The 144,179-nt window shown below is 46.6% G+C and overlaps 2 protein-coding genes and 1 long non-coding RNA gene across 3 annotated transcripts in view; 1 reads left to right on the top strand and 2 right to left on the bottom strand.

Annotated features, from left to right (window-relative positions):
- Nucleotides 1–71,021: 71,021 nt before the first annotated feature.
- Nucleotides 71,022–76,917, bottom strand: LOC144164951 (uncharacterized). The gene is made up of 3 exons (XR_013321264.1): nucleotides 76,607–76,917; nucleotides 74,068–74,152; nucleotides 71,022–71,564 (listed from the first exon to the last, which is right to left on the bottom strand). It is a non-coding gene; the product is annotated as an uncharacterized LOC144164951 (long non-coding RNA).
- Nucleotides 76,918–84,510: 7,593 nt separating this feature from the next.
- On the bottom strand, nucleotides 84,511–111,762 carry LOC144165344 (uncharacterized). Its single transcript, XM_077695450.1, has 6 exons — nucleotides 111,642–111,762; nucleotides 103,457–103,566; nucleotides 95,952–96,017; nucleotides 89,518–89,559; nucleotides 87,441–87,494; nucleotides 84,511–84,666 (listed from the first exon to the last, which is right to left on the bottom strand). Exons 1-6 carry the CDS (start codon nucleotides 111,715–111,717, stop codon nucleotides 84,511–84,513), a joined length of 504 nt encoding a protein of 167 aa, XP_077551576.1. The 5' UTR covers nucleotides 111,718–111,762.
- Nucleotides 111,763–137,334: 25,572 nt separating this feature from the next.
- LOC144164948 (glutathione S-transferase 4-like) overlaps nucleotides 137,335–144,179 on the top strand; it is a 17,930-nt gene continuing 11,085 nt past the window's right edge. Inside the window, exons 1-2 of the mRNA XM_077695165.1 lie at nucleotides 137,335–137,807; nucleotides 138,916–138,974. Coding sequence (XP_077551291.1) covers nucleotides 137,667–137,807; nucleotides 138,916–138,974 — 200 coding nt within the window. The 5' untranslated portion in view covers nucleotides 137,335–137,666. The remainder of the gene's footprint in view (nucleotides 137,808–138,915; nucleotides 138,975–144,179) is intronic.

Raw genomic sequence — 144,179 nt, 5'->3', positions numbered from 1 at the left:
GGGTGCTAGATGCTCGCGGAAACCATACATGGTTATCGGCATCTGTCCAGTGGAGTCGAAGTGTCGTTGCAGGTGTCTGAGAACCATTCGTTCTACGACCTTTCCCACGCAGGAGGTGAGTGAGATAGGTCGCAGGCTGTCGATGTGTGGTGTTTTTCCCGGTTTGGGTATGAACCGGACCTGGTCTTCTTTCCACTCTTTGAGTAGTACCCCTTGTTTCCAGGCGTTGTTGACGGGGTTTAGGAGCTCTGAGCGGCTGTTTTTGCTGGGGTTGTTGAGTAACCGGTAGGTCATGGTGTCGCTGCCGGGTCGCTGCCTCGGTTCGATTCGTCAATCGCCGCAATGAGCTCTTGGTCTGAAAACGGGAGGTCAAGGTCTTGGTTCGACGTTTCCTCGCAGTCGAGGAGAGGCGTGTTGCTTTTTTCTCTTTGTAGGTACTTGTTTTTTAGGTCACGGATCAGTTGGTCACTAACCCCCATGTAGTTGTTGAGCGTGCGCGTGAAGTTGCGGTTGCTTGCACTTTTGCCATTTAGTGGATAGATCATATGCCGGAGGAGGTTCCATGTTTTTCTGGTTGATAGGGTTCCTTGTAAGCCGTCACAGAGCTTCATCCACTTGTCCCTGCAGAGTTGGTAGGCATATTCCCTTGCCTGTCTGTTGTGGTTGTGGATGCGCCTGCGGAGCTTCTTATTGTGCCTTTGTGTTTTCAATCGTTTGTTCAGCGCGTGTCGAGCCTCCCATATGTGTGCGAGTTTAGTGTCAACGTACGGGGTTATGACAGTGGTGGCTATCTTTTGGGTATATTTGTCGACCAACTCGGGGTGCTCCTTTGCCCAGGCTTGATATGTCCTTGGCGCCATTTCGGTTGTTGGCTCGCGATTCTCGTTGTCCGTAGTGTTTGCGGAGCCGGTCCTAGTCTGTTATTCGGGCCGGGCCCACCTGTTCTGTGAACTTTGGCCCCCTTATTGTTAGACTAATGATGTCGTGATCAGAGCCGAGGTTTGTGGCTATGTTCTGCCATGCCACGTCCAGGTGCCCTTTTAGCAGGGAGAGGTCCGGGGGGCTGTCCCTGGACGTACTCGTGCTCATGCGCGTGGGGGTGCCCGTTTCGTTGAGGATTGTAATGCCGTGTTGTTCTATTTCTTAAATGAGTTGTTTGCCTCTCTTGGATTGATAGCGGTATGCCCATTGTGTGTGAGGGGCGTTAAAATCTCCTAAGATTATTAATGGTCTCGTCGTCGAAGCTTGTTGGCAGTCATTGAATGTGTTCTCGAAATCGGGATCTTTTTCGATGGGCGGCAGTAGGTGTTGAGGACAAAAATGTTTTGCTCGCTGCCTATGCTGCAATTGTGGATTTCGATGAGAACATGTTCACAACCACGTTGGGGAGTGACGTGTTGTGTCGCAGCAATATTGCTGCCGACTAAGAGTGCTGTATTCTTTTCAGTGGGGTTTGTGTACGTAATGTACTCGGACAGCTTGGGTCTGCTGTTAGTTTCCTCAAGGGCAATGACGGAAGGTTTTGGGTCAAGCTTGCCGATGTGGCGTTGAAGCTCTCCGAGTTTGTTTTTTATTCCTCTGCAGTTTTATTGGTAAATAGGAGTTGTACTCTTTCTTGTTTTGGTTAGTCTGGGTTGGGGGAGGCTCATTGTGGGGAAGGTGCTCACCTTGGCTGCGTTTGGCTGGGCCCATCGGGGTTCTTTTCTCCTTGTCCGGCGTTAATACCTACTTTGCCGCGGGCCTTCCGGCGCGTCTCGATGGTCCTTTCAGGCTCCTGGGGGGCTGGCTGGGGGTCCTTTGCTACGGGGCCCTCCTGGGGAGAGGATTTTCGCTGTGCCGACGGGTCCACGCTCGAAGAGGGGTCTTCCGGAGGTTGTTTCTGTTGTTCCCGGGCTGGCTGGTCCTCCTTGCCACCTCTGTCCTTTCCCTCCCGGGATTTGCTCGTTTCCTCTACTGTGGGAGGGGGAGGTTGTTTCTGTTTTTCCCGGGCTCGCTGTTCCTCCTGCCCACTGCTTACCTCTCCCTCCCGGGCTTCGCTGGTTTCCTCCACTGCGGGAGGTGGTGAAGAAGGAGGAGGCGGTCCGGGTGGGCTAAGGGGGTTAGATGACCTGCAGCTGAGGCGGTTTCCTCCGGATCCGTAGGGTTCGTCATGGCCGCAATGTCGTCCGCGTCCAGAAATTCCTCCAGCTGGGGCCGCGCGGGCGCTCGCTGCTTCGCCCTGGACGCGTATGACATCGTGCACTCGGCCTGGTCATGACCGACGCAGTGGTACCCGCAGCACTAGGCCGTTCTGCAGCTCCTGTGGTAGTACCCGGTGTTGTAGCACTGCAGGCACAGTGCGGGACGGCGGGCCATCTCGATAAATATCGGGCATCCTTGAACTGTGGCCTGGTGGGCAACGCCTTCCAGTGCTGTTGGGCTTTTCGGGATTACATGGTAAACCCTGCTGGTTCCGGTCATGTGCGACAACCCCGGCTTTCGCCAGCCGTCACTCACCACACGTTGCACTTTGTTAGGAAGGTTTACTGCTTCCGTCATAGCACTAATGAATTTCTGTAGGACGCCTGAAATAGTAGCAGTGCTACATGAGTGGGCCCAAGTACTGGTGAACACGCGCATGTTTAGCGACCTAAGAACAGAACCGGCGAAGTCGCTGATCCTAAACCACAAAAAGACTGATTCTAATGTACCCAGTGTACAGAACTGTGTAGCGGTCAATCCGGTATTCTTGCAGCATATTGTTATGTCTCACTTCGAACCCCAGTTTTATTACATTTCTGTACCCTGCCATTGCCGCAGTTTATGAATTTTTGAGGCGTTTCTTTTTTCGGTACAGAAAAGCGATTTCCATACTGCCCTCCGTCTACCATTCTTTGTTTTACGCAGTTGAATAATTTGGCACACGCCGCAGTGCCTGAGTGGCTACGGCGTTGTGCTGCTGAGCCCAAGGACGCGGATTCCATTCCCGGCCGAGGCTTCCGCTGTTCTGATGGAGGCAGAAAGTGAAAACGCCCGTGTGATCGAGATTTCTGCGGCACGTTAGGTATCCCCAGGTTGTAAAAATAATTCCGGAGCCGTCTGCTACAGCGCGAATCATCGCCTGTGTAGCGTCGACACTTTAAACCTCACAATCAATCAATAAATATTTCGGCGTATATCTGTTTGCTTGGCTGCAAACATGATGGAAAGGTCAGTCTTCCACCTCCTTGGCACACGTACCATCCTATCATCTCTCCGCTTCCCACCCCTCGCTCTTTTTCCCTTTTTGCTCCTCTTCCCATGATGAGGGCAATAAAGTGTTGGTCAATGCAATTAAATTTTAAAGTGCCCGCGTGGCTCATGCACCGCCTGTCACGACACTGCGAGTTATTTCCTTGATCTTTCAAGGCAAATGCCCTAAATGTCTCTCGGGCAATATCGCACACACCGAGATTCAGTCACAAGAACGGCGCCTTCAGAAGCCTTTCCCACCGCGAAGTGTTCTACATGCATGAGGCGTTCCACAGCGTGAGGCTGAGCTCGCCGATTGCGAGAAGTCGCAATCCACTCCAGTACGCCAAATATATAAAAACAGCTGAAGAACGTCGATGAAGGAGAGAAGAAAGAAGCAGGTAAGTTCATCTTTGTCGTCAACTCCCCACTTATCATCATAAACCAGCAGCAGCGTACGAGTAAAAGAAAGGGTCACAAGCGTCATACTGGACACTCATGCTGTCGCAATCACAACCATTAAAATGGGCTTCTGTGTTCTCGGACGTATTTTGTTTTTTGTTTAGAGGACAGCACAATCTGAGATCTGTGTGTGTTTGCTTTTATCCCGCTTCCTTTGGGCAGCAGAGGAGGTGAGCGGCGGAGTGGCTTGCGAGGGGGCCGCCCGGGAAAGATGATATTTATGCGTGTTTGATTCGTATTCATAAAAATGTCTGTGTGACGTTCGGTGCCAATGAAGCTGGTAGTGTCTTCGCCAATACGATTAAGCTACAGAACGTTTCTTCTTACGTCTTGTGTTTCTCGACGTTTTGACTACTACTCACCGTTCTGAAGAATCCCCACTAACACCAAGAAATTTAACAGTGGCAAGAAAGGCACACGCAAGTTCATTTGAACCGATGTATGTGACAATGAAACTTTCGCGCTGCGTTCATTCCTATGTTTGGGATGGCTAATATTTTTTGAAGACATGGACAACTTCACCTCAATAAATAAAATTACATAGTACCTACAAAACATTCTCACGATGCTTAAGCATTCTCAGGGGCTTTTTGTGTGCGCTATGTATTTGGAGCCCAAGGACAACACAGGGCTAAGAGCACCATTTTGAAGGCGATAGGTCAAACATAAAGGAAGGTCACGTGAATAAATATGGTGCAATGAATTGGATGTGGTTATGAGTGCTTCGTGGGTGCATAAAACCCTGTTTGAGACAAAGTCCGGGTCCTACGTTTCAATGAATTAATGATGCTGCATTGTTTATGCGACTTTTTGTAGTTTTGCTTTCTCTGTCCTTTGGCGTGGTTTAATTGAACAGGGTCCTTCACTGCAACTTGTTGTTTGCGTTTCATTTTTGGTTTTATTTTTTGATTTTATTCTTCGATTTTGGGCGCGAGTTATCTGAACAATCATACTGGTCACACCTCATGCCTTATCTCCCCTAAAGTCACAGTTCTGCGGGATTGCATCCACCTGCACTACTCACGTGCCGTTACTTTCACGAGTCACGCAGCACACCCTATCGTCTACATTATACGTTAACAGTTCGAAGTCTTGTGTGTGGGGCACATTTGTCCTTCACAGCTGCTGATTCCAGGCAATCTCTAGAGAAAGTACGTGCCAAATACACACGAACAAAGTAACAGTGTTTGTCCCAGTCTTGAGAACATGCGTGCAGATCAGTGTTGTGGTAGGAAAAAAGATCCGAATGCCATTTTAGTCTTAATGCGTACTATGAAGGCCAAAGCATGGCTATAGTTATCGGAACTCATTTACTGCTACATTGTACTTGCATCTCTTCAATTTCGTTCGTTCCTTTTTGGCACGAAATACTTCGGCTGATTTCCTTTCTGCTGCACCGTGTATTCGTTTCTTCAATTGTCCTTTTTGTGAAAATATTGACCCCGGTACAGTTGTTGGTTTTACGCGATCTTTTCCGTGTTTCGGCTTTTGCTCAAAAACCATTATTTTTTCGTGGTGTGAGGGCAGCGCTAAACACAAATGCTTTTTGAGGATTTTAGAATATTTTATTTGACATTTTTTTACCCTTTTCACCTGCTTACGTTTTAATTTCCCAAATAGTTATTATTGATACAACACTTTTTTCACCACATTTTAATTATTTTTTTACAGGGCGTTACACAGTTGGCGTTCTGGGGCACTCCGAATCAATGCTGACGTTGTAAAACAGCGTCAGCCTAAACCCTAACACAAGACCCTTACCGCATGAGTACGGAAAGAAGTTTGTGAGTTTTGTCCCCATCAATTCTCCACACAATATTCCCGCACCCAACGTAATGTCGTGCTAGATTGCATTTGGGGAGTTCTAAAGGATATTCATTGATGAACAAAGCTGAATTCGCGATTGTCACAATAACTATTCAGTTTAGCTAATGAGGTACCCCTAAACACCTCAAGTTGAATTACCTACTGTAATACACCCAAAGTGCGTAAATATTCTTTACTGATGGAGTACCTACAGTCTAAAACAAGGTGTTACGGTCACTCTTGTGTGCTGTGTACGTGGCTACGCCCGCTGGTGAAGTACGAGACACATTACCTTTGCGCTTGTCCACATTGCAGGATAGACTGTGGGATGTAATGCTGATAGCGATAACAACTACCCGTAGAAACATTTTCTTACAAACTCAACCAGCTCGCTCCCCCTAAGTCCAGTGACTACATTATCACCGAAAAATCCGACACATTTACGTTCTTTACTTGGACAGTGTCCGGCAAACACACGGGTTGACATATGGACTGTATAAATTCCTACCGTGAAGAGAAGTGAAGCTAAAAAAGGCAGGTGAAGGAACAGCGTGTACATTACTTTCATTTTGTTTTTAATATTCTAATGTTTCAGTGCTGGTGCTTGCAGTTTTGATTTATTCCCCCCGGTTTCCCAGACACGAGAGAATGACCTCGTTCAACATCCCTCCTGTTCTCTAGTATTAGAACGTTTGCTTTTGCCGCAGCTGGGATATTTAAAAGCAGTTCTCCCTCGCCCCAAGGACAAAAACAAGAGGTGTTCCTTTGGAAAGAATTCAAATGGTAATAATCAATGCTCAAAAGCAGGTCATACGAAATGCCTTTTATTTATTCAGTGGAGAGGGCACAAGTGTACGCGCTAGCCTTTTACGACCGACACGAATGTATCTGGGCTACTTGGTCCTGGCTTTTAAGTAACTTATTAACGTAGTTCGAATAAACTGGTGTTGGCGAATAGCATCCGGTATCGAATGAAGTGCTACATACTCAGTACCTAGGCAGTACGCTCACATAAGATATTCGGAAAAGCCGGATTAGGGCAGTTTTTGGAGCGAATTCCTAGCCGCTCAAAAAGCAATGCAAGAAGCTGTAAGGGCGAATATTTTGCTCTGAGCATGCCCCATAAATGGGCACACATTCATTTGTCAAACTTCATGATTCACCGTAAACAGTCCGTGTAAATTTTACAGTGGAGCAGAGGTTGACAGAATTTGTAAAAGCCCGAACTCTGTACATGCACGTCCCCTCAGCCCGGTGACGGGCATGCCGTTTAATATTGTCACGTAGCCAAGGACGAAGCAGTTGTTTGGAAAAGAAACAAGTTTATTGGAGCGAACTTGTGCTCCCCTAACAACTGAAAAGAATACAGAGGCGGCGAAGCAGTGGTCAACAAAGTGACGTTACGTGCGTCGGCGAGCGTCGCAGAATCGAATGCCCCGGCGTCCGCACTGCAGGCTTTTTATCTTTTGGCGCGCGTGGTTCTCGAAACGTCGATTCGCATCGAGAACATAGTAGATCCAAGAAGATTATTCTGGTCTGTTCACGTTAGATCGGAATGCTCTCCCTATCACAACAGATAACACAAGCGGCACAGAAAGAAAGAATGGAACACGCGCTTCCCTTGGCGCAGAGATAACACAGACCGGCGCAGCCGGCGATAAAGGCAAAACACAAATAAACAAACCCAATGTATCGTTCGCGGCATTACCCCCCCTCTAAGAGTGCATCGACCCGATGCTAACATAAGCGACATTTCGAACAAATGAAAATAAAAGTTCGTCATCGTCCGTAGAAAGGTTTTAAGCGAACCACGTGGACGACTTCAGGCCGCGTGCGTTGTCGTGATGTGCCGGAGTCACCATCGGGGATCACTTCGTAGGAAAGTTGGCCAACACGTCGTAGAATCTGGTAGGGTCCGAAATACCGTCGCAGGAGCTTCTCACTGAGTCCGCGTCGTCGGATGGGAGTCCAAACCCACACACGATCCCCTGGTTGGTACTCGGCGTCTCGGCGTCGGAGGTTGTAGCGGCCCGCATCCACCAGCTGCTGGTCCGTTATACGAACTCGAGCGAGCTGGCGGGCCTCCTCCGCACGTTGAAGATATCCGTGGACGTCGGCGTTGAGGTCGTCGTCTTCTACGTGCGGAAGCATGGCGTCGAGCATTGTAGTCGGCCTTCTACCGTAGACAAGCTCGAACGGCGTCAGCTGCGTCGTCTCCTGGATAGCCGTGTTGTACGCAAACGTGACATACGGGAGCACTTCGTCCCAAGTCTTATGTTCAACGTCAACGTACATTGACAGCATATCTGCGATTGTCTTGTTCAGACGTTCTGTTAGTCCGTTCGTTTGGGGGTGGTACGCCGTCGTTCTTCGGTGATCCGTGTTGCTGTAGCGTAATACTCCTTGCATCAGCTCCGCAGTAAATGCCGTTCCACGGTCTGTGATTAGGACTTCCGGGGCTCCATGTCGCAGCACAACTTGGCTCACAAAGAACTTCGCCACTTCTTGTGCAGTCCCCCTCGGAAGAGCGGCGGTCTCTGCGTAGCGCGTCATGTAGTCTGTCGCTACGACAATCCACTTGTTCTGTGATCGTGACGTAGGGAACGGGCCTAAAAGGTCCATTCCAATCTGTTGAAATGGTCTCGATGGGACGGCGATCGGTTGCAGAAGTCCGGCGGGTCTTGTCGGCGGCGTTTTTCGTCGCTGGCAGTCACGGCAGCTCCGGACGTAGTGGGTGACGTCAGAGGTAAGGCCGGGCCAGTAGTACCTCGCCTTGATTTTTCCAATAGTGCGGGCTGTGCCCAGACGTCCGGAAGACGGGTCGTCGTGGCACGCTTCCAAAATTTCGTCACGAAGGTCCGCGGGGATGACGAGAAGGTAATTCGCTCTTGTTCCGGGGCTGAAATTCTTCTTCACAAGGACGGAGTTTCTCAGGCTGAATGCTGGTAAGCTGCGTTTGAAGGTCCTAGGAACGGCAACGTTGCATCCCTCGAGGTACTCGATTATGACGCGTAAGTCGGGGTCAGCACGCTGCTGGGCGGCTAGGTCGCTCTCCGTCACGATCCCGAAGAACGCGCTGTCTTCATCAGAGTCTTGTGGTGGTGGGTCGACGGGGGCGCGGGACAGGCAGTCGGCGTCGGAGTGTTTCCTGCCGGATTTATAAACGACTGTAACGTCGAACTCCTGCAGGCGCAAGCTCCACCGCCCAAGACGGCCAGAGGGGTCCTTCAAATTGGCGAGCCAACACAGCGCATGGTGGTCTGTTACAACCTTGAATGGCCTTCCATACACGTATGGGCGAAATTTTGAAATCGCCCATATAATAGCCAGGCACTCTTTCTCAGAGGCAGAATAGTTTTTCTCCTCCTTCGACAGACCACGGCTGGCATAGGCGATTACCCTTTCGCAGCCGCTTTGCTTTTGGACAAGGACGGCACCCAAGCCTATATCACTGGCGTCCGTGTGCATTTCCGTTTCGGCATTTTCGTCGAAATGAGCGAGCACGGGCGGGCTTTGCAGGCGTTTTTGCAGCTCGCCGAATGCTTTTTCTTGGTCGTTTTCCCAGCTGAAAGGGGTGCTATCTTTCGTCAAGCGCGTGAGTGGCTCTGCAATTCGTGCGAAGTTTGCGACGAAGCGCCGGTAGTATGCGCACAGCCCGAGAAATCTTCGCACGCCCTTCTTGTCTTTCGGCCTTGGGAAGTTCGCAATGGCTGATGTTTTTGCCGGGTCAGGTAGGACTCCCGCGGCGTTGACGACGTGGCCCAAGAACTTGAGTTCCCCGTATGCGAAACGGCACTTTTCAGGCTTCAGCGTCAACCCCGAAGTACGAATGGCCTCGAGTACAGACTCCAACCTTGCAAGGTGTTCGTCGAAAGTGCGGGTGAATACCACTACGTCGTCGAGGTATACGAGGCAGGTGTGCCATTTAAGGCCAGCTAGCACAGTGTCCATGACTCTTTGAAACGTCGCTGGTGCTGTGCACAGCCCAAACGGCATCACCTTGAACTCGTATAGGCCGTCTGGGGTTATAAATGCAGTCTTCTCTCGGTCTCTCTCGTCCACTTCAATTTGCCAGTAGCCGGTCTTCAGGTCCATCGATGAGAAGTACTTCGCGTGGCAGAGGTGGTCGAGGGCGTCGTCGATTCGGGGGAGGGGGTACACGTCCTTTTTTGTGATTTTGTTCAGTCGCCGGTAGTCAACGCAAAACCTTAATGTGCCGTCTTTTTTCTTTACGAGTACGACGGGCGCAGCCCAGGGGCTTTTCGATGGCTGTATAATGTCGTCGCGGAGCATGTCGTCGACTTGAGTCCGGATGGCTTCCCGTTCGTGTGAAGAGACGCGGTACGGTGACTGTCGGGTAGGTCGGGCTCCGTCTTCGATTATTATTCGGTGCTTCGCTAGAGGGGTCTGACGTAGTTTTGCGCTCGACGAAAAACATTCGCTATAGCGACGCAGCAAAGCCAATAATTTTTTTCGTTGTTCTTGCGGTAGCGCCGGATTCACGTCGAATGGCTGCGGGAGCTTGAAGGTTTCTACGGGTGTGCGTTCAAAGTCGGCGACCGCGATCACATCACTTGCTTCTTGCGTTTCTTCGAGGAACGCAATTGCAGCTCCCTTGTTTAAATGCTGGTACTCTTCGGTGAAATTAGTGACCAAAACGTGAGATTGGCGTTGCTTAAAGTGCGCAATGCCTCTTGCGACGGAGACACCGCGGTCGAGAAGCAACCTTCGATCACTCTCTACGATAGCGTCGATGTCAGAAGCAGCATCCTCACAGTAGACGGCGATCATCAAGCTTGCGCGGGGTGGCAGGGTGATGTGATCGTCGGCGATACTGACAGCAGCACGGTGATCGGGGTTCGGATGCGGCGTCGTGGAGTGATCGGAGGAAAATGTTATCGACTTGGTCTGCAGGTCAATTATTGCGCCGTTGTCCGTCAAAAAGTCCATTCCGAGAATCACGTCGCGGGAGCAGTTAGGCAGAACGACGAACGCCGCAGGGTACGTTGTGCCGTCTATGGTGACGCGCGATGTGCACGTTCCACTTGGCGTCACGAGGTGGCCTCCTGCTGTGCGTATGTGCGGACCGTCCCATCTGGTCATAACTTTCTTCAGCTTAGACGCAAATGGTCCGCTCATTACGGAGTAGTCGGCTCCCGTGTCTACGAGGGCGACTACATCAAAACCGTCGATGGACACCTTGACGTCGGATGCCGCCTTCCTCGAGTTCCGGGTGCGTCGGGGCGTCGCATCTCGGCTTGTGCGTGTTGACGGTCGGGCACTGTGCGTCGTCGTTGTCCACGTCTTCTCAGCGGACGTCTCGGTCAGGTCGGGTAAGCGTCGCGGCGTATAGCTGTCGTCGTGTTCGGGAGTCTCGGCAGGGTTAGGTCGGGTCGTCGGGATGAGGGCATGTCGTGAATCACTGTCTTCGGCGAGTCCTTGCGTCGTTGGAGGGTTTCCGGTTTTTCGCCACAGAGCAACTTCACCTCCAGAAGTTGCTGCTTTTAGTTTCCCCCGCGTGGGCTGGGGGACCTTCCACGGGCGAAGTCAGCGTTGCTACGGCGGTTCGGCGATTGGTATGGGTAGGGCGACGGCGAACGGTTGAAACGCGCTGGGCCACGGCTGGTTTCAGATAGATACTCGTCGATCTCACGTGGTCGTTGGCCAGGGAGAGGGCGAGGTGCGTCGACGGAGAAACCACGCAGTCCGAGTCTCTTGTATGGGCAGCGACGGTAAATGTGGTCGGCCTCTCCGCAGTGGTAGCACAGAGGACGGTTATCGGGAGTTCGCCATACGTCCGTCTTCCTCGGCGTCTGGTTTCGGGCTACCGGGGGTCGGGCGGGTGACAGTGGGCGGCGGTACGGCGGGGCCTCTTGACGGCGTGTTGGAGCAGGGCGGGGTCGACGAACAGCCGCGGAGTATGTCATAGCTTGTAGCTCTCGGGGTACCTCGGATGGCGTAGAAGTTCCCAACGCTTGTTGCACTTCTTCTCTAATGACGTCGGTGAGAGAAGCGACTTGGGCCTGCGGCGGCGTTGGGAGAAGTTTCCGCAGCTCCTCTCTCACTATTGCGCGGATAGTCTCGCGTAAGCTGTCGGCCGGGATCCGCGTGCTGCCAAAGTCGTTCGCATTGGCCGCGCCAACAAAGTTGCGGTCATACTGCTTAGCACGCATTTCGAGGGCTTTCTCAATGGTGCTGGCTTCGGTCACGAATTCGGCGACGGTTTTGGGCGGATTTCGGACAAGTCCGGCAAACAGTTCCTCCTTCACTCCGCGCATTAAGAAGCGCAACTTCTTTTCTTCCGTCATTTCGGGATCCGCGCGGCGAAATAGCTGCTTCATCTCCTCAACGAAGATCAAGACGCCTTCATTGGGGTGTTGCGTGCGCGTTTCCAACAAAAGGGCGGCTCTTTCTTTCCGCACGACGGTAGTGAAGGTCTTAGTGAACTCGCTTTTGAACTGAGCCCAGTTTGTCAAGGAGCTCTCGTGGTTCTCGAACCAAGTGCGAGCCGAATCTTCCAAGTAAAAGAAAACGTGCCGGAACGTTTCTGCGTCGGCCCACCTGTTGAATTTCCGGACGCGCTCCAGTTTCTCCAACCATTCTTCTGGGTCTTCTGCGGGGGCTCCTCGGAATGATGGCGGTTCCCGTGTCTGCTGCAGAACGACAGGAGGATTGGCTTGGTTGAGCATGGTGCTGGTTGCGACGTTTTTCTTCTTCGTCTTCTCCGGTAGTAGACCGAACTCGGGTGGTAAATCTTGCACGCGGAGGCTGGCTCTTGTTGGACTGGCTTGGCGGCTTCCAGAGGTTGTAGTGGGCATGAAGGGTGCGTACCCCGCACCTCCACCAGATGTCACGTAGCCAAGGACGAAGCAGTTGTTTGGAAAAGAAACAAGTTTATTGGAGCGAACTTGTGCTCCCCTAACAACTGAAAAGAATACAGAGGCGGCGAAGCAGTGGTCAACAAAGTGACGTTACGTGCGTCGGCGAGCGTCGCAGAATCGAATGCCCCGGCGTCCGCACTGCAGGCTTTTTATCTTTTGGCGCGCGTGGTTCTCGAAACGTCGATTCGCATCGAGAACATAGTAGATCCAAGAAGATTATTCTGGTCTGTTCACGTTAGATCGGAATGCTCTCCCTATCACAACAGATAACACATGCGGCACAGAAAGAAAGAATGGAACACGCGCTTCCCTTGGCGCAGAGATAACACAGACCGGCGCAGCCGGCGATAAAGGCAAAACACAAATAAACAAACCCAATATATCGTTCGCGGCAATATTGTACCTAAGGCGACGTGACCTGCAAACTAAAAAAATAAATTCGTTACACGTGCCATTCATAGCCCCATAAAATGTTTTCCTGCGCTTTATGAGTTCATTTCTAGGATAGTGAAATAAAAATCAAACCTTGACATACAAGACGGAAGCCATAAAATCAATACAGCGCTGGTCAGCGGAAAACAAGGTGCATAAATTGAAAACTCAACGGAGTGTTCGTGGCACACAGAAAACAAGTTCAAAATGCTGTGACAAAAGCGATCGTTCCGTACCAGGGAACAAACTGGCTAAGAAATAATATAGCACCGACTAAGAAAAAGAACTAGACTTGGGTTGATGACGCAGTGCTACAAAATGACAACCAGTGGATCACCAAAGTAGCAGAATGGCTAGCAGCAGATGGGATTTTTACACTTTTGTCATATGCCGCATGGCAAAAACACGTAATTAAAAAATAGTAATACAGTTAAGTCTTAGGAGAAGTGAAGTTAGAAAATTCGTTGTAAAATATTACAGTCGGGTAGCCTTCATTGTTTTTTATCTCTTAACTATTTAACCTAGCCATGAGTTTCCTGCCAGGCAAGCCAGCTCAAATAGATGGCATGCATTATACGCTGCATGATGATGATATTACAATACTGACCACGGGCGGTTCTCTTGGCGAGCAGAAAGACTTACTTCAAGCCGTTGTCGATGCAATCGAGGCATACCTTAAACGTCTTGGCTTAACATGCGCCTTGGAAAAATTAGTTGTAATTTCTCCGAAGACAGGCCCATGGGCCCCGTCGGCAAGAAGACTCTGACCCCGAGGTGACAGTCTGCGGCACACCGGTACCAGCGGTATCCAGACTACCAATTCTTGGCTTGCAAATTCCCAAAGATGGAGCAGGAGCACCTTAACTACGTTGTTTACAAACGTATATTCATCAAGTTATTCTTCTAATTCAAAAATGATGAACCGTCGGCGAGGGCTCAAAAAAGAGGACAGCGTAAAATCATACAATCACTGATATACAGTCACCTAAGGTATGTTTAGCCGTACTTAGGCATCAAAAATTCAGAAAAGCAAAAATTACATATTCTCACCTGGAAGGCATATAAATTGATGCTAGGGCTTCCCATAACCGCATCAAATTACAAACGTCTCAAACTTGGAAATCGCAACACCTAGGAAGAGCTAGTTGTGGCGCAGCAAGGCAGCCCGATCAACTGTCTACAACTAACACCCACCGGAAGAGCGCTTCTTATCCGACGTGGCTACCCCCTAGAAGATGCTTCACAGCAACCAAGGCGCCTCTCACCCCACATCAGAAAAAACATATCTACGTATTCAGCATCCCACGCAACATGCACCCATAATACAACAAAGAACGACGCCGCAACGACCATCAGCAACAACTAACAATACCACACTCCAGAGGCGCACTTTACAGGGACGCTGTGAAATATCCACAGCACAACAGCTACGCCATCAGTGTGATTAATTCCCGTTGTGAAGAGGTCACAGCAGCATCTACCCGTGACCGTAACTCCACGGCGGCGGAGTAGCTGGCTACAGCAACAGCCATGACGACTGCTGCTAAACCACTGACAATAGTAACAGACGGGCAACATGCGTGCCTCAATTATAAAAACAGATCATCAGCAGCGCAGCACTGCATGTCCTCATTTCGCATCACCGGCCGCTGCAAGATACCCACATCGCGTGGACGCCAGGACATGCGGCGGTACAGGGGAATCAAGCGGCCCACGCCGCAGCCCGCGGACACATACACTGGGAACTCCCTGCCACCGCCTTTCCAGTCCCAGCAACTCAAGGCACAGAGACAATACCTAGGACATATCGATACCTCCTCGAACACTACCGGAAAGAACGAGAGAAATACCCAGCTTCACATCGAAAGCTCGACCGCGAACAATCTACCACCTGGCGCCGCTTACAAACCAGCACCTACCAACACAGAACTTTTCTTCAAGCGATACACCCGGGACTCAACCAGCGTCAATGCCGGTACTGCGAAGACGAACCTAATGCGCTGCAACACATGGTGTTGGACTGTCCCAACACGTCCAGACCAGCGCCGTGGCCACCAACAATACGTCAACCTCCCTGGCAGGCCCTGCTGTCTAAACCTGGCTAACAACCCGGGCGGCGGGAGCAGCTGCAGACTACTGCTTCTTAGACTGAGGAAGCGGACAAGGACAGCAATGACCGTTTTTTAACAAATGTTCGTTCCTTCCTTCCTTATTTTATCCTACAAATGTCATAGCTTAGGTACGTGTTTGGTGTTTAAATGATTTATTTACGTTCCTTAGGTTAGGGTAGGCTTGGTTAAGTTACGTTATGTTAGAACGAAAGAACGAGATTCAAACACAATTTCTTTACCAAACGCTGGTGCACGTCGCTTTTGTGCAGTAATTATAGCACCATGGGGTGGCGAACCAGACCCGGCCATTTTAGATTCTATGCTATATAAAGACTCACCAAGTGAGACGTAGCCTCTGAACAACACATATCGGAAGATTGAAGATTTACAGTCGTGAGCAAAAGTTCACGGACCCCAAAAATGACGATTTTAGTTTATTTCTCTTTCAGTAGCATCCCCAAACTGGATGTTAAAAGTCGCATAATTATTAAAGTGTTGCGAAAATGCAGGAATAATACCCCGGAGTGCTTTGCGGCAGAGAAATAACCTAAATTTGCTACTTTCGTGGCCCACAAGCTTTTGCCCTTGAGGGTGCATTGGCTAACGCCTAACCACAGCTTTCTCGCTGCGGGCGTATCGCAAAACTCACATGTCCTGGCCAACAAAGTCATATAAAACTTCTAATGCGCACTTGCAACATGATCAGTCTAAATTGGTAACGCGAGTTGTCCGCCCGCGCTTTTTGAGGATAGTTACACAGTATAGATGGCTAAATTCAACAAGAAAACATGGTTCTCGGCTTTTATAAAGGGCAACTGTAACCTACAACTACTCTAATCAATCAACCGCACGGTGTAAATCGTTTTTCTTTTTGGTATAATGTAAGAAATGGCCTAAGTTATCTAAGAACCCATCCTGGTGTACCGCGATAGTCGCAACGCGATTGTCACAACCACTTCTGTAGAGCAATAAACATCTCAACACTTGAGCGGTTGCAGTGATATTCAACAGTTTCGCTGGAGATCCGCACTCGCGGTATCGGTCATCATCATCATAATTATTATCATCAACAACAACCCATCTACGCCCACTTCGGAGCAAAAGCCTCTCTCATAGACCTTCAATTATCCCGGTGCTGTGCTAACTGCGACCAATTTATCGCCACAAAATTCTTGATCTCCTCGGCCCATCTAATTTTCTGCCGCCTCCTGCCACGCTTGCCTTCTCTAGGGATCCACTCTGTTCCCCTAATGACCAACGTTGTTATCTTTCCTTCACATTACATGCCCTGCCCACGTCCATTTCTTCTCCTTAATGTCTACTAATATGTCCTTAACAAGTGTTTATTCCCTGATCCACCCCGCTCTCTTCATGTCCTGTAATGTTGAACCTATCTTTCATTCAATTTCTCGCTGAGCCGTCCTCAATTGGTATCACCGTACCACGCGGTTTTGGTACCACTGCTCCATTCTTTTTTCGTAGCTGCCCTAGTCTCACACCATTGCCTGTAATTCTGTCATCTAAAGCGGCGCTTACATTCACAGAGGATAGCATACGCTGCGCTTTTGTCATTTCTTGCAATCTCGGCGGTGAAAACAACGCCCCACATAATATCACTAAATAAGGTGTCAGAGTTCCGCCACTTAGGCACGCAAGTCAGCAAACCCTGCCAGTGTGGTGTTTATTAGTGCTGCAAGAGTGCTGCTTCTACGGGCTCGCCGCTGACGTCGTCCGGGTCGTTTGTTAAGAAAAGTGCCGAAAATGCAGCAAAACGGTATCTTAAAGCACACTTCTGCTGCTGAAATGCTGCTACACACGTTTTCTTTGATTCTTGTCCAGAAGGACTTCAGTCGCGTGCAGCCGTAGAGCAGGTATGACAAGCGAAGCCTGCCAGAGTTCAATGACCAAAACGCATAAACAAGAAAATGGCAGCGCCCATGAACTGTCACAGTGTAAACAAATGTTACGTGATTCGTGCGCACCAAAGATGAAAGCGGCAGCATTGAAGAATAGGGGAAAAGAGTGCCTGTAATCTGAAGCCTTATCTAGTTACACTAGTCCCACCGATATCCCGTTAGAGCTTCCGAAAGACAGCATTCTTTGCCGAATGAATGTCTGCGGAGTCGAGGCTAAATATTTTGCGTTGGCAATGCGTGGGTGTTAAAGGACACTGAAGTGATGTCTAAACATTGCGGGATTACGAGCGTAAATCGTAGTCTGGAGCCTGTAGGTAACGTTTCGACCAGAGCTCTCTCTCCGTTTACGCGACTGTATTCGCTAGAAAAATCAGTTTCAAAATACTGTCCCCTCTCTGCATCCTCCCCCATTTTCTTTGGCGTTTCGTATGACGTCCCAAAAAGGTCGCTTGGCTTGACCTCGCTAGTGCAGGCTCGCCGACCCACCGACAGAATTAGTATATTGAGCGTTTAGTCCGCCAATTGCCGACGGATAATCGCGACCCGTTCGCTCAGTTGAAACTATGCCACTACACGTTTGTGAAGAGAATGTGCCTTTAGTATGCTAGTTTGTACACTGTGTCAATCTCTAATTTCAGGTCGCTCCACAAAAGCGCTGCACAAGCGGACTTGCGACGCTTCGCTGACTGGTACGCTAGTAGTAAAATCTAATTCCAATTGAAAGCGGGAGAAGACTCAGCAAATTTATTGTAGGTGCTAAACAATTAATATCAACCGTAACTCTTATCTTAAAGCGTCAAACCGAGGTTAAGTAAGCAGGTTTTTCGGGGCTGGGTGAACAATCACAGCGGTCAGCAGCATGACCACACATCTGCGAACGCGTTTCCGTTTAAGGAATGCAGTGGGTAGACATGAGATATTGTGGGAATCAGGGGGACGCCTACTGCACAAGCACTATAGGAAAAAATAGTCATCTAAGCTGCTTGAAACGCGAAAACTGCGTGAAAATGTAAATTGGAACACATTATATACTTTATACTAGTGGTACTAACCGGTGGTGCCCGGATGGGCCATTATTATAATGACACTAATGGGTATGACACGTGTTCCATTATTTGTTAGTTGTCATATGTGGCTGGTTCTTCGTGAACTGGTACACACTCAGGAGCTCCTGACTGCTCTCAATACATGGGCTTCAACCGCAGGCGCGTCGGGGTAATGAAACCGACTGGCACTCGTGTTTCACTGCAACCCTCGCTAAACAAATTGCACCAAGATGGTGCGTTCGAGCGAGTGAGTCAGAGAGTGATAACCCGTTATAGATCCGGTGAAGTGGGAGAGGTTCCGAATTTCAGAAAGCCATGTGATTAGCCGACAGCCTTCGCTCTGGAGGAAAAATTGTCTGCACATGCAGATCGCTGTTAGTCACCAGGTTCTCCCACAGCTCATGGGTAGAAAGAGCGGATAGAACAAAGAGGAAGGTGCTTTACTTGCACTCTTAATATGATATGAGGAAGGGTGCCAGGTCGTAAACACAACCACAACTGCATTTCGGCAGGAGATTGTGCTGCGAACACACGATGGAGGCCGACTGGGTGAGGGGTATTCTTTCGCATGGGAAGTGCTATCTCAGCAGATATGAACGATGCTCACCGCTACAGTTTTACCATAAGTAACATGGGCTCCCTACGGGAGGCGCGGGGTTGCAGGAAGTCCCAACAGATGGCGAGCGCTAACCTTTGCGCTTTTTACCGGTCCGTCTTCTCTTTTAGATTTATGATAAATGGCAGGGCTCCTAGGGGAGGCGCACGATTGCCGAATATACCTCCACATGACAGCGCCACGCGAACGCCGGAAAGTTAATCTAAATTCCACGTCCAGAGGGGTGTAAGTTAAAAACCTCGCTTGCCATTTTTTCGGCATGTTAGGACAAAATCCTGAAGTTGATTTTTGGGCAATTGGATAGGCAGCATTTGCAAGCAAAAACAAATGGGATATATCAACTGGCTGTGTGGTTATTGACGAATGTGTAAAAACACAGTGTTTTCCCGAAATTCTGCTTGCCTCTATGGGGTGGGTGTCAAAAAAATGCTGTAAAACAGTGTTTAGATACCTGAGTAAATTACCTATTGCAACAACAACCATTTCAATATCTCAAATGGCGTGCGATAAAAAAACTAATATATGAAAAACTATTTTACCCCTTTTCCCTCTCCGCATGGTAGAAGTTTTAAACTTTTCAGCAATATCGACCTCCACCGTAATCACGATGTGCTCATGAAATCTGGAGCCGTTTGAAAGAGCACTTTGGCTAGGCGTGGACATCACCTGTCGGCTTTTTTGGCTTGTCAGCCGTGTCAATTGTAAAAAAGCAATTTGGCCTCTTTAGCGGTGTCGCAGGGCGAAATCCTTGAAAATGGTTTTCTGCATTTGTATGAGTAACATATGCTAGCAAAACTCAGTGGGATAAATGAATCGGTGAAAGATTTATTTCAGAATCTTTAGGACTACCAATTTCTTTCCGGAATGCGGAATCCCCTCGACAGTGTTGGTTAGGGTGAAATCCAAAAGCTACTTTTTGGATATTTTTAAGGGCTACATATATCAGCAAAAGAAGAGAAGGCAGCAAGAGAAGGCAAGCGTTGCAGGGGGCGGCAGAAAGTTAGATGGGCAGATGAGATCAAGAAGTTTGCGGGGATAAATTGGTCACAGTTGGCACAGGACCGAGGTAATTGGAGAATAATGGGAGAGGCCTTTGCCCTGCAGTGGGCGTAGATAGGCTGGTGATGATGATGATGATGATGATGATATCAGCAAAAAGCACTTGAAAATAAGAACGGGCGAGGGAGGTAACCACGAACTTAAGAAAACAGAACTTATCTCTTTGCAATTTTAGTAGCAAATTTGAATCCCCGAGAGTGCGTGTTTTTGGCCAGTGTTCTCTATACTCAATTCACCATTTTTTGGTTCGTAACGTTCATTGATCTACTAGTTAGTTCGCGGAACGCGTGCAGTCTGACGCTGACGCGCTACCCAGTTTTCGTTGGCATGCTGTTGCCATAAGCACCGACTGTTTGCGGGGAATGGGCGCAGTCACGAATCATCCGACCTTTGGCGTGGTGCGAACATGCTTTTTGATTCGATCGATTATAGGGTTTAACGCCCCCACGCAATGCAGACGGTGAGGCGCGCCGTAGTCTAGGGCTCGGGATCAGTTTTTACAACCTGTGGATCTTTAACGTGCGCCGAAGTCTCGCACACACAGGCGTTTTTGCTTGTCGCCCCTATTAGAATAGCGGCCGCCACGGCCGGCAATAGAACCTGCGACCTAGTCCTCAGCAGCGAACATGCTTAAAAAAACAATAATCTTTCTGGGTCTATTTATATGCATAAATTTTGGTCTGTCTGTATGTCCGTCTGTATGTCTGTGACTTTATTCAGCCACCCCACCCGGTCAAAGTGAAAACGAAGCTGCGCAATTGTCTTATATACCCACAGCCACATCTAAGCTTTGAGTTCGGTGTCAATGTTCATTCTTGTCAACATTGTTGAAGAAGAACAAGATATCATGCAAATATAAGGCAAAAAATCAATACATAAGGGATATTTGCAGTGTTCTTTTATTTAAAAAATTATATGCCCGGCTTTAGCGATAGCAAATGAAATACTACATCAACTGCAGAACTGTCTGCTGTTGCCCGCTCTACTATGGCTCCTCGTGGCATTTAAGAAATCAAACGGCAACAGCAACGAAACGTTACACTACATAGGTTCCACGCTCTGCTTGAAACGCTCGTAGAGTTGGGCAACGTGGTTCTGTAAACGTTGTAGTAGGGTGTGTCGATTCACGCGCGCCTACGCCGCATGACAGCGCTAGCACCGAAGCACCCGACTTGGATCAGTGGAATGCGATAAATTTAAATTGGCTTGAGCAAACCTCTAGCGTGTTAACTTGGGAGAAACTAGGAGGGAGAGGAACAGCATGAAAGGTCGGCGGAAAGACAAGGGAGGCATTTTCTTGGCAGGGGCGCCAGTCGACTAACGAGCGAAGCAGATACGCGGACATTGTTTTTTTATAATACAGGCATGAGCCTGGAAATCTCCAAAGATGGGGTAAAGCGCATAGTAATTGAGCGTCTGCAGTGACGTGGAGGGCGTTCATCTACTCTGTATGCCTCGGCTAGTGATTGCTACTATTCCAAGCCGCGCTGGTAGGCTTACGTGGCGCATTTTACAGCCGACAAGATGACAGGAGTGCGGTATGCCGCTTTCTGAGATATCGGGAATGCCCATCCAACCATAACGTCAGATTCCAAGCATGTTGTTTCACAGAACTGAAACCGAAGCCTTGTTCGAAATCTGATCTGTGACATCTCCCAATCACGTAGGACCATTAATTTACGTCACTGCTGTTAGTTGGTTCGGCTGCCGCAAACCAAGCATGGCAGTTTTTCTTCTTTAAGGCTTTATAAAATAAATACCGCCTTATCGATCTGATAAACAATGAAAAGTGTGCTTATTAAAGCCAATATACGCAGTGCAAGTAACAACAGGAGCTTGACAAATTAACTTAGCCGTCACTTAATAAACACCCTCTAAGAAGTTTTGCGTCGCACTGTCAGTAAAGCGAATGAGAGAAGAGCACGAAGTGACTGAGTGGAGAGAGCGTGTTGAAAAAGCTGTCTTTGAAACATTACATACGTTGCAAAAGAGACTTGTTATTTAGAGGCCGCTAGGCAGCCATCTCCAGCTCCCGCAACCACCTGTACACATTGTAGAAAACAGTCCGCAGCGGGTGCGGCGGGCAAAAAAAGAAAGAATGGGAATGACGGCGAAGTAATACCAACTGGGATCGGTCAGCCCTACCGTCAGCCCAAACTCAGCCCAAACTCTACCGTCCCAGTGTGCTCACGTTCCGCCAGATCTAGAGAAAGTACGGGCTATTATCCGACTCTTCCATCGAAATGTTATTGTCGGTGTATGCTATCGCCCTCCTGCGTCATCATCGTCCTTTATCGACGAACTGCACGACACTGTTAACTTTGTTATGTCTCGCCACCCTTCGGGTCCTTTGCTTCGAATAGGCGATTTTAATATTCCAAACATTTTATGGGTAACTGGAGCACCTACTTCTAGCCCCTTTTCTGCATTCGCAAATGATTTTTCAAATCTGTGTTCAATTTTCCACATGCCACATTTAATAAAGCGACCTACAAGAACTACCGCGTCGGTAGCAAACAGACTTGATCTTGTACTTACGCCCCACCCCGAATTTTTTTCTGGCAGTACCCACCTGCAAGGGCTAAGTGGTCATATTCTGCTATCGTTCAACATTCATACATCCTATACTAAACGTGTTAAAGGGGTTAAAACAATTCATGACTATGGTAAAGCCGATTTTATCTCCATAAATAACGAACTTTGCACATTCCTTGATAGTTTTCTCTCGAATTCGATAGAAGGGTCCAAACGAACTGGGACGTTTTGTATATAAGGTGAAACCAGTGTTGTAGGGAACGCCGTTCCAAGCAGGAACTAGTTCCTTTTTGGAGGAACGGAGGAACGCTACCGCTCCATTAGGGTCAGTGGAACTGTAAAGGTAACTCAGGTTTTTGGAGGAACGGCATGAACGGCATTCCTTCTGCAAACGTTACATTGCTAGGCGTTGGCTGTTTTTTATGCTAAGGCTTGAGTAAAAACTCTCCAAGTCGCTACTGTGCTACTCTTTCTATAAGCTGGCCAATTTGCCCGCCCTTCAGCGGAACGTGCTTCCTCGACGGTCAAAGGCAGCAGAGTAATCACACAGCGGGCCGCAGCTTGTGCTTGCTTTCATGCCGGTTGAGCTTACGCGGAGTTCTAAAGGGTGAATAGCGCAACCACGAGGGTGCTTTTCACCCTTTATTGTTTGTCTGGGGATGCGAAAGGCACTAAATAAAGAGTAGCTTATTTACTGAGGCTACGATAAAATTGTTCCCTGTCGGGAAAGGTTGTCGACGTCCGAGCAACGCTGCGTGGTTCCTTGTGAAACCACGATATCTATACATTATCACGGGTAATTACCGCATTAGCACGCGTTAGTAGTGGGTGCGTTGTTGTCGGGGGAGTTGCGCTCGCTGTGAGGTCATTCGAAGGGTCTTGAGATGTTGTCCTGGAGTTACTGAGCACGCGCGCAGTTCATCACGGCGCAGTCTGTCGCCGATCTGGCGGGAATGGGTCGACCGCAGTGCCAGGTTCTTTTGTATCGCACACGCCGTGTTGACAAGGGACAGGAATTTCGTCATTGTTGGCGATAATTTTGTTGCGCACTGTATGGACAATACCTGAGAGAGGCCACCCGAAGGTCGGCAGCCAGCATTCGGAGTTGCTTTGGTTTGTCGGTTTAAACCTGTGTTATACTTATTCTTTGATGAGTACCTGTCAGTTTGAGTGAGTGTGAGAAGGTGGATCACGTGATTCGTTGTGCACAAATCCGCGGGTTTTGTAATGTAATGTAACGTTAATGTAACGACACGTTCCAGTGTGTGAAGTGCAGCTGGAACGCGTTCCTTTCGCAATAATGTAACTTGCAACGGCAACTCGTTTCTAAATTTAGGAGGAACGAGGAACGAGCTTTCGTTCCTGTTTCAGAGGAACGTGTGCAAGACTGAGTGAAACAACTAACAAAGAAAAACACTCCTGTTCGCACTATAATATCTAACCGTATAGCACCTTGGTTCAATGCGCAGATTCAGCGTCTTTTAAACAAAAAGCATCGTACTTACCGGGCCGCGAAGTCCTCAACCAACACTTGATGGGACGACTACAAAAAGGCCTCGCAGGATTACACGGAAGCAATAAAAAAATGCTAAATGTTCATCTCGAAAACAGGCGCGGAAAGACTAAGACTAAGAAGAGAAATACAGAGGACGACGCGCTTCGTCCTGTGTATTTCTCTTCTTAGTCTTAGTCTTTCCGCGCCTGTTTTCGAGATGAATCAGCACCAACTCACCCAACTTGCCATCCTGTTATGCTAAATGTTGCTATTTTAGCACCTCGCTACCGACTATGTTACTAACTGACCATTAGAAATTATGGCGCATTATTAACCCCAAAGCTCTCGAAATGTTAACCCTTGTTGACAATGCTGGCAACGCCATACCCCTCATTTGTGTGCAGGAGCCCTTAATGATGCTTCCTCCAGAAATTTTTCAGTAACTACCGATGTCCCTGTTCCGACCACCCATCGTTATTACTACCTTACTGCCCCAATGCTCCCTATTAATATTGACTACGTTGGTGTAGATAGCGTAATCAAGTCTTCAAACTCTTCCTCATCTTTTGGGTGTGATGCCATCAGTTCAAAATTTCTGAAAGATACAAGCTCTTATTTTTTTATCATACTAACAAAGACATTCGAACAGCTGCTTCATGAAGGTTGTTCCCCCATCGACTTTAAGATTGAATAGGGAACTGCACTGTTTTAAACGGGTAATAAACATTCACCTTTTTACTACCGGCCCATCTCGGTAACCAGCATACCTTGTAAGATATCAGAACAGGTATTATGTTTTAAACTAGCAGGTTTTTTTTAATCTAACTAATTTTTAAAGTTGCCAACATGACTTTAGAAAAAATCATTCGTGCAAAACTAAACTTGTATCATTCACACACAGAATAAACTCCATTCTTGATCGTTCATCTATTGCTTATTGCATTTTCTTAGACTTTTCAAAAGCGTTCAATAAAGTATGTCACAAGCTGTTACTTCACAAACTACATGATCTTAATCTTGACTCAAAACTTTTATTTCAGCTTGAATGTTTTCCTTTTAACCGTTCTCAGTTTGTTTCAGCTAATGATAACGTCTCACAACGAACGAACATCTCTTCTGGCGTCCCCCAAGGATCTGTTCTGGCTCCCCTGCTTTTCTTATCTACATTAATGACCTACCTTTATCCGTTACTTCTCATATTCACTTGTTTGCCGAAAATTGCGTCCTCTTTCGTGAGATATATATTGACAACGACCTTACAATGAGAGCTTAACGCTGCTATTGTGTGGTGCATAACGTGAGCAATGGAACTTTAACACCAGCAAATTCTAGTTTCTTCGCGTATCTAGAACTAACCGTTTATTTCCCTCTTATTATCTGAATAATGCTCTGTTGGAATCTTTGAACACTTACAAATATCTTGGAATACATGGAATATCTTGGAATACTTGGCGATTACATTTCACACTTATTGAGGCCGACAGCTCGTAGTGTCACCTGGGATACAACAACGAAAATGCTCCACAACCATTGCTGCACGGAAGGAATCGCACTCGCTCAATGTACACAGATATCATCCTATCTTTACAGGCAAGACTTACTGTATACTGCTTAGCAACGCGTGGCCACTGTTCGGAATCTTTCCTCGAATTTATCTTATTCTTATTTTCATCCCCTCTCCTTAGGTTTTCTCGCTTGCGATCACTGACGGAAATGCGTAATCGGCATTTTTAGCCACACGCATGCGTTTGGAACGAAAACGTTTTTTCCGACTCACCTGAACGCTACTTTAAATAGTATGCTTATATTACTCATGGAGGGCTTGCTAAATGTCACCTGTTTCATGTTAGAGCATTTCACTAAATCGGGAACGCATTCAATAGGCACACACTTATTTATCTTCAGCCAATGCTCCATTGAGGTGTCGGGGACGCAGGGATGTCTCCACTTTCAAAGGTGCGGGAATAATTTCGAGGAAAACACTACCCAGTTTTAGTTTAGGCTGGACGAGTGATTTTTTCATGAAAGTTTTTGCAGAAAAATTTCGCGTCCCCCGAAAAGGTGTTTTTTCACCTTGTGAGTCTTTCATCTCATTTTGTTCTTTCAACTCAAGGTTAGTTTTCGGGCACGTTTATTGATCATGGCAATTGCAGGCTTTTAGCATGGCGAGTACCTAATGGTTTCGACATGATCACACCGAAAATGTGCCACGCGACCAAAATATTCCAAAGCAAGGACTGACCACGTGCTCATTGCGCGCTTGTTGATAGCTATTTTCTGAGAGCGAGTAATAGCCTGCAGGGTACTTCTGGTTTCCCTTGCTCGCCTAAGCTAGGCTCAAGGCCCACGTGGGTCTTTGTGATTTCGTCGGCTGAATTTCAGTTGTTTCAGGGAAACTCCGGAAAAATACCGGATAAATGAATAAAGAGGAGCGGGAGCCAACAAATGCTTTTGGGCTTGCACCTGTGTTTATTTAGTTTTTTATGGCTTTTCTTGGAACTGAAAGCGCAAATTATACACGGACAAAGAAAGGGTCTAATTTGCGCTTTCAGTTCCAATTATGCATGACCAACAGGCCGAAAACATGACCCTTATGGCTCTTAAACTGAAATGTCTTGCCTGTACCGGGTTTAGTTCCCCCTAAATTTTTTTGTTACAAGGAACAGACGAGTTTCGCTGAAATGCTAGTGAGTTTGTAGTGTTTTTCTAGCATGCCTTTGACATGCAATTTTTCTTGATACTAGAAGTGCTCAGTATCTAACTCTATCAATAGGAATACCCTAGAGTGCGCGGAGTTCACGATGCTTTTGGTTTGATTTATCGGCCCAATTTTTTTGTTCACTAATCAGGCACCATACCTCGGTAGTGAGGGGTACTTCTAGGACTGCATAAACTTCCGCTGTTTTCTTCAAATCTTTGGTAATTGCGTCCTAATAGAGCACATAGTCTGACCTAACATCTCTTGCGCAACGGAAACATATCTTAAATCTGCGCGACGTCTTGCCACATGTACTGAGCATGAATGCATGAACTCTGTGCCCGTATTCGTTTTCGATACTCTAGAAGCCCATGTATTCTGCTACAAACCAAACTGCAGAGTTGGCGTATCTGGCGCCCTTATGCCACTTTCCTTACCTACATATCATGCATACTCTCCGTTTTTACGTATGCAAGCATTGTGCTAGCCCCAACACAGTAGGGGTGGCGTCGCGCATATCTAGCCTCTTCAGCATTGTTCCTGGCCAGTATTTGCACGGCTCTTCCGGAAACCTTTTATAATTACTACGGTGATGATTGCAAGAAAACTTGGTTTCGTATTGCCTTACCTTGTAAGTGAGATCCGCAGGAGGCTGGGGTTTTACATGAGATAGCATTGGAACGCAGTCTCGTACAACCTGTTGCGTAGCTCGTCCAAAGCTCGTTCCGTAGAGTACAGCTATAATTAAGAGTACACCTATTATCCTAAAACTTGCAAATGAGGTACTAAAAACCCTTAGAAAATGCAAGCTAAATACAAGCGACATGAAAACATTTCACAGCCGCAACTCCAATTTGGAAAAAATTTGCTTGAAGTCGTCGCGTTGACTTCTCTGGGTGCTTATGTAAACCCAGTGCGAAGCATCGGCACCAAATGTCACCACTAACGCTGTGGGTCTTTTCCGCCAATCCAGTTTCTCGCTTAATATTTAAAACTCACGTGAGAAGCCATTAAAGATCTGCAGTTTTACACCCACGAATTGCAGTGCTGGCCCGAGGTCCGCGAAGACCCTCATTGTGGTAAAAGGCGGAAAGCAAGGAGAACGAAAAAAATTGTTTGACGATTACGATAATGATTAAGGCGAAATTTGAGCGCAGCGGAAAGAGTAGACTCGTCTCGGCGGCGGGACGTAGCTGCTGCGGCGGCAGAGTGCATCTTGAGGTTCTGGCGTCGGCGGCGCTGAGCCGCTGCTTGGGAAGCACTTCCTTCGTCTCAAGAAATGATCTCATCGTCAGCGATTGTATGACGGCGCTAGCTACTCTGGCGCTACCTGGAAGCTCGTTACTGCCGCGGAGTATGTCTCACGAGTCGTGAAAATACCACCCTGCCCCTCACACTTTCGTCCTACTTTCCTTCTCTGCTTTTCTGCTTGCTCTGTCTTAGATGACCCCTTCAACCTCTCGGTTATAACAAGGCGGACGGCGAGGGACGAAGCGAAACCACAGCTGCGAGCGGGGTGCTCTAAAAGTTCCCATCATTTACGTGGTATCTAATATTGCAATCTAATTCGCATCCCAACAAAACTTTGATGAGTAAGCGCGAGATAAGAAAAACGAAGCTCAACGGTTGTGTATCGAAATGCCTAAACTATGCCCATCTTCGTCACCAATTGTGTCCTGAATACGTGTATTTTCTTTCCCATCTGGTCATCAGTTTTATGTTCTTTTTTCCTGCGCCTACTGGAGTTTTTCCCAAGCCTTATTTACGCACTCTTTTTAAGTCGTTCACTCTGTTTTTGCCTCGGTTGGTGAGCCTAAGGGCTCATGTAGGTTAGTACAAAACATTTTCAGGCTAATTCACGCTCACGTATCATTCGTATTGTGTAAATTAAAAGAGAATTCCACTATGCTTGTTTAAAGGAAATGGTAAGCCAGGTATGTAGAACAGGTTGTCATGACTGAAGGAGCGCAAAGGAAGCAACGAGGGCGGAAGAAGAAGAAAAAGAAGCACAAGAAGAGCAATAAGGTTATCATTTTTCACAAATTTTGATATGTGCAAGTGCTTGGAGTACGAAGAGTGGATGCGTCGCTGATCTGCAATCGCTCTTGATGCGTGCGTAGACCGAGGCGGACAGCCGCTGTCACGCAACACTTTGAACATCGCAGTTGGAACCAAATTCATGCCACGTGAAAATGTCCTACCCCAAGGCTAGAAGGAATTGTCAGCCAAACCGCTTCTTCAAAAGGGTTGAGAGTTGGGCGAGTTGGTAATGATGCATCTCGAAAAACAAACTGCGCGCAAATTAACGGGGAAAAGATCACATGAAGACGGCACAAGCGCAGACTCGCAACTAGTTTATTATTGCACAATTCAAAGCTTTAAATGCCCAAGCGCCCAAACACCACGCCCCCAATGCGTCACAGTTCTCGGCGCACTCAGCCGAACATACAAAAAAACCATAACAACAAAACCACAAAACGAATTTTGAGGTGCACGAATTGCGAAAAATCAGCAAAGATAACCGCATCATACATGGATTAAGACCCCCCTTCCAACCCCAACACGCATGCCCAGAAAAGGCACCGAAATTGCGTTCAATGTGCATCTAAATATGCGACTTCTGGATTAAGCAGGGCTATAGAGGGATGACTGATGCAATCGGAACCAGCTTTTATGATGTGGCTGGCGGGCACACTCTGCCCTGATGTACTGCAAGTTTTCAAGGAGTGTGGTCAGGGTCTACGATTTACCTTTGAATTGCCCAGAGATCGAGTGCTCCAGTTTTTGGATTTACGGCTGAATTTCAGAGAAGGGCACGTGTGCTACAATTATGCTCCGAGGTCGGTTAAAGCCCTTTTAAGTTTTGAGTAGGCACATTCAAAAGTGGTGAAGCAGGGCATTGCCCTTTCCTGTCTGAAATCTGCCGTATCCAAATCCTGCGAGCATTTAAGGGCTACCAGCGTCGTAGAGCAGGTGGAGAAGCTAAACAAGTCTGGGTACCCTGATCATATAATTTCTAGGGCCAGTGAAAAGCTGCTGAATTGGGTAAAATTTGACATGAAAGCCGAAATACCAAAACAAAAACCCAAAAACTTCGCCGTTGTGCCCTATGTTGATAAGATGTCTCACGGACTAAAAAAAGTGGCAGGACGGTATGACGTGAGCGTAGTGTTTTCGGCTCCTAATAAGTTGGGAAAGATCTGTGCAAGAGTTAATAAAGAGGCAAAAAAACCGTGAGGGGACATGTGGCATTAATCACCAAAAGAAGTTCGCACCGTGTTCTACGGGGGTCGTTTATTCGATACCACCTGCCTGTGGCAAAGTATAGAGTGGCCAAACGGGACGTTGTTTAAATGTCGGGCTTAAAGAACATAACTATTCAAAGAAAAAAGGTGACCTGAGCCACTTATCTTCTCATTGCCGCGCATGCAGACCTGATTGTGTCCCTGTGTTTGAGCACACAGCCATCTTTTTCCGACATAAGAATCAGCAAATGCCAGAAATTGTAGAAGCCAGACACATAATAAAAGCTGGTTCTTATTGAATCAGTCCTCCTTCTATCGACCTGCTTAATCGAGAAATCGCATATTTAAATGCACATTGAGCGCTATTTTCGCTATTTCGTTTCCTCTTCTGGGCATGTGTGTTGGGGTTGGGAGGGGGTCTTATTCAATGTATGATGTGGTTATCTTTGCTGATTTTTCGCACCTCGTGCACCTGAAAGTTCGTTTTGTGGTTTTGTTGTTACGGTTTTTTTTTGTATTTTCGCCTGAGTGCGCCGAGAGAACTGTGACGCATTGGGGGCGTGGCGTTTGGGTGCTTCGGCATTGAAAGCTTTGAATTGTGCAATAATACTATTTGCGAGTCTGCGCTTGTGCCGTCCTAATGTGTTTTTGTCCGCGTTAATTTGCGCCCAGTTTCTTTTTCGGGACGCCTCTTCAAGCAGAGCTTATGCTAGCATAGTCCAGAATTTGACGGAATACTGTCTGGTCAGGTAAAAACATTGTTGGGACGACGAAAAGAAGGTCACTGACCAAGTCAGAAAAGTGGTTTGACGTTTCGGTACCCCTACGGGTACCTTGTTCAGAATGAGCATGTGCATGGAAAACGAAGCTATATATTGGGCATTACGCGTCGCAATTAGCTCGCATAGATATGGTGCAGATTGCCGTCTGTTCTGTTGATAGTGTCGGGCGTCGTCTGAATGATGAGGGATTCGAGCAGCAATCCAGAAGGCAGATTGCGCTTGATTGTCACTACTTTCGCCTCGTCCCAGTCGACCACGTGTCCTGTTTTCTCACAGTGCTCTGCCAGTGCACTTGTTTTTGCATGAATCTTGTTTACGTCGTTCCGGTGCTGCGTTAATCTTCGTTGAAGATTGCCCGTTTCGCCAATGTACACTGATTTGCATTCGGTGCACGGAATCTTGTAAACAACACTTGGAAACGTGGAGCTTGAGAGGGGGTCTTTTACGTTGACGAGGTCTTGCACGCAGCTCATACGCAGCTCTTACGAAGCTCTTGCACGCATTTTCAAGAAACGCGGAGTGCCCATCGCGCACGGGCCCACTAGCAAACTGCGTTCTGACCTTTTTAACGTAAAAGACCCCCTCTCACGCTTCAAGTTTCCAGGTGTTACCAAGTTCTCAACCATGAGGCAGAGATACTTAGAAGGATAAGGACGGGGTGGAGGGCATTCGGTGGGCATTCTCAGACAATGAAGGGCAGCCTAGCATTGTTCCTGAAGAAAAAAGTGTGAAAGCTGCATATTACGGGTACTCACCTACGGGACAGAAACTTGGAGGCTCACCAAAAGGGTTCGACTTAAATTGAGGACTACTCAGAGACCAATGGTACGGAAGATTATAGATTTAACATTAGGAACAAGAAAAAAGCGGAGTGGGCCAGGGAACAAAGGCTATTAAGGATATGCGGCCACGCACGACAGGATTCAAACGCTTTCCTGCTCTGTTATAGATATCGGCCATCACCACCACCTGCTGCTCGTGCGCCGTCTTGCTCCTGCCTGGGAAGAGATAGAGGCTGAGCCATCGTGTCGGCTGTCTGACGTCACGGTCTAAGAAGAGGAAGCTGCTGGCGCAGCGCCACCGCTCAACATAAAAGGACTGCTCGCCCCTGACCCACCGGGATATGCGGCCATGCACGATAGGATTTAAACGCTTTCCTGCTCTATTATAGATATCGGCCATCACCACCGCCTGCTGCTCGTGCGCCGTCTTGCTCCTGCCTGGGAAGAGACAGGGGCTGAAACAAATTCCTGTTCCCTTGTGTAATGAAAGCAAAATAAATGAAAGTGGGAACAAAGACCTGCACCAGCAAAGCTATCACAGGTTAAAGCCAATTAGAGAAATAAATGAACTGGGAGGTATGCTCCAATGTGAATTTCAAGTAAAGCCAATTTGGTAGAAAAGCAAAGAAAAGCGGGGCTCTTGCAACTCGCGACAGAAGACAACACAACCCTGTCCAATGAGAAAGCGATTACGAAATGCAGGGGTGGCGCCTCCTGAACTAATTCAACTCCCACATAAATGTACCCTTTCCCCAATGAATCTCCCCCGCACTGACTCCCTGATCCACCACCGCTAACCACAGCCTCGGGAGGTACCCGGCAAACAGCGGCATTTATTGAAAGCCAATGTAAAAGGGGGTGCACTAGCCCATCCGTGGGGGGTGAAAAACCTTGCCTCCTTCTCCTGGCTGGACTAAAAAACACCCCCCATCGTGATGGGACTGGTCTCGTCCTCTCCTGACCAAACATTAAGGGGACTGCGAAAGGGATAAACTAGCCTATCCCTGGAGGGTGAAAAACCATGCCTCCTTCTCCTGGCTGGACTAAAAAACACCCTCCATGGTGATGGGACTGGTCTCAACCGATCCGACCAAAAATTTAAGGGGAGGGTGATGACGAGCCGCTGGCAGATGGCGTCCACGCAGGAACCGAGAGCAGGAGCCCGAGCAGCCAACTCAAACTCCCGGGTTCCGCGCTGGAGCCCGGAACAGAACACCAGCGCGTCCCGGGACCCAAGGCCGAGCAGACAGCAGCAGGGGAATCTCCGTCCATGGGGGGATTGACGGGAGCATGCCCGTCCAAGGGATTGACCGGAACAGAACACCAGGGCGTCTCGGGACCTGCACAGCGAGAGCAAAAGCGCAGAATACGAACAGGCATACAAAAAGGGCAACGCTCTCAGGCCGCACGCGGCGGTCCAATCACGTCAGTCAGTTGAGGGCATGTAGAGATTAATGAATTCAACCATCTCCTTAATTATATCTAGTGCGCGCTGGTTACGCAATAGCGCGGGATAAAGTGGGGGCATAAGGTCAGCGTGAAGCAAATCTTGCAATCGTTGGCGAAATTGGGCAGTTTCGCTACAATCAGACATATAATGTTCAATGTTCCAGCACTCGGACCCACAGAAACAAAGAGGATGAGGAACGAGAGATAGGTAATACAGATAGAAAGGAAAGCGGCCGTGCCCCGTGATAAAGAAAATCACCCTTCGATGGGGCGGGAAGTTAGGTGGGAGGGACCCCACTACCGGTATCCAGCGAAACAATTCCGTATCCGTATGAACCGTGGTCCACTGTACCGACCACGCACGCCATACCTCTGCATCGAGCATCGACCTTACCACCCGAACCGATAAAGCTGACTCCCTGGGTTCACCCACAGTGCGTGCCCTAACCGCAAGATGATCCGCGATCTCGTTTCCAGGTATGCGTGCGTGGCCCCGCACGTGGAAAAGGAAAAGACGCATGCGCGTGGAAAGAACTGAAAAAAGGGCGCGGATGTCCTCTACGCCCTCATTACGCGTGCGCAAAGAGGCTAGCGCTGTCAACAGCGACAAGCAATCTGTGTAGACCCGTACAGGCCATTCCGTCGTGCAACCGGTTAGATACACGAGGGCCTCCCTGAGGGCGACCAATTCCGCCGCGAAAGCACTACCCGCCGACGAAATTTTAAAACGCCTGGCTTCCACTAAACGACCCGTGTGCGTGTACACTACAAAGGCGGCACCCGCCAAGGAATCAGAGAATGCACCATCCGTGTAAACATGCAACCCCGGTAACCTAGCATAAGCGAGTGCCTGTGGCGTCTCCAATCGACGGAATGGACAGACAACGCGAGATGCGGGGTGCCGCCGCCAAGGATCAAAAATACACTGTACGTGGTCCGGGGACAGCGAGAGGCGGCCGTAAGTTACTTCGCGGCGCAGGGAAACTAGCAAAAATTGCGCCCTCTGGGCCGCCAAAACCTCGGCCAAAGGCGGAATGCCCGTCAACGCATTGAGGGCCTCAGTACGTACCGTCCTCACGGCCCCCGTCAAAACAAGAAGAGGGATCCGCTGAAGTGACTTAATTCGGTTTACCAAGAGATTCGATGGAGATTCCGGCCACCATGCTGGAGATGCATAAGTGATGGCCGGTTGGATCAATTGGAGGTATAATCGACGGAAGGCAGAAGGAGGAAGTCGATAGTGCATGTGAATAAACTGAACCAGCTTGGGAACGAGAATGTCGACCTTAGTCTTAAGATAAGTAATGTGAGCCATCCATGTGAACGACGGGTCCAGTACTACTCCAAGGACTTTCATTTCTTTTACCATGGAGAGACTAACTCCGTCCAGACGTATGGTAGGCAATCGACGGGCGAAGCTAACCCGCCCGTTAGGGAACAGCATAAAAGAGCACTTGGACGCATTCAGCCTAACCTTAACCGATTCCGCCCACTCACACACTACCGCCAGCGCATCCGCAGCTAGACGCTCCAACTCCCGGCGGTGACGTCCCGACACCACTAGGAGCGTATCATCTGCATAAGCTTGTACATGTACACCTGGGGGGAACGTGGTCTCCAACAATTCATGAAGCACAATGTTCCAGAGAAGCGGGCTCAAGGGAGAACCCTGAGGACTACCTATGGACTGCTCAACTGACGCATCCCCCTCCTTAAGACGACACACCACCCTTCGATTACATAAGAAAGAGCGGAGAAGGCAGTACAAGTTAACGGGGCAGGAGTGACGTCGAAGGAAATTTAAAACCGTAGGATGCCATACGGAATCAAAGGCACCCTGGAAATCGAGGGATATCAGGACCGAATGAAGCAAATCCCGACGGCGGGACTGGAGGACTTCCCTTAAGTGATGGAGAGCCATCGTGGTGTTTTTGTTATGAGTAAAGCCAAATTGCAATGGATGAATTAGGTTATGACTATTCAAAAAATAATACAAGCGGGAAAACAACAGCTTCTCTAAAACCTTGCCAAAGACCGACACCATACAGATGGGCCTGTAAGACCTAGGGTTCTCTGGCGACCGACCCGGTTTTGGAATAAAGACCACCCGTCCAACCTTCCACGCCGTCGGGAAGTGCCCCAACCGAAGAGCAGCGTTGAAAACAAAACACACGAAAGCAGGATGTGCCTCATGAAAAGCCTGTACCAATTCCGGCGTCAGGCCGTCAAGCCCGGGAGCGGAGCGCACCCTCATAGACCTCACCGTCTCACGGACCTCTGTTACAGTAAACGGGGTGTCCCGTAAATTCGAGAGATAAGGGGATTCAGCTAACGCTCTTTCCGCAGCGTGCACAGGGTCGTCCGTGGAAGCGTCATCCCTAGGCATGTGCGCGGATAACAGAACACGCGCAGACTCCAGTTGCGAAGTCGTGCGCGACCCGTCAGACGTGTCCAAGGGAGGCAAAGTTATTGGAGTTCGGAATTTACCAAAGGCCAATTTAAAAGGATCGCCAAATAGGAATTTCTCGGTGTTGCCAGTGCAGATTTTCCGCACTGACGCATCTTTTGCCTGTGCAATTGCACACCTATATTTTTGGAGAGCCGAATAGTAAACATCCCGCCTAACCAGACGCTCCGCGGGATCGCGGGAGCGCTGAAAGCTGCGCCGCAGCGACCGCACCTGCGATCGCTGCCGCGCTATATCATCTGACCACCAAGGCTTGGCCTGCGGGTAGAGCCGGGCGGTTTGTACGTTTTCCCTGCACAGCGTGCCATATAAGTCGTAAAAGTGATCGACTATCAAATCTAACGACACCGGATCAGCAATTTCAGAGCGGGCTACCTGCGCAAACCAGCGGTTACGCGCAAGTGAAGCCATCACGCGGGAGCGCCCAGCCCGAGTCAACCGCTTGCACGTCGGGAGACGATGAGAGCCAACCGAAAAAAGAACATATCTATGGTCACAGAGAGAGGGAGTGTCGCTTACCCTCCAACGGACAGAAAAATCCCTCCAGGCGCTTGAAAATAACGTTAAATCTATCCAGGCCTCCGCGTAATCCGTTACAAACGTGGGCAACGAAGCCGGATCATTTGCCACGTCAAAATCATTAGCCACAAGAAACTGAGTTACAGCAGCCCCACGAGAATCCGTTACCTGCCCTTTCCACCTGGGACTCTTCGCATTAAAATCCCCAGCAATATTAACGTGCGAACAGTGATTCGCCATAATTAACTGCGAGCAGGGATCCAAGATGTCCGTTACAGGGAGCGAAGGGGCGGCGTACACGGCCACAAGTAAAAACGAGAACACCCGGGAAGAGAAGCGCACCGCCACAACATACTCCGATATGTGAATAGGAAAGGGGTCAAACGGAACAGATTGCACGAGAAGGAGGACCTTAGGATTATGGGGGTAAGCAAACGTCATCACCGAGTGGGGTAGTCCTGGAACATTACCAGCGCGCACGTACGGGTCACCAATTATAGCAAAATGAATGCCCTGGTTTTGAATAAAATCCATTAAATGGGAAGACGCCATTCGGGTGTGGTCCAGATTCGCTTGAATAAATTTTAATCCCTCAAGAGACATCAGTGACGTTTAAAGGTTCCTTAGAGGTGCTAGGCAGACGACTGCGGGTCACCGTAATCCGTCCGACGGCGCAGGCGTGCCACCCAAGCGGAAACCGACGTGCAGGTGGAAGCGCCGAAAAAGTGATTGTGAGGCCGCTTCCACATGCGACATTCGTTACACACATAATTGGCATGTTCCGCCAGGGTGCACGCCGACGTAGCGTGATCACCCGCGCAGTTATTACAGATGTCGCGAGGAGCCTCGCAATGGTTCGTTGAATGCCCCAAAGAAGAGCACCTAAAACAAGTGGGCACGTAGAGGTTCTCCTCTAACGTGCAGGAGGTCCAGCCGATGTGAAGCCTTCCCTTACTTTTCAACAAAGCAAACACCTCAGGGGACAGTGTATACGGATTAACATATCGCACCACTCTTGTGCCTATGCTGAGCCATCGTGTCGCCTGTCTGACGTCACGGTCTAAGAAGAGGAAGCTGCTGGCGCAGCGCCACCGCTCAACATAAAAGGACTGCTCGCCCCTGACCCACCGGGATATGCGGCCACGCACGACAGGATTCAAACGCTTTCCTGCTCTGTTATAGGTATGCACTTGAACCCTTGTTTTTTTTTTCGTTTTTTTTTACTTTTTTCTGTGGCTGCTGATCCCCATACTGTTGTACTTGCCTCACCCTCCTGTGGTCTGTTGAGTCATGGGGGTTGACATTGCAACCTACAGGGTTCGTATCGGAGCCTTCAGAAACTGCTGCAGAAATAGGATAGGGGTTGCTGAACGCCCTCATGCAGAGGCCCGCCTACTCTGTGTCTTGTGCCCCAAGCCCTCTCTTGCACTATCATTCTGTCTAGCGCTGCTTTTGCTCTGTGCTGGGGACATTAAGGCCAATCCAGGCCGCAAAGTAGATGATGTGTATGCCTTGCTGAAAGAATGCATTGAAGCCAACAAAGTAAAATTTGGCGCCACTGCAAATACCTTGAAAGAAATACAACGAGATACTGCTGATATTAGGTCCCGAGTTTGCGCAGTTGAAAAAAATCTACCTATAGTACCCGAAATAGGCACTGGCGTGAAAGCAGTCAATGACACACTTGAGGAAGTTAAAATGACTTTGTCGCGGACTAATGGTGGCCTAGAAGATGTTGTCGATGACCTAAATAATCGTTCACGCAGAAATAACTTGTTAATCAAAGGTTTAGCGGCAGTCGACAAAGAGGACTATGAAGCTAGCGAGAAATTAGTCAAGGATTTCTGTTCTACACATCTAAAAATAAACTTGCAACCCGGTGACATTGAAAGGGCGCATCGAATCGGGCAACCTCGTCCCGACTTTACGCGCCCGTTGATAATAAAGTTCCTAAATTTCAAGACAAAGGATTCTCTCCTTCGAAATGGGCATAAACTCAAAGACATTGAACCTAAAATCTGGCTTGAGGAAGACTTCTCCCCTGAAATACAGTTCGCAAGAAAAATGCTTCGTGATTTCGCTAAAGCGAACAAAGAGAAGGATGACCGCTATAGCATACGGTATAACAAACTGAAGCTTAAAGGACACATATTCCACTATGATGCGGTTTCTGAAAGAGTATTTCAGGCAGACCCACCGCGAATGCGCAGCACGGATTGACAAACAGTCCAAATCAAGCCTATAAAAACAAAAGTACATAATTTATCCGTTCTTCTCGCTAATTTTCGTAGCATTATAAATAAAGTTGACTCGTTGCTTTCCGTAGGTCACGCATGCTCCGCTGATATCATTCTAGGCACTGAAACGTGGCTCCGCGAAGACATATGCAATAGTGAATTATTGCTTACACATTATTTCACTGTCTTCCGTAAAGATAGAACTTCATCTCGTGGAGGTGGCGTGCTGATAGCAATAAGGAGCTCTTATCAACCTTCCCTTGTTGCCATTGATACCCCTCTCGAGCTGCTCTGTGTAAAAACCGAATTTGAAGGTTGCACGTGCATAATCGGGGTCTGTTATCGACCCCCCGACAGCAATCCAGATTTTGTTGATCACCTTACCCATGTACTCGAATTATTTTTAACAAATTTCCTCAGTGTGTTTTGGTGCTTGGCGGTGATTTCAATTACCCCTCCATTAACTGGGTCACACCATCATCGCCATCATTATCTGTCGGCCTTGAGATATCCCGCTTCCTTCGTACGTTAAAACTGTTTCACCTAACTCAGTTGGTAACTGCACCTACGAGGGGCGAACGCATTCTCCACTTAATTTTTACAAACAATCCGACGAACGTTGTAGTCCATGTCCTTGATGAAATTAGTGACCACAGAGTAATACACTGTTCCCACCCTCTCCCACTTCCTAACAAGGAAACAAAGCCTAAACGCATACGTAATTACAAAAAAGCTGATTGTGAAAAAATTAACTGTATGCTAACTGAGTTTTCGAGCTCCTTTTCGAGTGAATTTAATAATCGTACAACTAATGAAAACTGGATAGTTTTTCGTGACTTCCTTAGGAAAATTGAAAATACGTGTATACCAGAGGTTTCCTTCACATCACAAACAAGTGCTCCTTGGTTTACGAAAAAGGTTAAACAGTGCCTAAATAAAAAGAAAAGAGCCTACAAGAAGGCTTCGCAAAGCAACAGTGTCAGTACTTGGAACAAGTATAAAGAATTAGCTCGGGAGTCGGAAAAAGCCATTAAAGAAGCTAAGAATTATTATTTTAATGATACGCTGCCGCATTCGTTAAAATCTGATCCAAAAAAGTTTTGGCGCGTAATTAACTCCAAAGAAACGGACAGTGTAATAACACTAAAGGATGGAAATGGTTGCATTGTACCCACCTCCGAATGTGCCCACGTATTAAACAGTGTCTTTAGTAAAGTTCTTACCGACGAACCCCCCCTTGACGAGTCCTGTACCGTCGCTCCTACCACAATAACTTACCCAAGCGAGCCTATCATCGTTACTGAAGTTGGTGTATCCCGTGCAATTGCTAGACTTCCGCTTCGCTCCAGCCCTGGACCTGACGGCATCAGCTCAAAGCTGCTAAAGTTTACAAGTCACGTATCCTCGTTTTTATTGTGCCTTATTTTTCAACAATCGCTTGATTCTGGGTGCGTCCCTGATGATTGGAAATCTGGTCATGTCAAACCCATTTATAAATCTGGTGAACCCTCATGTCCAAAAAACTACCGCCCGATTTCCCTCACATCGGTTTGTTGTAAACTCCTTGAACACATATTTACTCCCACATTATGCGACATCTCAATACTAATAAATTGTTATTCGATAATCAGCATGGGTTCAGGTACAAGCGTTCTTGCCAAACACAGTTGTTTGAATTAACCACGGACTTACACGACTCTTTGCACAAATTGGTTTATACAGATGCAGTATTTATCGATTTCTCCAAAGCCTTCGACCGCGTTCCCCACAAACGGCTTATCCAAAAAATAAATTGCCTAGAGTTAGACGTAAAAACTACCCGCTGGATTAATGAATTTCTATCTGGCCGCTCTCAAAAAGTAAATATAAATAATAATCTCTCCAGTTCTTGTTGTGTTAGGTCAGGAGTACCTCAAGGATCAGTTTTAGGGCCTTTATTATTCCTGATATATATTAATGACATTGCGCACAATATAACATCAACAATACGGCTATTTGCCGATGATTGTATAATTTATAGGAAGATCACTACCACCGATGACGTAGCTATTTTACAAAGTGATTTAAATACCCTCGCAGAATGGTGCCACGTGTGGAAAATGGAAATTAATACCGAGAAAACTAAGGTAATGACATTTTCTTCGAAGCTAAATACTCCATTTCATCAATACACGTTATGCAGTTCAACAATTGAACGAACCCATTCTTTCAAGTATCTAGGTGTGAAATTTACTCCTGATTTAAACTGGACCATGCATATTGAGCACATAACAAACAAGGCACTAAAAAAACTTGGCTTTCTAAAGCGCTGTTTATATCTTGCAAACAATGTCACCAGACTTCGAGCATACATTTCCCTCATCCGTACAACCCTCGACTATGCTTGTATAATTTGGAACCCTCACACAGCTATTCTGTCCGACTGTATCCAGTCCATTCAAAATAAGGCTGCCCGGTTCAATCTGCGCTCGTACTCGCCATACCAAAGTGTATCGGCATTAAAACAGATTCTTAATCTTCCAGACCTTAGCACTCGTCCAGTTGTCTGTTCTCTCAGTGCGGTCTTTTTTATGCGTGTTGACGTATGCATTGTATGGATAGTATCCCCCCCTATGTAATGCCTCTCGGGGCCTTTAAAGTATTCAAATAAATAAAAATATTAGTAGAAAGAAACCGGTGTGGGCAGGGCGCAATGCGAAAGAGGATAACTGTTCACCATTAAGGCTGACAGAGTGGATTTATAGCGAAGGAAAGAGTGACAGGGGCGGCAGAAGGTTAGCCGTGCACACGAGATCAACAAATGTGCCGGGTTAAATTAGTCGCAGGTATCACAGGACCAGAATAATTGGATATCTATGGTAGAGGGCTTTGCCCTGTAGTTGGCGTAGATAGGCTGATGACGATGATGATGATGATGATTGCCGATATGCGCGCACATCTGATTGCGTCTGCCTCATATCCTGACGCATGTCATGCCGTCTTTGGCTAGAATGCGAAATGCAACAAAACCTAAGGCTATTACGAAGTAAAAAGGACCAAGTTAGCGTCAGGAATAACTGAAAGGGATCTTTTATTATTGCGAAATTACTTTGTCGAAAATAGCACACCAACTCCGTAGTAGACCCAGCATTGCAATTCCGATTTTGATAGTCAGTGAATAATACATTCGACAGTGAAACAGCGCTGAAACAGAAAAAAAGCTCAAAACGCCCACCCAACAACTGCACGGCGCATAGGAGTACTTACGGCCTGTCTTCTTTTCTGCGTGCCTAAATAACCTACTCATAACTTCTCTCTAAAAGCAAAACGAAAGCATTAGGCATGCATTTAATTTCAAAAGCAGAAAAGTGCTCTCTATGAGCTAACCGTTTCGTGCGCAAGATGTCTGTTCGTACTGTTCACCGCTTTGCTTCTTCACCTTGCGAAAAACTTGTTTATGTATCTGGGTTTAATCATCACAGGAAAAACATCGATTTGCGGTATTTTTAATGATTATGTATCCTTTGATAACTCTTATTCTGCTCTGATTAACCTTAGATTTTGTACAACGGTATCATTCGCTCTAGAATATGTATCTTAAAACTTCAGTGAAGTGAATTTCGCGAATCATGCTAAGCCCACTAGTCCGGTGTTATTCGGCCCTCATGGACTCCACCATGCTTAGTACGCTCTAGAAACAACAAAATTAACCCACATTTCTTCAGGGGGCAAATCTCGTTCCATTTCAGTTGTCATTTCGCGATCCACTTTGAATGACCTGTCGGCGGGTCCGAGACCTGTGCAGTTGACGCCGTCAAACAAATCGGGAAATTTTTACCTCATAGGAAACGGGGTATAAAATCAGTAAGAAGGATGCAGAAATAATAGCAGTAACTTTTAATTCATTTTTACTGACTAAAGTCGCATAAGCACGCACAGAGTGGTCGAAAAATGACGCATGGAATCGGTACTTTTTTGTGCATAAGAAATCTCACAGTGTTTACAATTCTAACGGTGTCTCTTTAGGGAAAACTTTTATATATCTATGCTTCATGAAGACTTTGTGAAGTTCAAAAAGCACCCGCCCCACCCGGAAAACGGTAAAGGAAACAACGCCATACAAGAGTTCTGAAAAGAGCGAGAAGGCTTCAGAAAATGGTCAGCGAAGCGTGCGTTAGGAAGAGGAACAGAAGCACAGGAGGAGGAAATGCGGCTGTCGAACGTGAAATACAAGTCTTTGCGAGAGCTTACAGTTCCAATGTGGGCGATGAGACTACTAGGGTCAATACCAAGCGAACCGAAAAGATGCTTCAGAGGGTTCTGTCCTCTATGCCCCAAGAGAAATCCCAACAGACATTCAGGCTGTTGGACCGACAGCCAATCCGGAAATTCGGCATATCGGTCTGTTGGTCTGATGGCAGCCTGTTAGCCTGATGGCAGTCTGTCGGTCTGATGGCAGTCTGTCGGTCTGATGGCAGTCTGTCGGTCTGATGGCAGTCTGTTGGTCTGAATACAGTCTGTTGGTGAAGCTACAGGTCCGATGACGAGATTGACTTAGGACACATGCTGTGAGGTGTGGAACTGGTTTACAAGTTCAGCAAGCATGTAGGCCTTTTAGCAAAAAAAAATAGAGAAGTTCATTTTGTGCTGCTCACTCATTTATTTGCGCTGCATGTCGCCGTGCTTTTGCGAAAGGTGCTTTCGCACCACCTTTAGCCTGGCTTCAGTGGGCTCCACAGATGCAGTCCTGGCCACATAGATCTGAAAAAGAGCTGTAGATAGAGATAATAATTAAGGGTTCAATGACCTTGTGAACAAAAGACCATGTGGTAAAAGGGTAACAAATATTGCCAAACAGGTTGCCAGTATAAAGCAACACTTTGGGGAATAAACTAATACCCTGTAGCTTTTTTTCTTGAACGCTAACACATGCTGGGTCCGCAGCAAACCATTATTCATGAATGGCATTCAGGCACAATAGAGAGTTTTAGCAGTCCGTCCGTTCCGTTCGTTACGTTGTTACCGGGTTGAACGGGACCGGTCTGCGCCTGCGCGCGCGGAAGGGCGAGCAGGCGCGGACATGGCGAAGGCAGGCGCGCGGAACTAATCCCCTACCGTGAAGAATGCCCAAGTGCCCAGACGGGTCCCGGTAAACACCCGCCGCGGTGGCTCAGTGGCTAAGGCGTTGCGCTGCTGAGCACGAGGTCGCGGGTTCGATTCCCGGCCGCGGCGGCCGCTTTTCTGATGGAGGCGAAAAGCGAAAACGCCCGTGTGTACGAGATTTCGGCGCACGATAAAGATCCCCAGGTGGTCAAAATTAATCCGGAGCCCTTCACTACGGCGCGCCTCATCACCTGCGTTGCGTCGGCGCGTTAAACCCCAGAATCAATCAATCAATCAGTCCCGGTAAACACGCTAGCTACGTACGTGACGGAACGGATGGACTGCTAAAACTCTCAAATGTAAGACCATTTAGTGCCAGAAGTTTCATTATAGGGGATGCTTGCTTTTGCTAAATTATGAGTTAGCTATGAGTTTTGATGCCAGATATCACATGCAATACCTTTCAGGAATGTGACCTTCTCTGGTGTCAGGGCTGGTTTAGGCTTCGTTTTTGCATGGCCCTTGCTCACTTTGTTCCGGTGCTACATTAATCTTCTGTGCAGATTGCCTGTTTCGCCAAAGTACAATGATTTGCATTCGGCGCACGGAATCTAATAAACAACACCTGGAAGCTTGAAGCGTGAGAGGGGGTCTTTCACACTGACAATGTCAGACCGTATCTTGCTACTGGGCACGTGCTCGATGTGCACACTGTGTTTCTTGGAAATGCGCGCAAAATCTTGATTGATGTGTAGGACGAGAATTGCAGCACGTTTTGACACAGGCCTTGTGGACGCTTCTCGCTGCTAATGTCAATGCGGATTCCTGCTAGTCGGCCTCTTCGCTTCTTTTTGAATACAATGCTTTAGGCAGCCACAAGGACTGCATCAAAACGTGCAGCAATTACCTACGTCCCACACATCAGTGAGACTCTCGCACGCATTTTCAAGAAACGCAGTGCATACATCGTGCATGTGCCCACTAGCAAGCTGCGTCCTGACATTGTCAGCGTGAAGGACCCCCTCTCACGCTCCAAGCTTCCGGGTGTTGTTTATTAGATTCCATGCGCTGAATGCAAATCAGCGTACATTGGCGAAACGGGCAATCTGCACGGAAGATTAACGCAGCACTGGAACGAAGTGAACAAGGGCCATGCAAAAACAAGTGTAACTGGCAGATCACCGTGAGAGGACGGGACACGTGGTCGACTGGAACAAGGCGAAATTACTGAGAACTGAGTGTAATCTATCTTCTCGATTACTGCTCGAGTCCCTCATCGTTCAGACGACGCCCAACATTATCAACATAATGGATGGCAATCCGCACCATATTTATGCAAACTCATTGCACTGTGTAATGCCCAATATATAGCTTCGTTTTCCACGATACATGCTCACCGTGAACAAGCACCAAACCGTTAAATGGGTTTCTTGACTTGGTCAGTGACCTACGTTTCATCATTGCGATAATGCTTTTACCTGCCTACACGGCATTTTGTCAAACACTGGACTACACTACATGAGCCATTGCCGTCGTTAACCTGCACCAGAATATATAACCTTTCACTACTGCTATGAGATAGACCCATAAACGCACTTCAATATGGCCTTTATATTTAGCTCTTCGAAACATACATAATTTCCCCTTTATGTTGCACCTGCTACAGCAGCAGGTAATATTCCAAAAAGATGAAGAAAAAAAAGCGGTGGTTTAACACGCCAAAGCTACACTCGGGATATGGGGAGCACTGTAGGGGAAGGCTTCGCATTAATTATGACCACCTGGGTATTTTTGTGCGCACCGAAATCTCAAAACACGGGCGTCTTTACGTGTTGCCTCCATCTGAAAAGCGGCCACACCAAGCGGTATCTAACCAACATTCGCCTCCACAGGTCACCACCCTAGCCACTGCACTCGGTTAAACATATGAAATAAAGCGAACTTTGGAGTGGAAATGAAAATAATAATCACACGTCTTATTTTCCCAACTGATCTACCTTTTGAAATTCACCATGCAATCCCCCCTCCTCTACCGGCCTACCAAAACAGCTTTGTCTGAAGAGGTAATCAGGCTGTTGTTAATGAAGTATTTACAATTCGAGACTTGCCACCGTTAAAGTCATGCACTTTGTTTTAGAGATAAGCGACATTAGCCCTTTGCAGCACCAGGGGTTAATTGTGTTAAGATCAGATTGAAAGCATTGACGGTAGTAGTTGAAAGAAATTGTGTGATAAATTACAACATCACATGGGGGGATATGCAACATGGAAGATAGACAGGACCAAGCAAACTGCCTGGGGGGACAACAAAGTGGCACGAGCAAAAGAAGTATACAGTAATTAGGAGAAGTAAACTGGATTTGTGAAGAATGATATCTTTCACTCAAGTGAGGACATTAGGGTGAAGTTTGAGAAGTAGTCTGTGGTGTGCAATGCGATTGAATGCTTTACAAAAATCGAGAGGATGGTGCCTGCCACACTGCATTTGTTCCACGACCATTGCCTTTACTGACATTAGATACCCCAGGATAGTTTTTACAAAAGAAAGAAGATCTTCGCCGCGCCACACGAGCTCTAATTCCACCGTGTGGAACGGACCTCCCTAGCCGACTCGCTCGCTGGGAGGAGGTCTTGCTGCGAAGACTTCGTGTTGGTGTAGCCCTCTCTCCCGCTGTTACCCGGGAGTGGCCACCACGCTACCATGCCCCGTTCGACCAGAGCTGCCCCTTTTGCACGGCTCCTGCCCAAGTTGCCGACACAGAACATTTGCTGTGGACGTGCCCTTCATTGCAAGCGGCCAGAACACGACACCTTCGAGGCACAGGCCTCCACCCTGGCAGACCATCTGACCTCCATCGGTGGATATGGGGACCCCACCACCGCTCCCTTCTTGCGTTTGTTCGCGAAACGGGAGTTAACCTATACTTGTAGCATAGTATTTATGCCAACGGGCATACTGTCGCAAATAAAAAAAAGAAAAACTACCGCAGTTTGTAAGCCTGCATCAATGGATCAATGTAGATCGTGAACAAATCCTGAAAGTTGTGTTTCTCAAGTAACCCTTGTGAAAACCGTGGTGATATTCGAATGTGATATTGTGATTTTATAAATAATTAGCCACCTGAGAGTAGATGAAATGCTCCCCGACCTTGCATATGGTGCTTGTTGGAGAACTTTAATGGTGAAGTACAGTCTCCTGATTTAAAGATTGGTGCTACCTCGACTATCTTCCAATCATTGAGAATAGTGCCTGTCATGAGAGACTGCGAAAAAAGCGCTGTCGGAATTCTACAGACTGCTACAAACTGTACTGTTCGGTATAATATGATTAATACCAGTATGATCTGAAGTAGATAAAATTGTTAGCTTAGTTAAAACGGAAAGTAGTTCCACACCAGTTTTTATTGCAAGTTCAAAACCCTATCGAAAGATCCTAAATGTTTGCTTGGCTTGATTACATACGAATACTCGCTTCAAGGTCGAACAAATTTCTCTTCTTGCCCTTTAGTCATCGGCCCCAGATTCTCTTCAATATCTCTGCTAAGCAATGACACGCTCCAAACGCACAGCACTGCTTCAAGAAAATGTTTCAAATAATCAGAGGCCACAGCATTGCTAACAGGTATACATCATGGCAGGTTCCACAACATGCAATAACTAACCTGAAAGTACATAATTGGTGGGTGCACCGGTATGGCAGCAGTGCTTGGACCGATGTGTCGAGCAAATGCGCTGGCTTCTGAACGGGTGGTCCAAGCGGCCAGATGATGGATGAAGGAATGATCATTCCTGGCGGCAACGCGTACGGAGCACCAACGAAAGGCCAGGCAGTACTTGGGTACAGCAGGTGCCGTGTCGGTTGACCAAAAGAGGCCCTGGCAAAGCCTTCGAAACTGGATTGGAAGGCAGCCGACCCAGGACAGCAAGCAGCAGCACCTGCAGGTGAATAATCTGTGAGTGTGCTGACAGTTGTTGAAATACAATAAGAGCACACACAAAGCACGAATGCTTACATCAAGTAGATTTTTAATCGCTTAAAGACAGTAACCTCCAAGGCAATAATAAGAACAATCCCGGAACACTTCAAGTGAAATTCAGGTCACAGTCAGAATGCATTTATTAGACCCGCAGGTACTGTGAGTGGGGTATGCATGATATATGCAAAGCTCACTGCTGAGCTAATTTGCATGGAACACATGCTAGCAGCTAATCTGTATACCTTGCTTTCAATAGGTTCTGGTGTGTGATAGTTGAGGCTCCTCCATTTCAATGTCTGACTTGTATCTGCACGTTCAATTCTCCAATATAAATCGAGTTGAGTGAGTGCCTACAGCTTTCTTGTTAGTCTCTGTATGGCCTGCGGTTTTGCGAAGACGAGAACTTGCGAATTCGCTCAATTTTCTGCACTAATTTAAACAATACATATACCTCTGATATCAAGCCCCAGACTTCCCGAGAGCTACTCTGACGGAATCGGCAGGCGCCTCGTAGTCCTTGTGAAATCTCCCCCACTACCTCGAGAATATGCTAGTTCCCTGCGAGGCCACATGCGCGCATTTCACCTTCAATTTGCACGTATGTGAATTCTATACCTCTATGAACTCTCAGACAGGCGTCGTCATATTCGTGCCGGTATCGTGAAGCTCGGCAACTTCAGGCGTCATGAAATCGCCGCACTCGCTCGCTGGCGCGCGGCCCGAACTCTTTCACCGTTTCCTGCCCTTGCATACTGTTTTCTCCCCCTTGCACTTTGTAAATTCTCATCTGTTTAACTACACCTCCTGCGTCCTCATCTCTTGCCTGCTTTTCTTCCAGCACAACTCCGCCAGCACCCGGTCGACGCGTACGCTGTCGGGGTGCGTTGGCGAGCGAGTACGGCAATTTCACGATGCTGTTGCCGAGCGTCACGAGAACGGCACGCATATCGCGGCCGGAAGACTGCAAGGTCGCAACGGCGGCAGCCGGTATCGCCAGTGCAATAGCCGCGAAGCGCAGTGCACGGAATTCGGGTAAGGCGGGAGACTTCACACCACCTACGAGACGCCAGCCATAGAATCAAGTGTACGTTTTTTTAGCAGCCGTGTACTACAGCGCGAGCATCGTAGCCAAGGTCTAGCTTCAGCGTAAATTGATGCTGACTTCTGCAGAAACGGTGGACTGGGCACCAAACAAGTATGCTAAATCACCTAGGCTCTCAGAGTAAATGAGATGGGGGTCTAGTGAACCACTGACGCATAAACACCAGGGCCCGTTTGCCCGACCGCGATAAGTGTGGGAATAAGTTCTCAACTACGACTTTGGCGATGTCTACGTAATAAGTCGTTTGCCCGAAACTGATACAAAACGCTCGGTTAAGGTAGCGTTTTCGTGGGGTTTTTTGGCAACCGGCTTATTTGCAGTGGGCGACATCAACTTCATCATCATCATCATCATCACCAGCCTGTCTACGCCCACTGCAGGGCAAAGGCCTCTCCCATTATTCTCCAATTACCTCGGTCCTGTGCCGCCTGTGACCAATGTATCCCCGCAAACTTCTTGATCTCATCTGCCCATCTAGTTTTCTGCCGCCCCCTACAGCGCTTGCCTTCTCTAGGGATCCACTCTGTTACCCTTAATGACCAGCGGTTATCTTGCCTTCGCATTACATGACCTGCCCACGTCCATTTCTTCTTCTTAATTTCTACTAATATGTCTTTAACACCAGTTTGCTCCCTGACCCACTCCGCTCTCTTCGTGTCCCTTAATGTTACACCTATCATTTTCCGCTCCATTGCCCGCTGAGTCGTTCTCAATTTAAGTTGAACCCTCTTAGTGAGCCTCCAAGTTTCTGCCCCGTAGGTGAGTACCGGTAAGATGCAGCTGTCATACACTTTCTTCTTCAACGACAATGGTAGGCTGGTACTCATTATCTGAGAATGTCTGTCATATGCACCCCACCCCATTCTGATCCTTCTAATTATCTCTGCCTCATGGTTGGGATCTGGGGTGACAACTTGGCCTAAGTATATATATTCGCTTACCACTTCCACTGCCTCGCCATCTATCTCAAACTGCTGTGCTGTCCCGAGGTTATTGATCATTACTTTAGTTTTCTGCATATTAATTTTCAGGCCGACGGTTCTACTTTTTTCGCCCAGTGCGGAAAGCATGCTTTGCAATTCGTACCCCGAGTTACTTAGCAAGGCAACGTCATCAGCGAATCTGAGGTTACTGAGGTATTCTCCATTAACCCTTACTCCCACCTGTTCCCAATCCAACGTTCTGAATACTTCTTGTAAGCATGCTGTGAATAACATTGGAGAGATTGTGTCTCCTTGTCTGACACCCTTCCTTATGGGTGTTTTACTGCTCTCCCTATGGAGGATGATGGTAGCTGTAGACCCATTATAGATATCCTCTAGTATTCTTACATAATGCTCATCTACCCCCTGGTTCCGTAATGACTGAATGGCTGCTAGGGTTTTGACCGAGTCAAATGCTTTCTCATAATCTATGAAGGCTATATATAGGGGTAGAGTATACTCAGCGCACTTCTCTATCACCTGATTGATCGTGTGAATATGGTCCATTGTTGAATAACCTTTACGGAATTCTGCTTGTTCTTTAGGTTGATTGAAATCTAAGGTTGCAGAGATTCGGTTAGCGATTACCTTGGTAAATACCTTGTAGACGACTGACAGTAAGCTTATCGGCCTGTAATTTTTCAAGCCCTTCATGTCGCCTTTCTTATGGATTAGGATGATGTTCGCGTTCTTTTAAGATTCCGGTACCATTGCGGTCATTAGGCATTGCGTATACAGGTTTGCCAGTTTTTCAAGTACAATTTCGCCGCCATCCTTCAAGAGGTCTGCTGTTATGTGATCCTCACCAGGTGCTTTGCCCCCTTTCATTTCTTTCAAAGCCTTCCTTACTTCTTCGGTCGTTACTGGTGGGATGTCTATCTCCTCTGAACTACTGGCTCGTTCGGAATTATCCTGTATGTCCCGGCTACTGTACAGATCCCTATAGAACTCCTCGGCCACTGTGACTATTTTATCTCTATTTGCGATGACATTGCCTTGCTTATCCTTAAGTGCATACATCTGATTTTTCCCCACGCCAAGACGCCTCTTTACTGCTTTCAGGCTACCTCCATTCTTTACAGCGTATTCGATCCTCTCCATATTATACTTCCGTATGTCAGCTGTCTTGCGCTTATTGATTAACTTCGAGAGCTCTGCTAGTTCTATTATGTCAGCTGCGGTAGAGATTCTCATGGTTTGCCGCTTCCTGATTAGATCTTTCGTCTCCTGTAAAAGTTTACCAGTATCCTGTCTAGCCATACTGCCCCCGACTTCTGCTGCACACTCCGTGAGAATGCGTGTAAGGTTGTCGCTGGCTTCCTGTGTCGTAGGCTCGGCTTCCTCGTTAAGGGCGGAATATCGGTTCTGTAGCGCGATCCTGAATTCTTCTACTTTACGTCTTACTGTTTGCTCATTTATCGGCTACTTTCGTACTAGCTTGTTGCGGTCCCTCCTCAACTCTAGCCTAATTCGAGATCTTACCATACGGTGGTCACTACACCTTACCCTTCAAAGCACTTCCACATCCTGCACGACGCCAGGGTTATCGCATAATATGAAGTCTATTTCATTTTTGTGCTCCCCATTCGGGCTCCTCCAGGTCCACTTCCGACTCTCCCGTTTACAGAAGCAGGTATTCATTACGCGTAGGTTATTGCGTTCTGCAAACTCAACTAGTAGGTCCCCCCTGCTATTTCTACAGCCCAGACCATAGTTCCCAACTGCCTTGTCTCCAGCCTGATTCTTGCCTACTTTAGCACTGAAGTCCCCCATAACTACAGTATACTGCGTTTTTAATTTAGCCATTGCCGATTCCACATCTTCATAGAAGCGTTCCACTGTTTGGTCGTCGTGGCTGGATGTGGACGCGTAGCCCTGCACTACCTTGAGCTTGTACCTCTTATTGAGCCTAATTACAAGACCTGCTGCCCTTTCGTTATCAACTTATCACTTTCGTTATCAACTTTCGACATCAACTTATTGGCGTCTTATTGGTAAGCAGGAACTTAATCGAGAACTTATGCGTACGAGCAAACGGGCCCAGAACTGGTTCCAACCAAATACAGAATAATAAAATATGCGTACTTACCCTAGCAAAAACGATGTTTCCAACGTACAATTCTCCTTCACTGTCGTCTTGATCTCGCGGACACCAACAGGCTTTGTTCGAACGCAATGTCATCCACTTTTGACGCGCACTATTTTATGCGGCGATGATCGTTCTTCCCGGGTCTCCATGTTCGACACACGCGTAGGTTGGAAGGGTAGACATCATCCATAAAGCTTTTATAACTATGATTTAAGCTTGAAATAGATAAAACTGAACTAATTGCGCCAGCAACCACTCGGCACAAAAGGCCATAAACAAACACACAAAAAGTGAGAGAGAGTTGCCAGACTTCAATAGCAGCACCTTTATGTTTGATAGAAATTGTGTTAGTGCTGTAATATTGGTAACTATCTTTCTGATTTCAAAGTCTGAAAGGTGTTTATAACTTGAATTTGAGGTTTTTAAACGCAAAAGTGAATACACATAAAGTAACTGACATATATACTGATATTGTAAAGAAGTTTTGACGTTTGATGTGGTTTTGTTTTCACAGCGGGCTTCTCAAGGGAGAAGGAGCGAGAAAACAAGCTACTTTGGGTTTAGGAAGAGGGTGGTAAATGTCGGCGTGATGGAAAGCAAGGAACAGGCGCTTACCCAGTCTTAAAAAAATAGCTAATAAAACCCTCGCCGGAAAAAAAAGCGAGGTTTGACGACGAATCAAACCATGGACCTTCAAAAGAGTAAGCGGACGCGCTACCACTCAGATATCTTCTCGAGCGGTCGGGGAGCGCCTAAAACAACTGTATACGCGCTACCACTCAGATATCTTCTCGAGCGGTCGGGGAGCGCCTAAAACAACTGTATACTTACGTAATTGTCAATAGTTAATGCTGCATGTTTGAACTTCTGGCTGTCCTAACGCTTGTTTCTCACGCACCGATCCTGCAGACGAGGCCACATTGCTAGCGCTGCAAGCGATTGAGCCAAAGCTCCCTTATTTGACTCGAGAAAAGCTATCGCAGGTCAACCCGACCTTTTCTGCGCAAGCCACGGTAGCCACGAATGAAATGGAACGTGCCGTTAGAATTCTGGCGTTGATAACGCTTGTTTGTCCGGCACCGTCTTGCAGACCAGCAACGTCGCGCTAATAATAAAAGCGATCTCACTCCGGGCATGTCAGGCGCATCAAACCCTTCGTGTAAAACGACTGCTAACAGTGCGAAAATTTCTGAGTTTGTAACAAGTGGGGATAATGAAGGCAATATTAGATAGCGACCGAAGCATGCGGTAGCGGCGGCATAGTAGGTACAGCAAACAGGTACCGTGGAGGGCAGCGACGAGCGAAAAAACATTTTACAGGGGCCGCCCAAAGCGGCCTGCGCAAAAAAGGAAGATAGAACCCCTGCACACACGTCCTCGAAGAAAGCTGTACAGCCGATTCAGTTTGTTCTTGACGAAGAGCAACCGAGGCTGCAGCAACAAACTATTGTGCTTGCCGTGGTATGAGCCAAAGCATATCTTGACATCGTTATGTTATCGTCCGTCTGACTGTTACTTATTGAAGGGAAAAATCAGAACACTAACATTGACGTTTAACGTCTATGCCAGACATAGACGCTGCTGTTTAGGCCCTAAAAACACCTTCAGGGCGTCTGTCGGTTCTGTCTGATGGCGCGCTCGCGCCGCTGATTACCAACAAGGCGTCTGTTGGCGTTCACTGATCGTGTTGGCCAGCCGTAACCGCCATCACGGTTAAACTCCCTGTTGGAGGACTACGCTGTTAGGACGATAGAGTGCCGACAGAGCTTCTTATTGGCCCCACAAGCGCCATCAAGGTTAAGCTCCCTGTTGGAAGACTAGGGCATTGGGACGATAGAGTGGCGACAGAATTTCTTATTGGCCCTACAGGCGTGCTGTCAGCCCATCAGGAAAGTCATGTTGGACTTTTTGTCCGGGTGCTCCAGCAGTAATTGCGCGCGCGGACGTAAACTTCATCAAAATGTTCAACTAAGCGTTCACAATCTCATATCCAAGATGTTCTAGGCATTACGCGCAAATTTTTAGCCTTAGTATGACAATTTTTCAAGTGCAGTCTGTTAGAAAATGCGAAGAGAGCGCACACACAGCCTTTAATACATGCAGCGTAATCTGAAGGCCCTATAGGAAACAGTTCCCATTCATGGGTTTGCCATACATTAGCGAGTAGGCATGCGGGAGAAACAGAAAAACATTTCAGAAAGGGTGGGAGTAAGATTAGGCTACGGGTAGGCCCCTCCGTCCAAGTCACCGATCTCTTCTGCGAGTCTCCGAATTGAAAGTATTAAGACCCTTGGAATCCCAGTGTCGGAGCAAGCGCTGCTTCGAGTAGCTCAAAAGTGTCGATGGTGTTAAGTGCTGAGGGCCGTATGATCGGGAGCCAAAAAATTGCATGAAATACGCCGCATGGTTTTCCCAACCTATTGCATTCATTGTCGTATAAATGGGGTGATATCCTGGTAGCATTGTTTATGTGGGAAGTCGTTACTTCGAATCTGTCACAATGTCTCTACTTCTATGTCTTGGGGAGAGAGGCTTTCGTTCCTTTTAAAATCTTGAGCATTTCGCCAAATTTTTGAGAATGGGCTGCACGTAGTTTCGACTGTTTGCTGGGCGGTTTTGTGAACTCTCCCATCTTTGTCCGCTGTCTCGTTCCCCTCCATATTTCCATGTGCCGAAGTTTTGCTGATGCACTTGGAGTGTTTGAGATGTGGCTGCTCGACTACTTTGAGCGGCTTGTAGATTCGGCTGCCATTGCGGTTTTTAAGACGTTCTTCGAAACGGCGGTTATTTGAAGGCTTTTTTTTTTTGCTCTCACTCAAGCCCGGAAGACGGCACAGGGTGGATGTTCCACTGTGCAGGTGTTCTTTATTTTGAGAATGTTGTAATGTCTCCTGCTTGTTCAAAGCCGACAAGGGAACTATTTTTTGTCGTACAGAACGACGTCCATGTATACGACGTGGCTGTTTTTGCTAGCTGTATTCTTGGGAAGGTGGTCGGGGCATGCCTATTCTTTGCACGGAACTCTACGCGTAAAAAGCAGTGCAATTCGCTGCGGTGTGCTTTAGCTCCTGGCAAGAAAACCAATACACAATGAAGACAATGAATAGGCTACAGTGCCACCGTGGCAGCGACGAAAAGCACGCCCGTAAGCTCCCACACTATATCAATCGCAGTGATTTAAAATGTGGGCGACCGGCATGTCAGCGGCTCTCCGATTGCGTGAAGAAATTCTGAAATAAAAAGCGTAGCCCCTCCAGAATGAAACCACTCCGAAGTAGTCCTTATACCAAAAAAGGTAAAAAGCCAGGAATCCACGGACTAAAACGAACCTCATTCACGCCACTCATACGGAGAAGTTCGTACGAAATGTACTGAAATTTCTGGTGAACTTAGAGAACGACGGCATGTTACCAAACGCTATATTATTATTTGGGGCAGACCTATTTTCGAATGGCGCCTTCGTTATCCGTTGAGAAGCGCACGTTGGAATTTTGTGTTTGTCACAGAGGCTCTGTCCGCCAAAAGTGTGCAATCCTATTTGTAATAAACGTATTAGTTCCTGCCCGGCAGATTTAACTGTTTGCAGGCGTAAGGCGTTTCAGCCATTAATAAATTATGACTGCTATCGCTCAGTAAAAATGACAAATTATAGTTTTCAAAGGATACACATAGTTACAGTTGTCATGCAAAGACAACCACAGAAAAATGGATACATTTATCTACAAATTTTGTACCTTATGCAGAGGATACACAGGGCAAGATACACTACAAACGCTACCAAATCAGTTGCTTGGAGTAAAAATGGGTCAATACATTTGCAAAAAAAACCTTATTACCCAAAAATGTGTTAAATGTGCAAAACGTAGATGCTACCAATAATTATGTTGCACCTTTTTACATAGCATTGAATGTCTTTTCTTGAGACGAAGAGAGAGATATCTGCGCTTGATGAAAACAATAGCATTGATGTTTGATAGCATATCTTCGCCGAGTGCCTAATAATTAAAACGGGGCGAATTTAAAATAAAAATAAATGCATTTCGAATACAATGTATGACGAAGAAAATTGTCACTGATTCTTAAAATGTGTTGGCTTATAGCATCGGACCTTTCGAGGAAGTTGAGAATACTCCGGCAGGGGCTAGAAACACTGAGGAAATGCCCTGCATTACCTTTGCGCCGGTCTACCTTGCAGGCGAAAGTCGATGACATAACGGCCAAAACAATAACTGCCCAGAGAAACATCTTTTCCAACCTATCCAAACGAACACTTTTTCTTAGGGTTCGCAGTCCCAATTTCTAGAACTAAAATGTCCAAGTTGAGCCCCCTTGTTCAAAAACACTGGCTTAGTTAGCAGGTTTGTGGAATAGATGTGTTTGTGGAATAGGTTTGTGGAATAGACACGGAAGTCGATCAGTGTCTCATGACTACTTGCACGTCTCTCTTGTATTTTTGAGCTGTTTCGGTCTTGCAGTTTCCGTTTTCATTTAGTGTTATTCCTCTGTTTCAGACACGATCGAAAGATGTTTGTGAACATCGCTTCAGGTACTTTGTGTTAGAAAGTTTACTTTGCTGCAGCTAAGAAAATGCATCAAACAAAGGAGTGCTCATTCTTCCCGATGGCGGAAAAAAGATGAGCGTTCGAGGCCATTTAAAAAGAGGAATAATAAAAAGATAGCTCCGAACAGAAAGCACACATTGAAGATATTGGGCAAGGACGTTTCTTGATACTTAGATGCTCATTTATTTTTATTTATCATATTTTCAGGAACCAAAGGCGTTACAGAAGAAAGTGGAATAAATTCACAACATGTACACACAAAGGTTATAAAACTAGGAAAACAAAAACAAAACATGCGATTTAAGAAACTTTTATTATCAGTTTTAAACGCAGACAAATTGGTTATGCTAGGAATTGAGGCCGGCAGGTGGCAGGTACGGCAACTCGAAATGACATCCAAGTTGCGCCCCGACCGTCATTCCATTGGAGCCCCGAGTTGCACCTTCATTATTTCCTATATGAAACGGCCACTCACTGCTCAAATGGAATTTCGCTTGATTTTCCCTTGATGGTTGTGTGCGCACTGATGGACGCGGACGGATATTGAGAGGTCCTAATGTACTCCGCACTGTTACAGGCGAGGAAGTAAGCCTTTTGACTCACGGTTACTAACTCACAGTCGTAGCACAATGGGTAAGACGACTGACACTAACTCTGTGTGGTGTACGAGACAAAGGCTCGAAACCTGCCGGTGCCTGTGTGATTTTTTGTATTTGCAAATGCTATGCGCATGGACGAGGACGGGCACTGTGCGGTCGTCAGGTGCTCCGCACCTAAAAACATGACTTCATGCGGCGGAGTGGGACGCTAAATTTACAGTGATAATGAGTGCGACTTGCTATATCCGAAGGGTGAGTGAAGGTTGACTTATAATTCTGGCAGTAGTGTTAATCCTGCTAATTTACAGCCACGTATCAGAAAAGGGAGGTTTAATATAGCCTTCATAGATGTTACGCTTGATGGACGAGACTAGTAAATAAGAGTGAGACGTGCGCTACAATTTTGTATAGATTATATAGCATTTGTAAATAGCCCGCACCAGGGTCACAGACAGGCGGGGTTCAGTAAAGGGTATAGAATATTAGTGTTTTGTAAACACGAAGCTCTAATTTGGCAGGGTCATACAGAACCTGCGACAGAGGTAACCGAGCCTACCATTGTCGTTGTTACTTGCATAGCCATTGTGTGTTTGCCAGAAACGTTAAGGTGCTGTTTAGCCGCCTAATTAGCTATACGATATTAATTCTTCGAGCACAGAATTCATAATTTGACTTTTGCATAAGTTGGGTGAAGCTGTATTGCGGGGAATTCTCACTAGTTTCCACACTGCGATGTTAAGATGCATCTTTCAAGTATCGCACCACGTAAAGATGTCGTCTAGATCAGACTGCAATACTATTGTAAAAATTCCATAATATAACACGGTGTACGACACAATAGTCTGAAAATGACCTATGGAGAACATTACATAGCTAGAAAATTCGTTATTATAGGAGACAAAAATAAAGTTCGAAGAATGGAATCTTGGGGAACCACGGATGTGACAGGTAAAGTCAACGGTTAATTGTTAGAAGAGGAGAACTGTGTCCGATGAGGAAACGTTTTCAGTCCACTAGAAAGTCTTACGGTGATTGTTTAGTGTACTCGAATTTTAATAAAATAATGTATGAGATAAGAGATAAAATGGTTTAGAGGACTCCAAAAAAATGTTGTAAATAGAAATTCATTTTGTAAGGCGTCACAAATGTTATGTTTAAATAAAGGAAGGTGGGTATTCCAGAAAACCCTTTTACGCAAGGCATGCAGGCAGGATGAAAAAATGAATTTGTTTCTAGAAGTCGACGAAATTAAACTACATAATATGGTCTAAAGTTTTGCATGGCCCACTTGTTATAGAAATACGGCAGTAATTTAGAGGTGAATGCCCATCGTCACACCTAAATGTGGAACCACAATGCCGAATTTAAAATCCTTTGGTAAAAACACAGAAAAGATGAATGCGGAAAGATGTTTCACGTGTTATAGAGGAATACACTCCAGCATTTTTCAAAAACTTTGGATTAGGGCCATGTATTCGTGAAGAAGACGAACATTCTAAATCAAGATTATAGTTCAGACCCCATCGTGATTTATTACCAAAGGCTTCATTTCAGAGACATCGATAGTAAGAACGGTAAGGAAAGTGCAAAGTAACCGAAAATTATTTAGAAAACACTTCATTCAGTACAGAACAGCATTTTTCGCGTGGAACACAAGCGTCATCTACCTGACTTAACAATACAGTGTTTTTTGAGAACGCTGAAAATTTTTGCGAAATTTCGAAGTATTGTCGTCGCAAAATGTAGACATGTATTGTAAAAGAAAGGCCGCTTACATTCTTTGATTGCGTTATTAAGCAGTAAAGTAGCCTGCTGACACGCACGCCAGCTATCACGTATTGCATTTCTTAGCTCAGGGGAAGAGCACCTGCTTCCTGGTCAAGATACGTTTCAGGGACACACTAAATAACGGGACACATTAAATAACCCGAGAGAATGGGACACGTATATATTGTTGTACTTATTCGCTACTTTCTTTTTGAAAGAGACCAGTTCTCTTTAAGTCTTTGAATTTAAAGGTCCTCAAAAGATTCTTATTTACAAAAGTTTCAAATTGCGTGATCAATGATGCACAGTCAGCTTTGCTTTAGTCTCAAGTGTACCTTTGTTTACAGTGAAGAATTTTAACGTTTTTTTAGGCGTTAAATGAATAAAACAATGATCACTAAGACCTGAAAAAGTACTCTAGGAATTAACAAAATCGCATCGGGTAGTAGAAACTAAGTCTAGAGTGTTAGGAATGGTTAAAATAGTTCGAGTCGGATGCGTAATGGTTTGTGTAAGGTAGAATCAAGACACATATCGAGCAATGCCTTGCTGTTACTAGATGCCTCGGACACAGTTGGGACAATAGAAGCCCAGGTAATCTTAGCGCAATTGTAATGCACCAATAAGAAAATAGGTGAGGGAGGAAAACTTGTTACGAAGGTTATAAGCAATGTTATTATACTTGAAACCGGGGAATTTCCTCCAAACTTTACATCGATGGTGAACCACGTAACGGTATACTACGTTTTTTGACAGGAGCTACCCATACGATAATGTAAGGCGTAAACTTGGGAACATTTTAGACACGTCGCCTTCCAAAAAAATGATTGGCGTTTGTTGGCAAGAAAATACTATTTTTATTAAAGGGATGATATGGCCAAATATTCGCGGACCAATCAGAGCTCAGGAACACAAAGACGATTGAAACCCAGCGTAATTTTTAAGAACGCGAACATTTGTCCGAAAGTTTATTAATCGTTCGTTCCACCCACGCCGTTTTATAATTGGCGGAATCATAAACGTAACCTGATCATTTATTGAATGGTAATTCTTTGTACGTAAAGAGACACTGAGCAAAAAGAGGGAAGCCGAATATATAGAAATGAGAGAAAAAGGAACAAGCAGCCGATGATAAAAAGGAACCACTATAAACCACAATGATTATCAGCTTTCCCAGGTCCATTGCAGGCGAAGGACTGCAATGGACCTCCAACTGGTCCTGCCTAATCGAGCCCACAGTTACCTTCCGAAATTCCGTATTTCATCCCTCCATCATGTTATTGGCCTTCCCCTTCTCCTATACTCATCTCTTGGTGTACTCTTTGTTACAATAATTCTCCAACGGTTATGGGTTCGTCTCTCTACATGGCCACCCCAAGTTCATTTCTTTTTTTTATTCGAACAATGGTATTGTTTACTGTAGTTTGTTCTCTGATCCAGGTAGCCCGTGTCTTGTGCCTGAGTGTTATTCCTTATAAGATTCCTTTCCTGTCCCGTTGAGCCTACCTAAGTTCGCTTTCTATTTGTTTACTAAGCACCGAAATTCAGCTCCTTATCTAACCAGCGGAAGTATGCACTGGTTATAGATTTTTCTTTTGAGGGACAGAGTTAGCTTACTTTTTGTTATTTGGGAGTGCTTGCCGGGTGCTCCCCAGCCCACACTTATTCTGTGCCAGATTTTGTTCTCGTGGTTGGGGGCAGGATTAACCAAATGCCCGAAGTAGTTATGACATTACGAAATTTTACAGGACCACCACACAAAAATTCCCGTGCCCTCACCTTTCCCTCAGCAAAACTCTGGAAATAACACTCCGACTACTACAAGCAGAGGCGTACATTCATCCGGTTCGAATGAACTTATTGTTTCCCACACAGTACCCCGCTCTATGCAAATTTTGTCCAAACCTAGGTACTCTTCAGCATATATATATATATATATATATATATATATATATGTATGTATTGCGCTCAGAACCCAGCCCTACCATTCCTCTCCCACCGTTCCTTTCCTGAGCTGTGGGAGACAGGGTTGACCATCGGTACACTGGACGACCAGACCCTCCTGGTGACACGGGCCAAGACGGCTAGGGCAGCGCATGGACTCCTGGATTAGGGTACCACTCTCCATTTGACCGTAATAAATGTTTTCTCTCTCTCTCTCTCTTTAAGCTGATACAGACGTTCTTGGCATGCTTATTCCTCATTACTTTGGATCAACTGACATTTCCTTTTATCACCACGGCCATTCTTTCGGATTCTACTTCCTCAATGAGTGTTTCCATGTGTTCTGCATTCTCACTCAGCAAGCCTATGTCGTCCGCAACATTGAAATGGTTGGTTCCCGGCAATCCTTAGTGCGGTGTTTTCCCAGTTTAGCTTTCAAAACACGCCCCCATACATGGTGGGAAAAAAGCTACGACAAGGACGACAAACAAGCGCACGGGACAAGCATGTCCCGGGCACATGGGACACGGTCGTAGTGTTTTCTCACCATAAAAATTTACAACAAGCCCAGCTCGCCGCCCCAAGATATGCTGTGAATAGTTTTGGAGAGATGATATCTCCTGGTCTCACTCCATTTCGGATCGGCAATTTATGGCTTTGCTTTTGGAGGGTTGTCCTGCCCGTGCATTGCTTATATCGGTATCTCTTTAAAAGTCTTATTTATGTTTATTCTTTCCCTGGTATTTTATTGCAAATAAAACGGCTGCATTGAGTAGGAAATCAAGTGTCTTCTTTGAATCTATAAGTGCCATGTAATGGGGTTTAGTGTACTCTGTGACTTTTTTATCCCTTTTTTGATGACGTGGATGTGATTCATGGTTGAGCACCCTTTTATAAAGCCAGCCTGCTCTCTGGATTGATGGCAATCCAGGCTGTAACATATGTGGCTAACTATAACTTGGGTAAACTGCATGTAAACAACAGAGAGTAGCCTGATAGGTGTGTAATTTTTGAGTTCCTTGGGATCTCACTTCTTTTGAATCAGCCCACTGCAATGTTTGATGGCCACTGTGACTCGTTTTATAGAATGTCGATTTTTTTCGTCTTCCGTCTTGTGTTCCTTTTTTCTCTTTTACTTCATTTTTTGCCTTCGCCTCTGTTGTCATTTTATGTTATACAATGCTCTTTGCTGCAAGCTTTTAACATATGTCTCTGTTGACTTTTATTTTTGTACATTACGAGATTCGTGATTGTTTCTGCACTGTACACTTTTTTGTATCTCCTACAACAATGCCCTGTGGGCGAATGTAGTAAGCTCAATAAATAAATAAATAAATAAATAAATAAATAAATAAATAAATAAATAAATAAATAAATAAATAAATAAATAAATAAATAAATAAAACAAATGTTGGCGTTTTTCTAGGCTCGCAGGATTCAGAAAATAGCACAGCACGTTTTTCCTTTACAATACTTTCTCCCTCCTTCAAAAGATCCATGGTTATAGCATCGTCATTGCAGCTCTTTCTGTTTTCATGCCTTTGGTAGACTCTCCTATTTCCTTATTTGGTACTAATTGGACATCGCAAGTTCAGCTTGCACGCTCAGTAGTTTCCTATGGTTTAACGTCACTGGCTTATAGCCTGGTGCAGAATTGTTCTGCTATATTATTATCTCCTCCAAGTTGTGCGTAATGTGTCCCTGATCATCTCTGAGTACGTACGCCCTGTCTTTGCGGCGGGCCAGCCTTCTCTTAGTTGTTTTAAAGCTTCCCTCTATTTGCACCCTTTCCTCGATCACTGCCATGTTTTATGCGCGAACGTGTTTTGTTTGATTTCTGTTCATAAGTTATATAGCCGGGCCACTTCAATCTGAGCTACCATATTTCACAGTTTCATCTTATTACTTTTGGCAATTAGTTCCTTCGCCTAATTAGTTATTTTTCTACATGTTGCTTCTCCCACAGCTGCTTCTAGTTTAATGAGTGCCGATGTTACTTGTGCTTTAACCTGTCTACACTGACATGGTTCTGCTCGTTCAAAGGCGAGAATTTCTTCTGAAGTTAGGTTAAGCTCTGGCGATGTGAGTCTAACTAATTTCATGCGGGGTTTCCTCATTTTCACGAGTTTCGTTTTTTATCTTGTCAGACTCTGCCTTAGCTCGCCTCTAACCATCCTGTAATCGCTTCTCTGAATCGTAGCACCTCTACGTCTTGCACGATAGCCGGGTTGTCAGTTAAAATGAAGTCAACTTCGTTTTTGGTTGTACCGTCAGGCTTTTCTATCTCCATTTACTAGTTCCCTCGTTAGGCCAAACGTTGGTTATAAGTATTACTTGCAATTGAAAGTACGCTAGGCATCGTGTTCTGTAGCGGTGAAACAGCAGTACTTCAAGGAGCAGACGCCAGTATTTTGAAAACAGATTAACTCTCTTTTGGTCCGAGATTGTCAAGGAATTGTGTGGCTCGCCTTCTTTTTCAAAATTGTATTGCAAACGAGCATTGTAGAAAAAAAAGAAAAAATACAGCGAGTAACGGCGGACACCCTCCGCACATGTGGGCAACAACGTGCATTATATTACGCGATTTTTTCTCCTCCTTCTAACTTCGGTCCACCTTAAGAGGTTAAGTTGGGACAATATTAGACGTTTGGTTATGCCTAGTGAAACACATTTTTGGACAAGGAGATTTATGTCGGCATTTGAAAATTGGATATATAAAAATTACACGAAATGCCACAGACCAGCCGCAAACTCACAACTGCTTTTTGTACCGAGAAATTTCCACAAGCAGTACTGCATGACGGTCTGCTTTGATCTTGAAAAGGCGTACGATACTGCTTGGCGGTACGGCATCCTTAGCGACTTGAAGTCCTTTGGCATGTCGGGTAACATGATGAACACGCTTGCCAGTTACCTGTCTGAAAGGACGTTTCGCGTGCGACTTGGAACTGCACTCTCTCGGGTGCATGTGCAGGAAAATGGAGTGCCACAAGGTGGAGTTTTAAGTTGCACCCTTTTTATTGTAAAAATGAATTCCCTCAGGAAGGCATTGCCACCGTCAATTTCCTGCTCCGTTTATGTGGACGACGTACAATTATCCTTTAAGTCTTGTAACCTGTCTGTCTGCGAGCGCCAAGTCCAGCTTGGTGTTAACAAGCTAGCTGGTTGGCCAGACAGCAACGGTTTTAAATTTAATCCGGGGAAGTGCACTTGTGTCTTGTTTTCTAAGAGGCGCGGCATCCGGCCGGATCCAGACATTCATCTCAATGGTGTCTCGATTCCTGTCAAGAAAGAACACAAGTTTTTAGGTATAATCTTTGACGAAAAGCTCACGTGTATCCCACACATAAAACAACTAAAACATAAATGCTTAAAAACAATGAATATCCTGAAGGTTCTGTCGCACATTTCTTTTGGTGCTGACAAACAACTTCTTTTACGTGTTTTTACCAGCTTGATAGGCTCACGACTAGCCTATGGTAGCGTTGTCTATGGGACAGCCACTAAAACATCCCTCAGAATGCTGGACCCTGTGCTTCATCTAGGGCTGCGCTTGTCGTGTGGTGCCTTTCGGACTTGTCCAGTCGAAAGTCTGTATGTAGAGTGCAACAAATGGAGCCTAGAACGTCAGCGAGCCTACACAGACCTGCTTTATGCTTTTAAAATCTCATCAATGCCTCACCATCCGTTTACGTCAGTTTTTTATGATACATCCATATCTCAACTTCTTACTAATCGCCCATCAGTCTCTGCTCCCTTCGCTTTCAGAGTAAGAGAAGAAGCGTCACAACTTCATGTCATGTTCTCAGACACCATCAAAACCTCCGCTACTGAACTTCTAGTACCGTGGCAGTTTCGCCCGATATCATGTGATGCATCTTTTACAAGTGTCGAGAAAAACAGAGTGCCTAGAAGCGCGATCATGCACATTTCTTGTCCCTGCAGCACAAATACAAGTATGCTGAATTTTACACATATGCTTCAAAAACTGCCACAACTGTTTCCTGTGCTGCGCATGGTGCTGGTACCTTTAATGTCTGTAGAACTATGAATAGAAATACAAGTATCTTTACGGCAGAGGCCTATGGCATACTTCTTGTAGTTCAACATATTGTTCTAAGTCGAATTCCGAAATCTGTAATTTATACTGATTCTTTAAGTGTTGTGCGTACACTATCCTCACAGAAGTCTAAAAACCATGTGGTCAATGCTCTCATTAGCACTATTATGTCTGTGCATGCGTTAAACCTTGAGGTGACCGTGTGCTGGGTGCCAGGGCACTCTGGAATTCCAGGTAATGAGACCGCAGACCGAATGGCGGCCGCTGCTGCCCTTACAACTACAGTTGACATAACAACAATACCCTACACCGACCTCAAATCACACATCAGACAACACCTTAGCACAACATGGCAAGCGCACTGGAATCAACAGACTGACAACACACTACACATTATAAAGCCACTCTTGGGAGCATACACCACTGATACTCACAACAGACACAACGAAGTTACCCTGGCTCGATTACGGATAGGCCACACGCATGCAACACACTCCCACCTGCTCACGGGATCTCCAAGACCCCTGTGTAGCAGGTGCGGGGAGGGCCTATCCGTAGTCCACATACTAATAACATGCAAGGCACTTCACACAACACAACACAAACACTTCAGAGAACTCTACAGACAACATATCCCACTACATCCATCGCTGTTTCTAGGTGACGATGCGAGTGTTTCTATGAAACGTGTGTTTAATTATTTGCCATATGTTAAGTTTTTAAACCTTATCTCATATTCCGCATAATCAAATCTGGCCCTATACACCAGCCATCACCATTACCTTTAATTGATTTTACTATGTCCGATTTACATGTTTTTATACCTACCTTTTTGTGGTAATCACTTCGTTTCAATATATAACTTCTTTTCTGGCGCTCTTTGCCCTCGCTGGCCTTGCGCCATAAAACAGCAACCATCATCATCATGTACCGAGAAATTCGCCAATATACTCTTCCGGATCCACAGAAACGTATTTTAAATATTACGTAAAATTAGCAACACAGCTCGACTGTCCAAAAGTGGTATTTTCGACAAGGTACGGGTAGAATTCGATCACACAGGCGCTTGCGGGTGTAAAATACGTCCCCGGTAATGTATGGGCGATAGCGCACGGGTCGTGTGCAGTGTAACTGTTTTTGTTTGTTTGTTCTATCTTTCAGAATACAGCGCAATTTTACAAGGGTGTGGCGAATGCGCGGGTATACACAGGTCTTCTCACTTTTTACCCGATTCGTGTGTTTTTTATTCTTTTATTCTTTAGATAACCACCACGCCGCCTTCAAAAAGCACCTTTTGACGTTCCCGAAACGGCAGACGACTCCCATCAATAAGAAAAGTGCAATGTGTCGAATCAATGTTTATAACACGTTTCAGACTCAAACGGTGACTACGGGGAACATGTTTCGTGGAATTAAACCAGCGCATCAACCATCAACGGCCACTGACTTTTGCGTCTCTAGAGAAAATGCGCAAGCAGGGGTAACTATGTCATTTCTTACTGCCAAACAAGTACACAAATTGGTTGTTTTATCGCGTGCAGCTCGCGTCTTGCGCCGCACGCAACGGGAACGAGCAGACGACGCGAGAGCGCCATCCACACAATGAGCGGTTCGTCCCGCCGCCGCCAGGGGCCGACTCTGTTCGATCTTGGGGCGAACACATTTGAAGGCACTGGGCTTGACCGGGCGACATTGTCTCTCGTCCGCTGACCTTACACGGCACGAGCCGTCACAGCGCAGATGCAGCAAACCCCGACAACGCCACGGGGTGACCAGGGTTACCCTGGACACTCACCGTAAATCCTAGATAAAGGCACTGACGCAATCAAGGCATGCGCTAATTGACGCGGTGGGTGCCATGACACACGCTGCTGGGAAGCAACGGCCAGTGCAACAGCGGCCAAAGTGGCCGAAAGGCATTTATTTATTTATTTATTTATTTATTTATTTATTTATTTGTTTGTTTATTTATTAGAAGTGCTCACCAACAGCACAGGGCCTTCTCGGGTGATGTACCGCATACATAGGTACAAAGAATACGAACAGGCAACATACATAGATGCATGGATACAAGGAATACAAACAGTACAAATATGGGCAGCGTATAAATCAAAATTGGTAAAAGTGGAAGTGCAGATAGATATATACAAAAGTGTAGTGTTATCGAAGGAGACACAAACATTTTTGAACGGTAAAGGCTCGGAGGACGTGTCTGGAGTATGCACAGGAGAACACGTACGAACATGGGCAAGGTAGCCCTGTATGTGAGGAAACACGAGAGCAGGGAGAGAAGTGCAGGAGCGACCTCTCCACAGCATGCGTATTCAAAATATCATACATTTCAGAGAGCGCTTAAACAGTACCAAATCGCTGCAAAAAACGTCTATAGGAGATAGAAACAGACTGTTATAGGTGAGCTGGCACCGGCTGGCTGGTGCCAAACTCATTGATCTGTCTACATCAAAGCATCCATGCGGCCGTAGTGGTCTGCTTGGCACTCGCAGATGGACATAGCTTACGAGGCAAGGGCAGTCAAACTTCGAGTGAATACAATTAAACTGAAAAGCCAGGTCGCGCCTGGAGCGCCTCGCTGATAGCTCATCTAAATTCAAGATCTTCAGAAGCCCACCGTGCTCATATCGGCTCATAGATGAGTGACGAGAAAATACGGTTCTAGTAAAGCGCTTCTGAATCCTTTCTAGTCGAAGGGAGTACGAAGGGCTTAAACAATTCCAAATTGCACTAGCAAAGTCGAGCTTGGGCAAAATTAGAGCGCGATACAGTGAAAGAAAGCATGATCGGTCGGTGAAATCCCTGGTCACGCGGGAAATTACGCCAAGCGTACGGAGACAGGAGTTGGTCAGATAGTTCACATGCGCGTTAAAGAGCAGTTTCGCATCCATCATTACGCCCAAATCGCGCACTACGGTAGCGCGTTTTACAGGTTCACCGAGCAGCAAGTACGTAAAAGTGAGCGGGGAAGACTTGCGAGTGTATGATATTACGATGGTTTTGAGAGGTTTAGTTTTAAATAGTTGCAGTCACACCATGCAGAAACTGCGTTGATGTCATTTTGCAGCAGTACACGATCATAAGGTGAAGAAATAGTGCGATAGAGCTTCATATCGTAGGCATACTGGGAGACCGAACAGTGCTTAATAGCGGGGTGTATGTCATTAACAAAAATGTTAAAAAGGAGAGGGCCCAGTGTCGAGCCTTGGGGTACCCCTGAGGTCATCGGGAAGGGCCGGGAAGTAGCGCCTTCGTAACTAACACAATTGGACCTGCCTCTTACGTAGCTGCCGAACCACTGGCAGAACTCAAGGGAAAGACCGTATGCGGACAATTTGCGAAGTAGTAGATCGTGATTAACAATGTCGAAGGCCTTGCTACAGTCAAAATATACTGTATCTACATGTTGGCGAGAAAGTACTGGAGGGCCGATGTCGTTTAGAAAACAGGCAAGGTTTGAATCTACCGACCTTCCGGGCATGAAGCCGTGTTGGTTGTAATGAATTAGTGGATGCATAGCTGATAAAAGTTGTCGATGCAAGACCTTTTCGAAGACTTTGGAAAATGAAGACAGAAGAGAGATTGGCCTATAGTTTGCTGGGATTGTGGCGCTTCCGGATTTGTGCAAAGGGAAGATGGAACCAATTTTCCAGTCAGTTGGAAAATGTTGCTCAACCAGTGCCATACGTATGATGTGACAGAGCAAAGGGGCAAAAACAGTGCAACAACCCTTCACGATGAAGCAAGGGATGCTGTCACAACCTGCTGACTTTTTCGATGGGATTTTGCGGATGGCGGACACAACACCGTTTTCGGTTACGTTGGGGATTGGCAATACAAAACCGTGAGAATCGACATCCAGTTCGCTGCCGCTATCGTGAGAGGTCGAGTATGTCGAAAAAAAATGACGTGCGAAAAGTTCACACACGCCTTCAGGGTCAGACACAATCTTGTCCCCAACCTGAAGGGTTATGCTTTCGCGTGCATGACGTGTCCGGAATTTGACGTACCGCCAAAACTCCCGAGGGGAGTGGTTAAGAGATGTTTCAGAGTAGTCCGTAAACATCTTTTTATCCCGGGCAAGGAACTTTTTCACTGAGGAGCGCCATTCTCTGAAGCTAGCGAGAGCAGACGGGTCATTGTGGGCCTTAAACAAGCGGTGAAATTGACGTTTTCTTCGAAGCGCGCCTCGCAGCTCATGGCTAAACCAGAATGGAAATTTAGAGGAGCGAATTTGCCGCTTTGGGATGTGTTGGTCCATGAAGTAATGAACAGTTTGGGTTCGCTCCTGGACGGCCACGTCCACACAGGGCGCGTTGTATACAGAGGTCCAGTCTGCGTTGTCGAGCGAATGGTAGAGAGATGTGTAATCTCCGCGAGCAAAGTCGTGTCTGGGAGTTGAAACGCAGTTGTCGTGCGCCATGCATATGTGGTCTGAGGCTTTGAAAAGAGGGTGCCAGGCGTCAACGGCCACAATAGGTTCGGGGAACTGATCGACAACAACACAGTTAAGGTTTGTGAAAACAGTGTCTAGTACGTTTCCAGCAGGGTTTGGGTGCAAGACGGCAGGCTGGATGTTATTGAAAGAAAAAAAGTTAAACAAATGAGCTGCTTTGGACTCTCCGCTGGTATTTTGTGCGGGGTCCCACCAAGAGCCCGGGCAATTAAAGTCGCCAAACAGAAGAATTGTTATAGCTTTCAGGTTTAAGTAACTCTGTTAAACCCTGTAGGGCTGAAGCAAACAAAGAATGTTCAAGAGCGGGATGTAAATAGTACACGCCAAAAAGAACATTTTTCGCACGTTTAACTTTCACCTCGATTCATAGGCATTCGCTGTAGAGCTCAAGATCGGACCATCTGACCGCACGGAAAGGTTTCTTCAAGGCGATGAGAACTCCACCGCCATACTTTTGCCCTGTCGCAGCAAAATTTCGGTCATTGCGAAAAACGGTGTATTCTTCTGTAAAATAGTCGGTAGACACAATGTGGTGAGGTAGCCAAGTCTCTGTGATACAGTAGGCATCATAATTATTCAAGACGACGTTATCAAAGAAGGGCTTAGATTTTCTGCGGAGCCCTCGAACATTCTGGTAGTTAAGTGTGAAGCTCATACTGAATTGATGTTGTTAAAGCTAAGCACACGGTCCTCTTTCAGAAACCCTCCAAAAGGGCGGAACAAGCATCCGTTAGGACAAACTGCAGCATCGTTGAGTGCAGCAAAAGAATCGGCACTGGTGCTGATGTGGAAGGATGCGTAGCTGGGATACTTGCTCTTTAGACGCGTGCACACAGCGCTTTCGTCGGTCACAACAGAGTTGACAAGCCCGAGAACGTCGGGCACAGAGGTGTCAGGGTGCAGGCGCGACACAAACAAGGCTTTCCTGGCGGGTCGACGGGGGACACTGGTGATTGCTGAGCTGGTATTCGCTCCGACAGCCACTTCACGCACAGGTCGGCGCGTGTCACCCGGGCGCTCTTTAGCGGGGAGGCCCAGTTTGTTGTGGCCGGCAGCAGGGAAACAGGCGACGAGGCATTCTCGGACGCGCAGAGGTTTTTGCGAGTATCCACGGAGAGGGGGGCCCTGGTCAAAGCAGCTTCCGTCGCTTTGTCTCCCATAGCCGGTGCGAGAGGGGGGTATTGTGGCTTTCTCCTCCCCAGCTCGGAGCGCAGCGCACGCACCTCGTCTTGGAGAGAAGAGATCGCCGTGGCCTGCAGGCTGGAGTTTTTGGCGGCCTCCCTCTGCAGACGGGCGCTCTCCTGACGAAGAGCGTTGACCTCGTCTGTGAGGAGAGAAATCCCCTGAAGCGCGTTGAGAAGAAGCTCGCGTAGCCCCCCAAAATGGCCGTCAAGGTCGCCCGGCTGGGGAGCGAATGGTTCCTCGTCGCGGGGCGAGGCAACCGAGGGAGCCCCTTCGGTCGGGACCATGTTATCGGAGGGCTTGCCTTGCTCATCACACGCACAACATGAGAATTCGATCTGACCGGATCGCAGGAGTTGTAGCTCCTCGTCGGGCCAAGCAATGCATTTCGAAAGGGCCCGTTTGCCGCACGACGTACACCGGAGAGACTTCTGCTTGCTTGTGAGTTTTCGTGAGCAGGCGACGCAGGTAATTTTGTCGGCCGCCATCTTGCGGGAGCTCAGCAGCAGGGAAAGTTAAACGCTCTTGAAATTTTAAAGAATGGGCTCACCGAGCTGATGGAGTTGACGGCGAGTACCGGGCGTCCAGTTCTTTCGATGGAGAGGTTGGCGGCAGGATTTGGGGACGAATTTTTGATTGAATGGCTGTTTTCGTACGGAGCTGATTTGACGTGCGTGCGGTCGTCGTGGCCCCCTGGCGTCCAAGACGACCAATTCACGTACCCGTGCGCTGCGTGCCCGGAAGGCGCTCTCTCGGTGGTCTCCCTCTGCACCCCGAGTCGCCCCATAGGGAGAGGAAGGCTGCGTGAGGATCACCCTCGCTCACTAAGGAGGAGGGCGTCGTCAGCGCCTTCTCGCCCTGAGTGGATGGTTTCGGTCCCACACAACCTCGGAGATGAGTATGCCTCTTCCCTGTGCTTTGTTATCGTCTTTAGCAGGCGCAACGATACTTCTCGCCGCTCTGATTCCTTTTTCGTTGCTCCCACCGCAGAGCATTTGAGAAATGTTGTTTGTACACCTCCGGCGAACGGTGTTGTGTATCGAAATTTGACATTCTAGGGTTGACTGTAGTAAAGTAAGCTTATAGAAATATTTTGGCGTTGGTACCGTTTTTTCTAATCGATTTACCTGCGGCCTCCTTATTTTTGCCACCCTCTGGGTGCATGGTTGTGCTGTAATGGTAGAATTCTTACTGAAAGAAAGCTGTGAATTAAATCCTTTCACTAGAGAACTGAGCATTGTTGCGACGCTGATTCCGCGAAAACCTGCTTTTGACCCTCCGTCATCGACATGCCACGAACCGGCGTATTCACAGTGGCGAACTTTGCGCCTACTTGAACTATGCGCCTTTCAGCGACCTCGTGGCTTCTCAAAGCGCCAACCGGCCAGCGGCAGTGCTCCCTTATGAAAATTTCTATGTCCAGTCAAAAGACAGTCTGCGTCCACAAGGAAACAGACTGCGTGCGTCCTGCGTGTTTCCTCTGTGTTGGAATTTCGCCACCGACTTTCTGCGTACTCCAAGTGTCCCGTGTGTTTCCGTCCTCCATGCGTCCAGTCTATCTCCCAAAGGCAACACAGACACCATACGGCCTTTGTGTGTCCCCTATATGTCTTGAAGGCAACAGACCGCATTCGTCCCTTGTGTGTCCCCTGTATTGAAATTTCGCCACCGACTTTCTGCGTCCTCCAAGAATCCTTTATGTTTCCGTCCTCTACGTATCCCACAAGCTTCCACCTTTTGAGTGCCCTTTGCATGCTGTCAAATAACAGCGCCCAACAGCCAGCTGCATGTAGAAAATGTCAGCCAGCTCCACAGTCACTGTTTCATGCTGCAGCAGTTTCTGTAAGAGCAAGCTGACGAAAATCACATGAATCACACGACTCTTGCAAACCTGACTATTTTATTCAGGTTGGATCCATACGTGCTGCTGCCGCCTGCCACACCAGGTGTCGCCTCATCTTTACCCCTCACAGGACGGGATAGCCACTGCCACGCTTGAACCTGAAATGACAAACGCATTGATCGCATATGAAGGGGTTTAAACAAACACTTCTCAAACATTTGCTGGTTATTTTTATAAATATAAAGGAGTGTTCTCATACAAAACTGAACCAAGTATCCTGAAAGAGAAGGTACAACTTCTAGGTTGCAAAATTAGCCACAAAATTTAGACCACATAAATTAACTAATGAGCTTACGAACATCAAATATGACATACTGTTACATAGGCAACACAACCCAGAACTAAGTACTGTTTAGATTCATGGCCTCCTCATGACGGGCATTTATACAGCCTCGCAAGAACAATTGAGATGAGATTATTGCAGCAGCACTGTGGGAACAAAGCAATATGGGGGGGGGGCAGGGAAGGCAACATTAAATTGCATGAACATGCTAAGACAGGCATTGATCAGTCGTCATCATGAGTAGTTGCTTGTGTCTACGCGTTCTTTGGAACCTATAAAGGCAGCAGTTTTATTGTGCATTTCGTTTACGAGACAGCACTTGCATTGTCTAGTTCGTTTGTCTGTGCTTGCTTACAAAAAGCAAAATGTACATCACCATGAACTGACCAACCTCTAGGTTGGCTCCTCACTTCTTATATTTCCTTGTGTCGATGGGTAGCAGACACAGGAACAGAAATAAAAAAACAACCCTAGAAAAACGTGGTGGATAGCACACTTGCACCCATCATTGCACGCGTGCCACGTGGTCACTCATCCCAACAGATGTACAGTGCACGGAGTGACCCCCAAGCAGCGAAAGCTTGGCGTGGTCGCTCTGTACTTTGTGAAAATACAAGCTACTAGAAAGATTTGACAGATAGCACAAACAGTGCAGGTGCGCCAACTTTGCACCATGGCACGAATTTTTCAACGCACAACAGAAAACGCACCGGTATGTCAGTGACACCGTGGAGGAGAAATTCGAAGACAAACCAGGACATCAGTGACAGTGAAAGGGTTAAAGCGGTCGAATACAGCAAATTTAATTTCAGGGTTTATGCTTACCAGCAATGAGGAAAGCTACCGCAGTAACTTGAGCCGACTACTCTGTAACGTGCACTCAAATGCTAAAAACACAAGCATTTTTGCATATGTTTGCACACAGAGCATTCATACTGTTCGGAAATAATGCAGGTTTTTCCTACTATCAACATCATAATATTGCCCCCAACCACGCCATTTGATTTGTTTACAAAATGTTTTGTTACAAGCACCTGGCCACACCCTGCAATCTTATCCTTTTTTAAAGGAACCGTCTTTTTCCCCTTTTTCCTTTGTATGCTGCACCAGCAGTCCTGTTTGATATGGAAAGGGTGTTGCTTTGCGATCCCTATCCTAGATTTTCCTGTTTTTTATTGAAAATATTCTCGATCTAAATGAATGAGTGCAAAAGAAACCCTGCAGCTCCTCACTTCGCCAATGGTCACCCAACCAATTCGCCAACGCTCATCCATGCACGTCCCTTTGCTGACTCCTTCGAGGTTTGTGTTTTTTTATGTTTACTGCGGAGCACAAGTTTGCTCCGATAATCTATATTTTTACAAAAACCCTGCATTATCCGTGGCTACATAACAATATTCCAAACAAATTCTGATACACAAACCAGAACCCCCCACAGCTCTTTCTTCAATTGCTGAGTACCCTTCTACAATTGATTGATTGTAGGGTTTAACGCGCCAACGCAACGCAGGCGATGAGGTGTGCCGTAGTGGAGGGCTCCGGATTAATTTTGACCACCTGGGGATCTTTATCGTGCGCCGAAATCTCGTACACACGGGCGTTTTTGCTTTTCGCCTCCATCAGAAAAGCAGCCGCGGCGGCCGGGAATCGAACCCGCGACCTCGTGCTCAGCAGTGCAACGCCTTAGCCACTGAGCCACCGCGGCGGGTACCCTTCTACAATTAGGACCATCATTATATTTGCTAGAGTAAATAGCTGTTCGGGGGGGGGGGGGAGACTCATTACACTACATGAAACACAGTGGCAAAAAGGCACGCAATACACCCTTTTCACTGCTAGGCACAAGTTGCATCTACGGCATTGAAGTGAATTCACCTAAATTCTATTTCTGGGTGCATGGAATTGTTTTACTCATGTAATGTAATCCATAATATGACTTTTGAGTAGAAGTCTGTAGTTCATCTGTTCATCTATAGTTCATCTAGTTCATCTGTAATAGGCGGTAGAAGAAAAATCCCCACACACTGTCTGTGGGTACCACGCAACTACCACAGTGAAGAAGGGTGACAAAGTCGTTATTAATTAATTCATGGAGCAAGGACGCAGCCCTGATGCGACAAAAAAAATAAGAAAGGTACCAGGAAGTTTCTCACCCTCATCGGTTCCTTATTTTTTGCCCCATCTCTGCAATGTTCTTATGTCTTAATATCACTAAGGTACCACAAGAATGCCATAATGGTTTTCTATGTTTTCATGTTCTCTCAGCCTTCAAAATCGAGATTTTCATGCATTTCACAGCCGTAATGAACTCCACTTACAGGTCGTGCAGGATAGATAGAAACAGGAGGCAGCCAATTCTTCTGGTAGCTCACAACGTACATCCTCCATGTCAAACACCTGGCCCTGTAAAAAAATGGAAGTTCAAATAGTAAACAAGCCATAAATATGCGGTATAATGCCGTGAAATACTCGCTCTGACAGGACATGACAGAATTTCTTTTTTGTAGGTGCAAAAAAGGCACCTTCAGTTCTTTCAAGCTAAAAAATAAGTACAGTGCTCACTGATTGAAACGCAACACTGCGAGCGTGTGGCCGCCAATACATGCAGCGCCGTCCATGGACGCCGCTGTCGCTGACAGCGCACCACTGTCGCTGCGGGGAACCACTGCCCCGCTTATTGGCAACCGGAAGCAGCAAGATTATGGTCAAAACACTCTCATCCTCGTGGTATACCACAATGCAACACCTAACTTCCACGGGCGTCCACTGGCGGCGCTGCATGTAGCGCAGGCCACGCGCTTGCAGTGTCGCGTTTCAATCCGTGAGCACTGTACATACATGACAATCCTTACAAGGCTTTCAGCCATACTTTAAAGGAACAGAAGCATCCTTACACTGAATTATTGTTAAACTAAGCCTATTAAATATCCCTAGGTGGTAGAAATCTGTGGCCCCAGATTTCCACTGTTCAAGCATATTCTCTGGTCCAGAGGGTGCGAAACATGGTTACGGCTTTTAAAGGAGCCATGAAGAGAAAACACAAGTTTGGTTCATTCAAAGGATTCCGTTGCTAGAATCATGCTGACACCATTTTTAACATACACTCCACTCAAATAAGCTACAAATTAGGAACAAAGGAAATGGCCATGCGACCCACTAGCTCATTTCCCGCAACAGAACCTATGTCGTACCAGCCAGCTCTGCAGTTAGCGGAGGGCGGCAACAGCAAACGCGAATTAGGCAGAGGCTATAAGCTTGCCGAACGAACTATTTGCGCTTAAATTTAGGGCACATTCTTTTTACAGTAGTAAGAATGGTGGGACCAACAGTAAAGGTTAGGAAAGCACACGTAAGCATAGAAGTACCGATGCGTACTGCTGTTGGTACTGCGCGCACTATGCTTGGTTTAGCTGCACAGGACTGCGGGGCTTTGGGGTTGTCTCGGACAACAATGGCCGATTGACACAAGCAACGGTGTCTTACGTGACCATATTTGTGGAGCGAGCACTATGTTTCACGAAACGATTATTTTCTCGCTGAACAAAAACAAGCCACGTTTAAATACGGTAAAAACAAAACAAAAGCAGAAAGCGGCTTGCCACGGTATGGTGGCACCATCTAGGTTAACTAACGGTAAAGAAGGTTTCCCAATCGGCTGCAGAGCGGTCGGTTCCTGTGATGTCATTGCAGACCTTGAAAATGCACGATTTAACGGGAAAACGAAAATTTTAGCTTCAATTAATGAATTTCTCAGTGACTAAAGCATCGTTTGCATTTCGACAAGTGCTGGGGGCACCATACCACACGAAATCTTTCGAATAACACAAACTTGTATTTTGTCTTCATGGCGCCATTAAAATTCTCTCTGAGGCACATGGTGAACGTCTCAGCGTGCCAATACCTCCAAGGGGTAGGCAAGTTGAAATGCTGACGAAACGAAAAAACAGGATGGCGAAGGAGCACGGTGGCAAGCCCACGGCCTGTTTAATATTTTTCGCACCGTGATTGTATCCCCATCACATGCATATTTGTAAGAATCAACACGTTTAACCCATGCTCAACATGTTACGGTCAACACAATTTATGCAAGCCAGCTACAAATAATGTCACACCACACAAGAATTTCTGTCTGATCATGACGATGCTGGATGAGCTTAGGAAGGTGGAAAAATTTCTTGCATTAAAACAGTGAAAGCTGCCCTGTGACTGCACCAGCAATGCAGGCTGGAACAGCATGTTTTCAAGCTGCGACGTCTAAACAATTATCTGGTCAAATGTTCACTGCCTAAAGACTTGTGCATGTGGTACTACTTATAAAGTTGCTAGCAATGCTTAAATGTTGAAAATTCAACGTATATGCAACTCTTACGTATTATAACTACAAATGTAATGCAGCCTCCTTGCATTTCTTTACCCGTAAACGAAAACTACCCGTTCGAACAATGCTAAGCTGCCTACGTCCTGTAAAAAAATATACTGTGGGTCAACTGCCTCCTAAAAAAAAATCGGGGAGTGGGCGTTTTGTTTTACAACCATTAACGCAGTTTTCTTTTTTCTTTTTTTTTCATGCAACAAGCTTTAGCGTCGAATCCACCCAAGCCAAGCGGCGGCCGCTGGGCCGTCAGCATAATATTTTCGTTGCCGGCAATGGCAAGGGGGTCGATCACTCACACAGCACAGCATACTGGCCGCCGCTCCTGGAAGCTCATTATGACCGCGCCGACGCAGCCGGTAATTTACAATAAAAGATGCGCGGCGAGCCGAACACCAAGGAATATACTCAACACGTTTAACAAAACAGCACTGCGGCAACGCGTAATAAAATTTTAACATGCACCACGATAAACAATCACTTACGGCAGAACACGCAGCATTTTTCACACGTCGCGTCGACAGACTGGAACTTGCAGTAGAGACTCTTGATTCACGTAGGCACGCACAACTTGTCAGGTATTGTCAAATGGCGACCTCGATGTGCGTTTGCTACAGCAGCGCAGTACGGCGACGACACAGACGCTTTGCCAGCACTCACGATGTTTCAGGTGGCACAAGAGCACTAACACGTAATATTGCGGCAGGAGGAGCACGTAGTAATTCACGTAACACCAGCAAATCGAAAACAAACCACCAAAACCACGCACAACGAACAAACCACGTCTTTTCTTGCGCACCTATCCTATAACAATGACTGCATATATGCTAGCCTAGACTAGACTTATTACTACAGTTGGCTATCTAGCAGTCATAGAGTTTTAGCAGTTACTTTCTTCCTTCATCATCACCCCTGAAGCAAACTAGGCAGACGCCATTACAGTATTTTGTTAAAGTTGATAATAGCAAACATATATATAATGGCAGTATATTTTCTTGATGCGAGCAACGTCTTTTGTTGTCGTAAGTTGTTGCTACTCAAAAGCGAATAAAAATGGATTAACAAACGAAGTTATTATCATCGTCATCTACATCTAGATTGACTGTTTTGTGTTTTGTTCAGCGTCCGAGCATTCACCATTCACTGTTTGTGGGCTTTTCACAAACAGAACGGCCGGATAAAAAAATTATTCCCCGCAGACATACGTAAACACACGCGCACACGCATACGCACACACACACACACACACACACACACACACACACACACACACACACACACACACACACACGAGCGTGCGTGCGTGCGTGTGCGTGCGCGCGCGCACGCACGCACACAAAAGCACCGTGCGTCAAATCCACGCAGGCAAACAATTCACTCAAATGGAGGCTTAGCAAGACTATGTGAGCTCAAGTATTTAGACCTAGGTTTACGGCCTGATCGTGCATTGTTTTGGTGGCTTGGAGGTTAAGCACTCGCCTACTGATTCAAAGGGCGGAGGTTCGAAACCCACTCAGTGACCTTTTTTTTTTTTAAACCGTGTTTTAATTGAAGTTTTTCTGCCTTAGGTTATATTTTGACATTGTTGTTGCTCTTGTTGCTCTCGTCTGGCTGTGTCCCTTTTTTTTCTGTCGCAATATATTTCTACCGCAAGCTCTGCCCCAAAAAACAGTACACCGCTTCAGCATTTAGTTGCAAGGATAAGCCATTTTACAACGACCCTGAAGGAAAACACAGACTAGGACAATCGGAAGCCACTTTTTAGGTTGTTTTTGTTTTCATTGCTTCGTTTTCTATTCGGCTTTTTATGTTCTTTTTACTTTTTCTGGTCTGTATATTCTTCTCCCTCCCACTTTTTTTTCGTAATGGGAGGGACGAGGCACTTCGAACAGCCTCGTTCAATATGTATCCTTCTTACGCCACTGTTTCATACAAACGTACCAGTTGGTAATATTAATTCTGGGAATTTATCAGACCTCACTAGCACGAAATAACGTATACAGTGCTGCAGAATTTCCACAAACCATCGGCATTGTTTCTTACCATCTCTAGCCAAGCCAAAAAACTTAGCCTTTAGAGTATAATTAAGGCTTACATGCTCGACTTTATGTTTACTTGAGGAAGCACAATCTTCAGAAAAAGAATGTAAGGCAACAAATAGTGATCCTTCCTCCCAGTGTCCTAGAGGCAACACAAAAGACATAAGTCAGTCTTTTGACTTCATTTTGCCTTCAGTACATACATAAGCAACAGCATTACGGCACACAGAAGAATTAAGACAGCAAATTCAAGTAAGTTCTATCTTACAGCCTTTGTCCTAGAGGCAACACAGGGGAAACAGTCCAAAGTCTTTTGACTTCATTTTGCCTTGAGTACACACATGGGCAATAGTTTTGCGGAACTCAGAAAGAGAAGAAAGCAAGTCATTTTTAAAGTTTTATACCTCTCATCCAAAATAAAATCTTTGTATAGAAATTTAAACTTTGTCTTTACCATAGTACATATAAAGGTAAAACATCATGGCTGTTTATCCGGCAGTCTATAAAAAGTACACAGCCTGCTTATGTCCTAGAGGTAACACAAAGGAAAAGTCAAAAGAAAGGCCACACAGTCAACATGCAGGAGACACAAAGTAAACAGAAAGGAAAAGTTCATTTTCATAAGGGCTAACAAAAGCAATGCTGGGAGCCCTGCACAACAAGCCTCGGCGGCGTGCCCGCGCCTCATTGTCATGCCCTCTTGTGGCGTGTTGTCTTCAATAAGCCACTCGAAGAATATTTCCACCGAGGGATGCAAAGCGTCTTCGTGGTAGTGCAACATCGCCAGGACAAAGCAGGGCTCTGACCACGGCGAATTGCCACGGCGGGAGCAACCTGGCGCTCACCTGCCCAGGAGAGGAGGGGTCTCGTGCGTGTGCGCGTGTGTTTTGCGTGGTGGCGCTCCTATCAGTGCCATGACCTCCGTGATTGGTGCCTCCTGACGTCAGCCGGATAAAAAGGGTGAAGGGGAAGGGACCCAACGTGCCTATTTAATCTCGCGCGCGCAGGAGCGCACTGCCCGCTCTCATACCAAGATGTAAATACTTGTATATAAAGTTTTCTTCTTCGTCAACTTGCCCATCATGACTGCCCCGGCACTTCACCAACCTCGGCCCACATCGACCACGCTACCATGGTTCGCAACAGTGGAGTCAGCCCCTGGTTTCCCAACAGTGGATGGCAGCTCGGCGGGATCGGCCAGTGTCAGCACCTTGGTGGGGTGAGTGCCTGAAGTTTACCTCTCGTTTTGCCAGACCTTGCTAGCGCAGCGTCGTGCGTTCTAGGTTTTGACTTTGCTTTCTACTTCGTTGTAGTGAGTAGGCGAGGGTAAACTATTCGGGGTGCGGTATCACGATGGAGAAGTTCAGAGTGCGGGACCTCCTCGAAATTTGCGAGGAGTTGGGTATTTCTGTTGGCCCCACGAAACGAAAAAGACAAAAACAACAGATCCTCAAGCTACTGGAGGCAGAGGAGGTGAGCGTCGAGGAAGCCGACGAGGCTCATGAGGATATTCTAGAGAGAATAGAACGGGTATTAGCCGAAAAGCTAGGGGAGCTAAAACGCAAACAAAGGGAGCATGAGCACTGCCTGAGGATTGAGAGTCTGTGCGCGTGGCGCGCAGCAGCCACTGAGCGAGAACAGCGTATTCAGTGTGAACGCGAACTGGCAGTTCTGAATGCAGAAATAGAGCAGCTGACAGACAAGATCAACAGGAAGGCAGTGCTTGCTAGATCCGGCAACGGGGTCTTTAACAGCGAGGAGGACAGTGCGAGTTTGGTGACGGAACCTTCGCATGAAAGCGTGCGATATGCAGTTTTCGTTCCACTTCCAGACAAACTCGCTGAACTAGTTGAAGGAGGCATCCAGCCGTGTTCTAGCGAATCTGTTTGCAGTCCCTTGACGAGCTCTAAGGCGTGGTTACTCTCCGAGTTTACGGAGTTTGCGCTATTCGAAGAGCTGCCCATGCAACAGGCAGTAGGCGCAGTAACTGAACCCGTAGCCGCTCAGGAGAGTGGTGAGCCGACCGTCTCGGGAGATCGCGATGCCCCAGCTGTATGCGATGCCGCTCGAGATAGAAGTGGTCTGATCGCGTTGGGAGATCGTGAAGAGCGACTTGAGCCCGCGGTTCCTCAGACTAGTAGCGAGCCGATTGGTTCGGCAGATCGCGATGCCCCAGCTGTATGCGATGCCGCTCGAGATAGAAGCGGTCTGATCGCGTTGGGAGATCGTGAAGAGCTGCTTGAGCCCGTGGTTCCTCAGACTAGTAGCGTGCCGATTGGTTCGGCAGATCGCGATGCCCCAGCTGTATGCGTTCCCGCTCGAGATAGAAGCCGTCTGATCGCGTTGGGAGATCGTAAAGAGCGGCTTGAGCCCGTAGTCGCTCAGACTAGTAGCGAGCTGATTGGGTCGGCAGATCGCGATGCCCCAGCTGTATGCGTTCCCGCTCGAGATAGAAGCGGTCTGATTGCGTTGGGAGATCGTGAAGAGTGGCTTGAGCCCGTAGTCGCTCAGACTAGAAGCGAGTCGGCCGCGTCGGCAGATCGCGAAGCGCGCGCTAACTGCGTAGCCGCGCCAGAAAGTAGCGAGTCGGCCGCGTCGGCAGATCGCGAAGCGCGAGCTAACTTTGTAGCCGCGCAGAGAAGTAGCGAGTCGGCCGCGTCGACAGATCGCGAAGCGCGCGCTAACTGCGTGGCCACGCCAGAAAGTAGCGAGTCGGCCGCGTCGACAGATCGCGAAGCGCGCGCTAACTGCGCAGCCGCGCCAGAAAGTAGCGAGTCGGCCGCGTCGGCAGATCGCGAAGCGCGACCTAAGTCCGTAGGCGCGCAGAGAAGTAACTAGTCCACTGCGTCGGCGGATCGCCGAGCGCGAGCCGAACCAGTAGCCGCGCAGGTGGGCCCGGGCAGCCAGAACATGCCACACACGTTTGACTGCAAGTCGCCTGGGATCGGGGCATTGCCGCTCGAATGCGCCGCGATACCCAAAAGAAGAAAAAGCAGGCGGCCGAAAAACTGTCAGCGTAAAAAGGCAAAGAAAGTAGGCGAGCCTTTTCACTTTGCAGCGTTCAAGGCTAAGATGGCCAGAAGCAGCCGAGCTAAGCGGAAACTCAGACGTCCGAGGGAAACAAAGAGGCCGCTCCCTAGCCGTGACAAAGGCCGAGGGGCACTATGCCAGAAAGGGCAGAAGGGGGTGACTGGGTTCCGCGGGAATTCTCGGAGAGCTGGGGGGAGGACGTTTCGGGGAGAGTGCGTCCCCCGCCGACGCGTTCGTCATGGTCGGGCGTCCCATTCTTCTCTGGGTTCCCTTCACTTCCGTACTCTCCGCACGCGTTGCGCCTATTTTCCCCCTCAGTGTCAAAGACCTCCCCCGTACACTGTGAGGTGTACTTTGCAAAAGATGAGCACAGGCGGTCGGCCTAAGTGGCAGCACCGTTTCGGCAGGCCACACCCGGAAATGTTTGTTTTCACGAGGGCCTAGGATGTTTTCTAGGATTCAGACGAATCCGCGTGCGCGTGCATAAACTGCGTACTTTACTCATTCTGTATTGTCAGTCAAGTTTTTATTGAGTTTTCGTAAGACAGAGGAAGTTAAGCGTCTGTTTTTTTGGTTGGCAGTGTGTCAATCGTCATGCTTTAAAGCCGTGTAGTTAAAATTTTGCTTGGCGTTGTAGAAGTTGTTATTGTTTGTGATCGAACTCACGAGAAGTAAGCGTGACTTTTGTGTTTTGTTCGAGAAGTGGTTCATGTGCGTGATCTAACACCGCGTAGTTAGACCTTTTGTTAGACGTTAGAGGAGAAGTTATTGTTCGCCATCGAACACGGCGTGAGGTAAGCGTAACTTTTGTGTTTTTCAATTGAAGAAGTGGTTCATGTGCGTGATCTAACACCACGTAGTTAGAACTTTTGCTCGGTTTTGGAAAAGTAGTTATTGTTCGAGGTCGAATACAGCGTGAGGTAAGCGTAAGTTTTGTGTCGATCCTTGGAGAAGGGGCTAGTGTTTTCGATTTAACGCCACGTAAGGTAGGCGGAATCTTCGTGTCAGTGTTCATTTCGTCTCACCCTGATGGAGTGTACGAAATTGTTGTATATAAACACCGGAAGTAGTTGCGTTTAGTACTACGTGTTTATGGTCAGTTTTGAATATTGAGGCATTTGTATGTGCCAGTTTGGTTCTCTTGCGTAATGGTGAGCCCAACGCAATTTTATGGTTCAGTATAAAGAAGGAAGCTACAGATTATTGTTGATTGACGTAGCCGAGCTCTGTGAGCTAGCTATCTGTAGGTTATCTTTCAGATAAGTGTTCATGTACCTGTGGGTTTTCATGTTATTACACGTTTCATTTTCGTGAGTGTAGCGAAATGTTATGTTCTTCAAAGAGTCATGTAAAGTCATACTTTGTTTTGCTGTACCGTCGTATCGGTCTCGTAGTTTTGACTTTTGTGCTGTAGACCGTGGCGAAAGGCATGCGTTGCCTCGGTTGCCTCGAATTACGGCAGTTGTAGCTGAGTAGTTTTCACAAATGGTCATGGGCAAAAAGGGGAATGCCTTTTGAGCCCTGTTGGCTTCTTCGCTCGTTTGCGTCATCTGCCTCGTAGAGCTCCTATAGCCCATTCATGATTCTTTGGTACTGTTGTAGTTGTTGTTTTAACAACACCTGAAATCGAGGCCTGATTCTGAACTTGTGCCACGAGATGAGTGCTTCGAATCGTTTCAAGGTATGTAATGTTTTAGCATTCAGTTTGGTTTTGTTTTGTTATCATGGTCTGGCATTTCGAGTGGTATTCAGAGGGCGCTTTCCGCATCGAGTGTGGTTCGAGAGAGAGAGAGAGAAAGAGAATACATTTATTGAGCGTCTAACAATGGTTGTCCTGCCGAGTTAGTCATTTCTGCAGGAGCCTTGTGTTCGTGCCTTCTGTGGGTTCACGGAGGAGACCCGAAGGAAGCAGAAGTTCGGAGAACTGCGCCTCAAGCCCGGGATGGACCTGCTGACCAACCGCATCATTCCAGCCGATCCGCGATCAGCCGCTCGTCTTCCTGATGCATTGTCTGGCGGCGGGGGTGCTGTTGCGACGCTGATTCCGCGAAAACCTGCTTTTGACCCTCCGTCATCGACTTGCCACGAACCGGCGTATTCACAGTGGCGCACTTTGCGCCTACTTGAACTATGCGCCTTTCAGCGACCTCGTGGCTTCTCAAAGCGCCAACCGGCCAGCGGCAGTGCGAACAAAAGCAATGCTGGGAGCCCTGCACAACAAGCCTCGGCGGCGTGCCCGCGCCTCATTGTCATGCCCTCTTGTGGCGTGTTGTCTTCAATAAGCCACTCGAAGAATATTTCCACCGAGGGATGCAAAGCGTCTTCGTGGTAGTGCAACATCGCCAGGACAAAGGAGGGCTCTGACCACGGCGAAATGCCACGGCGGGAGCAACCTGGCGCTCACCTGCCCAGGAGAGGAGGGGTCTCGTGCGTGTGCGCGTGTGTTTTGCGTGGTGGCGCTCCTATCAGTGCCATGACCTCCGTGATTGGTGCCTCCTGACGTCAGCCGGAGAAAAAGGGTGAAGGGGAAGGGACCCAACGTGCCTATTCAATCACGCGCGCGCAGGAGCGCACTGCCCGCTCTCATACCAAGATGTAAATACTTGTATATAAAGTTTTCTTTTTCGTCAACTTGCCCATCATGACTGCCCCGGCACTTCACCAACCTCGGCCCACATCGACCACGCTACCATGGTTCGCAACAGTGGAGTCAGCCCCTGGTTTCCCAACAGCATGCACTTGCTGTTGTAATCAGTTATTTATTACCCTGAAGTAATCGTAATTGTATTCTGTTACGTTTTTCAGTAACACATAAAATCTGGTTTGTGATCACTGCTTGCACTATCAACAATTTTTTTTGCGTCTCTTCAAGAGACGAGCACGCTCTGGAACAACAATTTCTGTCATTTCATTGTTCTTGGAACTACAGTGGAAGCTCTAATTGTCAGCACGGAGCTGTAGTATGTGATTCACCCACCGCAACAGAGAGGCGTTCCCGTTTCTGGTTTAATTTTGCGGCTATTTTTAATAAACTGAAAATCATTTGAAGTTGTTTTAGCAACCGAAAAGAAGTCTCTTTCCTGCTGCCTGAAATGAGCTAGTCGGTCGCAAGGCCATTACCTTTTTTCCTAAGTATATAGCTTATTTGAACCACGTTTACTTTAAAAGCGGTGTCAGTAAGATTCTATCGAGGCAATCTTTTGAATTAACCAAACTTGCCTTTTCGCTTCATTGATCCTTTAAAGAGGATATAGCATGAAGGTATTGCACGTTTTTATTTCGCGGGAGATAACCGGTGCTTTTGAAATCCCTCCTTTCAGTCAATACATTTTATTTATTTTGAAAATATACCAGAAAAATTCCCGTACAATATCCAATGCATTCCTTGCTTCCAATGTTTTTCCAGCGATTCGCAGGGCCAAGTCGAACATAAGCCAACCAACGTTCGCGTCTGGTGCAGCGCTTACTGCACATATCTGCAAGGGCAAATACGGTGTATGTTTAGGAGAGGTTTATGTGAGTTGTGCAATCTACCAAACCAAAACTCTTGGTAATTTTAAAACAAACCATTGTCTCTAAGCGGACAGGTTATTTATTTTGTTCTGAATATTGAGAGCTGCGTAATAAGTGTTTCAAACCGGAATTCAGCTTCCTTGCAACAAAAGAGTAGAATATTATTCTTTTTTAAAATGCAGGTAGTTTATTAGGTCAGAAAAGTGGGTTAATTTTCTTGAACAGAATTTCTCTCAGATCGATAGGCACACCGATTGCATTCCACCATCGCAGCGATGTGTAACTCTATTTTAAAGCTCCCAGCCTAGTGAAACGTTCCGTATATACTATGTTATGGGAATAGCAGGTCATACAAAGTGTTACGCACCCAGGCGTAATAATTTCAGATACGATTTTCAAAATCCAAATATTCAAATCGTTCGTCATTACACAAACGTCTGACACAGTTTTTATATTTCAGTCTTAATTAAAGCATGAAATAAAGCACCGCGTATTTTCCGTATGCTCCTGGTATACGGAATTCATACCGACTATGAAAGCGTTACTGGCGGTCGGTGTAAAAACCGGTGTCAAATTTTTTTACGCAACACCATACTTTATTATCATGTGTTGCGGACACGTCTTTCTTTTTTCGTTCCGGCAGTGTGTCAGCAAAAGCAAAAATATTGATTTCCCATAAAGTCGTATGTACGGAACGTTTCAAAAGGGCAGCACTTTGTATAGTACATGAGGAACCCTGATGATACGTCCCCCGGACTTACGACAAGCCGCTTCTTACGACTGATCACCGGAATCCCTGGCAAAGTCCACATAGAAACAATGCATTAAAACCCCGATTATAAAACGGTCGGGTGCTCGTGGTCCGCTTCATACGACGGACCCAAGCGTGGATAAACCGGCAGTTTTTTCAATATTTTCTGCCGCTTCGCTGCCTCGTCCCGACCTTTCGTTTTGCTTAACCCTCGTTTGAGCTGCTTGACGTGCAAAGATCCGCGTGCGATCCGCATCACTTGCTGAACAGAAGCAAGCAATCAGGCGGGTACTCGTGAGTGGGAGTTGACCCTCGAGGGCCCCACGCGGAAGCAGTACGCCATCGCGCCAACCGCGAGAAGTCGGAGTTCGGGGTACAGGCGGAACGGGAATTTCAAGCTCCCGTCGAGCTGCCGACGAAAGCGAAAACACATACGACACAACCCCACGGTGATAACTGAACACCCGCTTTCTCCGCCCGCTTTATCCAGGTTTCTTCGTTTCACGGCGCTCTCTCTCCCTATAACTCTGCTCTCAGCTTATCAGTGTCTTTCAAAGCCGGGTGTTCACTAACTTTCTTTGCTATGGTGCCCCAATTCACGCCCTTCCGCCGCAAGGGTAGAGACACGTATACGTTGGCATCGCCATTTTGGGTCACTCGGTGGCCGCCGCAGCCATTCACTGTAGCAAGAACGAGTAGTAATTTTTGCAGCAACATGGTTTATTCTCCAAGTTGAAGCATGTTGTCTACTTCTCGTTCCTGAGTCTTGTGGGAAACGAAAAAAGCCATGCGTTGAGCACTTCGATCCAATAGCGACGGCTCGGGATCTTTCAAAGAGTGTCTCCACCCAGTACGGAATCTCCGCGTTGTCCTATAGTTCGTTTTTCTTTGCCTTGCAGTCTCACACCTCCATCGTATCACAGTCTCACGTCGCTTTTTCTCCTGTCAACTTGCTGGACCACCTCGGCATCTCGCGTGCGCAAGATTAGGGGCTGGCGGGCTATAGGTTGTATTCACTGCAGGTACACATGCAGGCTACCTGCTAGTGCACCGTTACTGGCTTACGTCCGGCTCCGCAGGATGGCGACACTTGTCCGTGCTATGGACATGATTTGTGTTGGGCGTTCGAAACTCTATCCCACCGAACGCAAAGTAACTCACAGCACACAAAGTAATGCCTCGACTCCAGTGTGAGTGCGATTAATAACTTGCTTGTTAACATCACCGTTGAGAAGCGTGTTGAAACGGAGCAGACGACACACGCCGGTGCTTTTTTTAGTCCTCGTGCTGGCGCAGTGGCCCAAGCCGCGCCATGTCCGTGGCCCCTTCTGGGGTGGCCATGCGAAGAAATTGACAGCTAAACTTTCCAGTGAATAAAACCTATAAATAGCGCCAGACGGTACGCACGGCGCTCGGCTGGCGGACTAGCTCGAACGCTGTGGAGGGAAAGGGGGCAGAACATAGGAGTTTCTTTTTTTGAAACTTAGGATTTTAGCTAGAGGTTTGCCAATCACGCGAGAACGCGCTGTAGTTTAAATAAGTTCTTAGCGAATTTTTTGAGTGAGAACGTCTACTATGCCGGCATTTACCCGACCCCGGTCGTATGACACTCCGCTAATACGACGCTTTGTCGTGGTCCCTTGAAATCGTATTATCTCGGTTCCACTGTAGTAGAAGACGCATACGAGATAAAAATATGTACGGCCGTATTGCGATTCCCTGCGCATTTTTATTAAAAGCAGACCACCTGCCTCGCTAAGGATTTCCAGCTACAGCAGACACTCATATGTGCACCGAACTCGCTGGTGATGAGGCGGTACTTCATAGTAACCGGTAGGTGAGATTAAATAAAGGTGCCGTTTGTTTAGCGCAAAAGTACAATAATATGTTGTTACGACGTCAACTGCTTCAGAATTTCGCTAGCTTAAAATCGAACACAAATGTGTTCACATAAAATGAAGATTTAATCGCTGCGTCGCCACTTACCATTATTTCCTCGATGTATTGCTTCATCTCTAAAGAATACATTGGGTGGTCTCCCTGTTCAAAATAAGAAGGGGGTATCACACAAAAGTTGAAATAAAATATTATCCTACTTGGAAACTCCTATTCCATCTAGAAAACATCATCTTGCTAGTAAATCTGCTCAAACTAAACAAATCGTTCATGCAAAAGCTTTTAGAAAATCGTAACAACGTTTTCGGCTTGTGTTTCTGCTCTAGCAGCCGCTATAGCTACAGACGTCTGTGGTCAAACCAGCAGTTTTGTGGTAAAATAGAACTTAAAAAACTGTGAACCTTTAATACAGGCGGTGTGGCGAACTAGTTGACCTAACGGGAGTATTTATTCTTTGGTATGCTGTGGAATAATTTAGCGCCCCAATTAGAGCACATTCGCGTTGGTGTTTGCGAATCCTAGCATTGTTCGTGCGATACATAAAACCGAGAGCAATCCGGCACAAATAGGGATAAAACAAGGTTAGGAAACAGTCATGCAATCGCGAAGGTCAGGCTCCTCTTTCAAGCGCGCGATTCTTTCGAAGAGAGTTTACAGGTACAAAAATTCAATCCAGTGTGCACGTCCCGACCGTGTGTTTTTTTGTTTGACTTAACAGAAAATAAGACTGACCTTTGCCCTGTGCTGCATGTATAGTTAAAAATGGCCAAATTGAGGATGCACGTAGATCTCGTGTGAATATTATGGGTAATAATCAACCTCGCTGATTTCAACTGGGCTACTATGCATCCCGCGTCTCCATCATCGAAAGCACTACTTAATATTAAGCTTCATTTCAAGCTTTGTCTGGTAGCATCCGATGCAACGCGCATACAAGGAACTACTGGTAATATTCTTGAGCTCGTTCTTCGTAATGACCATACATGAAGGACAGGGAAAAGCTACTGCCAACCATACACGAGAGATGCGGTGGAGTTGGAGACCGCCGCCGCCGCCGGCCCAGCCGGCCATGGAGGTCACGTTCTGGGCTGACTCCGGCGGCTTGAGAAAGGGTAACGGCGGAGGGAGCGGCTTCAACGGAGGGGGGCTTGCGAAGGCTAGCTGCGTGACGTCATGCCGTCTCCTAACTTTTCTTCCTCCATGATAACAGTAGAGAAATGTGGGGCTAGGTTTATCTTATACCACCATAAGTAGAGTTAGGGATGCATTGCGTAGAATTCTTCTACTCCCCGCATGAAGTTGTAAATTTTGGCTTGAAGAGAAGAGAATAAAGGACGGTCAAGAAGCCATCAGATAATCATTGTTCTTTGTTTTGATTCTGTGGGAGGATTTATTATTACTTGTAGGCGCTTGGTAATCCGCTCCAGGTTCATTATTTAAAGTTTAAGCTATAGCTTGTAATTACACAGAAAAATAATCAGTTGTTTTCGCTGAGTAAAACGCGTAACTTACATAAATACATCATGCTAGAGAGCGTAGCGGATTGACCCCACATTTTTTAACAATCGACCCCAGCTGCGCAGGCGAAGGAGTCAGCCAAGACTAGCATTTTTAGAAAGTTAGAATTGTGTTTGAAGAGTGCATACCTATTTCAATAAGGACAACCTAAAACAGGAGTAGCACACAAAATTTGTAAATTTGTTCCGAACAGCATGCATTATCTTTGTTAAAGCGTTGTGAGAAGAGTGCTGTAAAAATGCATCTGGACCTATGCCAACAATATATGATGACTACCGTAAAGACAAATGTAAAATATATTATACAAAGCAGCAAAGAATAAAACCCATGTGACCGTGAGTAATGAAGTTTAGTAGAGGTAGAACAGTGTGAAGGTGCTGGAAAATAAACTTCGGTTTCGCCGAATCAAAACAATAAAGCAAAAATTTGGCGAAGCTTCTTAACCAACCTGTATTTGCACAACAACCGAATTAACTAACCCAACAAGTCAACTTTCTTTTCAGAAGCAGTTTATGAATACCCTGTACGATGGTGGTGGGGTCGTCCTCGCGACGAGCGTCGAAATAGAAATTTGATCAGTGAAGAGCTTTTGCATGCAGGTATCCTAACTAAATCTACGGAGGGGACTACAATGTAGTACTTTACGTACCCAGATTTCCCACATCCTTGCTCGCCCGCAGGGAAGTAAAATCTGAAACAAAACATATTCTTGATGCACTTTAAAGAGGTAACAACATTCTATGCAGCCAATTTTACTTGCATTTCTTGCGTGAATACCTGAAGGTGCTAAGGCTGGACTGCTTCATTTTCATGAATAAGCAAGATCCATAAAATTTAGACGCTCTCTTGTGAGACTTTAGCTGATATTTTTTTCTGGTGATGTATTCAAGCAGGTTCCTCGCACAAATAACTATAGTAAAAGAAATTTGTCAACAAACATTTCGTGTGTAGGCGAGACAACACAGAAAATGCACCAAAATATTTGTTGTAGAATGTTTTTCATACGTAAAGAATACCAAAAAAGGAGAAATTAGGTGTATACACTACTGTTGGTCTGTATTGTACTGCAAATACCTTAACATCCGTTAGCATGTGAGCACTGTGTGTAACACGTAGGAAATGATCATCCCCGCTGATATAGAATGTAAGAGGAAACCAAAACGCAACATATAGTAGCTCGTTGCTGTGCAGCCACTACCCCTGTAATTACGCATTTACGGCGATTTGCCGAATATATGTGTAGAGAGTGACAGATAAACTACTTTATTGTTCATACAGCCCTAGTCCGGGCCATCATGCCCGTCTCTTCCTTAAGAAACGGCTGCGGGAAAGCTTTCCCAGAGTCCCTACTAACCCGAAGGTAGTGAGGAACTGTGGGAGTTCTTGCCGTCGGATGTTCTTGGGTCAAATTGGATAGTACGCCATTAACCAGGTTCATCCAGTCTTAGGGGCCAATGCGGGAGACCGATGCCGGCTACCGACCGGTTGGTTGGCTGGCGGGCTTTCTCGCTGGCCGGCTGGCTAAATTTACCCTTAGACAGGGATGAACGTCCGGCTAAGGCTTGCGGACTGAGACAGATGTTTTTCGGTAAAACCTTCCTGTCATGGCGTAGGTGCTCACAACAGCTATATTTCCGAAAATACCACACCTAACAAAAGAAAAAGGGATTATTGTGTTTTTGCATATTCGTGATTATTGCAGTCACCTTATGAGGTATGGAAGAGCTTTTTACTAATCTATGTAGCCTGTACCACTGTTCTCAAAGTAGTTTTAAAGGGGCCATGTAGACGAAGGGGAAGTTTGGTTGATTCGAAAGACTGCCGACTCGGAATAACACTGACACCACTTAAGCGCAAACTTCATTCGAGTAGGTTATATAATTAAGGAAAAAGAGGGTGGCCAAGCGGACCCCTAGCTTGTTTCCCGCACAAAAACCTATGACGAATTGTGGGCGGCTGTGTGATTGACCGAGGACAACAAAAGCAAACGCAAGTTAAACAATGCCGATAACCTTGCACAAAGAGCTCTTTTTCTGCTTAAAATGTAATCGATATTAATTTTATAGCACTAAGAATAGTGGAGTAAACAATAGAAATTACGAAAGTGGACGTAAACACAGAAGCACCAGTACTTACTGCAATTGGTGCTGTGCGCACAATGCTTGATATAACTGCATGGACGTCCGGCGCTCTGCGGTTGTCTCACGTGACCTTGGCCAATCGGCGTAAGCGACATTGTCTGACGTGACCCTGATTGTCGAGCATACCCCGTGTATCTTGAAACGATTACTTCCAATCGAAAGAAAAACAAGCCAGGGGGGCATAAGGCCAGAAACAAAGCGAGAGCGGACAGCGGTCTTACGCAGTATAGTGGCGCCATCTAGGAGGGCAGACGGTAAACAAGACGTTCCCATTCCCCTGCAGAATAAAAAGCGTACTAACCTCTGCTTGAAGACCTGACCCGGCTAAGTGATCATCGAAGATACCACGAAACAAACTATTTGGCGGGGAACGCAAAGTTTAACTTGCATTGGTTGATATCTCAGTGAATATCTGCTGACGGACATGCTCTAGGGGGGGGGGGACTATAAAAGGCCCAATTTTTCGACTAACACAAGCTTGTGCTTTGTCTACATGACCCTATTACAGTTTTACTTCTACGAACTTCAATGTGGCGAAGCTTCATTCCAAAGCAAATTGCGCGCGTTTTGAGACTTTTAAACACGTCAGACTGTATTATGTTGCAATGGGTTACGCTGCAAATATTGCTCACATAAGTACGTAACAACTATTTTTAGGATTTGCCTTAAGACGACAGTTAGGCGGTGACAAGAATTTTGCAAAATTATATCCTTGACAAACTGAAAAGGCTCAAAAAATGATATCAATAACCAGACCCTGAACAGGATTGAAATTTAAGAAATACATACTTGTTAAGATTTATTAGCAGAACTTGGCTGAATTAATATTGAAATAAACCGTTCAGATAATGAAAAAGCGCAGCTTCACTACCGATGCAAGACTGGAGAAACAGCAGAGCTAGCCGTTCCTTTTCCTTCGTCGTAGACCCGGATATTGCACCTCACATGAACTTTGAACTTGCCGCTAAAAGTCCCCGATTACTGGCAGGCCCGGATAGTTCGGTCTGCAGGCGTTCACATCTCTCCCAAAGTGGACCGCGTAAGCACGCGCTAGAACCCGCCAACCGGCATTGCGGACTAAGCGTCTGTAGTGCGAACTCGGGGTCGGTGTTTCCCACTTCAATCGCAAACGCTCGTGAACTGGAGAGGAGAACAGCACGTTAGAGCTCACGCCAAGAATGCTGGGAAGAGAGTGTTCTGGAAGGTGCAGGCTGCCCGGCGCCAGGCGCTCCTCACGAGGCGCAAGCTCACGTGCGCTTGGTACGTTGTCTAGATATTTTATTTCTGCAAGCTTTTAAGAGTGCCCAAGACCACTAAACAGCAATAGAAGCCTGGACGACGTCGTGCGCTCCTTAAGAGCCGTGAGCTCCGGCTCAGTTTTCTCGTAACGCTCGGCGACGGAACAAATTGCCTATGCAGCTTAGCTGACGAAAAGTGATGTTATTTTTTAAAGAATTACTCACCCATTCAGAGGTCGTTTACAAGGCGGCATTGATTTTGTTGATATACGTAGCCTATAAGAATTTTAAATGCTGATAGGCAATGTTTTCCCCCAAATAACTCCTAATTTGGAGATTAAGATTTAGGGTACAGTACGTTTTTAAGACTTCTTAAAACGTCAGCCGGTAATATCTATATATGTGTTGATTCTGCTTACAAGTGTTACTAACACCAATTTTCAAAAATGCTAGGTGCGAGATTTTGCTCTTCAGAATTTCGCCCTAAGAAATTTTTAGCAGGAAGAATGTTATCCTCCAACAAGCATCCCCCACGAAGCGAAAACACGTAACGCGTAAATAGTACGCCTAGTCCAAAGGGATGAACCAAAAGACTTTCATTTTTTCGAGTACATTGCTATTCTGGCGTTAGAAGTTACATAGCTTTCAATTGTGACTCAGCCATCAATGAGTTAGAAAAGTATGCTCACATCCGCTTGCTTGGCGGTAAATGTCTTTCAAAGAGGACATCCTTGAGCCGCCCCTGGCATGTAGCTATAGATACCTCACCTTTCTACACTCACTGCTCATGTTTTTCCTTTCACCTGTTGCAACTTATATGGCTGTTACGATTACGTTTGTTCAATCCATATTATTTTTTTTAGCCTTAGCATAAATCGCGCATTTCCTGAGGGGGTAGCCGATGTCTCTTCAACGCAATTTTTTTGGCGCCATGTTTTTTTCTTGTAGCTCTAAAACCTATGCATCGTGTATTCCTATGTGGAATAACGGTGGTACTCTTTCTCGTTCAGGTAGCCAGAAGGAAAATTGAGTTTAAAATTTTTCCACAAGCAATTATATCAACGTGCTTGGTGTGAGCACCCAATGATTGCACGCTATAATGGTAAAACACGGTCCCAGCCCAATCGGTTCGAAGAAACAGCAGGCGAGTATTTGTTCTTGGCAATTTTGTATTGTTGTGGTGTACAGTCAAACCCGGCTATAAGAAACCCGGATAGAGCGAATTATGCTATATATCGAACAAAAATAATTCAGCTACGGAAATACATGGGAAACATATTACTTAAAACAAAGTTCACATCCTATATATCGAACTCTGGGCGTCTAGAAAGGCCGCCGAAATGCATGATCTCGGAGCGGCGATTGATATGTGGATTGGCCGCGACAACGGAGCAAGAGCAACGACTGAGACATTGCGCCTCGCACGGAGCGACGTGACGCCCAATACTTTCCGTAACTGCTTTCGACGCGCGGGACTCGCGACGGAAACCGCCCAGTCAGCGAGTCCGGACCAAGACAGTACCATCGGTGAACTGTGGGAAGAGCTCGCCAACGTTCCCGATGATATCGCGAGTGAAATCCGTCCGATGCTTATAATGAAGCGCTTTCGGCAGTCGATGTGCTTCGCGAATGCTTCTTTATTTTTGAAGACGCGGACTCAAACTGGTGCAAACAATGCTCCGTGTAGAGAATGTTATGCTAGTTGAAGCCACCAAAACAAAAGTTAAAAAAAAACATCCCCGGTATTTTTTTTTTGCAACGTGGGAAGTAAAGGCGGAAATTAGCTTTATTACTTGCAATAATGAATTATTTTGGTATGGTAATGGCTGGTGTACTGTGTTCGTTTCTGCATACGCGGATGGCGGAGTTGGGAAGGGGGGGCTCCCGCGGATTGCGAACTCGTAACAATCAGCTCGTTATAGGCGGGTTCGGATATATCGAACCATTGCATATATCGAACTAATCACGGTGCATATTGCAGTTCGGTATAAACGGATTTGACTATTTACTTTGGAAATTTGCAACCACAACTGTGTTATCACCGTATTTGTTTAAATGCCTTATCACCGTATTTGTTTAAATGCCGTGCTTAAATGCCTTAGAAGTGACGGATTCGATTTGTATAACGTCATGAAAGAATAAATAAATATAAAAGGTAACGAATCATTCCACTTAAACGTTGTTACTTTCACACAGCTGGAGCGCACTTTATTATTCGCAGACTTTGTAACTCTTTTAAAGGACAAGTCCTAATACAATACATAGTGGGTGCATGCAGAAAACAGTAAACGTCCTTGCTCAAAAAACAATATATGCATGTGAGTGGTTGATATTTACAAGCGTATTTCTGGCCTAGGGACTATTATAAGCCTTGCCCTGCCATTTTCTACCATATTGCTGTCTTTGCTGCGGAAAATCAATGTAGTTCCGTAAATTTCCCGAGTCGGGTACACCACATACGATACCATAACACTGCGCTTTTACGAAGCTGGAGTGTCCACCTTTTTTTACTACCGGCGTTACTTCTTCTGAAAAACGCATTTGGTATCCAAACGACCATTGCCACATGTAAACTTCCCTTTGAATAACTAGTGCATCTAAGACGGGAAGCATCATACTGTTACAAGAAAAAGAGTGGTTCTGTTGTGCAATAAAGACGTTGTTTTAAACAAACTATTTTTCAGGTATCATGTTCTTGAATTTAAAGCAGTTTACAATGCGTTCACAAACGAATGAAGACATTTAATTTTGCAGTTTATGTGCCGGCTTATCAAAATGGCCCGTCTGGTGGTTAATAACATAGTTATCGCGATTAGGTAAGCAAGTGACGAGACATAGTTTGTTACATCCACATTAATTTTTTGTGTTTACACTTGATCATGTGCTTCCTTTGTAGGAGGTAAGCTTAACCACCGTAAAAAGACATTTGAATCAAACACCTATGTATATTTTAGTTCTAAGTTTTAGATGCAGAAGAGAAAACCACACATGTCATGAATAGAAATATTTTGCAATTTTGTACATTCCTAAAAAGGTGGAAGTTTCATTTCTAGTTTATATAGGTTTGTATAGTCTGTTTTCAAATATCGACTTTACTTCTTCGTGACGTGGGGAGGCCTCCATAACAAGGATCAAATGGTGACCCGTGTTATCTCGGGTAAAGCTAGACTTTCTTGAATATTCCCTGTAGGCTCATACAAATGTGCGAACAGGATTAGATGGGCATTCAGCTTTCAAGAGGCGACGCTAGCATTTATAACATTAAATGAGTGAAGAAGTAATGCGAGGTGCCCGGACGCATGACAGCGCAAAAAAAAAAAAACATTTTCTGGGAAGAACTCCGCCAATTAGCCCTTTTATTTAGACTCATTGTTATAACGTAGCTTTGTTTTTTAACAGCAGAATGCTTTTCAGCTTTAGGCGGGAAAATATAAAAAAAATCAAGTAAATAAACCAACAATAAACACTTATTATCACACTCTAAGGTACATGTATCACCACCAGTTTATTTTGTTTCCCTACATCTTTAATTACTACCGTATTGTCGTTGCTTAAAAAACGCAAGAGAATACGTTACAGCCGGTTAGCGCCGCTGAAGTGCGCTTTCAAGCAGTTGGGGGATTTGCATTGGTTTTATATCGAGGTTTTATACCTGTATGTGTGCTTTTGGATACGAGGTGTACCATATTTTTGGGAATTTTTACCTGCACATCCGTCGACTGGAGTTCTACAGCGCATTCATGGCCAATGTCACAAAGGCTGGAAACAAACTGAAAAAAAACGAAAAATGTGAGTTGTGACGCCTCAAATTTGAGAAACAACTTTTTACACTTCAACAAATTCTTACATTCCTCTCCGTTCTGCTCTATGCACAGCAAAAAGAATAAATCCGGAGAAATGTTTGTTCTGTTTTTTTTGTAGAGCCACATCTTGCGTCCGAAATAAAAATAAGAAGCAGAACATGAGCAGTGGCCCTGATATCTGTCTATAATTGGGAAATTCAGCTTTGGCAGTAGACTGATAATGTGTTGAGACATTTTTAAATATTCCTTCACAATCCAACCCAACTAAACCTCCTTGTTTACTTCCGATATGTGATAAAAACATTGGCTGGGCAATGGTTTTTCAATTGTTTTGCCTGATAGTGTGTGAAGATGTATAATTGATTCCGTTTGCAGCATCTTTGTGGTTATACTCGTGAATGTAGCCAGTTCCCTCTATAATGCCGTTGGCCTTGAGGGTATTACTAATAAATAACTATATAAATAAATGTTCATAACCTGCACGACAAGGAACCTATGAATTTTCTGCTGTCTACTGCTTTCTACTGCTTTTCTATGCTGGTGTCTATGATTTTACGTTTCACTACTTACACACAAGTTCGCATTATGTACAAACGATGTGCCACTCTGTAGACAATTATTGCAAGGGAATTCGCAATGCCTCCAAAATGGCATCTTAGCACTTGTAACAGTGAGAACAGGGTTTTATGATTGCCAAAATATTGCCAAACCCGATCTCATCATTTGTAAATGATGAGTTCTGGTTCGATGATGAGTCAGTGTTCGACTGTTCAATTTTGCAGCGACTTTCTGCTTTTTTGCCCTCACCGTTACCCTGTTTCACGCCCTGTACTTCCGCAAAAGGTGATTTATTTGCACAAAACACAAAACAATAAAAATCCAGTCTTTTAGAACCGAAAAAAAGGGGATGAGGAAGGTGCTCCGGAACCAGTGTGACAATATGCCTCTAAGGGTTTTCTTGTTATACGAAAGATCCTACTAAAAACATCAAAATTTAAAACTGGCTTGATCTATCCAAACCCCTCATCATAATGAAAGATTCTGCCAGCAGAGCAGGCTTGCTTGAATGAATGCTTCATGCGGCCGAAGGTAAACACAGTATTAGATTTTGTTTAGGGTTTATGTTGAACAGTGGAAAACCATCGGGGACACTGGGGTCCACTGTACATGACACAATAATGACGCATCGCTAAGGTGTTAGTAGTGCTCATTTCTTGGAACACGGCAGACAAACCATACTTTCTCGGTTAGATACAAGATAACCTTCAAAGCTGCTTGAAATACCGGGACACATTTTGTTGCATCCAGGTAAACAGAAGTGCAGATGGCTCATAAAAAAACGCTTATTTCTTAGCCATGGCGGCTAGTATGTCCTGCCAGACGGCGTGGTCCGTTAAAGGGAGATTCCAAGTGTGGCTGACCACAACATGCAAAGTAGTTAAGAAAAAGATAGTTTACGCCGCTTGAGCTGACAGGAGCAGAGCATGCCCGTCGTTCGCTGTTCCAAATAAATGACGTTTTCATTGATGCCGCAACAATCTAACAGCAATTGAAGCGAGATTTTGTGCTTGACTCATATTCAAATTAAGTTGTATGCACTTAACACCTAATTTGGCTACCGTAGTGAGATGGTCCCACAAGTGCTTGCAGAGCAGGCCGCATGTTTACAACAATTATATCCGAGCAAAGTAATGTTAGGCCAAAATAGTACCACCCTAATACCAGCTGACTCAGTGACAGTGATAGACGAATTGAGGTGCGTTTTTACGCGATAGCGTTATTAGGCGCATGTCTCGATTTTCCTCTGGCCGCTAGCCATCCGGGATCAGCCGTGCTCATAGGCGTTCATTGAAATGCGCCACCGTTACAACGCGGAAGCTACGACTGAGGAAGCAAGATTCGAGGGCTGCGCTGAATGTGTAATGTGACGCAACGGTAAGACAGTTTCGGGAAGGAGGACAATGATACAATGTCTGAAACGACAGAAAAGACGCGTTTTAAGCAGGTACCACACCTGCGCAGTGAAGTTCGTTGCAAGCCCAGTCGGTGGTAGCATGTCCGGCAGACACCGTCACCAGCCGTGCCTGACACCATGCCATGACACTAAAGGGTGTTTTTACTACAAGACCAAAAAATATATAGTTCCGGTAATTCATGCCCCGACGCTACACGTGGGCTACCAGGAACACCGTAGCGGATATCTCCGGAAGAATTAAGACCACTTCATGATATTTAACGCGCCCCACAATCCCGACACACTGGCGTTTATGTTTTGTGCTTCAACCAGGAAAACAGCCGCCGCGGCCGGGAATTAAACCTCGGTCTTTGGGATTAGTAGCTTTAACGCCTTCCCAATGAGCCACATCGGTGTATTTTCCAGCGAGACTTATGCCGGCACCGACTTTGCGTAACCTAACTAAAACCGAGGGTAAAAGATTAGAGCCGGTCTCTCAGAAATCCATGAAGCCATAGATTTGGAGCAGAAAAAAACTAAAATAAAGCCCACTGTACAGCGTCTAATGACACAACTTTTCAGACTACTTTTCAATATTTCTCGGTTCCGTGTGCGCTGCAAGCTCTGTTTGGAAAACGACAGATGGTACCGCGCGGCCAAGATATAAATCACCCTAAAAATAGGTACGGATGTCCTCCCAGAAAACAGTCGCGTACGAAGGCTCGGCGTTGCCCTAGAGACAAGCGGTAGTGCGAAACTCACAATCGCCAAAGAGAGGAAATCTTTAATCAATTGCCCACAAACGAAGCCCCCAACCGAGAGCAGAGCAAGAAAAAGAGAAACATAAATGATAAGGGTCATGCAACCACTGATCACGACCCGAATATTGCAGCGCCTACGGTACTACAAATTTACCCGCACCAAAAACGTGCAAGGAACACCATCATCAGGACTTCATATCAGGCATTCTTCAACCTCGGAATATGGACCGTGAGACGAATTAACGAAGGGTGGACAACCAGCGTAACAGACTGGACATGCATAGACGGGTCTAGAATAACAGGAAAGTCGTACTCTTGTTTCATCGATAAAATAACAATATTCGGAGCAAGGAATACAATCCGGAGGCGCAGGACAAGATTGGATGATGGTCAAAGGAAAAGTCCTTTGCCCTCCAGCCGTCCTACATAGGATGTTGGTTATAATGACGATGAATATATCATCAACTTTAGTCTCCTAACGCATTTCAAGAAACCGAAAAAACACTCTCCTAGCACCAAGTAAGCAGATGGAAAAAGAAAATCCGGAGGGGTCACCGAACAGCAGACCGGCACCCCCACCGCACGCCATGATAGAAATGGCACCGATCCAGTGACCCTGCATGAAAACTCTCATATACCAAAAATATAGATCCAATGCTGTACATGAAGAGGCGATATGGCAGGACCGAGTTCATTCGCGGAAAGTTTCAATATCATGAGACCACAGTATACACCGACTCCGGGATGTACAAAAGCACGAGGCCCGAATGGTCGTACTTGACTACTTTGGTAATCTTTGTGACTGCATGTCCCTCGAACATACAGTAACAAACAAGTGGAAGTTCGAGCCTTCGTCTTGGCAATCGGAATACCAGAAGTATCAAATAGAAGCGTAACATAAAAGAAAATATATCCACAGTTCCCTCGCTGTTCTAAACTGTCATCCGTATGATTACCCCCCTGCGTACTCATCCCGTCCCTACTTTTCCTCCACCACCACTCCAGTCGCCTCTTCGTCACCTCTATGGCCTTGAAGTTGAGGTTCACCCTCGCCCCAAACCCCAAAGCCTCCACCAGCGTCGTTTCCCCCTCACCCCGTGGTGGTCGTATCTCTGTACAGTTCCTGACAATATGGTCTATAGTTTCCCGGTCACTGCCGCAGCACGCACATGTTTCATCCTGCTGCATGTAGCTACCCGTGTATGCCCGGGTTCTTAGGCACCCTGCCCGTGCCCCGAAGAGCAAAAAAAAAGTTCCTGCGTTTTTGCAGCCGCCCCTTTCCATAGGGGCGATTTCCTGTGCAAGCCGGGTGAACTTCCCAAGCGTTGTAGTCCCACACAAGGGCCGAGCGCCAGGCCGGGGAGTTGCTTGTACCTATTTTACCGGTAGGTGCCCGGCGCCACCAAGGACACGAATTCACATGGTGCCTTCCACCCACGATGGACGCTCAACTCGCAACCGTCTGTGGCAGGACATGCCGCCAGACTCTTTCACCCCCGGCAATGGCGCAACACGGCATGATGGCCAGGGGCCCCGCCATATGGACGAGGGTCAGGGGCCCCTCGATAGGGTAAAGGCAGCTTTCCAGACGTGGATTCCCCTTTCAAGGGTCCGCACTCGACCAGGGACGCCTGTACCCATTAAAGAAACCGGTGGGTGCCCGGCGGCACCAGGATTCGAACCCAGTACCTTCCGCATACGAGGCGAGTGCTGTACCTCTCAGCCACCACTGCGGTTAAAAGTTACGACCACTTCCACCGAGGCATTTCCCGACAAAGTCGGGTAACTTCCCAAGCACAAGATCCCCTGTGCAGGGGGTGCCTGTACCAATTTTTCACTGGTTGGTGCCCAGCGGTACCGAAGTACCTCGCACATTCTCGTACCCCATGGTACAAACCGACGTGGTGGATCGGTTTCCAGTACACTGGATCCCCCGTACGGGGGGCGCCTGTCCCCATTTTTATTCTGGTGGGTGACCAGCGGCTCCTGAGGAACCTACCACGTCTGCCGCAGTGGTAGTGCGTGTCCCAGCCTTCATACCCCGCCGAGACAGAGGGCGCTTGTACCCTTTGAACTGGTGGGTGCCCAGAGGTCCCAGACCCTGCCCGAAGGGGTTCGAGGAACCTACCATGGCTGCTTGTGGCCAAGCTCCATGCGTTTTTTCCACCGTCGAGACAAGCTACGGTAGGGGGGCGCTTGTCCCTTTAAAAAAACCGGTGGGTATCCGGCGGCCCAGGATTCGAAGCTGGTACCTCCCACTTGCGATACGAGTGTTTTACCACTCGACCATCGCCGTCGGTCAAACGTTCCTGCGTTTTTGCAGCAGCCCCTTCCCATAGGGGCGATTACCCGTGAAAGCCGGGTGAACTTCCCAAGCGTTGTAGTCCCACACGAGGGCCGAGCGCCAGGCCGGGGAGTCGCTTGTACCTATTTTACCGGTAGGTGCCCTCCGCCACCAAGGAACACGAATTCACATGGTGCCTTCCACAGCCACGATGGACGCTCAACTAGCAATCGCCTGTGGCCGGACATGCCGCGAGACTCATTCACCCCCGGCAATGGCGCAACGCGGCATGATGGCCGGGGGCTCTGCCTGATGGACAAAGGTCAGGGGCCCCTCGATAGGGTAAAGGCAGCTCTCCAGACGTGAATTCCCCTTTCAAAGGTCCGCACTTGACCATGGACGCCTGTACCCATTAAAGAAACCGGTGGGTGTCCGGCGGCACCAGGATTCGAACCCAGTTCCCGCATACGAAGCGAGTGCTGTACCTCTGAGCCACCGCTGCGGTGGCGATGGCTGTGAACTGTGAATATGAATGGCTGTGAATGGCTGTGAAGATATCGGGCTGTGAACTCCCCCTGGCGGTCCAAATATGAACGAGGCAGTTCTTTCACATTGTTCTAAAGAAAGCGCGTTCGCCCATTGACGTTGCTTCAGAGTACAATTTTTTTTCCGCTGGTCATGGAACAGTAATTCTGAGATGCTAAGGCACACAGTTACTGTTAAGCTTGTGAACGCCTCTTCCACTTCGCGTGCTAAATATTTTCTTTGTAAACTGAAGCTTTTATTCTTTCCACAACATAATGCAGACAGATGAAGTTGCAGTGATTATATTCCTTCAATGTTGCTCGAAACAAAAAGATAGGAAGATGAGTCTGCTCGGGTGTCATAAAATCAAACCTATCCCCCATTCATTTCAATTGCACAAAAACATTTTTCCACCGCAAAAAGTGAGATACTGCCGCCCCACTTGCAATTATATCGGCTGTACGTCAATGGTGCGTATGAACAACGTAGAATCTCATGCAAATGCGTCTAACATCTCCTGATCCCCTGAGATCGTCACAGATAGTACCGATAAAAGCATTGTGAGGATAATATTTTGCACGTGATACCGCACAAATAACTGGTTCTGATAAACGCGCTGTTAAACAGTGCTTTCGACCTCGAACAATCGAAACCTCAAGCAGCCCATGCTCGTTTAATTCATATACAGGTTGATCAATGTTAAGTAGGTAGGTTTTGTTTAACTTACGTGCTTATATGCGCGTGAATACCTCTACAGAGAGGTTATGCGTCCAGGGGGACACAAAATGAGGAAGTAACTATTGATGTCGGTGAAATATTTATCTGAAAATGAATAAAAACTTCAATGGCTGCAGTAAGCAGAACTGTTTGTATGGAAAACTTAGACACCCACGTGTTCCCACGCAGTTTTATTTTGCCGAAATCGTCTAGCGCATCCGTGCTCTGAGATGTCGAGCTGCGAAGTTTTCGAGCTGCGAAGATGTGAAGTTGTGCTGCGAAGTTGTCGAGCTGCGAAGCTGCGAAGTTGCGAAGCTCGAGCTGCGAAGTTGTCGATCTGCGAAGATGTCGAGCTGCGAGCTCGACTTCGCAGCTCGACTGCGAAGTCGAGCTACGAAGTCATGGCATCATTACGCATGCAAGACCGTAACGAACGGCGCAAAGCTTCTATCTTTTGTGACGTGCCTAGTGTGTACGGTGTTTAGTTTGACAACGGGTTGGAGTCATAGCCTTATGTGATAACTGGCCCCCTTTCAGTCTTGGCTGATGTTATCGCAATCTGAAATACTCAGAACAGGAATCGAAACAGAACAAAATTGACGGGCTTTCCGCCGGTATTTACTGTCTAGCATGCGTATTATGTGAACGGGAATTAAATTTCTCAGTTCGATATTTCGGAGCATAGATGCGCTAAAAGAATTCCGTCAAATGCAACTGTGTAGAAACACTATTTCGTGTAACTTTTTAATTCAAACATGCCTGCTTACTAGAGCCCCTTAAAAGTCAATTAATTATATTTAACAAATTAGTCCACTGATATCAATCATAACCCCCTAATTCTGTGTCGCCCTGGGCGGATGACCTCTCTGCAGAGGTGACCTTCATGTAAATGTAGGCGCCTTATTTTAAAAAACCTGTTGCCCTTATTTTGATCACCCTGTATAGTACAGCTACTATATACAGTCACATGGCACCGTGGTACTAGCGCTTGGGGGGAATTTTGCTACGTTGAAAAACAAAGTAATCTCGTTTTGCGACCTACTTGCTTATTTACTCGTAGATAGGCAGCATTCTTTGAGGCTTCTCCCAAGCTATAGCGGCAGTTTTGTGCGAAGCAGATGGCGCGTCTCGAGTGAGAAAATCTGATGTTATGACTGCGTCTCACCTTGTAAGCGAGGTCCGACGGAGGAGCTGGTTTTACGGCATCTAGCATGGGAACGCACTCCCGAACAACGTACTGCATGGCTCGTCCAAGACTTGTTGCATAGAGTATCGCTAAAATAGAGAGAAAATGGAAAGTGCCAAAGTTGTTACAAGAAGGTTTTCTGCTTCCTTTATAGCACTAATGAATTTCTGTTGGGCGGCTGTAATAGTAGCTGTGCTACCTGAGTGGGCCCCAATGCTGGTGCACACGTGCACGTTTTGCGACCTAAGAAAACCATCGGTGAAGACGGTGATCCAAAACAACAAAAAAGATTAATTTTAATGTACCCAGTGTAAAGAACTGTGTGGTGATTGAACCCGTATTCTTGCATGGAATCTCTTTTTCATGGTACTTCCTTTCGCAGCATATTGTTATGTCTTACCTCGAACTCTGTTTTAATCACATTTGTGTACCCTGCAATTTGTGTACCCTGCAATTTCTTAGCCATTTTCTGCACTACAGAAAACCGTTTTGCGACATCGCCCTCCATCCCCATTTTTTTGTTTTACGGTGATGAATAATTTGGCAGCCGCCGCAGTGGCTTAGTGGCTACGGCGTTGTACTGTTGAGCCCAAGGACGCGGATTCGACTCCCGGCCGCGGCTGCCGCTGTTCTGATGGAGGAGGAAAGCAAAAACTCCCGTCTGTTCAAGATTCTGGCGGACGTTAAATATGCCCAGGTAATGAAAATTATTCCGGATCCCTCTACTACGACGCGCCCCCTCGCCTGTGTAGCGTCGGCGCTTCAAATGTCACAATCAATCAATAAAAGTTTTGGCGTATATCTGCTTGCTTGGCAACAAATGTAATTGAAAGGCCACAGTTCCGCCTTCCTGGCGACCTACCATCCTATCGTCTATTCGTCTTGCCCCTCGCTTTTTGTCGTTTGTTTCTCCTCCTCCCATGAGCGGTTCAATGAAGTATTAGTCTATGCAATTAAATTTTAAAACGTTCGCGTACCTCGTGCACCGCCTGTTACGATAGTGAGTGTCATTTCCTTAATGTTTTGAGGCACATTCTCTAAACAGCTCTGTAACACGAAATCCGGCATCTAGATTCCGTCACAAAGAAGGCGCCTTCAGAAGCCTTCCTCCACAAGGTGTTCTACATGCATAAAGTGTTCCACACCGCGAGGCTCAGCTCGCCAGTTGCAATAGGGCAGATTCCAGTCCAGTACACCGAATATATAGAAAGAGCGGAAGAACGTCGATGAACGAGGCAGCAAAGAAGCCGGTAAGTTCATCTTTGTCGTCAACTCCCCAATTACAGGGAAGGAGCAACAGAAGGAGACTCAGGCATTCTAATCGTGCTGTCGCCACTACAACACTTAAAATGGGCTTGTATATCCAAGGCATTTTTTCTTTTTGCTCATGGGACAGCACGAGCGGAAATCTTTTTGCTGTTGTGGGTTTTGTCTCGCCTTTTTGGCACCAGAGGAGGTGGGCGGGGAGCGACTTGCAAGGGGCCGCCTGGGAAACCTGATATTTATACGGGTATGATTTGTATTTAAAATGCCTCTGTAACATTTTCTGCGCTTGGAGCTGGCAGTGTCTTTGCCCGGGAGATTGATATATACATCTTTTCATGTTACGTCCGTATTTCTCGGCATACTCGCTCTACTCGCTCCACTCGCTCATACTCGCTCTACTCGCTCAAGCCAAGCCAAGCCAATGGTGGCCGCATGTGATTTTTTGCGGCTCCCGTCCCTTTTACTTTTCTTTGTGTTTTTGAACTTGCCCTCTGGGTGCTCTGCGCACCTCACCACCCGTGAACCCTTGTGGCACGCACCTACGAATATCCGGCGGACGTCGTTCGAAAGAGATGCCTCTCCTGTGACTTATCGCTGCCCTGCCGGTAGGCCTACTCTGTGGCCCGTCGTAGTTCCTCCTTCAGCTCATACGTACCACCGGAACATTCCTTCAGCGGAGCTCGCCTGGAGCGCTCGCCGCCACTACATCGTCGTATATCTCCTCCTCGCTGGCGACGTTTCGTCTAACCCCGGACCCCACCACCCTGGGCGGCCCACGTGACCTATATGCCCCTACTGTGATCGAGCTGTGTATGACCATGTTGCTGCGCTCCAGTGTGATGGGTGCAATCGGTGGCTGCACCGATCGTGTGAGGGAGTTTGTCTCGCAGCGTATCCCCGCCTATCCGCATCGTCTTCACCGTGGTTTTGTGCGCCGTAGCAACTTCCGGCTTTCAATGATTCACTCTTGACCGAAGATCAGCTGCTATCATTTGCTTCTCAAGCAAGTCCTCCTTCCTCCAACCCACCTCTCCCGCATCAGCCGGCCCCTAAGCGCCCTATGATCTGGTTAGAAAATGCCCGCTCCGTAAGGAACAAAATACGGGAGCTTCAGGCCACCATGGCTGCCATGCCACATACGATATTCGCACTATTTGAGACGTGGTGGGACGGGTTTAATCACAATGGATAGCTTGCCCCACTTGACCAGTTTACCATTTTCTGCAAGGAAAGGATCCAAGGACCTCCCGAGGGGGCGGTGTTTTGGTAGCGGTACCGACCTCGCTGCCATGCCGCTGGCGCCAGAAATTTGAATCAGAGGATTTAGAATCCCTATTCATTGAACTAACAATCAAGCGGCGCAATTATCTCGTGATTTGTGCGTACTGCCCGCCTGCTTTGCGCGCCGATTCCTACAGCCTCTTCCGTCATTCAGTTGAGCGCAGTTTCTCTAAGCAGCACGTCCCGCAACATATACATTCTTGGCGATTTTAATGCACATATAGACTGGAGTGATCCACTAAACCCTATCCCGCAGGACCCCACCTCTGACTCCTTCCTCGAAAGTATGGAATGCACAGCGTTCACACAACTGTGCACTGAACCAACCTATACTTCACATGCCGGCAGTAAGTCCTACCTCGACCCGTGCTTCACTTTGGGCCCTACACTCGTCCAGGAGTGCACTACGACAGCTGGCCTAGGCTCAACAGACCACTGTGGCCTGCATTGAACCACATTCACATCCCTCCCAATCTGTGGCCCCCACACTCGGCTTGTCTATTCCTATAGACACCTGAACTCCGACCATTTTCATCGACTTGTTGCCCTTAAACCCTGGGACATTGTACTGTCTGAAGCCAACACCAACGACATGTATGACCTTTACACTTCTCTGATGGCCTCCCTAACATCCGACACTGTCCAAACTAAAGGCCGCCATCGCAAAAACCACGTTCCGTGGATTACTGGTGACATAATAGCCCTCTGCAACCGCATGGACAAGATGTTTCGTCATGCCAAGAAAAGCCACTCCCACAATGACTTACTGGCAGCCAAACAACTGCAGCGGAGAGCAAAGAAGCAAGTTCGTATTGCCCATCAACGCTTTGCTGAAGATATTGGTAGTAAAGCGGCCAAGCAACCGAACCTATTCTGGGCGTACATTAACTCCCAGCGGAGGCAGTCTCGGTGTCCATCCTTTGTCATCAGTGGTGGCACCACGACCTCACCATCCCTCATGGCTGAAGCATTCAGCCAGCATTTTTCCTCAGTGCGGACACGTGACCTAACACCTTCGTTTACTGCCAGCTACCCTGACCAACCTGCGGGACTCGTCTCACAAGAAATGCCTACCCCACAAATAACCCCATAAGACGTCTTAGACGCAGTTTCACAAATTAAACCTTTCCAAGTCCTGGTCCCGACGGTATACACCTATTGATATTCATATCTGCAGCTCCATTCATGGTCCACTTCCTGTGCTCACTGTTCCAAAAAATCCTGGACTCCGGTGTAACTCCAGATGCATGGAGGAAAGCCAAGGTCTCACCTGTGCACAAGGGTCACAGTGCCCGTGCTGACGTCCTATCTTCGTACCGGCCCATCGACAACATCTCCATTGTCTGTCGTACCTTCGAGCGTGTTTTAAATGCGAAAACTCAGACGCTCCTAGAGGGGCATGAACTCTTGTCCCCGGCCCAGCATGGCTTTCGCCGCAACCGCAGTTTTGAGACTGCGCTTGGCGCCCTGGTGCACAGAGTAAGTGCCCATCTTGATGAGCGTATCCCATGTGAGCTCGTACAGCTGGATCTGTCTCGAGATTTTGACTGCCTATCACACGCAGCCCTGCTGAGTTGCATTGAAATGAAGGGGAACTCAGGTGGCTTACTCTAATGAATCTCGTCATGCATAAGTAACCGCACCCAGCGTGTCATCTACCAGGGCGCGACCTCTTCCAGCACGGCAGTCCTCGCGGGTGTACCGCAGAGAAGTGTACTTGGGTCAACACTGTTCACAATCTACATTGACAGCGTCACTCACGAACTTAACTGCATACCATTTCTTTACGCTGATGACATTACGCTGCTCCAGCCCATCCACCGACCTGCTCACTACACCTCCCTTCAGGCTGAACTGTACTTGTGTCACCGCTGGACTGAAGAACACCAACTCACTTTAAAGACCGTCAAATCCTGCACAATGACACTCACCGGGCTGTGTGGCCCTCGTGAAGTCCCAGTGCTCACTCTTGGAGGCCGCGAACGTAGGCTAGTAATATCAACAATGATTCTCTGTGTTGAACTTGACTCGCGCCTATCCTTCGCTGCTCCTCACGTCCACCGCACTGTGGCCAGATCCCGCCGCATGCTTGGCTTTACCACGCGCAGCACTGTCGGCCTGCCCCTCATGGCGTTTCGGCAGCTGTACACTGCCCTAGTCCTGCCTGTCATGGTGTACTGCTCTGCCATCTGGTTGTCCCACTATGCTGCCCTTCAATCTCGCCTTGCCAGCGTGCAACGACGTGCAGCCTATACCTTCTACTCTTGAGCAGGCCGAAAAGCCAGCGCCTGTCCTACATACAAATGCAGACGGCCGCCCTGCTGCAATTTTCATCCTGGCAGCCCCTTATGTCTCGAATCCAGGCTGCCACCATCTGGCTTCTATGCCGTCTCTTTGATCCCGGACACCATACCCTAATGGGTGCGCCACGCCTCAACCGCAGCACAAAGCGCCTCGAACCCCTTCTGACCCGAATGGAGAGACATGGTTCTTCATGACTCCCCCGTGCTGTTGCGCTGCGGCGATAGCTTCCAGCAGACCTCACCGGAATATTCCCACCCGAAAATGACAACATCAGACTTGTCTCAAAGTCTGCACAGCGCCTGAAGTAGCCACTGGACCTGGTCATCACCCCACGTATTCCCTTACTCTGATCTGCATTCTGTATTTATTTTTTGTCATGCTATTCCGCCCTCTTTTCGACCTCCTACTTTTTCCGCCCACTTTTTTCCCCCTCACTTCTTTGTTTTTCCAATTCCCCTTTCTCTCATCCACTTTGACCTGTAATTTGGGTCCTAGGTTGGGTACGCAAGCCTGACTGGTATGGGCAATTCCTCCTTTTGCGGCCCTGTCCGCCTGGTTCCACCCACCATGACTACAAATAAAGTATTAGTATTATTATTACACTCACCTTTGGGAAAAATCACCATTAACGCTAAGCCCAAGCCCAATTAAACTGACAAGAACGCCACATGCAAGTTTATTTGAACCAAGGTATGTGACAATGGGCCTTTCCGTTTTGTTCATTACTATGCATGGGATCGCTAATTTGTTTGAGGACATAAACCACTTCCTCTGAAAGAATACCTGGAATACCTAGAAAGAGTACCAAGAAAGAGTACCTCTGAAAGAATACATAGAAAACATTCTCAGGTCGCTTACGTATGCTAAAGGGCCGTTCGTGTACACTATGTGTTCTGGAGCGGGAGGACAACACAGGCCGTAGAGCACAATTTAAAGGCGATAGGTCAACCGTACAGGAAGGTCACGTGGTTAAAAATTGTGGGGTGGATTTAATGTGATTATGAGAGGCTCGTGGGTGTATAACGACCTGCTTGTGACAAAATCCAGGTCATACTTTCAATGACTTCCAAATTCTGCATGGTTTTTGCACCTTTTTGTCGTTTTGCTTTCTCCGTCTTTGGACAAGATTTAATTGAACAGGCTTCTTAACTGCGCCATGTTGTTTGCGTTTGATTATTTGCTTTTGATTCTTCGATTTTGTTCATGAAAAACCTGAACTATAATACTGGTTACATCGCACGCCAAAGCTCCCCTAAAGTCAGAGTTAGTGTCCAGCTGTTCTACACCCGTGCCGCCACGTTCACGAATCACGCCGCACGCACTATTGTTTACCTTTTACGTTAAAAATCAAAGTTTTTTGTGTTGGGCGCATGTGTTTCCACAGCTGCCGATTCCCGGCAATCTCTAGAGAAAGGATGTGCCGTGAAAAGGAACAACGCCCAACCCTTTGATCACTCTTGCCAACATGCATGGAGATCAGTGCTGTGGTGCTAAAACATCCCAGTGGCACGTAAGTCTCACTGCGTGCTTTGAAGGCCAAATCCTGGCTATTGTTATCGAAACTTGTTTATTGCTACAATGTACTTGCATTTCTTTGCTTTCATTCCGTTTTTTGGCGCGAAATACTTCGACCGATTTCCTTTCTGCTGCACCGTGTATTCGCTCGCAAAAATATTGTTTTTCTAAAAATGATAGACCTTGCAGAGTTGTTGGTTTTACACCATCTTTTATGTGTTTCGGCTTTTGGTGGGAAACCCTTATTTTTGTCTTTGTTTTTTAGGGCAGCGCAAAATACAAATACTCTTTTTAGGATTCTAGAATATTTTAGTTCACATTTTATATTTTTACCGGTTCCCAAATGTTTGTTACTGGTACAACATTTTATTCGCCACATAATAACTATTTTTTGTTACAGGGCGTTATACAGTTGGTGCTCTCGGGCACTCCGAATGAATGCTGATGCCGCATAACGGTGGCCGCCTAAACGTTAACGCAAGACCTTTACCGCATGACTACGGAAGGAAGATTCGAAGCTATGTCACCATCGTGTGTGCACATGATATTCCCGCACCCAACGGTAATGTCATGCAAGGTAGCATTTGGGGAGTTCTAAAGGATATCCTACCCTAATGAATAGCAGCCTACCATTTTCGCTGAAGAAGAAAGTGCATGGCAGCTGCATCTTACCGGTACTTACCTACGGTGCAGAAACCTGGAGGCTCACTAAGAGGGTTCAACTTAAATTGAGAACGACTCAGCTTGCAATAGAGCGGAAAATAATAGGTGTAACTTTAAGGGACAAGAAGAGAGCGGAGTGGGTCAGGGAACAAACACGTGTTAAGGACAAAACAGTAGAGATTAAGAAAAAGAAATGGACGTGGGCAGGGCATGTAATGCGAAGGCAAGATAACCGCTGGTCATTAAGGGCAACAGAGTGGATTCCTAGAGAAGGCAAGCGTTGCAGGGGGCGGCAGAAAGTTAGATGGGCAGATGAGTTCAAGAAGTTTGCGGGGATAAATTGGTCACAGTTGGCACAGGGCCGAGGTAATTGGAGAATAATGGGCTTTGCCCTGCAGTGGGCGTAGATAGGCTGATGATGATGATGATGATGAAAGGATATCCATTGGTGAACAAAGCTAAATTCGTGATTGTAACGGTAACTATTCGGTTTTGATGATGGAGTACCGCTAAACGCCTCAAGTTCAACTGCACTCTTTTATCCCGACTGTAATACTCCAAAAGTGCTTTAATAATCTTTGCTGACGGAGTACCTACGGCTGCAAACAAGGTGTTACGGTCACTCTTGTATGCTTTGTATGTGGCTACGCATAGTGTCACTAGATAAGGTTACAGAGTATCGGCACTCTTTTCTCCTATTGTTCCGTGCCGCCGTCATGATCCTTGGCCAGTTCGGATCACGTGATATTTGGTCATACTGCGACGGTTCAAGGGCGACGCCATTTTGTTGCTTGTGCATTTTCTGTCGGCAAACTGAGGTTGACTAAGCCTGTCTTCTCTGCTCTGCGGCTGCGCGCGACTGACGACATTTCGACAGCGAATCAAAGATAACGCGCGTAGCAGCATTTCAGCAGCAGAAGTGCGTCCGAAGATGCCGTTATGCTGCATCTTCGGCAGTGTTGTTAACAAACGACCGGGCAGAAGTTAGCGGTGAGGGCGTAGAAGCGGCAATCTCGCAACACAGATAAACACCAAAATGGCCGCCACAGCTGACTTGCATATCCCAGTGGCGATACTGTTATACCATATCTAAAGGCACTAGCTACGCCCGCGGGTGAAGTACAACAGACATTACCTGTGCGCTTGTCCACATTGCAAGATAAACTCCGAGATGTAATGCTGATAGCGATAAGAACTACCCGTAGAAACATTTTTTTACAAACTCAACCAGCTCGCTCCGCCAAAGTCCAGTGACTACATTATCACCGAGAAAGCCGACAAAATTACGTTCCTTATTTAGAAAGTGCCCTGCAAAAACACTGGTTGAGATATGGACTGTCGTAAATTCTACCGTGCAGAGAAACGAAGCGAGAAAAGGCAGGTGAACGAACACCGAGTGCCTTACTTTCATTGTGTTTTTAACATTTTAATGCTTCAATTTTGATGCTTTTAGATTTGATTTATGCCACCCCCTGTTTCCCAGACCCGAGAAAACGACCTCGCTGTACAGCCCGCCGGCCATCTCGAATTACAAGGTTTGTTTTTGCCGCAGCTGGGAAATTTAAAAGGAGTTCTCACTCGTCCCAAGGACAAAAACGAGAATAGCTGCTTTGAACACAATTCAAAAAGTAATAATGAATGCGTAAAAACTGTCACACGAAGGGCCATAAATTTATTCAGCGGAGTGGCACACGTGTACACGGTAGCCTTTTACGACCAACACGAATTTATCTGAAATACTTGGTCAGGGATTTTTTTAGGAAATTAACGTAGTTTGAATGAACTGGTTTTCGAAAATAGCATCCGGCAACGAATGCAGAACTACACACTCAGAACGTAGACAGTGCATTCACATAAGGTGGCCGGAGCAGCAGGATTAGGGCATATTCTGGAGAGAATTCCGAGGCGCTCATAAAGCAATGGAAGTAGCTGCATGGCAGAATGTGTTCCCTTCAACATGCCGCACACATAGGCATACATTTTATGGTGAGACTTCGTGGTCCACTCTAAACAGCCTTTGCAAATGTTGAAACCAAATGTAACGTAGACGGAATCTGCAAGACCCCTAGCTCCGTACATGCACATCAAATCAGCCGCGTGAGGAGCATGACGTTTTGTATAGTACCGATGGCGAGGTGAACTGCACGATAGAACAATTCATCGGTTGCACGTGCCATTCAAAGCACCGTAGGTTTGGCAGTTGATGTTCAGGATAGTGAAATAAAAATCAAACCTCAAACTGCATGAAGGAAGCCATAAGACTAACAGAGTACTGGTTAGCGTAGAACACAGAACTGAACGGAGTGCTTATGGCACACAGGAAACACGTCCAAAATGCTGTGATCGAAACGATTGCTGTGGACAAGAGAACAAACTGGGCAAGAAACAATATAGTACCTGTTAAAAATAATAGACTTGGATTTATCATGCAGTGCTACAAAATGACAACCCGTCGATCACCAGAGTAACAGAATGGGCAGCGAGAGACGATATCTTTACACCTTTTTTCATATGCTGCAAGAGAAAAACTATAAATTAAAAAAAGTAAGACAGTTGACTCCATGGAGAAATGAATTTAGAAAATTTGGTGGAAAATATCACATTCAGGGAGGCAGGCTGAAAACGGTGAATGACGACACGAGAGGCCTTAAGTCTGCAGTGGACTTCTATCCGCGGACGACGATGCCTACGATATTGAAGGAAACGCTTAATAACGCAACGCTAGTGATTCGACGGCTTTAAATCCGTGCACTCAAGAAACTGACTTGTTGTCCCTCAAACTGCTCAGGCATACCGTCTTTCGGAATACCGTTTTTCTTGCGATGTCACTTTCGGTACTGTTTTCTCCAACTTTCGTTCCTAGCGGAAGCATTGGGCTACGGCGCCGCCGCTCGCTGTAACGGCAGTTGTTCTACAGTCAAAAGCAGATTTACCACCAGCTACCCTGTCATGATATGGCGTTTATAGAATTATGGATATAACGTGTTCAAAGTACCCCACTTCGCTAAATGAAATGGCATGTAACGCTACGCCTAATTGGTGGTGCCACCCCTCGTTATATATATAATCCCGCAGCTTCAAGTTGAAATTATTTGGGCATAACGCTTCCTTTGAAAAAAAAAAGCCTCAAACTAGACCACTACATCTTTGAGCTGTAAACATGCTAAAGTAGCGCGGTAGAGACGAGACAACAAAAACGAGCCTTCACCGGATTAGCGCTGGACATCAACTTAATTTTTTTTTACCCCTCCCAGAAGAAGATATGCAGAAACAGCATTGCGCGAAGATGGGTGAAGCAATCAGGAAACATATATCGCGACGAACTCAGGGGGTGAATTTTTTACCAACGTTGCAAGTCCGCATTCCCAGAATTTGTTTCTTTTTCCGACAAGCACATACATATTGTGTTTACGGAGTTTTTTCCTGCAATCACGATGCATCACGCTTCTAACAATTAACGGCTCGCCTGGACCATAAAACAGCACAATACTTGCGTTTTGTCGAAAAGTGGAACGCAGTGTGAAACTCACGGGCAGCGGCAGCAATGTTCAGCGAAATGGCACACTGCAGCGAGCGCTTAAACAGTTGTGCGGCACTCACTGAGCCTGTCATTATTAAACGTACCTGTCTGTCTTATATAACAATTTCCACGAACAGCAGGCAGACAGTAGCTACGGAAGTCATCAAACCAAGAAAGTGCTTTGTTTTTTTACGCGCCTCTTTGTTTTTGTGTTTTTCTAAAAAAAGTCCCACACACAAGGAGTACTTTTTGTCCGGCTTTTCTCCACAGCCGTGGCTGCGCGATCATTCGTTGATTCAAACAAGTGAAGGAAAAAGATTGAAAACACATATTTTTGTTGTAAAACGACGTAAAAGGTTGCACATTCCCTGAAGTCGCCGCAAAATAGGCACAGATACTTTTTTTCATCAAAGCGCGAAATCTGAAAAGCAGCGGATGTGTCGTGTACCCAGGTACTACAGTGATGAGCACACGGCACGCAGACGGGTATCGAACACGTGGGTTCAGCCGCTTGTAATTTCTATTAAGCAAAACCAATGCACCTCGTTTTTGAGCAATGTTGTTGGCCCTCTCGAGGAGCACTTTTTCTACACTTTTGGAAAAACTTGAGAGCGTATTTGTGTTTTGATTTCTAAAGTCAGGCAATTTTAGCAAAAACGACGACAGCCAACCTTTTTTTGCGTGTATTCGTATTTTGTCTGGCGAAGCAACATTTCACAGGTATGTTTAAAAGTATGCGGCCGACATTATTTATAACGTACAAGTTGGTCACTATTGCACATATGGAAGTAGAGGGCGTCAAAATCAGTGACAATGCAGCGTCTGGTGCGATATCACGATTTTTCTTAATTTTTTGCTCACAGCAGGGCGGAAACTTTGAATTGACTTTTTTTCCATTTTAGTTTTTGTTTTCAAACAATTTTAGTCTAAAAAATACAGCTTGCCCCGTATACCGACGTAAAGTTGAGAAACTGGAGCCACGGGAAACCGCGCGTCACCCACAGCACCTTTGCGATGTCTTTCACCGCGAAGTACGCACGCCGGAGGAAGACGGATTGCACTTTTGGGTTATTCCCTGGCGTGCGTATAACGCATGACAATACGAGAGAAAACGAAAGGTGCACGTGTACACGCATGTTGGATCTATCGTGGAATCACTCAGTCCGCAGCTACATGTCGCAGTATTATTATCCATGCTCTTGTGCACTGCCTCGACTGATATTGCAGGCAACTGAGATTGTGGGCACTCGTTCTGTGCACGAGTGTTTATCTGCGAGGAATTTATGTATTCCACTACCTATGAAAGCGCCGCAGGCAAACGGGAATTGACCACGCGTCGAGTGTTGGTATTTGTTTTATTTTTTGTGTGTGATGCCTTGTATGCAACAGGGTGTGCCAAGTGCTTCTGTTTTTATTTTGTTCTGATTCAGGACACAGAACAAATTATTCTAAAAGTTGCTGTATATTTTCTTTTTCCTTGTGTACGCACGTGTCTACAGTAAGTGTAATGGTATGGAACGCGTCAGGGAATGGGCAATTTTTGCGGACGATATCCGGTGTGCGCGTTCCGTGTGAGTTCGGCGGGTGCGGGATTTGGCTAACCTTGGAAAGTAACGACTTCACTTTTAGAAAGCTGTTCATTAAAGCATAAATTCGAGCCAAGAGAAGCTGCTTACTGCCCACTAGGGGAATCAGCAAGTAATGAGGGCAACGTAAGGTAAAAATAAAACAATAAATTGACGGCAGGCCAGGCAAACAGATGGCCACGCTTAAAAAATGGGGATCAAAAGCAGCACACGCCAGCGCAGTGACCTCCAGAATAACTATGAAAAGCCAAACAAACAAAAACAAATGTGACACACGGATCGGGGAGCGTACACCAGTCGCTATGTGTACAGCCGGTCGTGCTACCAACATGAGAGCACAAGGACAGAGTGAATCGCTGCTTCTGTAGGGCTGTTCAAAGGCTCTCCAGCTCTGCGCTGGAGCTCTAACTGTAGTGTGCGGTCTGTTCACATACTATTATTTATTACGGGCCTGAGCGTCAGCTGCTATAGTGTAGAGGTTCCGTCTTAGGCTGTTGCTATGAGGGGCGGTGTTTCGTGTTTACCCCTTTCCTTCTTTTTACTTCGTCTTGACTTTCTCCTCCTAATGTCGTAGCTTGGGCAAGTGTTTGGTGTTTAAATGATTGATTTCAGTTCTTTAGGTTAGCTTTGGTTAAGTTTCGTTACCTTACGTTCGAAAGAGGCAAGTATTTTCAGACACAGCATTTTTTTACAAAGCGCCGGTGCACGTCGCTTTAGTGCAGTAATTACAGTACCATTGGATGGTGACCTAGACGCAGCTTTTTTAGATTCCGTGCAGAGTCACGACTCATCCAGTGTTACGTAGCCTCTGAGCAGCACATATCTGAAGGTTTATAGTCATGAGAAAGTTTACGGACTACGAAAATGGCAGTTTTATGTTTTTTTTCTGTTCCGGTAGTATCCCACAAATTGTAGTATGCATGTGAGATGTGGTGTAATTACAGAAGTATTGCAAGAATTCTGTGCGAAAGAAAGACTTCTGTGCGAAAGAAAGAGTTCAAAATTGATAGTTTCGTGGTCCAAAAGCGTTTGCTCTTAGGGTACGTTGGCCAGCGCCTTACCCGAGCTTTTGTGTTGCGGGTGTGTCGCAAAACTCACATGCTGGGGCCAAAACAGTAATTTAAACCTTGTAATTAGCCCTTGATACAAGATCTGTCTACATTAGTTACACAAGAAGATGTAGGGCCAGTGCTTTCTGATGATAAATATGCGGTATAGGTGGCAACTACCACAAGAGAACGTGGTTTTCGACTTTCATAAAAGGCAACTGTAACCCAGAGCTACCTTAACCAATCACCCGCACAGTGTAGATCGTTTTTCTATTTGATGAAAGGCACGAAATGGCCAAAGGTATCCAAGAACCGATCCTGGTGTACCACAATGGTCGCAATGCGATCGTGACAAGCACTACTGTACAGCAATAAAACATCTCATGCCCCCTGAGCGGTTGAAGCGATATTCAACAACAAACCTAGAATTAGAATTTCATGACCATTGGAGAGCGCAAGTCACTCTTCGTTCTGTACCCAGGAATATGCACCCCGTCCACCACACAGGCCAGCCGGAAGCGAGAGCTTAAGTCTTCAACAAGGTGTATGGAGTAGACCAAAAAACGGTCGATACTGACGCAGTAGCTCTCCCTTTAAGATAGGTATCGATAGCAGTAGTGACGACGACCAAGCACAATCTGGTCACAAGTGCTACTGTAAAAACAAGTTCAACTAAAGAAGCCATCGCGCTGGCGCTCACGAACACCGCATCGAAGCCTATCGAATCCTCCCACCGAAAGGTGCAAATCGTGTGGACGCCTGCCCACGCCTCCATGGAGGGCAACGAATTTACTCAGCAACAGGCCCGCGTACTGACCAACCAGCCCCTTCCGATTGCGGTAGAGCTTATCCCACTCATTACATTTGAAGAGATTACTCAGAACTACAGGCTTAGCTGAACATCCCGCATCCACGCCTCAAAAGGGTCAGGAAATAACTTTGCGACTTCTTCAATCGAATACATATCCTCATCTCACCCGATTTAACATTATGCAACCAAGCCAATATTCAGCCGGATGCAAATTCGGCCAGCAGCCAGAGACACCCAGGCACATAATTGTAGAATCTAAAGTTATACCAGGAATTCCACCACTAATATTTCTTCCCCTAACCCAAAGAGCAGTGGGATACATTGCTGTCTATATTCTCCCTCTCGGACCAGCTCCTCGTCGGGATGGCAGCCGTTGTCAAGACCGCCAATTTATTCCCTTGAATAAGAAACCACTCCCACGTGATCTTGTGGTCAATGTTCATAATAAAAGCTGTTCTCTCTCTTTCTCTCAACAGCTTCGCCGGACATCCACATTCGCGGTGTCGCTATCACGGCTCCATTCTTTTTTCGTAGCTTCCCTCGTCGTGCACTCTCTCCCTGTAATTTTGTAATCCAAAGCGGTGCTTGCATTCATACAGGAGAGCATAAGCTGCGGTTTTCTCATTTTTTGCAATCTCGCCGACGACAACAAAGCGCCACATAGTGTCCCTAGAAAAGGTATCAGAATACTGCCTGTCTATTGTAAGAAACTTTATGCTGCCTGGTAGGCCCACAAGTCAGCAATGACGGCCATTTTGTTGTTTATCAGTGCTGTGAGATTGCTGCTCCTACTGTCTCGCCGCTGACTTAATCCGGGTCGTTTGTTAGCAACATTGTAGAAAATGCAGCAAAACCGTATTTTCAAACAGACTTCTGTTGCTGAAATGCTGCTACACACGTTATATTTGATTCGAGTTCGGAACGACGTCTGTCGCGCGCAGCCGCAGAGCAGGAAGGACATGCTAAGTCTGCCAGAGTTTACCCACCAAAACGTATAAACAACAAAATGCAAGGCCCATGAATCGTCGCAGTTTGAACAAAGGTCACGTGATTCCAGCTTGCCAATGATGATGGCAGGGGTACCGAAGAATAGGCGTAAAGATTTCGATTAATAAATTATTTATTTATTTATTTATTTATTTATTTGTTTGTTTGTTTGTTTGTTTATTTATTTATTTATTTATTTATTTGTTTGTTTGTTTGTTTGTTTGTTTGTTTGTTTGTTTACTGAATAATTGTAGTGTTTAGCGTGCCGACGTAACGCAGGCGATGAGGCGCGCCGTGGTGGAGGGCTCTGGATTAGTTCTGACCACCTGGGGATCATAACGTGCCCCGAAGTCTCGTACACACGGGCCATCAGAAAAGCGGCCGCAGCGGCCGGCAACCTAACCCGCGTCCTCGTGCTCAGCACCAGAACGCCTAGGAGAAAAGAGTGCCGATACTCTGAAACCGTATCTAGTGACACTAGTCGCTCAATAAAATTGACAGTTGGGCTAGTTGGTTTTGATTCATCGTAAGTAGCGCTAGAGACGGGACACAGAAGAGAAGACATACACGACGCCTAATAAAGTCCGTTGCGAGTTAGCGCAGTCGTGTGTGTCTTCTCTTCTGTGTCCCGTCTCTAGCGCTACTTACGATGGATGACACTAGTCGCACCGATCTCCCGTTAGATTTTCGGATAGATAGCATTCATTGCCGAGTGAATATCTGCGGACTCGAGGCTAAATATTTTGCGTTAGCAATACAAGTGGCGCGTGGGCAACCTTTTAACACCCTCCAATAACGTTTGCGTCGCTCTGCAAGCCAAGCGAATGATTCGAGAGCTCGGAGTTACTGAGCGGAGAGAGCGCGTTGAAAAAGCTGAATTTCAAACGTTACATGCGTTGCAATGGGGACGTGTCACCTAGAGGCCGCTCGCCAGCCGTCTCTGGTTCGAAAAATCTCCCGTACACGTTGTAAAATCGAGTCTGAAGCCAGTGCGGGTGGCAAAAGAAGAAATCGGAATGGCGGCGAAGCAATGCCTATACTGGTGCACAAGCAAAGAGAGAAGAGCCGCCAATTCAGCTCGTAACACGACCAAAAGTGACCACCAAGGTTGTTGAAGCGCTAAGCATTGTTGTCACGGTCTGCAAGAAACATGAGGGAAACGCTGCGTTGCTGGCAGCTGAAGACGGAGCACGGCGTGCGAATTAGGCCGAGCCTACGATTGGCAAGGGAGAGGAACGCGATGCTTACGAGTTCGTGAACAACCGCCAATGCCTATTGAATTATTTTGCTTTGCTCAAACCCGGCAAAATGCTGTCCGAGACACAAAAGACTCACTTTTCGGGGATGTATCTCACAGTGAAAAACTGCCGGAGTCGCGCCTGTGTCTTTTGCACAAGCTTAGGCCATACACGACGCCCCAAAGTAGCTAGGCCCCTTACCGCCGTGTTAACAAACGTGTAGGTATCACTTCTGGCCGTTGACGTTATTCGCTGCCTTATCGCGTTTCAAGAACCAAACGTGAGCTAAAAGGCCACCTTTGTGCGAACTTTAATCGATTTACCACACTCGAAATTGTTGAGAGGTTACTAGCTCGGATAATTAACCAGGCGGCGATTTTCTTTTTTTCTCGCCGGCGGGGGCGCCATTTCACATTGTGAGCTTCTCGTGACAAGGCACAACCGACTTATCTGCTTGCCGCCTTAGTTATATCAAGGTTACCCGCCGCAACGTTTCGGGACATACAGGTCGCAAACGCATGGACTTCAAAGAGCGTGTCAATCTAGAATGGGTAAACTTAGTTAAACCCAGAAATTCGTTACATAGAGGTTTGTTATATGCAGGTTTATCTGTTCGCGTGTATAGTACAAACTTTTTAAATGGAGGACTATTACATCGCGTTACCCCACGTCAGAGGCATTCACTGTAGGTTCTTCCACTTAGCTGTCATCGACTGCCACACTCTCTCTGTATAATCTTGTCTATGTAGCTTGCAATATAAAAAGGCTGATAGCGCTCAGGTCACAGTCACTCAGCGTATGGTTCTCCGTGGTATGCAATGATACGCCGTTGTGCTGAAAGATCAAATTGTGTATCTGATTCGCCATCCTGGCGGCGATACTTCTGACGAAGGCAAAAAACAAAACGCGCCGAAGCTCTGGGTGACATATAAGCGCACGTTGAAAACTCCCACTTCATCTAAAATAATAAGCACCCCACCACATTTATGAGCCATATTTTGGCGGGGGGCCTACAAGAGTGCCCATGCTGAAACCTGACATTTTCGGCGGTTTTGACAACACCCCACGCATTGGGCTGTCTTTGAACTTGAAGTAATATGACGCTGTTCTCAGTAACAATAAAGCGAATAAGGCGATAAACAGTGTGCGCAGCATCAGGGAAGAAGTCAGACCTTCTTGTAAATGCGGCTAACAGTTGCAGTTATAGCTGTACTATCCACTTTCGCTTAGTGCATCGTCCGCTACCCATGAAAGGGTTCCCGGATACTACGAGGGTTGACTACAAGGTCCCCGGTTTTCAAAAGCGTTACACATCGAGCCACGCTACCGAAGAAGCGGTTTACAATCAACGAGTAAATCTTCTGCCGACCACCACCTGCCCGGGCTGCAATAGCGCGGGCGGCATCTCACTATGCTGTTTACGGCAGAAAAATAATTAGCTGTTTTTTTTATTTTATTTGACCATACAAAACCATCCATACTGCAATTTTAACCAGAACTGTAGCGAGAAAGCCCGCTAAAGATTTTTCTTTAATTCTATAAAAAAAATTTCCCATGCTTGTTACTCAATGCAAATTGAAGTAGGTTGTCTTCTATAGTAGCACCCGAGGTGGCCGGACACGAGATGGCACTGCATGTTTCAAAACTCAAGCAACTGAAGTGGAGGAACCGGCATGTTAATTGGTTGTTGCATGCTGCTGTTGCGGTCACTGGCGGGCTTTTGAAGCTTTTAGATTGTAGAAAGCCCTCGTGAAGCGGATGCGGCTTTCTACAATTATTTAGGTCACGTAGACCCGGCCAGAACGAGCGGCCGCCAATCTGCTCAGTCGCGTTCCACCCTTGTCGCATGGAACTGCCTTCGTGCCAGTCCACTCCGCTGATTCGGCTCCGTGTAGGGCGGCTTGCGACCGACTTGTTGCTCTCCGTCAACTCGCTCATTTCATGACAGTGCGGGAGTCAGAAGTGCAGAGCATTCACCACCGTTCTGTGTGTCTCATGGGCTTCCGCACATAAGCAACGTCGCTTCGAGCTATCTCGTCTGGGTCACAACTTTGTCAAAAACTGGCGTGAAGCGGATGCGGCTTCTTATATTTGTTTAGGTGGCGTGGACCCAGCCAGAACGAGCGGCCGCCAAGCTGCTGAGTCGCATTCCAACCCTGTCGCGTGTAACTGCCTACGTGCCCGTCCACTCCGCTGATGATGATCATGGTGCTTATGGGGACGATGGCGATGGTGTCGCTGCAAGATCAAGGCGCTGAATACTGTATGTGTGTGGGTTGACGAGAGGGGTGTTGGAACTAGCGGATATGGTGGATAAAGTTGCGTAGCTTTGAAAGATCTGAAGGACACTAGTTCGGGCGCGGTGCAGAATGGCCGCGAGCTCAAGCGATAAGGTCGTGAGGCGCCGTCGGGGCGCGATGTAGTTCACACTGTTCTTGATAAACCCGCTCCGTAGATTCCCCGAAACCAGCGCAGTTCGCATCGCCCTACGGCGGTGCGCACTGGCGCGCACAGAGCGTTTATCTAGGACAACTTGAGAGGTACAACCGAAGCGCCATATCTTGTGATATCAGAGCAAGTTATGTGTACGCTTGCATGTGGTAAATAGAATGGGATAATACAGTGCTATTTAAAACTAACATGATTTAAAGCCATGGATCGAAAATGAACGCCACAAACACACTCACGCATGCGAGACGATGTACGTACAGGTCGCCTACAAGCAGCTTCTCATCATCTGAAAGCCACATACCGACGCGGGTACTCGTCATACATGCATCGCCCACCCGCCACTTCGGCACATGTATACAGGTCGTTAATTCTGCACGCACTCAACTGAATGAGCGTGATAATTCAATGAAATGAAACGAATGCACAGCTCCCAAAATTCCTGCTGCTGGCTCGCCATGCAGCCACGTTTGCAGTAGGCGAGGTACCTACACGGCACGTCACGTTCATGTGCTCATTTGCAATGTCCGGTTATTATTCGCGCCTGTTTTGAGTCCCCTCACATTCACCATTTTCGATAGCAACTCATCGTTGTGCACATGGGCAACAATAGCCGGCGTTTTGCTCCGTGAGCGAGCGCCACTGCGACCACAGTGCAGGGTAATAACTGTGATGAGCACACGCAGCTGCTGCGACGGCCACTCACACGAACCCGCATGGGTTTCTACTGATTTCGTTTGTCTTTACAGCGGTGTCCAAGTCGACCTTATTGCTGTTGATGGACGAGGACGACGACAGTGATCACTGTATGCATTTGATGAGACGCCCAGGGCTTTTGCTATGACCAACCGATGTGTACAGTCTGCAGCATGAGCTCATAGTGTTACGTATTTTTATGCTGTATTCGGTGCATAATGGGAGATGCCTCGCCCGAGTGCTGCTTTTTTTTAAATTGGAATTGTTTAGTTTACTTTCATCGTTAAGGTTCGCAAGCATGCGGCTGAACGTTTGTATACACTACCTAGTAAATCTAAGACACCCGACTTGGTTAGAAAAAATCCGTATGGGAGTCTGTATCCAGTTGGTTCTCACACCGTGAGCAAGTCTATAACACGTTTTGTTTTATTAATTTAATGCAAAGGCTAAGTCAGCAGCGTTGGGAAAAACACAGTTGTGATATTGGTAATTATCTACAGTGTCAACAGCAAGGGTAACGCGACGAGACAAGCACACACTCTGAAAACAGGTATAGACTGAGCTAGTTGATAATAATTGATACTTCTGTCAAGTCACAACTACCAGCTTTGTTGAAATAACAGAAAAATGAAGCCATTATCCAAAGTAAACGTTTTGGTGAATTGGTTGCGACTTACGACTTGCACAGAGAGGGTGCAACCAGGATGCATGTTTTTATAAAACGTTCCACCAAGTTCTGCGACTATATTCGAAGCGAGCGCCTAACGTAATTCGTGAGCGTGGTAATCAAGACAGGTTTTGAAAATTCGATGTTCAGATAGGTACACAAATAGTGCATTTGAGTAGTAGGTATTGCTATTTCTTATTGTATGCTTCCGATCTTTTACGTAACTTTATTGGAGGAGTGGTGTGTAATATTTCAAACACGTTACATTTCCTTTGTGCCAGGTTCGTTATATCTTGAAAAATGTGTTCTCTTTTGGTTTCATATATGCGGGTTCGCAATAGTAAATAAACCAAGTCAATTATGACCATGCACATGTGGGTACGGTCTGAGTGCATATTTGTTTTATTTGCGATACCCAAATTCATTACACAATAAGGCCAGCCGTTGGCCAACAGAAAGCATGTCGGTTAATTAGTGAAGTTCAGGGGACAAAGTAGCGACGTTGTAGAACATCCTTACCTCGTGGGTGCTGCTGCATTACATATTGCAGCAGTGTCTACTACAACCATTTATTTACTACCTGTTGATTTTGCTGTGCTTCGCCATTTTTACTTAAAAAACGTCTTGCTTGCGTGTGTCAATTCCTATCGAGCAAGGCAACAGCGCCACTGTCGCGTTCACTCTGCCTTAGTCTAAGCCCATTTCCTCCTGCTTACAAATTCAACAACGCTTGATGGAATAGGATGAAATAATTAAAACGTACACAACTGAGCCACGTGACTGCAGCAAGAGCATAAATTGAAAAAATTTAAGTATTTAAAAGTGATCTAAACCGGCTGAACGTCATTATTATTTGCTTAAACGTATCTGAACTAGTTCATCTCGAGCAATCGTACAATCGTTTATTGTGCAATTAAGCAGAGACTATACTTTTCTGGTGCACTTAAGACGTAACCAAATTGAACAAATAGCAAATTTTGGTGAAGGAAGGGACAAACATAACTTAATAGTTTACAGGGCATTAGTATTTTGGGTGAGAGCTCGCCCAGCTCACGCCAACATTACACAATACAATGCCACCAGGCCGCTATGCTGCTGTTGGACGCTTCTTCAAGATCAGAAACAGCGCAGAAACCCCGCTATAAACTTCTATACAGTTACGTTTGTCGCCTCGCTCACCGAAATTTGCTACACGTGGTCACCGAATGGTGGCCCTAGAGCGACTATAAACTGAAGCGATATAATGTGATTAATTTATTTTGTGTGCTGCGGCCAATCAACGTCATATTTTTTGTTTGGAATGAAAAGACGAAATTCTCGTAGAATGCGGTGCAATTTAATTATTTTGCCTCAAAGTCATACTTCCCGCTGAACAATTTTCACGCACGGCGTATCCTGGCCGTGCGTACCATGATCATGTGAGAAGCCTGAGGGCGCTTCGTGTTTGCGTTTACTACAGCGCCGCGTGCACCGCACCGCCGTGTTGGCTGCAGGAAATCCTTTACTTCATTTCAGGTCAGCCCTCCGCACAGCTGAACCGGTGAAACCGCGGCCTCGGAAAAGGAGGCCGCAACGTGGGAGCACCTCGGCAGGACCCGGCGTAAACGGGTGGCGGCCCCGTGTGATCTCTTTCGAGCTGGGCCCCGTTTGACTTTTTGCCGTCGCGAGCTCCAACGATCAAGCGTAACAGGTGAGGGACCCCCCAAGTGGACTTCATGAAAGCCCGGCCCTCTCGCCGTGTTTCGCAAGATGGCAATTTGCGCTCCGCCATACATGCGTGTTTCGTGTCAGTAAGGAGTATTAGTTCAGGTACCACACCGTGGTTCTCCATCCGAGGGCACCTCCGTCAATTTGTAACGTGGTGACCCCCCCTCCCCCCACCCCACCTTTTTCCCCGGAACAACTACACCAGAGCGAAACCTTGTGACAGGAGATTTGTACACCGACATAGAGTCGCAAGTGAGTGGTGCCTTCCGGCGATCAGGCACCAAAGTGCGAAGCCTACTCGGTCGTAAATACTGTTGCGGCGGTGTGAAGGCAACGATGATAAAGCCGCCAAGTATACAGTTAAACATGTACAGGTCCGCGCAGAAGCAAACGGAGCTCGGGAGCGGTGGCCGAACTGCATCGCTGCGCCGCGTATGGGCGCCGACGGGAACCATGTTAAGTCAAGCAAATGTCATTTAGCTTGTTTCTTGCACTCTTCTCCCACATTTTTTTGAAATTTCTAATCTTATGCCGCACGAAGTCGCGGGTTCGTTTCCCAGCCGTGGCGGCCGCTTTTCTGATGGAGGCGAAAAGCAAAAACGCCCGTGTGTACGAGATTTCGGCGCACGATAAAGATCCCCAGGTGGTCAAAATTAATCCGGAGCCCTCCACTACGGCGCGCCTTATCGCCTGCGTTGCGTTGGCGCGTTAAACACCACAATCAATCAATCAATTCTGCCCTTTTTCTGAAAAATTGGCTGGAGAAATGTAGTACTAAATGTAGTACTAAAATGTACTTATAATACTAATTTTTACCGTGTGTTTTTGCGTGTGAGTGCGGTGCTGGTTAGGTGCTAGGCCTGTTTGCCGGCGTGTAGTCGCGCGACTGCACTGCAATCTGTGGTTTCGGTTCGTCGGTGAGGAGTACTGCTGTCTGATAACGAAAACTTATGTATTCCCCGTTACACTACCCCAGCTACCACCCTATCAACAATTTTGATTGCGGAAAAGAGCACCAAGTTCACGAAAAAGCACCCTTTCAAAATAGGTTTGGCCTTTGAAACGCGTTAAGGCACCGAAAAGTGTCAAAAGGCGAACGTGGTACGTAAGTTACGTTTGTGAATATGGGGATACGCGACCTTGTTTCTGTGGAATGTCGTGTAGTGACTAAGCTCGTAGAAACGCACTAGGCGCAAATAACTCAGTTTTTTTTTACTGTGAAATGATTCCTTCAAGGCTGACTAACTGATTGTGGTTTCGTTTCTGCTTCATTCACGGGAGCCTTAACTAGAATCCTGCACGTAAGGAAAACCTGGATGCAACGGAAAAGTGCGAATTTTTGTAAACTTCGTTATATCGAAGATTAACTGTAGCGGAAAGGATGAGGTTGAAAACAAACGGCGAAAGGACGCGGCCATACGGCACTACGACAGTGGCGGGGAAGGGTAAGCCGGTAACGGCCGAGACTTCGCCGCATAAATGCCTCCCCGCGAATAAGGTATTAAGCTAGCCATGCATGTAGCCTGTGATATTCTGGGCGTAGAGGATGTTGTGGGGGGGGGGGGGAGGGAAGGCAATCACGTGTGTTTTCCACGCCAACTAGCCCTAAGCAAGGGGCAGTTTTCGTCCCCTCCGCTTGTTCAAGTACCGAAACAAAGTCGGAAATCAAATCTCTGGCGCTACGCTCTCTGCGAAAACCGGTTATCTCTGCCTGTATAATTTTGCCTGCTTTCGTTCGTGCCCTCACCGCTGTAGAATGTACAACTCTATCGACTATATCCAACTTTATCGACATAACATTTCATTTGGACGCGTTCATTCCACGTTTTAATGTGTGCATTGTTTTGGTTTTATATGTGCGCGTTCCCGATATAAATGGACCATTCCAGCCCATCGCGAACCTGTGATTGTATTCTTGAGTACAAAATATAAGTTCCGTTGATTCAACCCAAAAGGTAGGGCGTTGTGTGGCGAATATCATGAAGAACGTCCATTTCACCGAGTCAACACTTTGTAGTGTGCGAAGATATCCGCAGCAATTCAGTCACTGCGCGTCCGTTTGCCGCGCTAAACATTCTTTAATTTGAAATAAGCCTTGATTGCATGTGTCATATTCTATTAGAGGAGGTGAGATCACCATTGCCACCTTTTTGTGTCTACGTTCAAACATGCGCCACTGTTTCAAGCTGCGGTAAGAGGTCATAGAATAAACCCATAAATGTAACCTACCTAATTAAGGCACACTGCTAGAACACGAGCATGAAGTACACATAAGTAAATGCTTAAAAATTGTAAACAGGCCGGCAGTTTTCATTGATATATATGAAAAGTTTTCTAAACATTACACAAAGTTTTCGAAATCGTTTATTTCAGCTATGATCTTGTTTTGTAGGCTATTAAAAGTAGACTATGTTTCTCGTGCGGAGATATATGAGATATATTTTTTACAATGTCGATGAAGTCAATGTTTCTACCAGCGCACAAGCAATACGTATAGTGGCTTGCGACGCTTCCCTGACTTCGTTTCACTGGAGCTGTAAGCTGTACATGCCCGTGCGATACGTACGCTAGTAAAAGATCTAAAGAAAAATAAAAGTGAGAGAATATTCAGCGAAGTTAATATAAGAAATAGGCGAATAAAATCAACCAATTCTTTTTTGCAAAGCGCAAAATCAAGATACGGTAAGCATAGGAAGAGCTAACACACTGTTTAGCAGCACGGCCACAGATTTGCGATCTCTTTTTTCCCGCCTAAAAAAAGGCAGTCGGTAGTGATCAGATATTTGTGAGAACTCAAAGCGCGGAAAAAACGTTTTTTTTAAGCTGCATACATCAACAGTCGTAGTGAAAATATGGTTGCGTAAAAAAGGAATGTTTACCTCTCGGTCGGACAATGGCGGCTTATATCAACTAGAAACCATTGTTCATTGCTTTATTTTGGGCTGGGGTGGGTGTTCTTCTAGGGGCTTTTGCAACGAATACATTGCGGTTCTTGTCTCTTGGAGATACTACTGGAATACCCTGTGATATTATTATTGTGTTGGGATTGTACAGCTTGCGAATCCAACCAACGATAACGTTGGACGCCAAGCACGTTGTTGCGGGGAAGCCAAACCGAAACTGTATCAGGAACATCCTTGGCCAACGAACTCTGTTTTACGGGACCATGCTATGTTAGCGCAGAACATCTATGCGGAGCAAAGGGACCGACCAGGTTGGCTGCAGGTGTTGGACGTGCGTGTAGCTTGCTGACGTTTTGAGGGGCGCCTAATTGTAGCAGCAGTGGTGTTATTCTTGGATAACTGCTAATTTTCTTAATGTCCGGAATTGCGAGTTTTTTTTTTTTTTTGAAGTAAAGAAAAAAATACGGTCAGGACGAATAGTCTCGAGCATTAGATGTAAGGGAGAGGAGGAGCATGTTCAAATCTCAGATTGAATGTATTTTTTGGCATTTCATCAATTTTTGCACAGGTAATGGTTTCTCTACTACATTCATCATTTTGTGCCGCAACCTTCATTGCATTACCAGCGAGTTTGGAGACTGCGTGCAGGCAGACATGACGCGCTGGCGAGTTCCCGTTGGCGTGGTGTTGACATATCACAGACAGCTTGCAGGCCCACTGGCGACTCCGCTGACCATCGGCCTGGTGCGTACGCTACTCTTACGACACAGAGGTGAGCCAGGCAAGCTCCGAACATTTGAGTGGAGCGCCTCGCAATTGAGCGTCCTCGATGCCTCGAAAGGCGTGTAGCCACTGCGTACGCCTCACCTAGGAAACGTTACGATTCTAAGCGGGGCTGGCAGCCTTATACGACTTATTACACAGCAGTAAACGACAGCCAACCAACGATAACGTTGGACGCCAAGCACGTTGTTGCGGGGAAGCCAAACCGAAACTGTTTTGAACTACTCTAAAAATGAACGCCAAGAACTACATTCGTATACAAGTACTTGTTGCCAAAAGTATAAAAAGTTCTCTTAAATAAATAAAATTGGCCCAATCCACGCTTTGGAGGTGGTTGGAAAGCAAAGCTTTAAACTACACCCACAACAATTGCCCATGCGACGACACTTGAATTCACACACGTGACCCTACAAAAAGGGAAACCAAAGATTCTGCCAGCCGTTACGTGAAATTCGCGGGGGCGGCATCATGGTCGTTATTCTCGCGTTTTGTCCCTTTTGTCTCCCTTTCAAAAGTGTCCCTTTTGAGCAATCCCTGACTGGCAAAAAGCAAACAACCGAATGTGACGTAACGCAAGCGCGGCGGACCTACTGCGTTTGACCACGGCTTCTTCGAACAAGCGACTTGAATTTCAAACAGACAATCGGCGCGATTGTCGCCTTGTTGTTCGCTCGCCGGCGGAACAAGCAGCCGAAAGGCAACGTAGACGCGTTCGATATGCCCCGAGAAGTATTCCGCCAGCATTTCCGCCTCTCAAAGAGGACCGTGCGGTGGCTGTGCGACCAGCTCCGGGACCAACTTGGTCGGTTTGGATGCTTGTTTTGTGGTTTTTCCCATTACATGAGTACCGAGCTCGATGCTGCACGCCGGCTTTGCCTGACACGTGCGCTCGGCGTCTTGGGCGAGAACTGCTTGATTGTGCAGGGGTTTTGTTAACGACACGAAATTTTCCGACCAACGAGGGGCTAACAGCTTCGCTGCAAAATCTACAGCAGCAGTACCTTTATACCATGACTGAAGCCTCATAACTTGCGGTGAAAGAGTTTCATTCCCCAAAGGCAGCCTTCTTACACTGTTTCATGCCCGCCATTCCATGGTATTTGTGTGCTTTTTCTTTGTGGAGGTTCGCATTTTAACGCGAGAGCGTTAGTAGGTTCACTTTTCGATTTCCCTGAGGCTGCTGGCCGTCCGCTATTACCCGAGCTCATCTAGCGCCCGAGCTCATCTATCGCCCGAGAAAGACACCTGGGCTGGCCTGAATATGAATTATGGCGCATGGGCAACGGAAGTCTAGACAGTAGGACAATGATACTACTGAGGAAACAAAAGAAAGTACAATCATTTTCAGCCCGTTTCGCGGCTACGCAGTGCAGTTCTTTCAACATCCAGTCTGTGGTAGCATACTATAGACATGGTCGCCAGCCGTGCCCGCAACTGACGCCATCACATCAAGGCGTCTTTTCACAGGACGATAAAAAAATAAATTTCCGGTAATTCACGGGCCGAAGCCAGACCTGGGCTACGAGGTGCGCCGTAGTGGAAAGCCCCGAAATAAACCGACCACGTCGGGGTCATTAAAGTGCCTTGAAATCTCCTTGCACGGGCGTTTCAGTTTTCTGCAAACATAACAAAAACGGCCGCCCTGGCGGGGAATCGAACCCCTGTCCTTGCACTCCACAGTGCAGCGCCTTACCCACTGAAGCACCCCGTCGTTTTTTTATACCGGAACAGATGCCGGCCCCAACACTGACTGCGCGCCATGATAGACATGTTATCCATCCAGCGACTACGCATAATGACTTCCTCTACCGAAAACATAAATTCAAACATGTGCAAAAAAGCGATATGGCAGTGTGAAGTGCATTTCGGGAAAGTTCGAAAATCATGAGACCACACACTACTTTTTTCGCCACAAAAGGTGGAGTAAAGCGAAAAAAAGGTGCTGAAAACTATGCAGAAGGGTGATAAAGAGCGCGAACTATAAAAGAGGGCAAACGACATCGAAATTTTCAAGTATTTTATACACGTTTACACTGGTGGACTGAATATTTTCTACAAGCGGAGGGATGTTTTTTACCTCACGATGTTAAAACGATATGAATTGGCATAATTTCTTTACAGCGCAGGTGTTTAGGCTTGAGTTTCGTTTGTAGGCGTTGGCGAAAAAAAAAAAACGACAAAAACTGTGCTTCCTGTAAAGGATGCACCACCACAGATACGGTATTATAACAGTAAAGCCGAATTTCGAGCCTGTTCGAGGGTGAGCACAAGGGGCGCGTGCGTGTGCGCACCTCTTACAATACCGTTTTCAAAGGTACTATCTTTTTGGGATACTAAAATACAAAAAATGGCTTATTTCCCACTAGTGATGCACAGCTGAAGAAACGTCGGAGCGGGGGGTCGACATGGCTTGTTTTACCCTTGGATTTGCTGTTAATGGGGTAGACGGGCGACATACTAGATAAGCCTTGTAAATTCCCGCTAAACTTGGCATCACCTCTCACCACTTAGCCTAGCCTAGCAAGAACATCGCAAAGCCCAACAAAACGTAGGAAAGCCTAGCAAAGCCTAGCAAACGCAGCAGCACCAGAAAAAGCTTGGTCACTCCCCAACTCTGCTGTTTTTTTTTGGCAACTGAACAACTATTTCACGCACTTTCAGCAAGCTGCAGACTAAACGTTTTTGCACCCTTTTTGGCCAGAAAGGCTGTAGCATAAGTAGAAAAAGGGTGTTGGGTGGCGATTACACCCTCCTTCTGAATGTAAATACCCTTATTCGTAGCTCAATACCATTTGTGTGCAGAAAAGAGGGTGTTGATCAACTTCAATTACCTCGGTTTTTGATGAGCTGTTGAAAGGGTGTGGAAAAAGTGTTGAGCTGTTCATGATTAAGGCCAGGCGTACACGTATATCTGCACTGCGATGTACAAAATTTCCCCTGGTACCCTCTTCATCTCCTCGCTGGAAGTTTTCAGAAGCAAACCAACGTTGGTCTGCAATGATCGCACACCTTTCCATTTGCGGTGCGCCTCTTGCCCAAGTTTAGCTTTGGCATGTGAAACGTCAAGTTAAACTTTGAAAATTGAAGACTGTATACACAAACTGAAGTTTTTAAGCCCTTATTGCCTAAAATTTGTTGTTTAAGTAGAATAATGGGTTTAGAGAGTCATTACACCCTTAGTGTTAAGTTCCAGCAACCTAATTTGTGGCTTTGCACTCTTTTTGTGTTGCGAAAAGGGTGTTGACCAACTGCAACACCGTTGGTTTTTTTATAGAATAGCAAACTTAGTGGAGGATAGAACACAAGCGCCTAAAAATTTGTGGGGACAAAGATGTTTGTTTGGAACCTCACACATTAACCTGAAACTCTACTAAAATCGAGAAACATCCAACCTCTTCCACGCAACCTGACAATGTCCACGGGCATGCTTAAGGGAGAACTCAAACGTTACATACTCCACTTCTATCGAGACATGGAAGGCAGCTTTTACCGAGTCGTTACCGCAAGACCAGTGCGAGTTGATGAGAGGGCAAGAGAAGGATCTTCTGCATCCGTGCCCTAGATTTTAGGCTCCACCATTGAGCTCCCAAACATCTCTTTACCAACTTTTCCTAAAACCCAACTATTTCATCATTACAAAAGATCTCCTCTCTCTCTCTCTCTCTCTCTCTCTCTCTCTCTCTCTCTCTTGGTCTCTCTCTCTCTCTCTCTCTCGCTTCGCAAAAAAGCAAAGACGTTCAGTCCGGCTTCGATATTATTGATTAAACACTTTGAACACCGACACTCACACGCTCTCGCTCAAACTGACCAACACCCCGCAGCTGCACGCTCTTACGCCCACACCTTCAGCCACGGAAGCGCAAAGTCTCTTCAGGGACACGCCGAATAAAAACACTCGCTGCTAGTCTTTCTCTCTTCGGTCACCTCAAGTGCTCGTGAAGCATGGGTAGATAGGAAATACACCAACTGCCTTCGAAAATTCTCCTGGCAGTCGAAGTAACATTATCGTGTCTTACACCTTAAGACCCAAACGAAGATCTGTCCTGCAACTTTTAAACATTTTGGTCAAAGCATCAATAGGTAACTCACAAATTATGGTTAGCTGTAATCGAAACTGCCATGTGGTTTTCACTAATTAAGTGAAAGCAATGAAGCCGAAAGAACATCACATCGTTATTTATCCACATCTATTCTCAAATGATCTACGTGCCGAAGGGTCCCTTGTGTTTGTCATTTGTTCACGCATATCGAAGTCGACATACAGCTTTCTTTCAATCAAATCAAAAAAATTTTATTCCAGAAACAAACTGGAGAGGCTCCCAGGTCTAAAAGCTGCGTTACGCAGCTTGACGGGGCCCCAGAGGCCATTACAGAACATGTAGGCGACACTGGACAATGATATATCATAGTACACAGCAATTAATATTGACACTGCAGTTGAACCAAACACTCACATTGTAACAAAACAAAACATGTTGACAGCAATAACAATTTCACATGAGTAAACATACACACGAACTATTTGTACAAACAGGATAGCAAAGGTCTCAAGGAATAGCGTCCTCCAAGTTCACAAAGCGTTCGCGCAGACTCCTAAGTGCGAAATTATCAGCGCACCTGTATGTATTTAAAATGAATGGAACATTATACTTAAACATTTGTAATTTATAGTTTGTTCGAAAGCCAGGTATTATCCATAAATCTGTGTTTTGCGTGTGTACAGGATGAGATTGTTGTTTTAAGGCCGCCACAGTAGTTTCAAAATCCCGCGATATCCCAGATGAGACATAGTATGAACGCAGTAAGCGGAAATGGTACATTTTATCAGCAGGAATGACATTAGAAGTGCGAAATAAAATTAGTTGGCAACAAATAGGGAACGTTCGCAATGTGGCGGATAGTTTTTTTTCTGCAGCATGATAATTTTTGTCAGATTTGCCTGAGATGTTTTGACCAAACTAAGCTGGAATACTCAAGATGCGAAGGAAACAGAGCATGATATATTTTAAGTTTCACTTGAAGAGGAAGGAATGACCGAAGTCTTGATAACGCTCCGGTTGCAGAGGAACGTGCTTTAAAGAGGATTGAAATGTGAGATTCCCAGCTGAGATTTGACCAAAATGTCACACCCAAAATTTTATGTGATTGAACAATTGCAATGTCCTGCCCCTCATACGTAATGACATTTTGGGTTTGACACGCCATAATTTTTGCGCGAAAAATGTTTGCTTTTGTTTTTCAGAGGTTGATCCTGATGTGATTCGAGTTTGACCATATATGGAGCTTATAAAGAATGTCATTACAATTTTTAATAAGAACTTCTAGGTCAGGTCCTGACAGCAGTCGAGAGCTATCGTAAGCATATATAATAAACGTGACAGTTTGGTCGATTGTAACAACGTCATTGATATATACATTAAAAAGCAAGGGCTCTAAGACGCTGCCTTGTGATACGCCACATGGAACCGGTAAATGAGTTGACCTATCGCTGCATATACAAACACACTGTGTTCTTACGTGCAAATCTGATTGCAACAAAGATAAAGGAACGCCGCGAATAGCATAGTGAGGCAGCTTATGATAATAATTTTGTAATCAAGGCCGTCAGAACGCTTTGCTGAAACCTATAAATAAGCCCAACATAAGAAAGCTTTTTCAGTGTTTTGCAGTATTGTTTCTTTAAGTAGAAGCAAAGCATTTTCGGTCGCGTTGCCTTTGCGGAAACCAAAGTGAGCGTCGGTTAAAATGGCGTTTTTACCTAGAAAGCTTGATATTCTCGAAAAAATAGGTATTTCTAAGCCTTTGAAAAAATACGAATAACTGATATAGGCCGATAGTTAGATGGCATATTTCTATCGCCCCCTTTATACAGGACTGATACTCGGGACTTCTTCATCGCTGTTGTAAATTGGCCTCGTTCAAGAATTAGATAAAAATGCGAGAAAGAGGTGCGGCAATGTGCTCTATAACGTGCTTTATCGGTGCTATTTGCAAGTTAATAATGTCAAGAGCCTTGCTATTTTTGAGGCACGTGAAATTTCGGCAGACCTCTGTTTTGTTTTTCGGGTCAAGAAATAAGCTACGATATATGACTACGGCATAGAATTTCTGGCAGGGGAAGATTTTGGTTACGAGGGTTACTTGAAACAAAATGCAGACTGAAGTGGTCTGCAAGCGCTTTATCCTTTAGCAGATTTCCTTTATGTATTATATTGCCTGGTGCATTACTTCTGTTTTTACGGCCCAAAATGCTGTTTACCGTGTTCCAAACTACATGGGGGCTTTTTGCCCCGCTATTACAAAACAAGTCTTGGTGTTAAACTATTTTAGCTTGTTTGAGTTGAGCATTGAGTCGGTTTCCAAGCATCTTGAATTCTTTAAGTGTTTCGAGTATTCGTGTGCGTAAGAATTTCTCAAAAAAGCGATCTTTCTTTTTTAGCATTTTTAAGTGAAACCGTGTAACTCGTGGCTTTGTTGTTTTTTGCATGGTGTGAAAGTTCTAAACGGGAAATGTGCGAAGTGTATCTGCGTAACTTTTTTCTATGAATAAGGAGTATGCATCATTCACATTTTCCTGATTCATAACACACGACCAGTCGTGAGAGCTAATGGCGATTTTAAAACGCTTTAAAGTCTGATGGAAAACAAACTGTGTGGTAACACTATCTGTACAATGCTCTCGATTTACTCCACCAGAGTAAATCATAAAAATTGGACAGCGGTCAGATGTCTGACACAATAGTTCCAGCATCGGAAACGGTGTATAGATTAATAATTAAAAGGTCGAGAGGCGATGACGTTGAGGTAGTAATGCGGGGGGGGGGTGTAATTAGATTCTCTTTAAAGGTTAAAGTCGTAATATCTCATAACGATGTAAATATGAGCCGTACACATACGATGACGATGTCTATGCCCTGCCCCCTCTCCTAATAACCATGTTATAGAAGAAAACATGGAGGGTCGCTGACTTCTTTTTCCGCAAAAAGATGGACGCTCCTTCCTCCCTTATGGCCACTCAAGACTGGTCGGCGATCGTGGGGGAGTGTTCACCCCTCTCGTGGGCACGTCAGCCGTGGCGAAACCGGCCGATGCAGGTTCTGCTTGGGAGATTTGTCCCGTTAGTGTAGCCTCCTGCACCTTGGTGTCTTCGCACTGGTTTTAGGGCCTTTGGGTTTTAGTTCATTCCCTTTCTACTATCTTCTGTACGGTTGTTGCCTAAGTCGCACGCAAAGCATCGATGCCTAAACAGTTACCGGATTTAAAGTACAAGGTTTAAAGAGAGAACTAGCCAACGACACGACTAAAGAACGAACGGAAGATCCAAAAGTGAATCCTCCATTTCGGTGGATACTTCGTATTTCTGGATATTCAGGCTCTATTGGATGTTTTGCAGTGAAGGATGCTTCATCGCTCTGGATACTGACGATGGATTCGATCTTATACGTCTCGGTGGATCTACCGTGCTCGTCTAATACTCAGGCTTTATTCAACCTTCTTTCTTGGTGAAATCTTTATATCGTTGCACGTTGAAGCTCGTACTACAAACAAATGATAAAATATTTTATAGGCGCTTTCAGTGCATAATTCGGCAAAATATGGATAACAGCGTATTGTTTGTCAAGTGCATACCTTTTCCTAATAAATGCTAATATACAATGAAATATGCACCCAACACATCTGATTTCTGTCGCAAAAGTTTAGCGTGGCAAAGAGAGGTAATACGAGCGAAAGCGTCTTCGAGGTGAAACGACCGGCTCAGGAGAAACCAAACGTGACTCTCGTGTAGACTGGAGAACCACTCCACGGACGTCCTGTAGAGGTGATGAACTGTGTTCTGCTGTGTATATGTTGTGTGCCAATGAGTGTATTGGCGCGGGCGTGCGTGTCTGTCTTTTCTGTGTGTTTGTGCACCCGTGCATCTGGGTGGCTGCGAAGTCTGTTACTTTGTTATAGGTATGCGCCGACCGCATATCTGATAAGAGTACAGTCCTAAGGACTAACTGAAGTTTTTTTTATGTCCCGTGCACACGTCAGCAAGAAAGGTGGAACTCGAATCTTCGAAATTAAACGCAATGCATGACTGTTAAAATTCATCAAATCACATGACCGGCAAATGTACCCTGGAGGGCTAAAATATTGCAAATTTTGGAACCGCGCCTCAATTTCTACGTCATCTACTAGACTGAAGCCACGGCATGCTCAGTTACTTCATATTTAAACGAAGTAGCAAAACTGTTCTTCAGCCCAGCCGTTCTGTCGTTCTCCAAACGGGACACCGATGGTGTTTGCGAATCGGGGCGGAGGCAAAAGTAACAAGAAAAGACCGCATTACAAAGGAACTTCTGAGCCAGAAAGTCAACGTACGCGGTGTCTTTATCAACCGGCGACGTCGTTATCTTTATTTCCCAAAGCGGACGTCCTTGCCCTCTTGAGCGTTGGCAGCCAGACAACTCCGGGTGCGGCGTGTTCCTTCCGGCTGCAGGCGTTCGGAGAGCTCAGAATTCACATGCACAACATTTGCAGGGTCATCAGTCGTGGGCTGCAACAAGACAAGGTCACGACGCAACAGCTAAGGCGAATTGCCTTGCAGTGAATTCAAAGCCCCGCCGTTGTTTCCGCAGGAAAAACAAAAAAGAGAAGAAAAGAGTCACTGGGTTGACATACCTACTTCCAGAATCCAGTGGAGTTCCAGAGGCAGCGCAGGCGGCCACACAAGAGATTCCGCACGCACCGCCTGAGAACCAGTCCCCGTCTACGTTATCGTCATGCCTGTAGCCCTGTACAACCAGTATGGGAGTCCACCCTGCGGACTGGTGCGCATGGTTGCAAGACACCTGGATGTTGAACTGGAACTCAGAAACCTTGACATGTTCAAGGGAGAACACCTGAAGCCAGAATACCTGACGGTGAATGAGCCGTTAGCTGTGCAGGGCCTTTCCAATTTATGTGGTAACAAGTAGTTCTTTCGTCCCATAATGAAGTCTGGTGAATATTACCAAAATGTTTGATGCTTGAATGTGGTTCGCTTTCTATATTAGGGCCACTCAAATGACGTTCCTACCTTGTGGGCACGTTTATATTGATAATCAATACATCCCCACGTAGACGCAGTATCTGACCTAACTTAGTGCACTCTGAGTTTAGCCGAACCACATTAGTTTCATCAAAGAGCTCCTCAGTGCCTCAGTACTGGTAGTTGCTCGTTACACTTGATGTAGCAGTGCGTGTCTCCTACGGTGTGTCCTGTATGGTTGGAATTATTGACCCCAACTTTTATTATGGAAGGGTGCTTTCTTAGTTGTTTCACTTACTTCATACTCCGAGTTGCACTCCCGCGTAATTTTTTTTAATTGAACAAATTTTACCGGTGAAAGACACAAAGGTAATATTCATTTTCTGGTCACTTTCGCGCTATCCGTTTGGTGTGATTTTTCAGGAAGAAATGGCTGTAATCGGGCTGAGTAATGTTTTAAGTACCGTCAGCTGCTTTTTGAGTGAATTTTGTGCTACCGTAGTGAACAGAACCATAATAAGGAAATATAATGTACCAGTGATTCTCAGAGAAAAATTATTCAAATATTTTACGTTTTATTTCACTGAGGTTTCTCTACAGTAAAAACGTCGGTGGTCAGTAGCAAGATGAAGCTTGTTATATTTAAGGATTTCACTGACTTGACCACAAAGACAATATTAGATAGGGCGTGTTCGAAGATAAATACAATCCATTCGGATTATATTGGACAAAATGGTTTTCCAACGTGAATGAGCAACCGCGAAGTCAGGAAATATATTTATACATGCGAAGATTATGCTAAACCTTTCGTTACTTGCCCAGTATTCCTAAAGTAGGAATGCAGTTTCTGAGCAGCAATAAAAATGTTCTATGAAAGTTGATGTTTTACAAACAGTGTAAGTGCTGAGTTATTCGTTGAAAATATAAAAGAGCTACAAGCGCTATCTAATTCCGTTTTCGTGCGAACGCAGGTACTTATCATACAAATGTTTGTTTCGCAGCTCAATCCCTATCACAAAGCGCCAACATTGGACGACGATGGTTTCATCCTTTACGAAAGGTAATCGTGCTACTGGATAAGTTGATTTATGTGCTGTGTATAACAGACCTCAAAACGTGGGTGAAAAACCGCTTGTACGTTACGCAGTTGAATGCATAAAATAGGATTTTGTTCCGCCAAAGATTACAAGTTCAATTGGGGCTGTCCGCAAAAACAGAGCTGAAAGTCTCTATAACAACAAAAAAGTTCCAATGGGTTAGACGGCCTTTGGGAATGGTTCTTAAAACGTTCCATATAAACTTTTATGTTATGGAGTTTTAGCATACATTGTGATCTGAATAATTTGGTCCCTGTTTTATGTTAGCGCGAAGAAAAAGAGAATAATAAAGAAATCCTCAGGACCTTTAGGAAAACGCCACAAAGCAAAACCTTTTCTAAATGGCTTCTAGTTTTTTTTTAATCATCCACCAGACAAAGCTTAAACAAAACCCTTCGCTGACGTTAATAGCTTTTTACCTATAGAGCTGCTGAAGAGGTACATGCGACGTAACTTAAGGTTAATGAATGCACGGCACAGTGACATTAAATCCCTATTATCGGTATTGACAATAGCAGCGCTTTTAGTGCCTGTGTATGAGATAGTGCCTCCGCATTATTTGCTTCGAAACACGCACTGGCAGTTAGTTCATGGCACAGTAAATGAATACATTATTCTGAAAAAAACGATGCGTTTTTCCTGTCGACCACAGGGACTTTCAACTATCAAAAAATTGCACAAGTGTATAGAAACAACCCTAAAGAAAAGAAACAGCTCTCATGCAAGACGGCGACGTTCAGCGACTCACTAATCAAAATTTACTCCCTGTCAACAAGTATACGAGCGATTCATCTCGTTTCGGAAATTTTGCTAGGCCTTCAAAGTTAGGCAGCCGTATATGAATTCTTCGTGTGCAAAGAGTAGTTGTGCGGAGTCGAGCGCAATCTCGCTCGTCTGCTATCAATGGTAAGGCGGACTGCCATATGGTTCCCGTTTTGTGTGCCATTTGGGGGAGCCCAGTTTGTCCTGACGTCCGTTGTTTTCGACGTCCTTCGCCCGAATATACGCAGCAACGTCTTAATGCAGCCGTGTTGCCCGATGTTGCCGAAAAAAGCACAAAGCCACAGACATTGCCCGCAGAAGCACGGATGGACCATTTGGTTCAAGGTATCTTTCGCCATTGCGGAAAACCACTAGGAAGACATTCTAAGTTTCCCAAAGGTTTATGTTAAACACAATTTGAATAATTACGTGCCACAAAAGAAATAAGAGCACGCTCACCACTAGATACCAGATATAGCACGACGCTCAACACCTAATGGGCATTACTATGTCATCAAATTTACATACTGTGAGAACACTTACACTACTTAAGTCATGCGCCCGCATTTACCGAAACAAAGGGACAAAGAATTCGCGGCAAAGAGCATGTGCCGTACTCGTTCGTATTCGAGGAGCACAAAATTGTCAATTGTTTGATACTTCTCTACCTGTTCGATACATTTTCGAAATTGAGAGAGAGAGAGAGAGAGAGAGAGAGAGAGAGAGAGAGAAATAACATTTATTTGGTATCCGGCATGTGGGAAGTCCCCGGCCACGCAGGGCGCGGTTGATCCCTGTCTTTGAACTATGGCTAATACGCCCTATAGATCCGGGCTTAGACCCCGAGGATTGTGGCTCCGGCTAGGCGTCAGGTACTCGGGCTCCTCTACTCCCGTTTACCGGGGCAGAGGTTCCCTTTCTCGTCTGCTGCGCTAGAGCCTCCTCGAGCCGCTGGATGGCCCTGCGTTGTGTTGTTGGATCTTCGGAACGTAACCACGCTCCCACTTCTTCGGGGTATGTCGCATCCAGGCACTGCGCATCCCCTGCGTTCACAGCACTGTCACACTCCCCCCACAAGATGTGCTTGAGGGTGGCGGGTTCGCGTCTGCACACACTACACACGGTGTCCGCGAACATATCCGGGCATATGTGTCGGGCCAGGGTGGGCGTCAACACACATTCTGTTTGTAGTTGTCGTAGTCTCACCGCCTCCGCGCGCGTGAGTTCACGGTGCGGTGGCGAAAAGGCTCTCCTGGCTTCCCTGTAGGCTGCTAGGATCCCGCTGTGTTCTGTGAGGGGCTCGCAGTCTTGTTCTTGGTCTTCTCCGCTGGTGTCGAAAGACGCGGTCGCCTCGGTCCGGCACGTGACGAGGACACGGGCCGTGGCGTCCGCTTCTTCGTTGCGGTTCTTGATGTTGGTAGCTAGTTCGTTGCCCATATGGGCCGGGAACCATTTGATGGTGATGTTGGGAGATCTCGCTGCGGTGCCCTGAGATGCCTGCTCGACCCCTCGGGGTCTCGCTAGCCTCTCCGCACCACGCCAGACCGTTCCTCGAGCGAAGTTTCGGATTGCTGACTTCGAGTCGCTCAGTATTGTACGTGTGTTTGGTAGTCCCATGGCCAGCGCTATTGCCGCCTCTTCCGCTTGACCGACTGTTTTCGTGCGTACGGAGCACGCTGACAGGAGTTCGCCGGTGGATGCCTTGATTGCCACCGTTGCGAAGACGTTACGGGTCCTTGGGTATCTTGCGACATCCACGAACACCGCACCCTCGTCTAGTTGGTGATGCTTGGCTAGTGCGGCCGCTCTTGCAGCTCGCCTTCCCACATCTCTCTCTGGATTGGTGTTTCTTGGCAGGGGGTAAACGATGATCTTCCTTGCCAATTCGTCTGGCAGGAGGGCTTGTTCCTTCAGCTCTCCTTCTAGCTCGCAGCTTGATCGGGCCCCTGGTGGCAGGATCCCCACTCGATCCAGTAGTCTTCTGCCCGTCGCGGTACTACCCAGACGGTGTAAATGCGACGTTCTCTGGGCCTCGCTGATCTCTGAGAGCGTGTTATGTGCACCCAGAGACAGCAAGGCCGTAGTTCTTGTACCCGGTAGGAGACCCATGGCTCCCACGTAGGCTTTTCGGATGGCCGCGTCGATTTTGGACCGTTCTGCTGCGGTCCATCGGTGGAAGGCCCCTGCGTATGCCGCATGGCTTACGACGAAAGCCTGTAGCAGCCGCAGAAGTCCCCGCCAGGCGTGCTGCGATGCCTATCTTGGTTGTAATATTCTTTACTGCCGTGGCGTTTGTTTGGGTGCCGTCGATGTACATGCCCAGGACCCGGAGGCTTGGGACGTGCGGGATCGGCGCGCCACTGTCGGTGCGTATCGTTATGTTCTTTTCTGCTTCTTGGCTTGCCCTCTTCCTGTGCCTCCCTGGTGGCGGCAGGATGAGTAGCTGTGACAGGGTTTGTAGTTGGGCAAGTTGGTACATAACTTCATCTTCCCTTTGTCCCGTGCTTCGCGCTGTTTTGTTAAAGTTTTGTTAAAGAGTAGCTGTGACTTTTGCGGTGAGCACCGAAGACCTGTGTCCGTGAGGGCGGTCTCTACAGCGCTCACCGCTGCTTGGAGATCTTCTTCGATTTTTCCGTCGCTTCCGCCGGTAACCCATATGGTCACGTCGTCTGCGTATAGGCAGTGTCGGACCCTCGGGCTTAACGCTTCCAGGCGTTTGGCCACCTCTAGCATCACGATGTTAAACAAGAACGGGGAGATGACCGAGCCCTGTGGGGTCCCGACACTGCCCAGCTTCCGTTCTTCTAGTTTCTGCCCTCCCACTTCTAGCCTGGCTGTCCGGCCTGTGAGAAAGGCTCTGATGTAGTTGTACGTTCTTCCTAGCCCAAGGCGGGATACCTGGGCCAGAACCGCCGAGTGCTTCACGTTGTCGAAGGCACTCTGCAGGTCCAAGCCCAGTATGGCTCGGTTGTCATTCTTGGGAATCCCGCCCGGGGGGTCGAGGACTTCTCTCTGGATCAGAAGCATTGCGTCTTGAGTACCCAGTTTGGCTCGGAAGCCGAGCATCGTGTCTGGGTATTTGTTGTTTGCTTCCAGGTAGCGGTTCCACCGGGTGTTGAGGACGTGCTCCAGCACCTTACCCACGCAGGACGTGAGCGAGATGGGTCGCTGTCCGTCAATTCCCGGTGGCTTATTCGGTTTTGGCAGCAGGATCGTTTTCGCTGTCTTCCATGCTTGGGGTAGCGTGCCATTGCGCCAGCAGACGTTGTAATAGTTCGTCAGGGATGATATCGCTGCGTCGCTCAGGTTGCGTAGGGACTTGTTAGAGATCTTGTCGGGACCGGCTGCCGAACGACAGTTCAGTTCTTGCGTGGCTTGCCTAACCTCCCACTCTTCTATGTCTCGATCGAGGTGGGAGTTTGGCTGGCCAGTGTAGTCCGGGTGATCTTCGCTGTTAGTGGAAGGGAGGTAACGCTCGTTGAGACGTTTGTGCATCTCTTCTTCCCCTAGTTGGCGAGCAGTAGTGTGTAGTATTTGGGCCATTCTTGTACGTTGGTATTCGCCGCTCCTAGTTTCGTCCATCAGTTGCCTGAGGAGTTTCCAGGGGCTGCTTCGATGTAGCTGTCCTTCAGCTTGGCTGCAGAGTGCGAACCACTGCTGTGAGCAGAGCTTTTTCTACTGTGTCGCTCGATTTCTCTACCGAGCTCGGCGATTCTCTTGCGTAGTTTCCTGTTGTGTCGTTGCCGACGCCATCTCTTCTGGAGCGAGCGCCTTGCTTGAAGAAGATGGGCCAGACGTGGGTCCATGGCTTCTATTTCCTCTGGAGCTTCGATTTCTTCGGTGGCTCCTTCCGTCGCCGCCAGCAACTTCGCTGACCATGCGTTGATTTCGTCAATGTCGCCCAGTTCCGTATTGCGGAACTTGCTCCAGTTGACCAGTTTGTGTGTCTTGCTCTTGCCGCTGCTTGTTTCACCCTTGAGGTGGGCTAGCGGCAGTTCGATTTCGAATCCACGCCCTGTGCATAGTACAAATAAGGGAAATGTGGTTTAGATACGTACAAATCATAGCTTTTTTAGAAAAGTTATTTAAAATACCATAGCCATCTCGTATCCAAAATTTCAAAAGCGCTATTCCCAGATATGTTTTATCTTTTCCACGACAAGACAACAGAGTCACGCCTTTCTCCCCCGCCCTTTCAAGGCTGTTTATTACACAGTGAAAGAGCGAGATGGTCCGAAAGCAAGACGTCCGTTTTAAACAAATGAGAAAACTGCGCTTTATATAGGGGACCATAAACAAGATAGCATGACGCAATAACTCAGCTATTGCTCCCGTCCTTTCTGTTCAGTGCAACAGCAACAACCCAAGAAACAGTTCGCCACTATTCAAAACTAAGCGCATTGCAT

The sequence above is a fragment of the Haemaphysalis longicornis genome, unplaced genomic scaffold, assembly GCF_048455015.1.
Source record: "Haemaphysalis longicornis isolate Haplotype H1 unplaced genomic scaffold, Haemaphysalis longicornis Haplotype H1 scaffold_14, whole genome shotgun sequence".
NCBI classification, from domain to species: Eukaryota; Metazoa; Arthropoda; class Arachnida; order Ixodida; family Ixodidae; genus Haemaphysalis; species Haemaphysalis longicornis.
The sequence above is the reverse complement of the archived record's forward strand: the minus strand, read 5'-3'. Positions and strand labels throughout refer to the sequence as shown.

Excerpts from the sequence above, each read along its gene's own strand:
- LOC144165344 (XM_077695450.1), bottom strand. The coding sequence starts at position 111,717 with ATGTTTCTACGGGTAGTTCTTATCGCTATCAGCATTACATCTCGGAGT. Across the intron at positions 89,560-95,951 it reads TCCAGTCGACGGATGTGCAG|ATTTTACTTCCCTGCGGGCG; the intron begins GTAAAAATTCCC and ends GTTTTGTTTCAG. Across the intron at positions 87,495-89,517 it reads CAAGGATGTGGGAAATCTGG|GGAGACCACCCAATGTATTC; the intron begins GTACGTAAAGTA and ends TATTTTGAACAG.